The 132,022-nt window shown below is 45.1% G+C and overlaps 5 protein-coding genes, 1 long non-coding RNA gene and 1 other non-coding gene across 11 annotated transcripts; 3 read left to right on the forward strand and 4 right to left on the reverse strand.

The window, feature by feature from the left end:
* Positions 1-1,148: 1,148 nt before the first annotated feature.
* LOC102966682 (olfactory receptor 10V1-like) lies at positions 1,149-2,598 on the forward strand. Its single transcript, XM_007092037.3, has one exon. The coding sequence runs from the start codon at positions 1,378-1,380 to the stop codon at positions 2,314-2,316; it is 939 nt and encodes a 312-aa protein (XP_007092099.1). The 5' UTR covers positions 1,149-1,377; the 3' UTR covers positions 2,317-2,598.
* Positions 2,599-10,018: 7,420 nt separating this feature from the next.
* On the reverse strand, positions 10,019-10,129 carry LOC122231555. Its single transcript, XR_006208825.1, has one exon. It is a non-coding gene; the product is annotated as a U6 spliceosomal RNA (small nuclear RNA).
* A 1,851-nt stretch (positions 10,130-11,980) lies between these two features.
* Positions 11,981-51,991, forward strand: STX3 (syntaxin 3). Of its 5 annotated transcripts, none has more exons than XM_015542025.2 (11): positions 11,982-12,102; positions 27,802-27,885; positions 38,724-38,823; positions 40,561-40,635; positions 41,649-41,716; positions 43,694-43,802; positions 44,874-44,947; positions 45,101-45,235; positions 46,914-47,024; positions 48,502-48,615; positions 50,927-51,014. In XM_015542025.2, the coding sequence occupies exons 1-10, from the start codon at positions 12,073-12,075 to the stop codon at positions 48,583-48,585; spliced, it is 870 nt and encodes a 289-aa protein (XP_015397511.2). In that variant the 5' UTR covers positions 11,982-12,072; the 3' UTR covers positions 48,586-48,615; positions 50,927-51,014. The 5 variants fall into 5 exon arrangements, with proteins under 5 accessions (XP_042813332.1, XP_015397511.2, XP_015397510.2 ...); XM_015542024.2 differs by having other exon boundaries at positions 11,983-12,102; positions 50,848-50,936; XM_042957398.1 differs by lacking the exon at positions 48,502-48,615 and having other exon boundaries at positions 11,981-12,102; positions 50,848-51,991.
* A 4,153-nt stretch (positions 51,992-56,144) lies between these two features.
* On the reverse strand, positions 56,145-60,780 carry MRPL16 (mitochondrial ribosomal protein L16). Its single transcript, XM_042959258.1, has 4 exons — positions 60,630-60,780; positions 60,211-60,276; positions 57,890-58,038; positions 56,145-56,844 (listed from the first exon to the last, which is right to left on the reverse strand). Exons 1-4 carry the CDS (start codon positions 60,682-60,684, stop codon positions 56,359-56,361), a joined length of 756 nt encoding a protein of 251 aa, XP_042815192.1. The 5' UTR covers positions 60,685-60,780; the 3' UTR covers positions 56,145-56,358.
* Positions 60,781-60,855: 75 nt separating this feature from the next.
* On the forward strand, positions 60,856-61,853 carry LOC122231011. Its single transcript, XR_006208113.1, has 2 exons — positions 60,856-61,333; positions 61,509-61,853. It is a non-coding gene; the product is annotated as an uncharacterized LOC122231011 (long non-coding RNA).
* Positions 61,854-75,698: 13,845 nt separating this feature from the next.
* CBLIF (cobalamin binding intrinsic factor) lies at positions 75,699-90,291 on the reverse strand. The gene is made up of 9 exons (XM_007092036.2): positions 89,793-90,291; positions 88,706-88,882; positions 87,612-87,725; positions 87,049-87,189; positions 85,064-85,245; positions 81,386-81,563; positions 79,824-80,025; positions 76,921-77,039; positions 75,699-75,783 (listed from the first exon to the last, which is right to left on the reverse strand). Exons 1-9 carry the CDS (start codon positions 89,869-89,871, stop codon positions 75,722-75,724), a joined length of 1,254 nt encoding a protein of 417 aa, XP_007092098.1. The 5' UTR covers positions 89,872-90,291; the 3' UTR covers positions 75,699-75,721.
* Positions 90,292-95,646: 5,355 nt separating this feature from the next.
* Positions 95,647-107,010, reverse strand: TCN1 (transcobalamin 1). Its single transcript, XM_007092135.3, has 9 exons — positions 106,864-107,010; positions 104,716-104,895; positions 103,873-104,013; positions 102,826-102,981; positions 101,378-101,565; positions 98,850-99,039; positions 97,652-97,838; positions 96,029-96,147; positions 95,647-95,869 (listed from the first exon to the last, which is right to left on the reverse strand). Exons 1-9 carry the CDS (start codon positions 106,940-106,942, stop codon positions 95,808-95,810), a joined length of 1,302 nt encoding a protein of 433 aa, XP_007092197.1. The 5' UTR covers positions 106,943-107,010; the 3' UTR covers positions 95,647-95,807.
* Positions 107,011-132,022: the final 25,012 nt, after the last annotated feature.

Genomic DNA, 132,022 nt, shown 5'->3' on the forward strand with positions numbered 1-132,022 from the left:
GACCAGGGAAATTTGCACTAGTTTTGGAGGGGACCAGAAGTAGGAGCTCTTTAGAGGATGGGGGTCAGTACTGGGGTTGATAATGCCCCTTTGTTGTGGCCCCACTCAGCAGGATTTTGTAATCTTTAGTCGTGGTCAACCTGGAATAGGTATGTTGGATATTACAGAAGGTAACAACAGGGTTGGCAAAAGGTCAAGGAGCCATGGATGGGGATAATATTGGCAAAAACTAATGGAAGGTATGAACCATAGGTCTTGGTTGGGTGAGGAAGGGAGTAAAGCCCAAAGGAGGCTTATTTGGGGGAACTGGAGGCATCAAGGTGGTATTGAAGAGGGAGAAGAAGAGAAGTGTTCCTGATTATTGCTCACACTCATGGAGAGTTCACTAGGGGCCAGACACATTTACTTCTCACAACAATCCTAAGAGTTCTGTCCTATTGTCATCTTTATAGATATAGAAATTGAAGCAGAAAGTTTCATCAAGTTGCTCTAGGTCATACTCCTGGTCAATGGCAGATCAGGGATTAGAACCTAGATGGTCCAAACCCAGAGGCTGCACTGTTGATAACCAGGCAAGGGATGAGGGCACAGAGGAATTTGTGGTCTGAGTATGGTACTGTGTGATTTAAGATTTCAGTGCTGACTTGAACAGATACTTACACACCTATGTTTATGGCAGCATTGTTCACAATAGACAAAAGGTAGAAACAATCCAAGTGTCTGTGAACAGATGAATGGATGAGCAAAATGTGGTATTTACACACAATGGAATACTATTCAGCCGTAAAAAATAAAGGAAATTTGACATGTGCGACCACATGGCTGGACCTTGAAAGCATTATGCTGAGTGAAATAATCCAGACACAGAAGGACAAATACCATATGATTCCACTTGTATGAGGTTCCTAGAATGGACAAACTCACAGAGACAGAAATCAGGGTAGAAGTGACTGGAGTTTGGGAGGATGACATATGGGGAGTTATTGTTTAGTGGGTACAGAGTTTTTGTTGGGATGATTTAAAAAAGTTTGGTTATGGATAGAGGCAATGTTTACCCAACATGGTGGATGTATTTAATGCCCCTGAATCGTATACTTACACGAGGCGAAACTTAGAAATATTATGCATGTATATTTTACCACAATTAAAAAAAATATTTCTGTGGTGAACTACTTCTGGGTGATTACAACAAGAAGTCTGATTTAAAAGCAAGTTGATGAGTTTAGGCAGGAGGTGAAGACCGTTGGGGTTGAGGAGATCAAGGAAGGGAGAGGCCAAGGATTGAATGGGTCACCCCGCAGGAGCTCTGCGTCCTGCCTTCATTTTCTCCTCAGGGGGGCAGCACCGCGCCATCCGCAGGCCCAGCTTGTTGACTACATGGAGGGTACAAATCAGACTGGGATGATTCACTTCCACTTCCGCCCCTTCTCCAAACTCCCCGAGGTGCAGATGCTGATTTTCGTGGCCTTCCTCGTCATGTACCTGGTCAGCATCGGCGGCAACGGCTCCATTTCTCTCATCATCTGGAGCAACCATTCTTTGCACACCCCCATGTACTTCTTCCTGGCCAGCTTGGCAGCTCTGGAGATCTGCTACTCTTCCACCATTGCCCCTCTGACTCTGGCCAGCGTCCTGTCCGCAGAGAGAGCCCTCATCTCCCTGCCTGGCTGTGGTGCCCAGATGTTCTTCTTCATCTTCCTGGGCAGCGCCGACTGCATTCTACTAGCTGTCATGGCCTATGACAGGTTTGTGGCCATCTGCCACCCTTTGCGTTACACCCTCATGATGAGCTGGCGGTTGTGCGTCCAGCTGGCCCTGGGGTCTCTGGCGCTGGGGTTCATCTTGGCCACGCAGCTGACTGTGCTCATCTTCCGCCTCCCCTTCTGCCGCAGCCAAGAAATCAGCCTGTTCTACTGCGATGTCCTCCCTGTCATGAGACTGGCCTGTGCAGATACGTGGGTCCATGAGGCCACCCTGTTGGTGGTCAGCCTCACCGTCCTCACCATCCCCTTCCTGCTTATCGCCCTCTCCTACATTTTCATCATGGCCGCCATCCTGAAGATCCGCTCGGCAGAGGGGAGGCACAAGGCTTTCTCCACCTGCTCCTCCCACCTGACTGTGGTCCTGCTCCAGTACGGATGTGGAAGCCTCATCTACTTGTGCCCCAGCTCCAGGTACTCTCCAGAGAGAGGCCAGGTAGTGTCTGTGGTTTACACCTTCATCACCCCTGTGCTGAACCCCTTGATCTACAGCATGAGAAACAGAGAGCTTACGGATGCTTTGAAGAGAACAATGATGAGGTTCCTGTTGTCCTGAACACAGTGAATGCTCTGGATGTTCCTCTACAACGCTGCTGGGAAGACACAAATGAGTATGCCTTCTGAAAGACAAGGAGATGGGGGCCAAGAGGTCACCGGTTTTATGCTGTTCCTTCTTCCCGGTTATACTATTTTTGAAAAGTCATTTTTCTTTGATCGGCCTCAGATCCTTCATCTCTAAAATGGGGATTAAAATGTCCCACCCGACTTAAATTCTGGGGTGGTTTTGTATGTAATGAGATACATGACGTGAAACTACTTAGTGGCTTTTAAAGGGAGATACGGCAGGAATGTCGTTCTTACTTATCGTCACCATTACATGTAAAGTTGGTGTCCAGTTCTCGGGCTCTTTGCAGGCCCACAGGTTGCTCATGTGGGCGGGGTGGCGGGGTAGAGCCAAGAAAAGGATGCACATCCGCCTGGGAACATCGGAGCCACTTTCTCCTTATGCCAGCAGTGCAAATGCTCAGTTTGTGCCTTGTTGAATTCTCTTTCATCCTCAGTTCTCTTCCAGGGAAAGGTGACGGGGAAAGCGCTGGAGTTTAAAAGCTCTATTTTCTTACTTTTACACCCAGAGCGAATCTGTCTCCATCTCAGTCTCTGACTCTGTATTAGCTCTTAGTCTGCATCTAACTCACTCTCCCCATGCCCACGGGGGCTCCTCCCGCTGTGGGTTTCAGACAACACACATACACACACTCACACTCCCATATCGCACATTTCTATCTGTCCCTGGCTTCTATGGTCTGAATATTTGTGTTCCCTGCCCCCACACCCAGCCCCAACACCACCCACCTCATGAACAAGATTATACTTTTATAAAAGAAACCCCACAGAGCTCCCTGGCCTGTTCCACCATGTGAGGTTACAAGAAATCTGTGACCGGGAGGAGGTTCCTCACCCAACATTGACCTCAGGCTTCCAGCCTGCAGAACTCTGAGAAAGAAATTTCTGTTGTTTATAAAGCCACCCAGTCTGTGGTACTTCGTTAAGGATGGATGAAGGCAGTAAGTATACACAATATGCACGTGAGCAAGCGGGGGAGGGGCACAGAGAAAGACTCTTAAGCAGGTTTCATGCTCAGTGCAGAGCCCCGTTTGGGGCTCGATCCCATGACCCTGGGATCATGACCTGAGCCAAAATCAAGAGTTGGACCCTCACCTGACTGAGCCATCCCGGTGCCCCAGAAAGATTGCTTTTTTAATTGAGCCTCTCTGGGTAGCAGGGGGGTAATGGATTCAGGTAGAGCAAAGCTAGTTCTGTGAAGACAAACACTGGCGGGACACAATGAGGGGAAGGGCCCCTAAAGCGGCTGTGAACAGGAGGGTGATTGTTTCAGGACGATCCGCCTCAGGGTAATGGCGTCAGAACATAGATGGTTTACTGTCTTTTTATAGGGTGAGGGAAGCTCATTTATTCCTCTCCTTGTTGAATAGCGAGTGATTTATTGGGGTGCCTGGCTGGCTCAGTCGGTGGAGCGGTGCAACTCTTGATCTCTGGGTCATCAGTTCAAGCCCCCCGTTGGGTGTGGAGCCTGCCAAAAAAAAAAATAGTGAGTGATTTATTCATTCAACAACATTTAAGAAGGCAGTGAACAACTATTTATTGAACTCTACTGTGTACCTACCTGTGCAAAGTGGCTTTGAAGAGCACAAACCAGGGCCGCCTGGGTGGCTCAGTCAGTTAAGTCACCGACTCTTGGTTTCAGCTCAGGTCATGATCTCACGGTTTGTGGGACTGAACCCTGCATCGGACTCCAAGCTGACAGCATGGAGCCTGCTTGAGATTCTCTCACTGCCCTCCCACCCCGCCCTCAAAATAAATAAACTTAAGGAATCACCCCGCCCTCAAAATAAATAAACTTAAGGAAAAAAAAAAAAAAAGAACACAAACCATGATAGCCCAAGAGCAAGTGATACAATGCTATGAGCTTCCAGAGGAGGGACAGCGAAGGGAATCAAGACAAGTTTGACGAGGGAGGTGGCATTTGACCTGCACCATGCAGGTGTCCAGATCTGTGCAAAGAGGAGCAGGGAGGGCATTTCTGAAGGGGGGAATGGTAAGGACAGAAGAACAGAGAACGAACTCTTTGTGCCTCTGTTTCCTTATCTGGAAAGGCATAAACACTCTGCTACATTTTTTCTTTTTTTCCTGAAAATGTATCACAGGCTTAAAAGGCAGAAACCATGACCCCAAATTTATCTTACAAGGAACTGAAATGTTCCCGTCTTCCTTTGAAGACAAGAACCTGAAAGGACCTTGTTTGGTTCACTTACAGACACTCGCTGTCCCTCCTGCTGTGTTCTACCACAATATTCTACAAGGTCAGTGTTACTTGCAGGACACTAGTCTTGTTGAATCATAGGTGTTTGGGAGAAATAAACTTTATGTGGTCAAGGAAGCATGAAGACTACTGTACCAATCAAACCCCAACCCATTACTGCAGGTTCGCTCTGTGCCTATAATGTGCAAACGTGCCGCCATGATTCTAAGATGAGGATATGTTTCTCTATGTTTTCTGAGCTCTGTCACCACGAAAGTCTTCTGTTCCTTGGGGTATCTTATGAAACCTCTTATCCTGTTGAACCTACTTTGGAAGAAGCTGGCTTAGCTGTTGCTGACTCAGCACCAAGAGGGTTTTTTCACTAGCGACAGAAATACTCCAGGCACTTTTTTTTTTTTTTTTAACATTTATTTATTTTTGAGACAGAGAGAGACACAGCATGAACGGGGGAGGGGCAGAGAGAGAGGGAGACACAGAATCAGAAGCAGGCTCCAGGCTCCGAGCCATCAGCCCAGAGCCCGACGCGGGGCTCGAACTCGCGGACCGCGAGATCGTGACCTGAGCTGAAGTCGGACGCTTAACCGACTGAGCCACCCAGGCTCCCCGATCCAGGCACTTTTCAATTCCCCATGCTTCTTGAGGGAACAAGCGTAGTTGTCCTGGGTTAGTGGGCTTCTTTTCAAGTGATTGCAGAAGGGAATTAATGTTTACCATATATTAGCCCATATATCGTCACAAAACCCATGAGACTGGTGTTATTTTTATCTCTGCTTACAGATAAGGAAACTGACACATGGGGAATTTAAGTCACGTGTTCAAGGTCACACAGTCGGAACGGGCAGAATGTGGGATATGATGGGGATGGTGCTGCTATCTCAGCATGTTATCACTGTACTATGGGAGTTTGGGGGAGATCCCTTCATTTTTCTGTACTTAATTTCATAATAAACGAGGGGAATAATACCTACTCTACTACCCTGAATTATTGTGAGATCTTGGGGGTGGGGTGGAGAAAAACTCTAAAAGTACGATGAAAGATTCAGCATGGTTAGTCTAATATCCAAATGGAGGGGCACCTGGCTGGCTCAGTCGGTATAGCATGGAGCCTGCTTAAAAAAAAATAACATCCGAACGGAGAAACATGCTAGATGGCTTATTTATTTATTTTAGTTGTAAACATTTTACTTTATTATTTATTTATTTTAACGTTTATTTATTTTTGAGACAGAGAGAGAGAGAGAGAGAGACAGAGTGCGAGCAGGGGAGGGGCAGGGAGAAAGGGAGACACAGAATCCGAAGCGGGCTCCAGGCTCCAAGCCATCAGCACAGAGCCCAACATGGGGCTCAACGCGGGGCTCGAACTCACGAGCCGTGAGATCATGACCTGAGCCAGAGTCGGCTGCTTAACCGACTGAGCCACCCAGGGGCCCCCAAACGGGCCTTCTGCAGCTCAAAGTAACAGCAGTCCTCTGTGGAGGAGGCGTCTTTCACCAACCTCTTCTTAGTAGCACTTTGGGCTTTAGGGCTCCGGGGATTGAAGACTTCGTATAAACAGGAAAGCAAGTTTATAAGGTTCAGATAGTTTATATTGTCAAATTAGAGGCATAGGTGTATGGCACAGGGAGGTTGGTGCTAGGAAAACATCTGAACGATGTGCTAGACGACATCTTTGTGAAATAAAAAAACCATGTTATTTTAAACCCTCAATTCAGTGACACAGAACTCATTCTCCAGAACACATGGAATTGCGGTTGGACTTTTAAGAGGTAGGATTCAGGAAGCATCTTCCTTCTTCCTCAGAGAGAAGAGAGGGGGATCCCCAGGGAGCCTGTGTGTTAGTCGCCAACTATTCTTTGGTTTGTTCTCCAAATATTTGCATTCTACCTACTTCGTAGTAGCCCTGGGGGGTGAATAACATTGATTTGTTGCTCTTAAGCTCATGGGCTAGCCAGGGACACAGATGGATAAGCAGCTAGGTACAAGACAAGACAGGACGTGCTTTATTGCTTTATTTATTTAAGTTTATTTGAGAGAGAGTGTGCATGTGCGAGTGGGGGAAGGGCAGAGAGAGAGAGAGAGAGAGAGAGACGGGGGGGGGGGGGGGGGGGGGAGAATCACAAGCAGGCTCCAGACTGCCAGTGCAGAACCTGTTGTGGGGCTTGAACTCACAAACCACAAGATCATGACCTGAGCCGAAGTCGGACGCTTAACAACGGAGCCAGGGTGTGCTTTAAAAAGAGGTCTGAACAAGTTGTGCAGAGGCGGGCAGAGGGGCCAAGGGGCCACGTGAGGTTTGGGTTTTGAAGGAGGAGCACAGATCTGTTAGGCGTGAAAAGGATTAAGGGCCTATTAGGCAGAGGTAGGTGGGAAATCCTTGGTGCATCTGGCTCAGAGAGGAGGTGGGCATTGGGTGAGGCTAACGAGGGGCTGTGCGTGTCATGGAGGGCATGGGGCCCGGGGCCAGATTGGGCAAAGGCCTGAATACCATTCCAAGAAGAGTCTGTACTCCTTACTTGTTGTAATGAGAAGCTACTGATGAGTTTCCATCAGAAGAAAGACGTAATGGAGGCACATTATAAGAAGATTCGCTTACTAAATTTGGTAGACCTTAACCGAACGCCTGATACATTTGTGGCCCTGTGCCTGGGCCTGGGTCCACATCAGTGAAGACAAAAGACAAGGCTGCTGTCCTCAGAGCTTACAGAAGGCGTGCGAGGCAGACCAGTGGCCAGGTAATTCATAGCGTGGTAGGGGCTACGATAAAGCACAGGGCGTCACCAGAGGCATGTTTGAGGGACACCTAACTCCATCCTGGAGGGGGAAACTTTTACTCTGAGGCCTGGAGAATGTACCAGCGGTGTCCCGGACGAGCATGGGGGAGAAGAGAGCTCTGGAAAGTGACGCAGCCTAACTCTGGCATTGATTTGGGATTTGAACTATGTACTAGGCAGCCATTGAGAGGACTGCCAGTCTTCATTCTACCGTGTCATTCCCCTCACCGTGAGCGTGGGCTGCACCCAGTGAGTAACTTCCAATGAACAGATACAGCCTAAATGACGTCACAGCTGAGATTGGGTTCAAAAGTGCTTTGGCTTCCATCTCTCCCTCTGGCCTGCCTGTTCTGATGGAAACCAGCTGCCATGTCGTGAGCTGCCCTATGGAGAGGCGTCACCTGTCGTGCAGTGGGCTCTGGAGGTCCAGAAGGGGTAAGGCCCACTCCCTTCCTCCGATGGGAACGAAGTAGGCCCGGAGGGAGGAGAGAGAAGGAAGCGGAGTTGCCAAACGCCAGGAGCCTTTGGTTGGTCTGTAGAGGTGAAACTGAGTGTCGGCTGGTTTTACACATAGCCAAAATGCAAACACTTGAGTGGATTTGGGCTCTGTTTGTTTAACGGGGAAACAGCTACACCAAAACACAGCAGATGGGAAACGAAGTTCCACCGTGGGGCAGAAAAATAAAAATACATCAGTAGGGGCTCCGACTAAGCCTGAAACTTCAAGTCCCCGTCCACACCTACGTGGAGACCCTAGAGTCCACTTGGGCTCAACATCAAGAGTCTTTTTCACCAGCCCCTGGACTCCCCTTGCCCAGGTACCATATTCCAGTTACTTGACTTTTTCATTTCACTTTTTTAAAAAATTTTTTAACATTTATTGATTTTTGAGAGAGAGAGAGAGACAGAGCACAAGTTGGGGAAGGGAGAGAGAGAGGGAGACACAGAATCCGAAGCAGGCTCCGTGCTCTGAGCTGTCAGCACAGAGCCTGATGTGGGGCTCGAACTCACGGAGTGAGAGATCATGACCTGAGCCGAAGTCCAACAGTTAACAGACTGAGCCACCCAGGTGCCCCAACTTTTTCATTTCTTGTATACAACTAGCAGGTGGAATCCAAACTTCTGCCTGTCAGGGAAGAGCAAATATTAATATGCTACCAGAAAATAAACAAAATGGGGTTCATGCCTAACAAAAGTTTTAAAGAAAGCTTGATGCCTCTAAGTACCTTCCTGCAGTTGAGAGGGCTCTTTGCCCTATTTTCAATATTTTTAGAAAGTTTAAGGGAAATGATACAGTCATTTCTGTTATGGCTCCCTAGGCTAACCAAAAGGTTATTGTATTTTTTCTTGGAATCATCTCATAGGAAATCAAATTTCTTTTTGGTTTCCAAGTTTTATTGAGATATAACTAACACGTGACATGGTATTAGTTTAAGGTTACAGCATAATGACTTGAGATATATAGAGACAGCAAGAACGATCACCACAGTAAGTTTAGTTAACATCTATCACCTCACATAGTTACAATTTTTTTTTGTGATGAGAAGTTTTTTTTTTTTTTAATTTTTTTTTAACGTTTATTTATTTTTGAGAGAGAGAGAGAGCATGAACGGGGGAGGGTCAGAGAGGGGGAGACACAGAATCCAAAACAGGCTCCAGGCTCTGAGCTGTCAGCACAGAGCCCAACGCGGGGCTCAAACTCACGGACCGCGAGATCATGACCTGAGCCGAAGTCGGCCGCTTAACCGACTGAGCCACCCAGGCGCCCAGTGATGAGAAGTTTTAAGTCTATCATCTTAGTGACTTTCAAATGCACAGTACATTCTTGTTAACTCTAGTCACCATGTTCTACGTTACACCCCCAGGACTTATAACTGGAAGTGTGTATCTTTTGACCTCCTTCACCATGTTGCTCCCCACCCCCTACCCCCCCACCTCTGGCAACCACCATTCTGTTCTCTGTGTCTGAGTTTGAGGAATCCAAATTTCTGATTCCCCAGTAAATATATTTTGTGAAGGATATGAAATCTTTTAAAACAAGAGATCCATCAATGAAAACAAAGCCTATAGGATACTCTTGATCTTGGAAAGGTTGGGAACCACAAGTTTTGATCAACCTCCTTATTTCACAGATGAGAAAACAGGTTGTGTGATGTTAAGTGTTAAGTTTTGTGGCAGAAACTCTGGCTACAACTCAGGCCTCCCGGCTACATATATCAGCAATCATTCTCCAGCCCCACAGCAACTCTCCCTTCATGGAAAGCCCATCTTGTGAAGGACAGATTACACTTCTTAATGTTTGGGCAAAGGCAAGGAACAATAAACAGTGGTGGAAATTATAGGGAGGGAAATTTTTGTTTTGTAGAGAAAAAAAAAATTTTTTTTGAACAGTTGGAACTGTTCAATCGGGAAAGATGCTTTCTTGAGAGTGTCTGGAAAAATTGTGAAGCAGTTAAAATGGAAAAAAAAAGATTACTGGGTGTCAGATGGTATGGTAGGCCTTTTTGGATTATCTGCATTTATTTATGTATGTTTATTTATGTTAAGAGATAGAGCACAAGTGGGGGAAGGGCAGAGACAGAAGGGGAGAGGATCTGAAATGGGCTCTGTGCTGACAGCAGACAGCCCAATGCGGGGGGGGGGGGGGGGAATATGGAAGCTTCATGAATTTGTGTGTCATCCTTGTGCAGGGGCCATGCTAATCTTCTCTATATCGTATATCTATATTTTAGTATATGTGCTGCCCAAAGGAGCACTGGGTTATCTGTTTTTATTAATGGTCTGTGCCTCCTATGGTCCTGTAACTACAATTCTGTAGATGGTAGAAAACTGCTAGTAATGCAATTAGTTCTTTTCCACGGAGATGCAAACAAAATCTGATTGAGGTGCCATTGATCTCCTCCCACCCCCGGAAGTCGGTTTTGCATTTAACATATTCATTTCAGCATTCCTGATGGCCTGTGTGTCTGTTTTTTGGGTCCTTCTGTAAACAGGTTTTTCACACTTTACTCGTTCCCTCATTAATTAATGAGTCAAATAAAATCTTTGATGTGTGTTCACTTTATAGTTGTCTGAGAGTCATGATTTTTTCTTTTTGAAAACAATTCTCTTTAACCAGGAGGTCTTGGATGTTCCATCCCTGGATGTGTTCAGGCAGGTGGTGTGGCCATCCTTGATCCTTATACCAGACTCCTATGGCTCTTTCCAGACTTTAATGTAAAGAGTCGTTCACATCTCTGTTTCCCTCAGGAGACTCTCTTTTCCTGAGGAGGGGGACCCAGCTAATGTATGCGCACTAACAAAAATTTGTTAAGGGAAGGGGAGATACGGTGTGCGATTTACTCACCTTTTCCATTTAGGACCACCAGGGGGAGCAGAAGCCTTCCTTTACTAACTTCGGGAACCCACCTAGGGAGCGTCCGGGGTGGAAGGAAGTGTAGCCCAAAGGAGGATCAGGGACGAGAATGAGTTCATCCAGCCCGACCGCTTACGACCGTATCTTTATGGGAGGAGATGAAGTCAGCCTGGAGCACGCACTAAGATCGCAGAGGAGGGCAAAGTTCTGTTAGAATTACGAAAATATTTACAGCCTTTTAACCTGAATACACAGAGCACATTCTTGTCGTGACTTGAGAATTCAGTCTTCGGACTGCCACTCCCACTTACTGAGCGCCGCCCTCTGCTGGATAGGTCGGTGGTTCCCAAGGAGGAAGATGAACGGGGAAGAGGGAAGAAAGGGAGGGAAGGGGCGGCGCAAAGACCCCGCCCACCTTTTCGGTAGACCCATCCCACCTGGCAGTCCACACCTCGTAGGAACGAAGACGGCTTCAGCTTGACAAACAGTTCGTGACACTGACATCTCGATCTTACCACCCCGGTTCTGTGCGGTGCGAACCAGACCCCTCCGGAAACGGAGTCCCCTAGAGAAACCGCGACCCCCAAAGTTGTACAGATTATTAGCGGCAGGTGCTGCCTCCAACGTTGGACTGCTTCCATTTCTCGGAGGGGTCGCGATTGCGACCAGCGTCAAATCCAGAGTCTTCGCCGCCGCCCCGCCGCACCCCCGGTTATTTCCTCCAGGAAAGAACACGCGCCCCCAGCGGTATCCCGCAGTCCCCCGGACGGCCAGCTCCGTCCCTTGGGGCGCCCTTCCTCGGTTGCGGGGAGGGGGGGGGCGGGGAGGGACGCCTGGCTCTCCCTCCCACCTGCTAGGCGCACAGCGTTCTCGGTCCCCGGGACAGTGTGCGGCCGGGCCCGACACAGCCCGGTGCAGGCCGCGAGCGGCCGTCGGGGGAAAAGGAGGGGTTCTCCCTCGGGCCCGCCCTTTTCCCTGGACTCCCCCGCCCTCCCCCCCGCGCCGGAGCCGGAGCCGCCCGAGCGGAGGGCCCTTTAAGGAGGAGCGCGGGGCGCGGCGCAGGTGAGGGGCGGGCCCGCCGGGCGGATCTGCGCTGCGCGCCGGCGCCGGCCCGGGAGCCGGATTTGGAGAGCGCGGCGCCGGCGGGGCCGCAGGGGGCGGCGCGGCGGAGCCTCCCGTGGCCTCGGACGCTCCTCCTAGCCCGCGGCCGCCGCCCGCCTCCGCCTGCCCCTCCAGCTCCTTCGCCCCGACCCGGCCGGCCGGCCGCCCGCCACTTCCGGCCGCTCACCTGGGACGCGCTCACCTGGGACGCGCTCACCTGCCTCTGGGCGCCTGGGCAGCAGGATGAAGGACCGGCTGGAGCAGCTGAAAGCCGTGAGTCCCGCCGCACCCGGGAACTGTTGGGCCGGGGGCACAGCTGCGAGGGAGAGGGCCTTCCCTATGCTCCCCAAATCCGGGCTAGAGGGGGGTCCCCCCGCATCAGGCCTGCGCCCCCGGAGCTCCCGCCGCATCCGCGCCCCTTCCCCGCCCCTCCGCTTCGGGGTCATGTGCCAGTGATTCATCCCTAGGTTGTGATTTCCCTGGATGCCTCCCTCCTCTCCCCCAAGCTGGACAGTTTCAGTTCAGAGCTGGGGTCTGCGGGTGGGGGTTCTTTGAGTCCAGAGGAGTTCTCTGTGAGGTCACGGGTCACCTCTACCAACCTGCTACCTGGCAATATGCCCAGGATCAGCCTCCTCCTACCCTCCTTGTCTCCCTTGGGGGGCGGGGAGGGGGCGCCGAGTACGGCTGCCCCTCCCCCAGGACCTGCTCAGAGCCCCTGGGTGACCTCCTGAGCTGTGAGCTGGTCACGTGCCAGGATGGGCCCAGCACCTCGCCACCCTGAGGTCTATAATTATTAATTTCTCCCTCATCCTCCGGACAGCTGTGGTCAGGGCAAAGGATCTGAATGAAGGTAGACCGCCTCCAGTCCTACTGCACAAAAGCTGTAAAACCCCGAGCTACTTAGTCTTTTGAGCCTGTGTTTCCTTGTCTGTCAAACGGGGATGATCATCCCTTAGAGATTTGCTATGAGATCAAATGACATAATGGGACTTGATACAGAGGATGGTTAAAGCTTGGGTTTTTGAGTCATTGACTCACATAACAAATAATTACCAAGTACATTCTATGGGGCAGGCCTGGTGCTCAGCCCTGGGGATTGGGGGACACAGGCTCTGTCTATATGGAATTTTAAATGTAGCCTTTGATAGACACAAAGCAGTCCCTCTTCTTGGGAGCTTGTGAGAATTGCGAGGCTTCAGCCCCTGCCTGCACCCACAAAATCAGTCTGATTGCTCTCGAATCTCCCCAGGGGATGCAAGAACACATGAAAGTTTGGGAAGCTTGGGAATGGATAGAACTGGGGTTGCCTCCTGGCTACACCGATTACTGGCTGTCCCTCCACCTCTGAGCTTAAGTTTTCAGGTCTGTGAAGTGTGTGGTTGTAAGGACTAAAAGCAAGAGCACACAGAGCCCTTTGCATGATGCAGGGTACGTGTGGGATGAATAGGTGGTAAATATGCTGATAGCTGTAAAAGCTCCTCTGGCAAAAATACAGGCCTTGTTCAAGGCACTGCTGAGATGCTGTTACAGTCGCTTTTCTTTCTCTTCCCTTATCCTGGGTAAGACCTTTGCACTCCTTTCACCTGCTCTGGGTCATAATGCTGCAGAGGAGGTGAGGGTGATGGAGAAGTGAGAGAAGAAAAAGGGCAGCTACAGATGGGGGGGGGAGGGGGTTGGGGAAGGAGCCGGGGAGGGAGCCTCCCTGCCTCCTGCCCGCTCTTTGTCATTGAAGCTTCATAATATCGCCTTTACAGACAGGGCAGATTTTATTGCCGCTATTTTTTTTTTATTTTTTTTATTTATTTTATTATTTTTTTTATTTTTGGGACAGAGAGAGACAGAGCATGAACGGGGGAGGGGCAGAGAGAGAGGGAGACACAGAATCGGAAACAGGCTCCAGGCTCCGAGCCATCAGCCCAGAGCCCGACGCGGGGCTCGAACTCACGGACCGCGAGATCGTGACCTGGCTGAAGTCGGACGCTTAACCGACTGCGCCACCCAGGCGCCCCTGCCCCTATTTTTTATACAAGAGGCAAGTAGAGCTCAGCTTGGGTAGGAGGGGTGTCGCGGTTCCCAGGGCCGGTCAGGGCACAGCCCGGAGAGGAACCCAGGCTCCTGACGCTCTCCACCATACTCCTTCCCTGAGGCTCGCTGGAAAGGAAAGAGGAGTGTGGTTTTGAAGATCTTCCCTTATCAGCCACACACCCAGCAATCATAAAACAGTGCAGAACTGAACGGCAGGCCCAGGCGACTCCCTTCCTTGCGTTAGGAAACCCATTTCCAGAGGAAGATAGCCCACTGCCCCTTTCAAGCCCACGGTCAACAAATAGCAAAGAACTCTTGAGTTCTGAGCATCAATTCAGTTTGCCAGGAAAGCCAAGCAAGTCCCCTGGCTTCCCCAAGCCTCCGGGCGGGGCTTTACCTCTGGGGAAGGGAAAGGTCACACTGGAGACTGGGCACTTGTGGGGTGCTGTTCTGAAATAACAGGTTTTGGAGCAGGGGCATGGCTGGTGGTGCCCAGCAAAGAGGACCAGGCTGCAGGTTCAAAGGTTCTGATTGTTGCCTTGCCACTTAATAGCTGTGTTCCTTTGTACCCCTTCTGCTTCTCTGTTCCTCTTTTGTAAAACAAGAAGTTTGGTTCATCTCAGAACCCCCTCTTGGCAATACTGATGTTTTCCCCTGGATCATTGTTCACGTTTGTATGGGTTTTGGTTTCTAGTCCATCCCCCCCCCCCATCCCCCACCTCTGGGTGAGAGATGCCTTCACTGCAACAAGATAACCATCCCTCTGATTATTTTCATCAATAAAAAACATTGGTTACCCCGCATGAAACCAGTTTCACACTGAACAGCCTGTGTAATCTCCTCTGTGGCATCTTTCTAAACCTTTGGGGGAGGCGAGGTGATAACTGGGGGAGGGCGGTCATGTGCAGGAGATTAGCCTTCCTCTGTGTGGGTATCAGGAGTAGATGTGAAGTTGATGGGTCAAAATAAGGATTCTCTGTGTGAAAGCATTCTCAGTAGTCAGAGCTGCCCAGGGACGGACTGGGGTGGCCAGAGAGGTTGGGAACTCTTAAGCCTGGGGTGAGGCAGGAAGCTTGTGGGGAGTTTGAGCAGCTCTCTGAGGGTGGAGAGGCAAACCGATTTCAGGCCCTCATCCACCTTGCTGATACATGGTTCTCTAAAATGCTTTGTTGTGTGTGAACCTGTGTTAGGCACCATGAGGCTCTTGGGTTTCCAGGACCAAGGTCTCAGAGTTGCGCCTGTAAAGTGGGTCATCATACCTTCCCCATAGAGCCATTGTGGAGGTTGAATGAAATAATCCAAGATAATCACCCACCATTGTGCATGTGCGTTCCCCCAACTTGACCTGCCGGGAGCAGCATCCACACTGAAGGGGCACACCTTCCCGAGGCCATGGTCACAAGACCTGACTCATCTCTTGCATTGCTCCTCCTGGTAGGCCTCCTCAGCAGCCTGCTTCTTCAGGGAGTAGGACAGGCTTACCAGGAATGCACAGGGTCTACCCCCAGCCCGTCTCACAAGCTGATTTCTCACTAGCTGAACTTTGGATCTACTGAGTCCACACAATTCCCATCCAGGGACCTCTTGCCCGGCTCTCTTTTCATTCAGCAAACATTGACTGAGCACCTACTATGGCCCAAGCCCCGCCTTAGGTGCCGGGTTATAATGGTGATTACCACCTATTCCTGGACCTTAGAAGTTCACAGTCAGATAGGGAGACACACAAGAAACGGAAAATGATGATACCTTCCTTGTGTTAGAAGCTACTGTGGGAAGACCCTGTCGACTGGCCTCTGGGGACAAGACACTAGGGGGTGCAGGGTGTTTCCCAGAAGTGATGCTTGAGCTCAGGTCTCGTTAAGATCAAGTCCGATCTCTTCAAGGCACGTAGAGTCTCCTGAGAGGCAGGGATCCTGGATTTTCTCAGTCACTGTCTCATTGGCGAGTGCTCCACTATTTCACCACGATAAGTGCTTTGGGACTTTCCTGTGCTGGGTGTGCTGATCCTCCTTTCTGACCTCTTCCTGCTGGATAGCATGTTATGCAGAATTACTACACAAGGTTCTGGTCTTAAAGAGTAAATGGTCATGTATGAAACAACTCGCAAATTAAAGGTAGATAATGATAGCAGAGAAGCCAGTGATGTAGGGTAGGGAAAAGAGGGCAAGAACTTTGGACCCCCTGGAGTTGGTCTACGGAGGACTAGAAAGAACTTGGGGTACACCGGCCCCTCCAAGGCAAGTGCTAATAGGGATGCACGGATGAAATCAACCACCTGGGACTCTAAAAGACCGGAGTAACTTTTTATTCATTCTGTTCTGTCTTGTCTCTTGCTGCATCCTGAAGGGTTCCTTGGCCTCCTGCTGCTTTTGACAGTCTGGATCTCTGTGGGATCAGAGGTCCTGATGTTAAGGGTCAGAGTATAACCCCTCAGAATCATGGGGCTGTACTTCCCCTTAAAGCTCAATTCGTTTACTGCATAGATATTGGCCCCTGCTATGTGCCAGGTGCTTTGGATCCTAACCAAATCTTAACATCCTGACTTGAGAATCTCTTCACTGAGATTCAACTTAAGACCCTTTTCATTGAGATTCTGTACTTCAGTGATAAGATTTCTCACTGGTCTGTGATTTCTTCCTGGGAGGATTCACCCCCGGGAGAGCGATTTAGCTGGAGCAGACTGGGAGGCCAGGCCGAGATGAGTTAACAGGGGATTGAGCAGGGATTATGGACTCATCAGGCTGAGGCCAGAAGAGAAAACGCTTGGACGAGGGAAGGGGATTAGTTTTATTTTTGTTCCTGTGAGTGAGGGGGGAGACCAGGGCCTGGCAGAAGCCAGGGTGCTCTCTCTCCCTTCTCCTACTGTCAAAATTCCTAGCCATCTTCCAAAACGCATTCTTTCCACTTACCCTCCCTAACTGCAGCCTAGAGTATTCTCCCTCATTCCAGCTGCACATAAAGGGCTGTATATCGCTTTGCAGCAAATACCTTTCTGCTGTTAGGTTCATGGGGTTTTTGTCACCATGGAGTAGGCTTGAAACCACCTTCCTTTGTTTTTTCAAGAGTTGGACTCTTTGTCTCCTTAAGTACTATTGTAACTTGGGGGCACGTGGCTGGCTCTGTCTGTAGAGCTTGTGACTCTTTATCTTGGGGTTGTGAGTTCAAGCCTCACATTGGGTGTAGACATTACTTAAAAATAAAATCTTAAAAAAAAAAAGGAGTGATGGTTCTATTCCTTGTTGTCACTGTGTCATCAACTGCAGTAAAATTGATCATTTATTGAGCAGCTACATACTATTTGATGGGACCTGTGTTAGGTGCCTTGCATTCGTTGTCTCTAATCCCTTCAACCACGCAAGGCAAGGTGCTGTTTTACATTATTCCCATTTCACAGGTAAGGAAATCGAGGCTCAGATTTGATGGAGATCCCTAGCTGGGAAAAGTTGGGATCAAGATCGAACATGTCTGTCTTGCCTTTTTTTTTTTTTTTTTTAATCTCCCTGCACTTTATTTGATCATCTGCCCATCTACAATGCACACGGCCTGATGCAGTGGCAGAAAGGTATTCCTCTGGAGCCCCAGTGCCCCGAACTCTGCATGGTAGTTATCTAGTAAATGTTTATCCGACTGATTATTGACTAATCGACAGCTTGGCCCTCCCACATCCCTTGCCCATCGTTGGGACTTACTCTTCCCTCTCTATTCCCTGTGGGGTGGAGTTGAGCAGCATTTACTCCGAGAGCCTGTGAATTTGCTAATGATGCCAGAGGTCACTGGTTCCATCTTCAAGGACAAGGGTGGCTGAATTCCAAGGCTCCTAGCTATTCCTAAACCCTTAGCCCACTACATCATGGAGGATTGCCCCGTTCAGAAAGACGATGAAGGAGAAGATGTGGGTGCCATGGTGAAAATCTAGCCACCCCATTTTTCCTCTGGCAAAATCTAATAACATCTCTCTTTTTAAAAAAAATTTTTTAAAAGTTTGTTTATTTATGTATTTATTTTTGAGAGAAAGAAAGAGTGAGTGAGCAGGGGAGGGGCAGAGAGAGAGGGAGAGAGAGAATCCCAAGCAGGATCCATGCTGTCAGCACAGAGCCCGACACGGGGCTTGCACTCACAAACCATGAGATCATGACCTGAGCTGAGACCAAGAGCTGGACGCTTAACTGGGACACCCAGGTGCCCCAAATCTTAGGAGTCTCTCAACACTCAGTTCCAGTGTCACCACCACAGGGAAGCCCCCAGACCTTGAGCGGACAGCATTTACCACTCCACAAACTGTTTATCTTGGTTGATGTGTGACAGCAGCGGCCCAGGGTTTCAGAAGCCGCCTGCCCCGTCCTTGTCTGCTGTGTGAGGGAGCACAGATCACGCAGGCCTCGTTCCCCCTGCACTTCCACGGCCCGGCTCACGGTGGGGAAGGCTGCAAACCACACTGTCCAGTGAGCAAATGGGGACGTTCTGCAGATGAGCTTACTTGGAGATTCTGTAGTCCCTGAGGGACCTTATCTGCAGCTGCTTTAATACCCAGCCTCTTCAGCTCCCTGCCCTGACGGGTCTCCACGGTCAGGCCAGCCTGCTTTCTGGCATTGGGCCGTTTCCACGGCAACGTCCCCCTGCCGGACGGGAGGGCTGCTGTAAATGCAGTTCAACCTAAAGGAGATCAGTGGAACACATCCTTTTGATTTTGGACCAATTTTAGACTTACAGAAAAGCCACAAAGGCAGCACAGGGAGTTCCTGTCCACCCCCACCTGGTTTCCTCCCTTGTTGACACCTTCCATTTTGATGGTACGTTTGTCACAACCGAGGGATGCTTTAACGATCCTGATGTTGGCACGTTCCTATTCTCTGAACTCCAGACTTGATTTGGATTCCACTCATTTTCCCATGAACGGCCCTTTTCCTGATCTGGGGTCCCATCCAGGACACCACGTTGCAGTTAGGTGTCTTGCTTTCTTAGCCTGCCCTGGCCTGTGTCTGCTTCTCAGGTGTTCCTTGTTTCCGTGACCTTGTCCGTTTATTCAGCTCGTGTGTTTTCATGCTTTGGAAGTGTGTTTCCAGTGGCCGGTGCAGCTGCTGGCGTGCGGCTGCCGTTGGAGGCATCCCTCCGGGGTGGTAGACAGCAAGGGCTCAGCAGCCGGCTGCACGGGCTCTCCCAGCTCCAGCACGCACCGTCTGTCCCATCTTGAGCAGATTGCTTGACATCTTTATGCCTTAATTTTCTCAGCTGTAAGATGGGGAGGGTCCCCAGAAGATTGTAGAGATTAAATGGTACGTATAAAGTGCATGTCCCAGAAGAATCCTCAGCTCCTGTGGAGTGCTCAATAGATGTTACCTAATACATAGTGAAGTGTTTTCTAGAAGGATCATGATGGGAGGGGGCTTGGGCACAGGGGCTGAAAGGAAGTAGAGATGAGTAGAGAAGAAGAGGTTATTAGTCCCTCCATGCCTCGTCCCTGAGAACTGGAGGCTGTGGGGTATTGAGTGGTGGGGTTGAGACGGAGAGGAAGTCCGAAAAGAGCGCAGAAAGCTGGAGTAGGGGAGGAACAATGTTCCAGAAAGAAATCGTGGGCCAGTAAGAAGTCTTATCACTAAAGAACAGAAGCCCAATGAACTCTCCAGGAGGAAGCAGAAGATACTCTTCCAATGTCTTTGGCTCCTGGGATGAGAGAGAAAGCAGGAAAAAGGTGTGGTCTTCTTATTCCAGTGGCCTTCCTGGAGGTATCCTTTGGGTAAATTCACTCATCTTTCAAAATTTCCCCAAGGAGTCACCTTTGCACACATTATTGTATATGCTTCCATCCTCCCCAGGCTCTGCCTTGGATTCAGGGAGGTTGGGCACCTGGTCTTCTTGTCTTAAGTGCTGTCCTCACTCACCATGTGGGGTTGTAATGACCCGTGTGCCTCCCATCGGAGACAGTGAGGTCCTGGAGAGCAGGGGCTGCTGAGTTTGGTCTCTGCATCTCTAGTGGCAAATAAATGCTGGTTGTTCAGTAAATACTGTTGGGTGAATGAATGAGCGAATGGATTGGACCTTGTAGTGGGAAGGAGAATGTGTGGGTATGGCAGTTGGTTACGAGACCCCACCATGTCTCTAAGTGAATGCACTGCGAACTCGGTGGATTGGACCAGGTATGGTTCCATCCTGTCTTTGTTCCATATTAGCCATGTGATTCTGGGTGAGTTAATCTCCCTACCTCAGATTCCTCACCTGTGTAGACAACATCTACACAAAGGCTGTTTTTTTCCCTCCTGTTTTTCTTTTTTCTTTTTTTTTAAAGTTATTTATTTTGAGAGAGAAAGAGAGAGAGAGAGAGAGGGAAGGGGGAAGGAGATAGAGAGGGGGACAGAGAATCCCACAATCCTGGGGTCACGACCAGAGCTGAAATCAAAAGTCAGACACTTAACCGACTGAGCCACACAGGCACCCCTCCCTCCTCCTTTTCTTTAAGTAAACTTCCATCCCTTTTTGCTGTTCCTTATCAGACCTAGCTTAGGTCCTGAGAAGCAAAAACAGGTAGGAGTTAACATGGCACCTGGGGATGAAGTTTGATGATTTTTCTATGCAACGAACAGAATGCAAAGTGTCTTCAAACGCACGTGGAAGATTAAAAAATACTGACTGTGTATAATGATATGAAGAAGTGTCCAGTTGCACAGAATATTAAGTCCAGTAGGCTATGTTCCCTGACGATGGCATAATAAAATTAACAATACAGTAATAGCCCTCCTTACCTGCTTTGGAAATTGAAAATGCCTTTCTAACTAGCTCTTGAGTTAAAAAGAAGTCAGAATGGGGGCACCTGGGTGGCTCAGTCAGTTGAGTGTCCAACTCTGGATTTTGGCTCAGGTCATGATCCCAGACTCGTGAGAGATCAAGCTCTGTGCGGAGCATGGAGCCTGCTTGGGAAAAGGGAAGTGTCCCCTTGTTTCACAGGGAGAAAGGACAGTGTGGGAGGGAGACGGGGGTGGGGGGGTGGGGGGGGGGTCGGAGAAGGGTAGGCACACTCTTTAAGTGGGGAGCAGAGAACGCCGAGTACTTGTTGAGAGCTGCTTACTCAGAATCTGTGGCTCTTTTAATTGAAGAAGAGGGACTGGAAAAACCAGACGTTGGGCAGTGTGTCACGGGCCTGTGTGTGTGTGTGTGTGTGTGTGTGTGTGTGTGTGTGCGCGCGCGCTTGGAACCCTCGTAAGCCGTAGTGTTTGTTGTCCCTGGGAATCCGCAGACCCTCGCTGCAGAGGGAGGCAGGTGGGGGAGAGGGGAGCAGGAAGGAGGAAGTGCACACGGCGCTGTCTCTTTGAATTCATTGGGGGCAAGTCTGGGTTTATGAAGAGGCGCATGCGCCTCGAGCAGAGAGCTGTTCCCATGTGGAGGAGGGGCACAGACTCGTGCTCACCTGCTTGTGCCACGAGGGCGCCGCCTCCGCCAGCCACAATCCTTTAATACCCCCGCTGCCGGCCGTTAAGGACCAGATGTCCCTTCGCAGCCCAGACTGCTTGCTGGTGCCTTTCCCTCACCCCAGAACGTTCCCGAGAGATCCGGGGCCTTCCGTCTTGTCCCGGGACCCCCGAGGAGTAAATGGGCGTCATCGTCATCCGCGATGGCTCCCTTTTCCTTCCTTTGTCCCGTCCTTCTGTCTTGCTGCTCTGATTTGTAGGATCCTCGAGGAATTGCCGGTGATTTAAACTTAGACTGCAGCAGGTTGTTTGTCTTAAAATCTCTAACGGAAGTATAGTTGGCACACAATGTTAACACCAGTTTCAGGCGTAGGACACGGTGATTTGACAAGCCTGTGTTATGCAGCGCTCACCACGGTGTCACCACACGACGGAATTACTCTGGTGACTATATTCCCTATCATCTTCCCCTATCATCACCTTTCATACCCGTGACTAATTTTTATAAAATAAATAAAATGAAAATGAAAGTTTGTACCTGGAAAAGGAGCAGTGGGGTTTTTCTCTCTCTCTCTCTTTTTTTTAATGTTTGTTTGTTTTTGAGAGAGTGTAAGTGGGCGAGGCGCAGAGAGAGGGGGACAGAGGATCCAAAGCAGGTTCCCTGCTGACAGGCTGACAGCAGCGAGCCCGATGCGGGGCTCGAACTGACAACCGCGAGATCATGTCCTGAGCTGAAGTGGGACGCTCAACCGACTGAGCCCACCAGGCGCCCCCCTTCCCCTCTTCTTGAGAAGGCATCCATTTGTTTACAGCAGTGGTTTCTCGGTTAGCTAAGCTTGCTGGTTTGCTTGCTTGCTTGCTTACTTCCTTTTTTCTTCTTTTCTTTGCTCTGTTGACAACAGGACTTTCTTCAAATGAAGTGTTACATTCAGCCCCAGTGTATAAAGCAGACAGAAGGGAAGCTACACAGATTTAAGAGTGGGGAAGGGCCCACCTGCCTGCCTCCCCCCTCCCTGGCTTCCCTGGCCAGTTTCTGAGGCTCATCTGAAGTGTCCTGGGGTTCCACAAAGCTGCACTGGAAAGCTAAGCTCCTTACTTGGCGAGAAAGCCCAGGCTTAGTGCAGACAAGTGCCCAGCTTTCCGCAGGGCCGGGCTGCTGCTCTCCTTGGCTCCTGGTCACTCTCGGGATGGGCCGCTTTGGGAAGGTGCAGGGGGGTAACAAGGGCTTAGGACAGACAAGCGAAGTTCGAGCCCAGACTCTGCCAACCAGTGGCTGGGAGCCCTTGGATAACCTCTAGGGTGTTGTGGCCACCCAGCATCTGGTAAGGGCTCTATGGGTGGCAAATGCTTTTATTCAAGAAGCTAACGGAAGGGACCCACATCAGATAGATGGAGAATGATGGAGAAGGCAGTTGAGAGAAAGGCAGTGAATGCTGAGTAAGAGGAAGTACAGCAAAAGCCCCTTCATGCTGCGTGCCGGGCCCCTGAACCCTCCCCACTCTGCAGAGAGGAGGTCATGGTCCTGGCAGCCCTCACGGGACTGTGGGGCACATTTGAGAGGCAGGGATGGGTGCTAGATACACGGCTCTGTGTCAGTGCTGCCCTCTGGCCCATGTCCCATCTCCTGGTGGGAGAGGCATCATGGGGCTGGGGGTGGGGGAGAGGAAGTGAGCGGCTGAACTCGTGGTTCTCACTGTTCCTTCTGCGGCCGATGTAGCTACTGCAACGTTCCTATTACCACACGCCTTGATTCTCTGATAAAGATGCCCAAGTTCTTTTCTCAGCTGTGCTCAGTCATGTGGGCCCAAGATAAAGGACGCTGTGTGCTTTCCTTGGCCTTGGGACTCCTGAGGCCTCAGCCTGAGAGAGCCTGGCTGTGTCAGAAGGGACAGGGGGTTTCCCCGGGATCAGTTAGACCCCCTTTTGGAGAAGCTGGTTGGAAGTTCCAATGTCCCATGACTCCGGATCACCCATGATGGTGGCTTCTTCCTTGGACTCTCTCACTGGACTAAAGCTTGTGCTGTTGTAATTGATGTTGTGATGTTATATTTTTGGAAACAGCACAGCACAGTGGGAAAGACTCTGCATGGGAAGATGGGAATCAAGAAACCGGGGTTCTACTCCTGGCCAGCAGTAACTCATTGTTTGGCTGTGGGCCTTGATTTGCCCCTCTCTCAGTGACAAAATTTGATGGTAGAATCTGTAAGGTTGCATTTAACTCTAAAAGTCCTGTACCTTTTTTGTTTGTTTGTTTTTGTTTTTTTGTTTTTCTTCTTTTTTCCCCCCTTTCCTGTTTAAAGGTACTTATATCCAGGTTAAAGCTATAGAGAAGTCGGCTAGATCTTATGTACGGCCCCTTTTATTGAGTTGTAACTATGTGCTATTCATTGCATAAGGAACTTTAAAATATTCTGTCCTCACAAAAGCATTGGTAGACGCTATTCTGTCTATTTTGTGGATAGGGAAATTGAGGCTCAGAGATGTTAAACCAGTTGTGTAAGGCTTGGTGACCAGTATGTGATGGAGCAGTTTATGGAACCCAGATCATCGTCATGCTCTGTGGCTGACCTTACTGACGTAGCCTTTAGTGCGAGGACTTCCTCAGAAGAGAAGTCACTCTTTTAGCCGTCACGTCTTTACAGCAAGGTGATAGGGAGACTGACATTTGTGAGCCACTGGTATGTGCTCAGTATTGTGCTAGAAACCTTCCATATGTGATGTCTTCCAGTGCCCGTAAAAGTCGTAAGGTGACTGGTGTTATTACCATTCACAGATTAAAAAACTCAGAGCAATAAAAGACTTGATTGAGATTCTCACAGCCAGTAATTGGTAACCAAAGGTTTTAGACCGAGGTTGTGGGTTACCAGAGACTTCTCCTTTCCTAGTTCACACTTTTTCTCAACTGGAGGTGGATGAGGCTGCCCTGCCCAAAGCCAAAAGGTGATGTCTTGGATGTGGGGGATCCCTGTACAAATTCCGGGGGCCTCAGAAATTGACGTCATGACAGAGAGCTAGGTGCCTGCCTCCCAAGCTCCAGGACACAGTTGTTCCCAGCTTCCAGAAACTTCCCTCAGTCCATCCTAAGATGGCAGACTCATCCTACTTCCTTCCATCCCGTGTTGACACCCATGGGTGTGTACCCACACACACGTACCCACATGGTATCTCCCTTCAGTGTGGGTCTCTAGAAGACCTCTGGAGAGAGGAGTTGGGACAAATGCTTGTTAGCTCACCTTCCCAGAGGAGGGCTGGGTTCCTGTTTTCCGGTGAGGGTCACAGAGATCCTTGCTGGCAGATGGAGCTCTCTGGAGGCTACTAAGAGGCCCAAGTATTGACGATAGTGATAATAGGAGCATTTTATCTCAACTTTAGAAACTGCTGGCTGAATCCAGGCTGCAGTCCCTGTGGGGGCTGGGTTTTCATTCAGCTAAAATTGATTAAATTTCTCTTACATATCTAGCACATGGTGAGTGCTCAGTGTACATGTGGAATGCATGAATGAGTGAATGAATGAATGACACGTACAAGTAATTTTAAGTGCAAGTGAGAAAAGCCAATTCCAGTGAAACGAATTTTCTAAAAACATTAGAATAATACTGTTTGAGTTTGTTGGGAGAGTGCTGGGAACAGTTGTGGAACCTGTTGGGAAGGCTTAGGAAGAGTAGAAGTGAAGGTACTCTTTGAGAAACTGGCAGAGATCTCTGTTTGCTTTGCAATTCAAATTCCTCAGGGAGTTTGGCTCACGATTGACCCCCTTCACCTTCCCCACATGATTCTGGGAAGGTTATCTACACCAAGGAAGGCTTTCTGGGCAGGCACGTACGCTCAGAGTATCTGTTATAATAGATAAGGCAGCCCTGACCCTCCAGGGTTTATAGCCAGTAGGGAAAGACTGATAAATAAAGGGATAATTAACAGTAGGCTGTGTTGGATGCTATGGAAGGTCTGCACAAGATGCATCGGGAGCTTAGAAGTTTGGTTTTTTTTAAATTTTTTAAAGGTTTATTTTTGAGAGAGAGACAGAGCATGAGTGGGGGAGGGGCAGAAAGAGAGAGAGAGACAGAATCTGAAATAGGCTCCAGGCTCTGAGCTGTCAGCACAGAGCCCGACGTGGGGCTCAAACCCACCACCACAAGATCATGACCTGAGCCAAAGTGACGCCCAAACAACTGGGCAACCCAGGTGCCCTGCTTAGGAAGGTTTTAAATTTTACATGAGGAGTGTCAGGGAAGGCCGACAGAGAAGATGGTTTGAGATTGAATTTAATTATTTTTATTTTTATTTTTATTTTTTAGAGGTGGGAAGGGAGAGAGGGAGAGAGAGAGAGAAAGAGAGAAAGAGAGAATGAGATTCCTAGTGCAGAGCCCTACACGGAGCTTAATCCCACAACCCTGGGATCATGACCTGAGCCGAAATCAAGTCAGAGGCTCAACTGACTGAGCCACCCAGGCGCCCCCAAGATTGAATTTAAAGGCTAAGTAAAATTTTTCCGGCTGGGCAAATGCATTTCAGGAAGAAGTCCTTCATGAAAGATGGTCTGTCCAGGAAAAGTGGGGAGTTCCAAGTGCCTGGTCTAGAGAGTGTATCATGAGGAGAGGAACATGGGCAGGGCCAGACCTTAATGGTCCCTATGTGCTCTGTTGGGCATTGGGACTTTTAATCCCAGGAGAACAGAAGGAATGACTTTTTAGGAAGATGAGTTTGGGCACTGTGGCACTGCCATCAAGTTCAACTCCTTTGAAGGAGTTAAGCTCCTGACTGTTAAGCTTGGGTTGCCGAAGGTTCCAGACAAGCCAGAGAATGAGGTGATGGCGGAGCTAGTCAAAACAGACTCCGCAGATGTTTGGAGAGTCCCAGATTTCTTTTTCTTTCTTTCTTTCTTTCTTTCTTTCTTTCTTTCTTTCTTTCTTTCTTTCTTTCTTTCTTTCTTTTTATTTGTTTTTGAAAGAGAGAGACAGAGTGCAATCAGGAGAGGGGCAGAGAGAGAGGGAGACACAGAATCTGAAGCAGGCTTCAGGCTCTGAGCTGTCAGCACCCCTGACTCAGGGCTTGAACTCACGAGCCGTGAGATCATGACCTGAGCGTAAGTTGGACGCTTAACCGACGAGCCACCCTGGAGCGTCCCAGATTTCACTGGGAATTCCCAGTAATGCCATCATCTGTTGAAGGTTGGGGGGTTGGTAGCGGGTAAAGAGGAGAGGGCCCTGGTGGCTTTCATCGCCCGTGGGGTTATGAGTGTTTGAGAGGGCTGTTGTCTACCGCAGGTTGTGAAGAAGCAGGTGTAGCGGCTTTTCCCCTCCCCACCTCGACTGGCAAGAACCAGTTCTCCCTCTGAGCTTAGAAACGGTCAGCATGTGGCGCATTGATGGGGAGAGTGTAGACACAGCTCGGGCCCTGGATGCTGGGTGGGAATGGAAGCACTTCCTTTAGATAGCCGTTTTGTGATTCTGTAGAGGAAGTGGAATGAGATCAAGAAAGCTGGGGTCCCTAGGGGTTGCTGGGGGCCGAAGGGAGAGCTTCCTTTTCCTTATAAACATGAGCTCTGACAGGGGATGACACACAGTACTGTTTTTTTTTTTTTTTTTTTTTTTTGCAGTAGGTGGTTAATGAAAACAGGAAAACCTTTGTTCCTACCCTGAGGATGGGAAGGGAGTGCTTTGGCGGAATTGGGGCTAGAAACTGTTCTCTTTGTTTTGTTTTGTTTGAATGTTGATTTATTTTTGAGAGGGAGAGACAGAGTGCAAGTGGGGGAGGGGCAGAGAGAGAGGGAGACACAGAATCCGAAGCAGGCTCCAGGCTCTGAGCTGTCTGAGCACAGACCCTGGTGCGGGGCTTGAACCCACGAACCATGAGATCATGACCTGAGCCGAAGTCGGACGCTTGACAGACTGAGCCATCCAGGTGCCCCGAGGCTATAAACTATTCTGATAGAGATGTCTGGTAGGGTGGATCACACATTTGAACGTTGTGGAGAAGGGATTAGGAACATGGGGCCCAAATCCAAAAGAGGCTAGAATCTGCCTGTCTCTACATTTTTGCTGTGTGACTTTGGCCAAGTTGTTCAACCTCTCTGTTTTAGGTTCTCCAACAGGAATGAGTTATAATAATGTCACCAGTACCACTACGGACCCCCACCCCCACCTCTAGCAACAACAATAACAATAACACCTAGCATTTATTGAGTAATCGCAGTATGCCAGGCACCGTGCAAACGTGTTTTAACTTCCTCGTCTCATTTCTTTCACCACCCCCGAAGTACATAGTGCATGTCAGCATTTTACAGATAGAGAAACCTGGCACAGTGATGTTAGTAGCTTGCCCATCCCTCCCTCCCTTCCCCCACCCCCTGCTAGAAGTCAGTAAACGGTGCAGCTCGGGTTTAAATACAGTGTGATGGAGTCCGATATATTGCAGGGCTGTTCTGAGTTTTAAAGGAGATTATGTCTGTATAATGTTTAGTATAGATGTAGCTCCTGGTGAGCCTTCAAGTTCTGTTAGCTGTTTCTTGTGTTTTTAGCCTCACCCCGTTCCTTTTTGTCTCTCACAGAAGCAGCTGACACAGGATGATGATGCCGACGAGGTCGAGGTTGCCATTGACAACACGGCTTTCATGGATGAGTTCTTTTCTGAGGTAGGCGACCTTCCTGTGCTTTTTTCTGAATGTACATAAGGAAACACAGCTTCCTGTGTAAAGAATAAAACTCGGCTCTTTCAGGTGTAGCAGAGGAAAGTCGGTCTTTTCCTGGGGTGAGGCGGCCAGACCCAGAAGTTACTGGGAGATTTCTCTTCAATACGTAATTGGGAGGGTTTGGATTTTTAATCTTCTTGAGAAAGTCAGCAGAAGGTAAATGATATGTAATTAATGAGATGCTTTTAAAGCCTTATGCTGCATGACAGCATTTTAATGATCTTTCTTGCCTAAGTTACATAATTTCAATACTGAATCAACCATGGGGTCGCAGCCATGTGTGAAAAAAAAAATACATCTTTAAGCTTGTGATTCAGATTGATCAGATTTGTTGTTTCCCAAAATTCAGGCCCTTTGACTTAATTCTAGTGGAAACTGGGAAACTAAGAAACCACCAGTTTATTTTTTTCACGTTCAACAGGGACAAAGATGGGTTGCTCCTGTCTACAGATTCACATAATCTTTGATCTCGAAGGTCCTTCTTGGGAGAGACTATGGCAGATGGTGAGCGGTGGGATTCAAATCTCTGCTCTGCTTCTGACCAGCTGGTGATCTTGCCAATGTTCCTTCACATGCTTTGTTTCCTTATCTGCAAATTGGGAGTGATACTGTAATCCCTAGGGTTATTACGAGGATTAAATGGAATAATGTTTATAAAGCATTCAGTTATAGCATCTGACGTGTCTGTGCCTGGTGAGTGATTCTCCAGACCAGAACAAAAGCATGAAGAGTTCAGTCATGGAAGTTTCTGCCATCATACTGTGGTTTCTTTATTTAGGCTTTTTATTTTTTTTGGAAAGAAGACAAGAGGCACCATATTGTTTCTGCAGGAGGAATGGGGCACCTCCTGTCTCTAGATTGTGGATGTGGAAAGTCACACTCTAGCTTGCGGGGCCTGGCGGTTCATGGCAGCTCCTCTGGTGGAGTGGGTAGCCGGTGTAGGAGCGGACTGGCGTGTGGGCCTGATTGGGAATTTGGCTGTGAACACTCCACGGTTCCCCACGCTCTTCATGGGTGGATCCGTCCTTTTGGCCAAGAAGTCGTGGTGAGACCGAAGAGCGCGGGGTTTTGTGAGGCCAGAGCTTGTTCCAGGTGTGGATCATGGAAAGAGAATGTCTTCTCAGTGGTGGGGAGGACTTCAGGAGTTGTTGGATGCCACTGTCGCTTGCCCTCCGATCTTGCCTTGGATGACCAGATACGTTAAGGGACTTCTTCCCTAAGATAAGGCAGTTTCGCCAATTACGGTCTTCTGCCTCTTCTCCTAACCCAGCAGGAGGGTCTCTGAAGGGCAGTATCCCCTGCCAAGTGGGAAGGTGATGTGCCTCCAGGACATGCTCTCAATTCATCCTCATGCATTTAATAGCGGTTGACTTTGGTTAAGTCATTTACCCCACCTGGGCCTCTAATTCTTGCTCTGCAAACTGGGAATGTTAGTACTAACCTTTCAAGGTTGTTGTGAAGATAACACGAGGATCACACATCTGGAAAGCATTTTTTTTAAATTTATTTTGAGAGAGAGAGAGAGAGTGAGCGAGCATGAGTATGTGTGATGGGGAGGGTAGAGGGAGAGAGAATCCCAAGCAGGCTCTCTGCACCCATGCATGAGCTGTGAGATCATGACCTGAGCCAAAATCAAGAGTCGACACTTAACTGAGCCACCCAGGTGCCCCTGGAAAGCGTTTTTAAACAGAACAGTGCTGGCTGGATAGTTATTTTTGGAGCCTTAAGACCTCAAGGGCTATTTGTTTTTTTGTTTTTTGCTTTTCTTTGCTTCTTTGTCAGATGCTTTTCTGTCATTTAGGGGGAAAAAAATCCCAAACCCTATCATATTGGGGGTGGAGAAGAGGACTGCACGGTGGGGTGGAAAGAGCATCATCTTTGAAATGGAGCTCCTCGTCTGCCACTAGCTGTGATCTCGGGCACATTCCTTGACTCCCCTCGGTCTCCGTGAGCTTATTGTGATATGGGGAGTAGCATCTTCAGCTCACAGATGTGTTGGGGAGTAAAGGAGTCGACACTCAGAAAGTGCTCAGTGTCGGCTTAGGTAAATGTTACTGCCCTGCTTTCCATGTGACGGAGCCCCAGGAGGGTAATAATGTCTCAGAGAGGCAAGAGGCCGTGGACACAGAAAGAGGCCACCCAAGCTCTGGGCGCCCACGAGTTCTGGTCCTGATGTCAGGTCTGCCATTACCAGCAGTATAACTTTGGAAGAGCTGTTTCACTACTCTGAACCCCAGCTCCCTCTAAGACAGGAATAGCAGTGTTACCTGCTGGGTATTTATTATGAAGATAAATCGAGAAAGTACATGGATGTACCTGGCACAGTATGTCTCCAGTCAGTGTTAGCTGTCATCACTGTTCTGTTCCTGATGTGTTAGGGAATAGGGTCTGGAAATAGCCTTGAAAGTGGGATAGAGCACACGCCAGGGCCTGGGGGTTTGGGGAAGTGAGGGGGGCTCTCCCTTCATGCAGCTGGGGAACACACTGAGGGCATCCTGCAGAACACGACTAAATAGACTGCTTGGGAAGGCACTCTTGTGGCAAAACCTGCTGCTTGGCCTTGTTCCAGCAAGCAGGTCCCAGTGGCTGTTTGTTGAGGACTGATTGTGTGAATCACGAGCCGGTCAGAGAGGCGTGTGCAAGGGGCAGGTGAAGTCACGGGATCAGGATGATTTCAAAATGTGCACTGCGCTGTTTAAGACCCAGATGGCTTTTCCAGCTTCTCGGCTGTTATGGGAATGAATTGGCCCTTGGGTTTTCAGGCCTTGGAGGATTAAGCCAGGGGGTCTAGTAAATAATAAACCTCAGGTTATTGTCTAGTTTGTGGTCACCTGTATTTTCTTTGCGCTGTTTGGAAGAGAGGACAAATTTTCCGAGGCAGAAACATTAGGGGCTTATTGTTTATATTGATTCATGCATTCAGGAAAATACACAAGTGTTTACTGTCTTCCACACAGCATGTTCAGTGCTGGGACGAACAGCATTCTGTGGGGCGGAGTCCTTTGCCCTCTGGTGTCTCTTTATCTGGCGAGGATGACAGAAATGTGTAGAAAGTCATGATCATAGCAATGTCAATAAGGTCCTCTGGGAGCACAGAAGGGGAAGTGTTAAATTCTGCCTGGAGGAGCGGGGAGAGGTAAGGTGAGGGAAGGCCTCAGTGGCTCCTACCTAGACCTGCTTCTCAGAATCACCTGGGGAGCCTTTCACACGTCTGCATGCCCAGTGCAGAGGGCCTGCAGTGGCTTAGGCTTTGGATTTTGAGGAAGTCCGTTCAGATGATTCTTTTGCTTCTATGGTTATGAAATGCTGCTTATGAAATGCTGCAGGGTGATGGGGGGGGGGGTTTGAAGGTGCTAAGCAAGGAAATGCGGGGATCAGGGTGTATTGTAGGAAAATCATTCTGGTGGCAGTTCGTGGAGGGCAGGAAAGGCCAGAAATGGAAAGACGAGCCAGTTGGCTGGGGCTCTGGCAGCTGGCAGGGTGTATCATCCAGGGATGCTTTTGAGTGTCCGTGGCACAAGCGGTAAAGGTGTGTAATCATTTCACGTGTGAAGAAGTCGACAGCACAGAGTGGTGGGTCGGAGGTGGTGGGGCTCTAGGTCAGCAGCTCTGTGAGCCTCTTGGCTTTTCCCTTGGCATTGGGAGTGGAGTCTGTTCTGATGACCTACTGCTGTATGATGAATCACCCCAACCTTGAGGGCTGTAAGACCCCCATTGTGTAGTGAGGACAGATTCTGTGGGCTAGAAATTCAGGCACAGGGCACAGTGGAGGTGGGTGAGTTTTGCTCCGCAGTTTCTGGGGACTTAGCCGGGAAGACTTGAACAGCTGGATGCTGGAACCTTATAGAGAGTTCTTTATTGAAACGTCTGGTGACTCAGGGAAAAGCTCTGGAGAGACCCTCAGTTGGAGCGCCTATGTTGACTTGTTTCTGTGACTTGGGCGTCTTAGCATGGCCAGCCCAGGATCATCGGGGTGTCACGTGGAGGCACAAGGCCCCCACACGAGATTCCAGGTGTGGAAGGCATGTGGGACGTCACTTGTGTGCTCTGATGTCGAAACAGACACAAGCCTGCCAGGTTCAAGAGAGCGTTACATAGATACCCCCTCTCAGTGGGAGGGCCATTGAAGAATTTGTGCCAGGCTTTGAAAGGTCCAGAGCCACAGCCCCTGATGACACCACCATGTATGACACACGAAGTACGAAAGGGGGAAGCCAGAGACGTCCCCAAATCCTTTTATCAGGCAGAAAAACCACACAAATGCTCTAAGCTGACTTCCCCTTGTGGCCCATTGACCAACAACAGATCACATGGTCACGGCCACTCCTAGCTGGGAGGGACACCAGGAAAGTGAGCACTTAGCAAAGGACAGGGTTGCTAGGATTGGCGTAGAAGTGATCATGATTCATTGCCTGGGGCCGGCAACGTTGCTGCCCAAGCAAAATCAGAGTTCTGTTAACAAGAAAGGGTGGGGGCCGGGGCTGGCTATTAGGTGCATCAAAGCACTGTCCTCGATGGTATATGAGATGCCAGAAGGCTCCGGTGAGCAAATATAACTGAAAGATGCTTTATACTCTTTTCCACCCTTGGGGATTTAAAATGCACATTTACTTATTAAAGACTCTGAGAAGTCCTGCAATAAAGAAACTCGCTTACCTGGCTCTGCATTTATTTTTTCACAGAGCCCTTTCTGACTTGTAACTTCTATTAGCAAGGATGAATGGTTACATTTCAGAAAATGCTATTATAAAGTTTTTGAGGGTTTTTTTTTGGGTGGGGGGGAGGTGTTTAAAAAAACAAATCCGTGAGACTGGTTTGCCGTTGTAGATGAAGCATGCTTGTCTCCTGAAGTTACTTGTATTCATTTATTTACTCATTCAGCAACCTTGCAGTCAGTGGCGCCCCATGCGTGGCCAGGAAAGAGACGTGGTCCCAGCCCTCGAGGGCACTGAGTCAGGGCTGGGACAGGTGAGAGTGTGCACACAAGGTGTGGTGGTGCCTCGGGGGGCGGGGCAGTACCTGCTTAGATGAACTGGGAGGGGAGCAGCTGTGAAAGCAGAGACCCTTCTGCGTAGGCTTGATTTTTGTTAGAACAAAGACCCTGAAAGTGAACACCACATGGAAGGCGAGGCATCGAGTCAAATCTAACAGGTTAAGAACTCTCTCATTCCTTCTTCAGGTGGAGTCTTTGGTGGGTAGGTGGGCTGGTTGGTTCCGTGAGTCTGGGTTCCTTCCTTAGGCAGCACGAAGCTCTTGCCAGTCACGTGCTCCTCTGCTCTCAGGCCCGTCCCCCGCCCTTCCTGTGCTCTGCTCGGGACTGCAGGGAACTCATTCCTGATGTTCCCTTGCCAGCTGGCTTTGGTGTGTTTGATGTAGGGGACACGCTGGCGGAAGACTCTAGGAGGAGGGAGGAGGCCCTGGTTTTCCTCCCCAGACATGTCTTCTCTGTGGCCTCAACTTTTGCTGGGTAGACCCTGTCTCCATGAGGCCTGTTCTGCTGGGTAACTCCACTGTGGTCCGGCTCCGATCAGAGGGGCCCTGGCCTTGGGCCCTGGTGTCCCCACTCTTGGTCATTTCCAGAGTGCCTCACCATCCTCTGCTTGGCTTCCTGGCCCTCCTGTCCCCATGGAAAGAATTCCCTGTGTTCTCTTATTTTGGCTGACATAATGAGATGGATAGGTTGTTGTTTTCCTGACCAAGTTTTGAGTGATGCAAAGACCAAATGCACTTAATGCATTTGAGATTATTGTCTGAGAATACTGGTTTTCACTGGTCAGTATAACTCTGGGATTGTTCATTTCTTTTCATTTGTGAATGGGATGTTCCACTGCTTTGTCACTAGTCTCCGTAAAACCCCTGACGCACTTGACTTCTGTTGCTTGGACTGAGACATCTCTGCCCCTTCTTTCTTGCCGGAGTGTGTATTTATTTTCCAGAGCAAAGAAGCAAACAAATCAACAAGGACGTGGCTGAGAACTTGTAACACAGAGACTGTTCGGGATTCTATTAGTTTTAGGGAACAGTCAAGGTGTATGAATTGTGAAAAGGAGGAGTCATTTGACCCTTACAATCCCTTTACTTTGTCACCTTAACGGGGTGGCGCATAAATAAATATGCAGGAGTTAATTAATGCCTAACTAGAAGTACAAAGTATATGGGAGCTTAGGGGAGGCAGAGACTCATTCTTAAGTGGAATGGACAAAGCCTTCCCCCCTCCCCCTCGGTAATCTGCTACTTCTCTAAAGTAGGACTTTCTTTGCTTTCTGTGATCAAATTCGACTCTCCTGGGTACTTAGGTCCAGAAGGAAGAGGCCATTCATGCCTTGAAAATAACTCCCTCCTTTCAGTTAGACAGTGGTGAGTAGTATAATATAGTAATCATTGTTCGTTCCCCGAGGCAACACCCAAAAGAGTGGTTGACTGGCTGTCCTGCTTGATCTCCTTGGGTGGCTGCTGACAGCATCATGGGGCGTGTTGTTAACATTGGGGACTGCTGTGGGGCTTAAGTGAGACGTGCTTGTGAAGGCACAGCGGCACACCTGGCCCATAGTAAGCGGGCAGCATTTGCTGGCTTTCCCGGGATTCTCATTATCTGCGTACTTAGTGTGCACGTACTTTGTGTTAAGTGCTTGATGCGTATTATCTCATCTTATCCCCACAAAAATACTCTGTGCCTTTGTTTTTCTTTGGAAGCACTGGTCTTCCTCTAAGGTGACTTTCTGGGTGTTTCATGGTGGCAGCTACATGCAATTAGTTTTCTTTTGTGCATTTGCCAGATAACCAAAGAATCATGGGAGGAGGGGGAACTTAGTCTGAAATCTAGGTTTCTAACTCTAGGAAGTGGGACATACGATAATCCTCAGTTTCACAGATGCAAGAACCAGGGCTGGGGGCGTGTGGGGGGTGAGCGGATTGATTGTTCAAGGTCATAAAACTGCTGGGAGGTGGAGCTGAAACTTGACCCTGGCCTGTTTGATTCTAATATTTTCTTCCTTTGCTTTTTTCTTTTCTGTTCTCTTTCCTTTATTTTCTTTCTTTCTTTCTTTCTTTCTTTCTTTCTTTCTTTCTTTCTTCTTTTCTTTTCTTTTCTTTTCTCTTTCTTTCCTTCTTTCTTTTTCTTTTTCTTTCTTTCTTCCTTTATTTTCTGAGAGAGAGAGAGAGAGACAAGAGCATGAGGGGGGGGGCAGAGAGAGAGAGGGAGAGAGAATCCCAAGCAGACTCCACACTGTCAGCGCAGAGCCTGACGAGGGGCTCAATCCCATGAATGGAGAGATCATGACCTGAGCCGAAATCGAGAGTCAGACGATTAATTGACAGAGCCTCCCAGGCACCCTGATTATAACATTTTCTGAGCTATACTGCCTGGGTGGCCACATTACTGACAAATCATTGAAAAATACATTTTAAAATGTAACCTGCAATAAGTGGGCACTGACTGAGGAGGTAGTGGCCACAAATTGAGCATGGTGATTAAAAAACCACAACTTTCCGGTTGGTTCCCTCAGTCAGCAACGTTTCTTGGGTGCTCTTGGTGTATAACGCTCTCTTGTAGGGAGCCTTGGTTAGAGAACAAAGGAATACAGAATGTGATCCCAGGGAAAGGCAGTCTCACAAGACAGGGAGTGGACCGTGGGCATTAGCCCGACACAGGCTCAGCACGCAGGGACCGGGAGAGAAGATAGAGAGGAGCTTCCCATCGGTGGTCCTTGCGCCTTTATATCTGGTTCACGAGACAGGGTTTGGTGTCCAACAGATGCCTGGTTCTACCTCTTTATGAAGCACGTCCTTGAGGGAGTTCCTGTCCTATGAGCTGCGGTATTCTCAGGCACGAAAAGGAGCTAGTGGTTGGCAACCTCACAGAAGTGCTGTTGAAGGAACTTGTTTCTGACACGTGTATTTGTTAAATCAGTTCAGATCCTTGTGTAAGGCAATGTCAGGATATTTAAAACAACCCCAAAGAAACACGAACAGCCCTTGAGTTTTAGATTCATAAAAGATCTCATACTAGGTCCCTCCCTCCCCCCATGATTCTTCGGTTATCTGGCAAAGGCACTCGAGGAAATTAATTGCACGCAGCTGCCACCATGAAATACCCAGAAAGTCACCTTGGAGCAAGACCAGCGCTTCCAAGGAAAAACAAAGACCCGGAGTTCAGAAAAAGAAGAAAGCTTTGTGATTGGCCAGTTGCCCATCCTGGAGTCCTAGATGGGTGCTGTGATTATTTGGGGAATTGGCTAAGTTACTGGAGTACTAAATCAGAGTCCCTGAAATGCCTCCAGATGGTGGGGTTGGGGAGGATTGAGGAAGACGGCAGCCGGCTGCACTGGGTAGAGGAGGGAGGAGGTGGGAACAGGTGCCCGTGCTCCCGGGCTGGGAAGTCCCACAGGCAGGTTGGGGGTGGAGCAGCCAGGGCCTGGCTCTCTCATCCACAGGGTCGGATAGGCCACCTACCGCCCAGTCTTCAGACGTCTGGAGTGACTCTGAACTTGAGGCCTGGCAGCTGACAGCTTCCTATCTCGTCTTTCTATCATTGACCAGAATTCACGTCTGGATGCTCTTCCACTTTGTGAAATAATATTCCGGAATATATTTTCTAAGACAGCAAATTCAGTGAACATGCAAAATCCAAGGACTTACAGTCCGTTAAAATGTGTTAAACCCTTTTTATTTTATTTTTAAATGTTATTTATTTTTTCATTTTGAGAGACAGAGCACGAGTGGGGGAGCAGCAGAGACAGAGGGAGACATGATATCGGAAGCAGGCTCCAGGCTCCGAGCCGTCAGCACAGAGCCTGATGGGGGGCTCGAACCCACAAACCACGGATCATGACCTGCGCCACCCAGGCGCCCCTATTAAACCCTTTTTAAAGTGGTTTGTGCATTTTATCCTAGAGAGCCTTTTTTCTCATTCCTGTTTGATGTAGTGAAATTCCTTTGACAAGATAGTCACGAGATGGAAATAGGAATGTGGTTTGATGAACATGGTTTTGATGTGAGAGATGAAGGGAAGGGTAAGGTGGCAATTTCTGGGTTCACCCAAGGGCCTGATTCTGAGGTGGCTACACTTCTGGAGCCCGTCAGCATTCCCAAGTGGTAGCACGGGCCCCTTGTGGAGCTGGGTAGGTCTGGGATTCTGCTAGAAGTGGAACAGGACAGAAAGTCAAAAGATCAAGTCTTAGATGTAAAGCAGAGAGCATCCCAGTTGGAGTCTGGAGAGCTCCAGCATCCAAACATCTGTGTTTGAGCACCGACCCAACCATTACCTGTGACCTATGACCTCTTTAACCTTTACGTTCTTCGTGTGAATGATGGTCCCCGTGCACTACCATGGATGGTTTGCCAGCTGTTAAAGTGCTTCACAGAAGTGTGGGTAGCTACTTGGGTTTGGATTTATACCCTGATGATACAATTACATTGACATTTTATTCTACATCTTTTTTTTTTTTTTTTTTTTAATGTTTGTTTATTCTTGAGAGAGACAGAGTGTGAGCAGGGGTGGGGAAGAGAGAGAGAGGGAGACACAGAATCCGAAGCAGGCTCCAGGCTCCGAGCTGTGAGCACAGAGCCCGACGCGGGGCTCGAACCCACAAACAGCGAGATCATGACCTGAGCCGAAGTCGGACGCTTAACCGACTGAGCCACCCAGGCGCCCCTTAGTCTACATCTTTCAGCAAGTGATTCCACTCTCAAACTGCAGTTCATCAAGACCGGTGTATTTGTAGAGGGGCAGAGTCCACAGCTCTGTTGGCAAAAGCGCTGATTTGAGGGTTTGAGAAGTCCACTTTTGTTTTTCCCATTTTCTATTTAATCTGGAGATTAATGACCAGGATTTCAAAAACGAATGAATTATTTGCCGGAGGAAAAGCATACTGGACAGCACACGCCAAGTTGCATTTTATGGTATCGCTGATGTTAAGATCCTACCGGGTGGTATTTTACAAGGTTTCTTAACTGTCGTAGTGCCGACAGGCCCCACCCTTCTGGAAGCCTGGCGGCTAGACCTGGTGGGTGTGGACAGAGGAGGCCTCTCCGGTGCTCCCGCATCAGCAGGGGCCATGATGCCTTGCAGGAGCCGGGGTGGCACTTAGTGATGGGATCTTGTGAGCGTCTTGTGATCCTGCTCTCTCTGGGAATGAAGCGCCACAGGAAATATTTTGCGGTGCACCCCGTGCGTGATCGGGAACCTCAGCCGTGTGCAGAAATGGTCTGTGGCTGGTCACCTGAGGGAATCGGCTAGTAGGAGGCATTCCAGCAGAACACACACGCGGGGGGCTCCCGTGTCTCCCGAGGCGGCCGTGCTTAGTCTCTTTCTCCGTCTCCATCTCTTCTCCGCTCCACTCTCTACATCCGTTCTCTCCGTTCACTGCTTTTCTTTCCTTCTCCCCTTTCCCTCCCCCCCCATCCTCCCTCTCTGCTCTTCTGGTCCTGGGGGCGGCTGACGGGTCTGCCTGATGGGATGTGTGTTGGGCCTTGTCCTCCGGCTCATCGTCATGGGTTTTCCTGGCCCTTCTTGACTCCGGCCTGCAGCCTCCCATCCCAGGGGGGCCAGCGCGCTCCTCTCCGGGAGCAAGGCATGTGGGTCTTCAGTGACTGCTCTGGACGTTAGTTGATCTGGCCATGCCAGGGGCCCTCCCCGGGTGGCAGAAGACTTTCTAGTCCTCACATTGCCCCACGAGCCCCGAAGGTGGGTAGCTTTCCCCCGAGACCTCTGCTGAGCTTTCCTCTCAATCGTGGTTATGTTCTTCCTCTCCCAACAAAGGCTGTTGTCTTTTTGATTCCAGATCGAGGAGACTCGGCTCAACATAGACAAGATCTCAGAGCACGTGGAGGAGGCTAAGAAACTCTACAGTATCATCCTGTCCGCACCGATTCCTGAGCCAAGTGAGCGTTTACTCAGAGCTGAGTTGCCTGGCGATGGCCCTTGGCATTGGGGCTGAGCCAGCCCTGTTTTCCTCTCTCCTGGGAGGGGCGGGGAGTGTCTGGCCCACACTGCACACTGTGCGCACGTCGTGTCCTCTTTCCCTTCCCTCCCGGGAACTCTTCTCTTCGTGGCCGGGGCCACTGAATCCTTGTGGCCAAACGCTCCTCTCCCTCCCATCCAGTCCCTCTCGTGACCTGTGGTGAGGCTTCCTGCTTCTCGCGTTCCTCATCTCCGTCCCATGGCTGTGCCTTTGCGGGTACTGTTTCCCAGCCCCCTTCCATATCCTGCCAGTTCAAGGCCATCTTCTTTCCCTGAGCTGTTCCAGAATGGGTCAGGCTCGCTTCAGTCCCTCCCATCCCGAGAGTCCCGTCTGTTACCGCCAGCCCAGCAAACTTTTTCACGTTTTTCCAGTAGGGTTCCAGGCTGTATTTTAGGTTCCTTAAGGACAAGGAACGAGCCAGACGCTCTGTCATTTCACTTTGAACTGTTCAGTGACTCTCTGGTGCCTGAAGGTTAAAGCTGGAACGTTTCAGCAGAGCACATGGGACTTGTCTCGGTCATGGGCCTGCCCTTCTCTGCACCCTTTTCTCCCGCCACCCTCCCCCATGTCACCCACACTTTAGCCAGACTCAACTCCGGCTGTTCCCCACATGGTTCTTGTCTCTTCGCATCTTTTACATACGGTCCCTTCTCCCAGAGACTCCACTGTTCGTCTCCTTTTGTGCCTGTTTAACACTTCCTCCTTCGTCAAGACTCGGTCTTACTATCATCTGTCTTTAGAAACCTTTCCAGATCCCTCCAGACTGTGCTAGAGGCTCTTCACCAACACCCTGTGCACACCTTGGCCAGAACTCACACCTTACTCCAGACTGCACATTAGAATGGCTGATTTTATTTGTCCTTTGTCCCCCAGTAGACCCTGAACCTCTTGAAGGCAGAATCTATATCTTCTCTCTGATGTGTGGGTATCTAGCTCAGCTCTAAGCTTGTAGCAGGTGCCAAAGGATTTTTTTTTTTTCCAGTGTTTATTTTTGAGAGAGAAAGAGAAAGCAGAGAGCAGGGGAGGGACACAGAGACTCCCAAATAGGCTCCACACTGTCAGTGCAGAGCCCGACATGGGGCTCAGACTCACAAACCCTGAGATCATGACCTGAGCCAAAGTCGGATACTTAACTGACTGAGCCACCCAGGTGCCCCTAGGATGGTTCTTGAATGAGTAGTCATGGCTCATACTTACTTGGCTCCATTCATCCTAGAATAGCATCGTACACATAGTAGGTATGTCATCAATATGTGTCTGAACCTAAATCGATGAACCTTGGTTGAAATCCCTTTTCCTCAGAGGTCCCATGAAACCCTCTCCTACCTTTGAGCTGAAGCCATCATGATAAACCAGATGATTTCCTCAAAAAGGAAGCTCATAATTTTGTGTGCCAGAGAATTACTTGGGAAAGCCTGTGAAAAAGACAGATCGTAGGGCTCCAACCCTGGGTGTTTTTAGTCTATAGGTCCGGGACAGAGTGCCTGGCAAATGTCCCTTAAATAAGCCGTCTGTGACTCCAGTGACAGATGACTGGGGAACACCTCACAGTAAATAAAGCCTGCTCTGAGAAAGCTCCCACCTCCTCTGTTGCCTGGAATAGCCCACAAAGCCGGGAGTCTCGCTGACTGATTCTGTCGGTCTTTGTTTTACCCAGAAACCAAGGACGACCTAGAGCAGCTCACGACCGAGATCAAGAAAAGAGCCAACAACGTCCGGAACAAACTGAAGAGTAAGAAGGGAACAAGCCGGCCCCCGCTACTGCCCCCCGCTTGCCCGCGGGGCCTGGCTCTCCTGGACCGAAACGCGTCCTGATGATACACCCGTCCCCCCTCAGCCTGTGGCTTGGGCACTGCCCCAGAAATTCTGCCTGTCCCGGAACCAGGGCAGTAGGTGAAAGAGAGCAGCACCGGTGTATGCTTCCGGCGGCCGAGTCGCCGTGAGACTCCACGCTCCCACTTCGTCCCTTGACTTTACCGGTCCCGTTTCCCCAGCCCCTACGTACATGTGAACAGTAATGCCCGCGCTGTCTAGGTGCAGAACATCTTATTCTTCCAGCTACAGACATTTCTTGGAGGGCCAGGTGTATGGCCCTCCCACCCCCTCCCACCCCTTCAGTTTAGACCCTCATTCAGTGCGGCCGTCGTCATAGACGGAGTTCCCCTGGGGTCCCAAAGCATTTTCGCCCAGTTGGTTTGGGAATGCAGACTGTCGGTCAGACGGTGGAGGCAGCATTTATATTTCTTCCCCCCTAAACAAATCACACACCTGTCCTCGCGGGTGGAGGTGGGGGTCGCTAGGGGCGGCTTCCAGGAGTCGCCGGGGAGTGTGCGAAGCACGGTGCACGTTCTCGTTTGCTGCGCACGTGGGTGCCGTGAGGGAGGCACTGTCCTTGCTCCGTTCTACACACCAGGGAACAGGAACACTAAGAGAGGGGACGTGGCCTCCCCGGAGTCCCGCAGCTAGGGGGTGGCGGGGTGAGGATGTGAGCCCGAGTCTCCCGGTGACAGAGACTCTTGCTGAGAGGTGCTGTGCTGAGATACAGTCAGACGAGAGCCGGTACAGGCGAGGCCGTGGCCTGAAGGCCTGCGGCTCACACGTGAGCTGACGTCTCGAGATCACAGGTGTCTCTTGCACCCCTCGGTGCGCTGGGTGTGAGGGGGCACAGGGAGCCGGGCACCGAGCAGCGTGCTTCCTGGGGGCGAGGGCAACGTGCTGCTGGCATAGCCTTGCTCTGCCCTGCAGGTATGGAGAGACACATTGAGGAAGATGACGTGCGGTCGTCGGCAGACCTTCGGATTCGGAAATCCCAGGTAAGACTTTCCCTGGTCTGACGCTTGTCTTGTCCGGTCTTAATTTTTTTGTTCTTAGCTGTGGAGTCTTTTTTATTTTATTTTATTTTATTTTATTTTATTTTATTTTATTTTATTTTATTGTATTGTATTGTATTGTATTGTATTGTATTGTATTGTATTGTTTTGTTTCATTTTGTTTCGTTTTGTTTTGTTTTAGTTTTATTTTACTTTAGTTTGTTTCATTTTACTTTAGTTTGTTTTACTTTATTTTATTTTTTTAAATGTTTATTTTGAAGAGAGAGGGAGAGAGAGAGAATCCTAAGCAGGCTCTGAGCTGTCAGCACAGAGCCCGAGGCAGGGCTTGGACCCATGAACCGTGAGATCATGACCTGAGCTGAAGTCGGACACTTAACTGACTGAGCCACCCAGGTGCCCTAAAATACAATTCTTATTTGGACTCCTTTCGAAGAACTGGTGAAGGAGAGCTGACCGGGCTATAGTAGGGGAGGGGCCGGAGCCCCCCCCCCCCCCGACGTCTCTAAGGAGGCCCCCGAAGATCTTCCCAAGATCGCTCCCACAGGGCACAGCTTCAGATTTAGTGTACCTCCTGTTTTACAGGAGAGGAAACTGAGGTCTTCTCTATAATCTTTATTTTTGAGAGACAGAGACAGAGCACGAATGGGGGAAGGGCAGAGAAAGAGGGAGACACAGAACCCGAAGCAATCTCCAGGCTCTGAACTGTCAGCACAGAGCCCGACGCAGGGCTCGAACTCAAGAACCGCGAGATTGTGACCTGAGCCAAAGTCAGATGCTCAACCGACTGAGCCACCCAGGTGCCCCCTGAGGTCTTCTCTATAAAGATGGTCGGTCGTTAGTTGTCTAGTGTGGACTGAGGCTCTTTGGTGGTCATGAAGACACGATCCTTGTCCTTAAAGAACAGGCCTGATGTTCAGGTGGCCCAAGGAAGCTATCACCTAGGACCCAGCAGGAGGGCAGTGTGAGAACACAGTGAAATGGGTGGTGCCCTCAGCGTCCTCAGAGCTCGGGGAGAATTGGGGGCAGCCAGAGGAGCTGGGCCTCGGTTGGGCAAGAGTGGCGTGTGGACAGGCCCGGGGGGTGGGGGGAGTGAGGGGGTGTGTTAGTATCAGTAGGGGTGGTGACGGTGGTGGGGCGGGGAGGAGGGGCTGGCATGGAGAGAACAGCCCGTCTGGAGAGAAAAGCTGGTTGTGGGCGAGTGGCTGCGGGGTTTTGATAGAGGATGTGGCTCTGTGGTCCAGAGGCCTCTGAATACCTACCTGCCTAGGGAACCTGGATATGATCAGGTAGCCTGTGTGCATTTGCTTCAGCTTGCAGTCTCTTAGGAGATAGTCCGGGGACCTCCTGAAAGCTGGACCAGAGTGGGGATGGGGCGAGAGGCCGGTGGGTCTCTTGCTGGGCTTCTGCAGTGATTCTGGTCTGAATATGCGTGCCGGTAGTACGCATTTGCAAAGGGTACAAATACTGGTGACTTTGCACAGGAGAAGCCAGTAGGCCTTGATGTGGACAGTTGGGCAAGGAATAAAAGTAACGGTAAAGATTTGAACGCAGACACCCAGTGCTGTGGAGCGAATGCTTTGAGCAGGAAGTGGGAGACGTTAGGGAGGTCAGGTTGGGTAAGAACTCAAGGATTTGGGCAGGTGTTGGATGCAGGAAGGGAGTCTGGCAGCTTTAGGAAGCAAGCCCGGGTGGCGGCAAGTCGTGTGGATGCAGGGCTGTCCCGTGGCCCCACGATTACCATGCGAGGTCAGCAGGGCAGGTGAACTGGAAGGGTCGGCGGACCCTTCCGATGGTGTGAGTGAGGAAAGCGGAACGTTGAGCCTTATACCTGCCACTCTGATTCCAAGTCCGGTGCTGCCAAGACAGCCACACGGGGCTGGGCACGTGGGCTCTGCCGCCGTGGGGGCTCCCCGACCTTCAGCTCGTGGGGGCTTACCGCACTTGGCATGGTTCCCACAGCACTCCGTCCTGTCCCGGAAGTTTGTGGAGGTGATGACCAAATACAACGAGGCTCAGGTGGACTTCCGTGAACGCAGCAAAGGGCGAATCCAGCGGCAGCTCGAAATCAGTACGTGTTTGGTACATGTCCCTTCACCTTTCCCTGCCACCTGGCTGTCCATCCCAAGTCGGGAGACCCCAGGGAGCGAGCAGCAGCACCCCCGCCAGTGGCTGCCCCCCCCTCCCCCCGCCCCCGCCGCCCTGTATTTTGCACTCAAGCCCAGGAGAGGCGTTGGGGCACCGGCGTCCCTGGGGCAGCGTCGTGGGTGGCACGGTGCTTGTCAGGCTTGGTCCTCTGGCCCCTGTGGGCGCCAGCATTTATTTGTGGCGTCTCCTAGGGACTCATGGTATCTTTTTGTCGTCTCTGTCTCTCTTTCTTTTTTAATGTTTATTTTTGAGAGAGAGAGCATGCGAACACGAGTGGGGGAGGGGAAGGGAGAAAAGGAGAAAGAATCTGAAGCAGGCTCCATGCTGTCAGCGTAGAGCCTGATGTGGGGCTCGAACCCCCATACCGTTTGATCATGATCTGAGCCGAAATCAAGAGTCGGATGCTTAACGGACTGAGCCACCCAGGCGCCCCTCTTTTTGTCGTCTCTTTCACAGCAAAGAACATTTATGAGATCAGAGTGTGGTGCCGGGCCCTGCGAGGAATAGACTGATCCCGACAGCCGTGCCCGTTAAGGACTCAGGGCGTTGCAGGGTGCCACCGGCTCTAAGTGGAGGAAGGGTGTGGACCAGGAAGGGGTCCGAGAAAAGCACGTGTGTTTAGCGGGGTGGCAGGTTGTCCAGCCTGGGGAGAGGGAACCCTTGGGAGTAGCAGTGTGGGGTTAGGTGCAGGAGGGAGGGCTTGTGGCCAGGGACCGGCTCCTGGGCCTCTGAGGCACAGCGAACGGGCCGGTCAGCTTTCTGAGCTAGGAAGGGCTGTGGTCAGATACATGCTTTAGGAAGGTAACCGCCCATAATGCTAGCGCTGGACTGGATTAGGGGAGAAATCAGAAGCAAGACGATCAGGGGCTCCCGGGGGTGCGTTGTAAAGGCCACAGTCTTCAGAGTGAAGTCACCGCGTTCCTGGTTTTCAGGGAACTTTTGCAATGGTGTGCTTTGGTCTCACATTTGATGCTCTACCTCTTTTGTGCTAAAGCCGGCAAAAAGACCACAGATGAGGAGTTGGAGGAGATGTTGGAGAGTGGAAACCCCGCCATCTTCACTTCTGGGGTGAGCGTCCGGGAGCTGGGGTGCACGCCCCTCTCGAGGGAGGCTGCCGTGGGGCTCCGTGCGGTTGGCAAGGGCAGGGCTGCAGGTGCAGGGGGGCGGGGGCCTCTGGCCAGGGCGCGGGCTGACAGTCGGCCTTTGTGTGGCCCGTTGTAGATCATCGACTCTCAGATTTCGAAGCAAGCCCTCAGCGAGATCGAGGGGCGGCACAAGGACATCGTGAGGCTGGAGAGCAGCATCAAGGAGCTTCATGACATGTTCGTGGACATCGCCATGCTGGTGGAGAACCAGGTAACCGGGCAGCGGGCACCCCCGTGGGGTGAGGGAGGGAAGCTCAGGCACTCCTGAGAAGTGGGGAGACCAGAACACCGGCCGGGGTGCAGTGGGGGAGTCCTCGGGAATTCGCATGATGGAGGAACAGAATCCCAGCGTCCAGGCCAGGAACGCCCCCCCGAGTGCCCCGTCAGCCCCGTCACTCTTGCTGCTCCTTCGGCCTCACAGTCACTTAAACTTACTAGGGGCCTTGATGCGGTCCAGCCTGAGCACCCCCTGTTTTCTCTTCTAACTGGAGATGTGGGTTCTTGGTGAGGGTGCCTTAGAACAGCCTCCGGGTACAAACTGTTTCACTGGTGACACTGAAGACAGGGTCATTCTGCCACCTCACAGTGAAAAGTTAGCTTTGCCAGAGGGTTTAATTTTTGTCCATTTTTGTGTCTTCTTTTGTATGTCCCCCCCACCCCCCCATATTTTGGCACTTTTTGCAAGGAACAAGAGCAGATAAGGGAATGAACGAAGCAACAGGAGAATAATGTTCATAGGGAGACTTGGAACACTCATGGTCTGATGGCTTATTCTGTCCCTGGGTGTCTTTGCTCAGGCTGCCAGCCTGTGACACCTGCGTGTGGCTCTGGTTCCACGCATGGTCAGGTGCCTGCCGGTCCTGGCGACCACGGTGTCCAGATGCGCCGTGTTACCATGAACTTCAGCTGCCCTGCCACCTGGAAGGGATGGAGGCCCGCGTCCTTTGTGGGAGGGCTGCAAAACCTAACTGAAGCCCGGGCACTGCTTGGCCGGTTTTTGAAGGCCGGTCCCTGCTCGGGGCCCAGGTGCCTTTCTTTCCTCCGCCCGCTCTGGCCTTTGAGACCATTCCTTAAGTGCGTCGTCCATCCCCACTCTTCTTTTTTCTCCCCTCGCGGCCTTGCTGAGGAATTGGTTTGAGAGTCAAGTGATGGTGAGTGCCTTTCTGTGTTTACAGAGTGCCGTAAAGCAACGGGTTGGGTTGGGGAAGGTCTAGGTAGGTGAGGGGCGTTCCCATCCTAAGATGCCCAGAATTAATCCGAGTCACCGAACTTCCCTGTCGGGAAGTAACAGCTGAGAGATGGTTGGGAATCTCGCTCAGAGACCACTGTCCCTCCATAGCCACGTCGATGTAACATGTAACCAAATAGCTTAGGTAAACCCAATATCTGTCACTTAAGGGGCCCGGGAGTATCTCTTGGAGAAAGCAAACATTCCCACCTTGGATATTTACCGAGCAACTATTTTTGCCAGCACTGTTCTGCAGCAGTAGTCAGCAAACTTGCCTCAGGCCAAATGAACTTGGCTCAGGTCTACATGACCAGCAAGAGGCCAGCATCCCATTTATGCCCCAAAATACTCTCATTTTGGTTCCTCTCCTCACATGCTCAGTTAAAAACAAAATGGCGGGGGTGGGATCTGTGAGATCCATAGTTACCAGGCATCTAGATGGTGTACTACAGGTGTCCCGGGCAGCACCTGCTCCACAGGAGTCATTCAGAGTGTTGCTTGAATGAGTGACCACCACCAAGCACCGGAGACCCCTAGGTCTTCCCATGGGAAATGTGAATGTGTGCCCCACAGAAGGTTTCTGGATGCTTCCCTCCCCCACGTGAGCTAGGACTGTCCTGGGGTGGGTTTATGGGGCGTGACTCATGTCCATTCTTCTCAGGGAGAGATGCTAGATAACATAGAGCTGAATGTCATGCACACAGTGGACCATGTGGAGAAGGCACGGGAAGAAACTAAAAGAGCCGTGAAGTACCAGGGTCAGGCCCGGAAGGTGAGACTGTCCCACTGCCTTCAGAGAAGAAAGTCCATTCTGCTCGCGGTCTCTCGCTCTTTCTCTCTTCTCTGTCCCTGTCTCTGTTTCTGCTGCCACCACCTCTTGCATCCGGGGAAAGGGAGCCATGATTGACCGTATCGAGAACAACATGGACCAGTCTGTGGGCTTTGTGGAACGGGCCGTGGCAGACACCAAAAAGGCTGTCAAGTATCAGAGTGAAGCTCGGAGGGTGAGCGCCTCAGTCCCCACCGGTCTGGCTTGCTTCTCTTCTCTCTGGTCCTCCGCACCCGCACCCGTGTCCTTGAGCCTGTGCCTTCACTCCGTGTCCTGGCCTCCTCCCAACACCTACGTCAGCCTTTCCCTGAGAGTAGCTAGCTGCCCTTCTTCCCCCGGTGTTTCTTGCATGGATCTGGCTCACGTACTCTCTACCCAAGAACCCATACTTGGAGGCCGTTCTGTAGGGTGGACGCGTTGCCCCGGTGTGGCTGCTAGACTTCTCCTGTTCCTTTCAGATGTTACACTTGACTCCTCTGTTCTTCAGAAACCTGTTTGCCCTCTTCCACTCCATTAACCAAGCTCCACCCCCACCCCCTTCTCTCTGCCATGAACCCAGTGCTGTGCTGATCGCCATGTAACATTACCTCCTCTCTTACGGAGCACCTATTATTTCTACTTACACATGAAACAGCTGAGGGTCAGAGGTTAAATAGTTGGCTTCGGGCCACCTAGTAAGTACAGGAGTGGGATTCAAAGTCCGATTCCAGTCACGCTCTTCCCACCGTACCAGTGCATTTCTCCCTCTTCCAGTACCCCCGTTGCTTGAGGACTTCTCAGCTTCTCTGCCCGTTGTGGTAGCCATCTCTGGTGGCTTGTGCTTTGTAGGCTGTTCTTTTCTCTTTCTCCTGGGTTCTGACACTTTGGGTCTTCAGTTCTTTGATTTCCTTCCAACTTTACCTATTGCTTGTGCAAGGATTCAGGGAGCTGGGAAGTTATTTTATATGATGAATCCAGGCTGGCTCACAACAGGTCTGTAATCACGCTTTCTGATCCCCAGTCACTGGATCAGGTCTGATGGGCAGGCATGTGCTTTAGGGGAAAGACGGATGGAAGTTTGAAATTAGGTCTATTCAAAAACATACACTTCTTGAAAAGGAAAAACTGGTCACGTCATACCTTGGCCTATAGCTGCTTGGAGACAGTTGTTGTTGTCGTTTTTATCTGTGCACATGTCCAAGACTGCAGTGTGAGCTGAGAGCAGCTCCGTATTTCCATCTGCTGGCCTTGCCAACCAGGAAGTAATTTCAGAAATATAAAATATCCTAATAGAAGGTCTTTACGTAGAGATGTAGCCTTCTTATTTGGATTGATAAGATGCTTTCAACGGAGAGGTGAGATGGGTTGGGTTTTGGATGAATTACTGTTTTGGGTTGTTTGTAATAATGCTTTGTTTTGTTTCTCTTATCCTTCTCTCCAGAAATTGATAATTATCATTGTGCTAGTAGTTGTGTTGCTGGGCATTTTAGCGTTGATTATTGGACTTTCCGTTGGGCTGAAATAACGGTGGCCTGAGTGGCTGCTGCACTGAAATGTAAGTAAATGGAAGGTTCTTGGGGACTCTGGATTGGCTCCCTCTTGAGAAAGTAGCCTGGGATTTCACTTGGCACTGCTTGCCCCTTGTGACTGTCCTTGGACGCACTGAGCTCTCTCAAACTTCCGATTGCCTGTGCATTCTTTTGTCTCCTTAAAATTCTGTTCTGGTGTTCTGGTCCCTGGGAAAAGTTCTCTTCTGGGCTGGGCTCCTGTTGGTTTCCTCTCCTGCGGATTCTGTCCCAGCTCTTTGTCTTATCACCTGTCCTGGCACATTCGAGCACCACATTTTCGCTCCCTTCGCTCAGTAAGCATGCTCCTAATTGGGTGCCATCTGTGTCCTGGATCCAGGTTTTATCTTCTGAATTCTTGCTGACTCTCATGGATGTTGGGCTTTGCTCTCCATATGCTTTTCAGTGTAAACAGAGCCTTGGAATGGGGTTTGGGGCAGCGGGGTTTTGTCTGACTGACCAGTTGGATCTTGAATGATATAGCGGTTAACATTTCTGAGTGTTGAGTTGTGCCAGACCATGTATTGAACACCTTACACACACGTCCTTGAATCCACGTAACGTCCTCCTGACGTAGGTACTATCGTTACCCATATTTTACGGACGAAGACACTCAGACTTGAAGAGATATTAAGTGCCAGGGCCAGGTGTGAACACACAGCTGACGATGGGCCTGGGGGGAGGTTCTCTACGGCATCTTAGCTTCATTTGTAAAACCAGGTATCCATTCTTCGTCATCTTCAAAGTCCAGAGAGCCTTGGAGGATAGTGAATCTAAAGTCTAGGACATTAATTTCTTTAAAGTCTGGTAGAAAGAATAGAACTGACCACTGAATCAGGGCTTCATGTCCATAGTGGCGATATAACAACAATGATCTCGTTGTTGGGACTGTTAACACTTCTGTGACTTCTTAAATATTACTTTTCCGAATAAAATGTAGGATGTATTGTTAAAAACAAACAAACAAACCCTATAAAACAGAAAAGGTGAACAGAATGAACTTTTAGTGTTATTGCTCATAGCCTTCTGGCACGTCCACGTTCAGACGTGGTTTCACACGGCTTAGACCGTATTATCTCTGGTTTTAGATCCAGTTAAAAAATCGTATGTCTCATTCCGCATCACTGAGATCTCTCCGCAAATCTAATTTTCAACACAAGATTGTGAATACACTCTCAATTTGTTATTATTTTCCCAAAGTTGGAGATTTGTTATTACTATTTAGCGACAACTAACAGTATGACAAACCTCTATTTCTCTCATTTCTATTTTCTCTTTGATGAATTCAGAGAAGTTGGGTTGCTGAGGTACTAGATACCAATCTTTTAAATACCTGACACGTACCTCCATGTTGGCACCCAGAGCCGACCCTCTTCTTTATTTTGGCTTCAGTGGGTCTCAAAGGGTTCTCGAGACCCCTTGTGAGGTGTGACCACAGGATCTTGAAGAGAGATGGTTATAGCACTAAACATCAACTTCATCTTGAGAACGTAAATGAATCCTTTTTAAAGGGGGAGACTAGTTCGCGTATTGTGTTTAGTTGACTTATCTGCGTTGCTGAGCAGTGTCGGGTTGCTTATTGTAGTGTATTCCATAAAGTCAGGACTGGCTGCTTAGGTCTGGACACCCTCCCCCCATCCATGTGGCCTGAGGACAAGAGGTCTGAGGGCAGGAGGGAGGGAAGACAGCCTATGTTTATATTCCCCAACTGTGTGCCAGGTACTGTTCTAGGATAACAACATTATCCCCATTTTCAGATGGGAAACTCTGAAGCTCAGAGAAGTTAGGAAACTCACCCAAGCCTACCGAGCTCTTCAGATGGAACAGCCATGATGACCCCTGAATTTCTCTTTGTTCTTTTCACTGTGTAAGACAAGTGGGGAGTAGGGGAATAATGGAGAAGAAGATTCAAGTTCTGGAACTTGTATCTGAAAGGTGCTAATGAGGGCCCTGTAGATAGAACAGGTGTTTTCATGGAGTGACTTGGCCTCCCTCTGGCAAGTCCTTTGATGGGAATGTGACAGCCTGTGTGAAAGATTATAAAAGGCCCAGAGGTTTATTTTTCCCTTGCATAATACGGCTTTTTGATTCTTTTACAATAGGAGATTTAGTCCCAGGTCCCGTCTCAGGGGTTTGTCTACCGGATTTCTCAGGTTTCGCGTTGACTTCACCATTGCTCTCCTTTTTGCAGTTTTGTCTGATTTTTCGTCTCCACCTTCTAGGTTTGTGACCGAGTCTTAATGTTGCTCTCCACCATCATCCTGTGCACTGATCAGCTCCTCCTTCCCCTGCCTCTCTTAGAACCCGATTTCACTCCAGCCTGGTGTGGCCACCCTTGTCTTCAGACGGGAATGGAGTTTGAATGGCCTTCCTGAGAGAGTGGGACCTGTCCCCTTGTCTCCTTGTAACCGTCCTTGGACCTGACCCAGCAAACAGTTTAGCCCGGATGAAGCTAATCTACCTGATGCGACCCTGAGTTCTCCTCAAAACCTTCTCCTGCCCCAACTCTGAAGTGCCTTCTCTCCTGGACTGTGCAAACCACCCCAGCTTCTCTTTCTTTCCTCTGAATGTGTCAAATTATGCCTTGCACCTTGGAAAGCCTATTCAAAACCTTCTCAAGGTGCTGTATTTTCTACCTCATGGAGTATTCTCCCAGAAATTGCAGTGTATTTTTTTAGGGGGGCATCTTTAACAAAGCAAAGGGATTCTTCCAAGTGTGGCAACAATAAGACTTGACTTGAGCCTTTCACTTGGCAGGATCTCAGTCCTTACAATTTCTTGTCCCCACATCTTGAAAATATGAGGAACTGGCAGATGTCGTTTTGGTCTTAGAAGCTGACTTATTTGAAATTCAATCTTAAATTAAGCTCTTAGTATGTTCAGCTTGGTGACCAACTTCAATCTTTATGTCGTAATCTCTCATGTTTACTCTAGGGGGCACCATGATGATCCTAGATAATCCACGATGAGGTTACCATTTGTAAAGGTTAAGGGTATGGGATATTTGTTTCCCATATCGAACTCTTAGAAACTGGCTGTTCTCCATTGGAGTGATGCTTTGTGAAGCCATTGCCTTGAGGCCAGAAATAACCAGGCACTTAAAATTGGGCCAGGGACAGGTGCTTGAGTCTCAGGCTCTGGAAATGATCAAGACTGGTGCAAATATACAGTCACTCATTTCATGTATTCCAGATGTATTTTTATAACCATGTGTGTGAGATATATATATACATATATGCCCATGTCTCTCAGGAAGTAGGAAACTAGAAATGGAGGATATTATAACCTCAAAAAAAAAAAAAAAAAACCTTGAGCTAGGCTAAAAATTAGGTAAGAGACATTTGCTTATCTGCAAATGAATCAGAGTAGAAATATCTTCCCGTGTCATTTAGAAACCTTGTTTTATGGATGAGTACTGGGACGATCATGGATCTCTGGGGTAGGGACTAAGTTGACCCCGTTAAGTTATTCTGCTTAGCAGACAGAAGGTGTGACAAGTTTTGGTACCTCTTCCCACCAGTGCATTGATGAGGCTTGTCCTGAGAATATCCCATAGCAATCTGAGATCATTCATGTGGCCTTTGGATGATCCTGTTGTCAGGGCTGAGTCAGTTGGGGGAGATCAGGGACTACTGAGTAATTCGTCCACTACCAGTTTGACAAGCTTGACAGGTTCTTGGTCTCCCCCAGTTCTTGTCATGGAGGGAAGCAACAGCCAGGTAATTTTCTAGTGACGGTCCCCCTTAGATTCCCAGTCTCTGCCAGTCTCCCTGATTTATATTTCAGCCTTGACTTTCTAGGATAGGGAGAGCACCCTAATGCAGCCACAGCCCCTTGGCTTCCTCTGCAAAGGCTACTTACTCCGTCATTGCCCAGCACTCAGACAGAGCCAAGGGGATGATGCCCTCTTGCCCGTGGCTATGAAGTCGAACAGCAGACTGGCTCCAGCAAGGGCAGACAAGCTCTAATCACAGGCCTTTGTTGAGGCCTGGGGCTTAGTTTAATACAAGTGAAGGGGTTTTTTGTTGTTGTTGTATTTTTTTTTTAATGTAAAGTTGATTATTTTATTGATAATTTAAAAATAAATGACTTTATATTGATTGCAAAACAGTTCTGCCTCTCTTTCCCTGCAAAACAGTGGCCAGGTGCCACCACGTGGTGGTTTTTGTTTAGGTTTTGGAAAGGGGTTAAAATCTTTTTCAACCATGTGCTGGACCAGATGGACCAAAAGTTCCAGGTTTTGAAGATGGTCTACCTCTCAAAGAATGAAATGTAACTGTATTTGAGTTTCAGATTTAAGCTGCTCCCTGCCCGCCATAATTTGGTTCACTCGTCATGAGTATCTGGCTCCAGGAGACAGGAGAACTCTGGTGCGACGGGATGGGATCTAGAAGGCAGAGACATACCAAACATCCCTGGAGATTGCTGTTGATCTAATTTTGAATCTCTCCCCGAAAGCAATGCTTCTGTTAACACCCTGGGTTCTAGAAGCCAGATCCATCTTCCTTTCCCTTCTCATCCTCCACCGTGCCCGGATCCGCTTTTGTCTCCCTTCTTTGGTGGCTGTGTCTGCACGTGGATGCTGTTGCTCACATGCTTTTTCTTTCCTTGTGTGGACGAGCAGAAGAAGATCATGATCATGATCTGCTGTATCATCCTTGCGATCATCTTAGCTTCTACCATTGGGGGCATATTTGCCTGAACAAGGTGAGCCATCTGTGGGGAGGGTCAGACCTACTCTCACTTACTTGAAACTCTGGTGTCCTCGGGGTTTTGTCATTTGTCACCAGGTGCCCCAAATCTGGGTGGGATGAGGTGCTGAAGTAGATAAAGGCTGGAGAAAACTCAGAAAAGAAATGCTTTGTAAAGAGAAAAATGGGTGAATAATGGGTTGGCAGTAGATGGGGAGACAGAAGGTGGCAAGCTGTTCCAAACCGGGTCTGGTAGCAGAACGAACGCTCTGTTCAGGATGCTTCGTAGAAGGATGTTGCTTCCCTGCAGCGGTTTGGGCTGTGGTGTCTGGGAAAGGCTGGAGGAGAGTTAGTTCTTGCATTAAAAGCACCCCGAACTCTTTAGAAGAGAGCCAGCCAGTAAACCCCTAACTAACAAGTTAGTGCAGACTCGCTGAGGAAGGACTTGGTGATCCTGGCTTCTAGCATCCTGTTGTGTATAATCTGTGAATTTCTTCCCCCTCCGTTTCTGTTGTCTCCTTCAGTCCTCACCGATGGAGCCTCAGCTGGAGTTTCTAACCCTTCTTCCACCTCTGTGGTGCCATCACCTCTCCACTGCAGATTCCTCACAGCTACCCCTCTTTCCATGATGAGACCTATGACACAGGGCGTCATCCAACCACCCATTACACGTTAGCAAAGCTAGACTTCAGACAGTACGGAGCTGGGAGGGAGGGGCGGGCAGGGCTGGAGGAACAGGGAGCACAGTGGCGGACAGCTGGTTAGGCAAGGGCTGTGGGGCTGAGAACAGGTGCCTATTCGGGAAATAGAACAGCCAGTGCTGCACAGAGGCAGAAAATGGTGCACTCCCCGCTCATCAGGATCTCATTTTCTCTTTGCTCAACACCAGGCCCCTCAGGTTCTTCTAGGCCTCACCTTTGACCAACCTGCGTCTACTTCCTTCTTCAGGGTCTAATTGTCTAAAATGAAGGTTGTCTAACCATAGGCGCCATACAGGTCTTGCTCACGGCAGCGTCCCCAGTGCTTAGCACAGTGCCTGCCACTTACAGATGTTCAAGTATCAGTTGACTTAATTACCTGTAATTAAGCTCTGATTTCAGCTCATGGATGAGTCCTTGGGTCTTACTCTGAAACCTTTTAAGGCATCAGTGGTAAACGGGTTATGTATCAGATGCTGTGTGCACATGCCTGGAAATGGGCTGATCCACACTTCTGCACAACAGGCCTCCTATTTCGGTGACATATAAAGTCCTTTTATATGGGTGGTGATGGAGTTCCACGGACAGTCTCTTATTCTGGGAAGATCGGCTGGCCCCAGGATTGGGGTTCAGTAACTCAAGGTGGACCCCAAACAAAAAAAAGGTTTATACTATGAACTCCCGACAGTCAGCACCGTGTTCTGTGAATGGTAACAGAGATGACGTGTCAGGTCAGAAAGGTGACAGCAGCCTACCACTTGCATTATTTATGTGCTCTGTGTTGCTAGCTAAAACGGATTTAGTCGGCCAGCAATGTGTGTATAAAATTGTCCCAAACACCGGTCCCAGTTCAAGGTTTAGATGTGTTCTCTAATGCAGTTTCGTACCAGTAAAACCTTGGACTGCAAGAAACTTGTTCTGTGTTCCACAAGATGAGCAAACATTTCTAATAAATTTTAACTTGATAAACGAGCGACATCTTGTGATAGGAGTAGTACATGATGCCAAACATCACACGATCACAACTGAGCCAGTGGCTCTGGAAATTCGCTTTGATATAGCTTTGGCTTATAAGCATGTTTCTGGGATGAATTATGCTCGCAAACCAAGGTTTTACTGTAACTACAAGAGGGTCACTAAAAATACATTAAAAACCACAGTGTTCAACTCTTGAGAACCATGTAACTATTTAGATATATTTGTACCTTTGATAGTAAATTATTTTCTTTGCTGGAGATCTTAACGTTTTAAGAAGGTGGGATTAAAAACTGACAATTCAAGTCAGTGTGCTGTTTTCTACCCACTTTCCAAAGCACATGGTTTACCATTTATATCCATTTGTAGCTTTTAGTTTGAACAGGGGTTAGAAAACTGCTGGCTAGCTCTGAAAACTAGATGAATCTTGTTAAGGACAGACAGGGAGGTGGAAACATGGGGATGTAACACACGGGGCCCTTATTCATCCAGCATATTTGAGTGCTGTGTGGCACGTGCACTGTACTAGGACCTACAGGGACACAACACTGGCCCTCCTCAGAGAACTTCAGACCTAGAAAGGCCAACTTCAACTTCTATTAGTTCTTGTGTTAAAAGGCAAGGGTTACGTTCCTTATCTTCTTGTCCAACATCCCCCTTGGCCTTCCAGGATTGAGAGATGGGTAGCTGGGCATAAATAAATATCTGTTCAATCAAACAATGTGTGTCCCAGTTTCTTTCTTTGATTTTCCAAAAATGTTTCTAACTAGTAAATATCATAGCAACTTGCTCCTGAAGCGTGTACATGTAACAGGTAGTACAGAATTCCCCACTGTTTGAAAGTAGAGCGTTCCTAAACTGAAAAAATGTACAGCCAAGTAATTACCATTTTGTGAGAGTGGAAATCCTCTTTGGATTTCTTCCAGTTCGAGAAAAAAGTTACTAATGAAGGTCTTTGGTAAAAGTGAAGCGATATGAAGCAAACTTTCAGACGGCAGGGAAACCCATACAGATACTAAGTCCAACTTATACCGGAGGTGGGAGATGGAAGGATGTTTCAGCCCTGAAGACATTCATCTTACAGCTGGGGAGAACCAGACCCCCTAACAGGCCAGCCTCCTGACCATTTAAGGATTAGGAGTGACCAATGAGAAGTTATTTCCTGAGATGATCCTCAAACTTTATTTGGTGTAAATACAACGCACTTAAAAAAATCAGCAGATAGTGTACAATCTTTCAGAACTCATTTACTCATACACTGCTCCTCAGTTAGATATCAGAGCTACCCGAAGACTTGGAGGGTAGGCTGATGGGAATAAAAGTGTAGATTCTTTCAGCAGCCTTTGTACACTTAGTTCTCCCACTCTCACTACACACGTTCAGGCATATAGAACTTGCCCCAGTACCGTCCCTTCTGGGCCAAGTCATACGGGCTCAGGACTTTGCGTATCCCCAGCATGTTGGCAGTGGCTATGCGCTCAAAGGTCCAGGGGTTTTGGTTGTTCTGTTCTCTTTCCTCTTGATCTTTCCGCATCTTCTCTAGAGTCTCACGGCTCACGGCCTTTGCTGGGAACGGCAACTTGTGGGCCACCTGGTCGAGGAAACCTTGTACCTCTTTGAATTCACAACGCCCACCCATCTCTACTATGAGACGGCCAGCCTTCACGGGAGTCACGTAGTGATCAATGGCACCTTTGCCTCCCCCCATGCGCTGTCCCATACCCTTGCGGGTGATGGGCTTGAAAGGGGCTGGTACTCTCCATAAAGCAAACATGTTCTTGGGGTCCAGAGAGCGGTTGATTGTCAGGCGCATCATTTCAAAATGGCCCCAGTGGAGGTAACCACCACCCAGTGCCTAAAAGTAGATGAAACAATTAGAAACACGTGGGGACTTAGGTATCTTTTATGGGCTCTTTCATAATAACTGCGGCTTCAATGATATACATAAAGATAGAAATAGAAGTTCTAGTAAGAACCATGGAGGAAAAGCCTAGGGTACAGTAATAAATGAGAACAAGGGTGGACCCATTTCAGTGGATAACCAGGGAAGGCCTCTGAGGAGATGACACTTGAAGCTGAAGCCAGAATGGTAGGAAGTGGCCAAGGGAAAACAGACAATAGTTACAGGCAGAGGAATGGGGTATGTGAAGGGCCTGACACAGTAAGGGGCTTGGGGAGTTGGAGCAGAAGCCAGAGTGACTGGAACAGAGTAAGGGACAGGGCTTGGGCATGAGGTTCTGAGAGGTTGTGGGGCTGATCATGCAGGCTGTGGGAAGGACTGTAAAATACTGCTCTGGCTGCCTGATGGGAAATCAATCCTAGTTCACACCCATTTGTGCAGCTTCTGACATCAAGTCTTCATGGGAGCTACCTGAGTAAGGAAACAGTTGTCTCACATCCTAAGTCATGGGTAGTTTTATTTCTAGCAGAGGTCTGAGAAGATTTCACAGTATGATTATAGGGGCCAAATAGGTAGCCTCTTCCTTTTCCTGCTTTTACACTATCTGCACTCTACACGAAAAAAAAAAAAGAACTCAAATGTTTACTGGGTAGTGCACATCATTTTAAAGAGCAAATGGTGGGGGCGCCTGGGTGGCTCAGTCGGTTAAGCGTCCAACTTTGGCTTAGGTCATGATCTGATCTCGTGGTTTGTGAGTTCAAGCCCCGCGTTGGGCTCTGTACTGACAGAGCCTGGAGCCTGCTTCAGATTCTGTCTTTCTCTCTCTGCACCTCCCCCACTTGTGCTCTGTCTCTGTCTCTAAAATAAACATAAAATAAATAAAGAGCAAATGGTGGCAGTTCTAATAAAACCTGTGGAGGAAGACAACAACTCCAAGAGCATGAGATTCTGCTAATCCCTGACTTCCATCCTATAGGCACCTGACACTGAACTCACTTACCAAGATTGCGAAACTGCCTTCTGTGAACTCGGTGGCTTCGGTAGAAGGTCCCCGTATGTCACTCAAGTTCTTGGGTTCCCTTCTGACTTTTGGCACAAGTGGAACCCTCTCAACAAATCTAAGCTTGGGCTTTTCAGGAATGGAAACATCTAAAAAGAGCACAACCAAGAATAAATAAAACAACCCATTTCGAAGGATCCATTTTCTTCCTAGAAAGATTTATAACAATCAAGTGAAAGTCTTGAAGTTACCACTAAAAAGTAATTCCAGAAGTATACTGGGTTTTTCCTGCCAATGCTTTTTTTTCCAGTGTCAACTGGAATCTTTTGGTTATGACAAGAATTAACGGAGAGGCTTCTGAACCTTTGAAGACAGCGCAGTTTTAACCTTCAAACGAAATGCACTCTCTGCCCGAAACTAGAAGAGAGACCACTGGGAAGGTACAGAGATTAAGAATGTCACAGAGTTAAGACTGGCTAACTTTTTGTTTTTAATGTTTACAAGTGCTAGACACGGAGTAGAATGCTTTATGTGCACTATCTCATTTAATCTTTAAAGCGATTTTATAGCTTAGGAATTTCTTAGGGCTTCCCTTTTTAAAAATTTTGAACATTTTAAAGTCTAACACACATAATCAAAGGGCCAAATAAAAAGTGTACAGCTCAGTGAATTATCACAAAATGACTGCATAAACACACCCACATTAACACACCCAGATCACGGAACAGAACATTAGGCGGGTACTATTTTAAAGCTCCGTTTTACAAAAGGGGAATGTGAGGCCTAGAGACATTTTGTAATTTGTTCTAGGCCATCCAGTGAAAACAGCAAAGTCAGACCGTATGACTTTTTTTTTTTTTCTTCAAAATACTACATGGCCTCTCTGGATGTTAATAGGGGTAGTGGAAAGAATATTTACTACAATGATATGAAAATATCTACATTCTCCTGCTCTGCCACATTCTTTTTTTTTTTTTTTTGTAATTTTTTAAAAAGTTTATTTATTTTGAGAGAGACAGAGACAGTGTGAGCGGGGGAGGGGCAGAGAGAAGACTCCCAAGCAGGCTCCACGCTGTCAGCATAGAGCCCAATGTGCGGCTTGAACTCACGAAATCACGCTATCAAGACCTGAGCGGAAACCAAGAGTCGGACACTTAACCGACTAAGCCACCCAGGCGCCCCTCTGCCATGTTCTTGTTAAGAAACCTGCAACCCAGGAATCCTGTGATCTGTGCTCTCTTTCTACAGGGCTTTTCACGCTGACACCTGTATGCTGCGTACAATGGGCAACAGCTTGCGGCACTGAAGGCAGGTGGACTGAAATGCAGGCCAGACGTGCTGCGTCCTTCTTTCCTATCAAACGTGCTGACAAGTTGGGAGGAAAAAAATTAGAACTTTTAAGTCATTTAAAACAGGTCTATCGTAAAACAAGCATGGCTTTGCCATGGGGTCAAACACAAAACAGGGGCCTTCGAGGAAATACCAAATTATTAATGGGCTATTTAGGGTTACAGAAACTGCCCGTTCTCCTCCAGTTTCTACAAGCAGCTACAGAGGAATTTAGTGATGCTTTCTCTCACCTACAAGTCCATATGTACTTCTAGAGCACAGAGTCGTTTAACAATTACGTGCAGAAGCCAAAGCCCTCAGAGGTCAAGGATGCTTTTTTTTTTTTGAGATTTCCAATATATTAGCGATATGGTAAATTAGGGACACCTGGGTGGCTCAGTTGGTTAAGTATTGACTCGATTTCAGCTCAGGTCATGATCTCACTGTTTGTGAGTTCGAGCCTGCATCCGGCTCTGTGGTGACAGCGCGGAGCCTGCTTGGGATCCTCTCTCTGCCCCTCCCTGGTGCACGCTCTCTCTCAAAATACATAAATAAACTTTAAAAGAAAAATAAAAGATATGGTCAATTAGATTTACAATTGAGGTTTTTCTTAACGTTTGTATTTAAAAAACCAATGCTTTTCACGTATGTTGTTATATGACCACATATATGTAACATCCTTTAGAGAGAACACCAAGTTCAAATTCGATGCCAATCAGCCATGGCTGAGGGTGGACCATGCGCCCCAGTTGGTAGGCCATAGGGGACCCATCCCATTACACATCTGCTCCAGAAAAGCAGGGACCTTTGTGGGTCTCTCTCATTTTGTGATGTATCCCCAGTGTTCAGAACACTTGGCATACAGTAAGCCCTCGATACAAGTTTACTGCGCGAGTGAATGGAGACAGGAAGTACAAGAACCCTTCTACGTCTTCACCTACCCTCTTCTAGGGTCCATCAGAGAAAAACACAAAACTGACACAAGCTCTCACCCTCAAAAGCCGGCACCGGGAGCAGCGTCTTCAGGCCAGCACTGGCGGGCGGGGCGACCCAGGAATCTACAAAGACAAATCAAATTAAAAGATGAAAGCGACAAGAGCTGGGCCCGGCACAACCTGGACCGGTCACTCCTAACGGAGTGCCCTGATAGTGGGCCGCGGGTTCCACTACGTGGGCCCACAGGCTCAGGGCTCCCCAAAGAAGCCCGCTAGCAGGGGTCTCCGGGAGCCGACCCTCCCACCCCCGCCCCAGGTGGCCGCCGCTCTTCGCCACGAGTCCCCGCGGCGGGGGAGCGCGGCCCCTACCCAGCGCTTCGGTAACCGTCGGCAGAGCCTTCCCGGAGCTGGCGAGGTGCCGCACTGGCGCTGGGGAGGAAGGGGACGTCTTCTGAGTGACCGAGGGGCCTCCTGACCTGACAGCTGCGTTCGCAGGAGCGGCGTTCCCGCGCGAGCCAGCACCCGCCACATGGCCACACGCACCCGGCCGCGCCGGGCTCCCCGCGGCGATCTCGGCGACTCCCGGGACACGGCCGCCCCGGAAGTCGCCTTCGCATCTGTCCACTCTGCAGAGAGTCCCGGCGGAAGCGGAAGAAACCGGGCCGCGGGGTTTAGGTTCCGCGCGGGCGTCCGCTAGCCACGCCCCGAGCCCCCGGCGCCTTCTGGGAGTCTCCTTACAATCCGAGGTCTTTCGTGGGATGCGGGCGGCGGGGTCTGGCTTCCCGGGCCGAGTGTCGCGCTGAGAAAGCTTGGCTTCGCCCACCCGGTTGCGCCTCCCAGCTCACTGCATTAAGCCCCTTGTGTGTGTGTGTGTGTGTGTGGGGGGGGCGCTCAGAGGCATTAGGAAAACACCACTGATCATGCACCGTGGCCTGAGCTTTTAGTGGGCGCTTGCAGTGTGTCGCGTTCAGTACTTCATCACTGCGCGGAGTCCTCCCAACGAGTCCATGAGAGAAGGAAGGCGTGATACCCATTTGCAGATTCCATCCCGAGGGTCGTGGGGTTTAATTTGCCCCGGTCACACAGCAGGAAAACTACAATCAGAATTGGAGTCTGTGTGACTCCAGAGACCCCAGTGACGGGACAATATCAAAACTTGATTATCAAGTTAAAATAACGCGTAAGTATTCTGGGAGGATGTTGGGCAAAATCATTTTTATGGGTTTGAAGCTTTTTGATATTTAGAATGAGAAAGGATCTTTCCCCAAGCTTAGGGCACAAATAGGATTAGCAAATTGAGACTGATGTCTGTTGTATTTAAATCATGCTAAATCTGCGTATGGTCTTTCCCCAAGGATTATTTTCATAAATGGCAACAAAGAAAACCTGGAACGCTTCCACAGCTACTGGGAGAACTTTCTGTGTCCACCGTCTTAGGCACTTCTTGGTTATCTGCACACTGAAGCTGTCTCAAAAGAGTTAGTGGACTTTATTACAGCCAACCATTTCTGCTCCTTTAAGAGCAGCTCTAAAAGCTTTTTACTGACCCCCACTCCCAAGCCAGTATCAGATTCTAGGCATCTCTTGCCTGCTCCCCTCCACCAAAAGTGGGAGATCCGAATGTGCTCACGCGTTTAAAAATCTCAAGCTGGATCTTGTGTAATTTTGCTTTGGATGGAGAATAAAGTGTCAGTACAATCCCTCTTTGGTCTCGAAGTCTTTTGGTGGCCCCCCAACTTCCACCTCGTTACTGATTTTAAAAGAACTAAACAGTAGCCCCCGCCCCCGTGGCTCAGTTGGTTAAGCGTCCCACTTCCGCTCAGATCGTGGTCTCACGGTTTGTGGGTTCCAGCCCTGTGTTGGGCTCTGTGCTGACAGGTCAGAGCCTGGAGTCTGCTTCGGATTCTGTCTCCCTCTCTCTGCTCCTCCCCCACTCATGCTCTGTCTCTCTCTCAAAAATAAATAAACATTAAAAAAAATTAAAAAACTAAAAAGTAAGCTCAAAGTTTTACCTTTAAATAGTAACTATTATAAGTGATGTCTATTTTTCTCTGCAAGAGTTGTGCCAGGTACAATAGAGGATACAAAGAAAAACCAGTGATCCATTTCTTTAGGAATTTATATTTATGTAGGGACAATATGAGCATATAATAATGTTGAGGTATCACAAAAGAAGTATGAATAAAGCATTGTGGAAATGCGAGGAGGGATGTGAGGTCTTCTCTGGTCCCTAAAAAATTTTCTGTCCTGCCATTTCTCACAGCTCTTTATTTACACTGTTCTGATAATTCTATGGTATTTATTTGTAGGAAACTGATGTTCCAGGATGCAATGATTTGCCACACAGCTAGGATGACGCAAAGTAGTGGTAAAAACCTTGATGTTCTTTTACTGGAATGGGTTTGTTAAAATCTCCCCAAAGTTAGTCTTCAGACCAGCTGCATCAGATGTCCCTGAGACCTTTGTATAAATGTAAATATCTGGTCCCTACTTAACTAAGTTAGAAACTCTGAAGGTGGGGTTCAGGAATTCCTATTGTGAACTAAGTCCCCACGGGTGATTCTAATGCCTAAGCAAGTTGAGAATCGGTGCCCTGTGAGCACTTGGAAAATTTAAAAAGCAGAGTATAGCTACAAGCCACTGTTTTGGGATCATCCAGGTCTATATCCATTGGGATTTGTATTTTTTTCCATCTGTATGAAAATTACCTAGCATCTCAGTTTTTAATCTTTCTAACTTTTTTATTTATTTTACTTTTTTAAGATTCTATTTTTAAGTAATCTCTATACCCAACGTGGGGCTTGAATTTACAACCCCAAGATCAAGAGTCACATGCTCTACAGACTGAGCCAGCCAGGCTCCCCTAATCTTTATTTTAAAATCAAGAGATAACAGAAACCTGTAGCCTAGTCCCAGGTTTGGTTCTTTTTTTTTTCTTTTTCAATATATGAAATTTATTGTCAAATTGGTTTCCATACAACACCCAGTGCTCATCCCAAAAGGTGCCCTCCTCAATACCCATCACCCACCCTCCGCTCCCTCCCACCCCCCCATCAACCCTCAGTTTGTTCTCAGTTTTTAACAGTCTGTTATGCTTTGGCTCTCTCCCACTCTAACCTCTTTTTTTTTTTTTTCCTTCCCCTCCCCCATGGGTTTCTGTTAAGTTTCTCAGGATCCACATAAGAGTGAAACCATATGGTACCTGTCTTTCTCAGTATGGCTTATTTCACTTAGCATCACACTCTCCAGTCCCATCCACGTTGCTACAAAGGGCCAGATTTCATTCTTTCTCATTGCCACGTAGTACTCCATTGTGTATATAAACCACAATTTCTTTATCCATTCATCAGTTGATGGACATTTAGGCTCTTTCCATAATTTGGCTATTGTTGAGAGTGCTGCTATAAACATTGGGGTACAAGTGCCCCTATGCATCAGTGCTCCTGTATCCCTTGGGTAAATTCCTAGCAGTGCTACTGCTGGGTCATAGGGTAGGTATATTTTTAATTTTTTGAGGAACCTCCACACTGTTTTCCAGAGTGGCTGCACCAGTTTGCATTCCCACCAACAGTGCAAGAGGGTTCCCATTTTTCCACATCCTCTTCAGCATCTATAGTCTCCTGATTTGTTCGTTTTGGCCACTCTGGCTGGCGTGAGATGATATCTGAGTGTGGTTTTGATTTGTATTTCCCTGATGAGGAGCGATGTTGAGCATCTTTTCATGTGCCTGTTTGGCCATCCGGATGTCTTCTTTAGAGAAGTGTCTATTCATGTTTTCTGCCCATTTCTTCACTGGATTATGTTTTTCGGGTGTGGAGTTTGGTGAGCTCTTATAGATTTTGGATACTAGCCCTTTGTCCAATATGTCATTTGCAAATATCTTTTCCCATTCCGTTGGTTGCCTTTTAGTTTTGTTGATTGTTTCCTTTGCTGTGCAGAAGCTTTTTATCTTCATGAGGTCCCAGTAGTTCATTTTTGCTTTTAATTCCCTTGCCTTTGGGGATGTGTCGAGTAAGAGATTGCTACGGCTGAGGTCAGGTCTTTTCCTGCTTTCTCCTCTAGGGTTTTGATGGTTTCCTGTCTCACATTCAGGTCCTTTATCCATTTTGAGTTTATTTTTGTGAATGGTGTGAGAAAGTGGTCTAGTTTCAATCTTCTGCATGTTGCTGTCCAGTTCTCCCAGCACCATTTGTTAAAGAGACTGTCTTTTTTCCATTGGATGTTCTTTCCTGCTTTGTCAAAGATGAGTTGGCCATACGTTTGTGGGTCTAGTTGTGGGGTTTCTATTCTATTCCATTGGTCTATGTGTCTGTTTTTGTGCCAATACCATGCTGTCTTGATGATGACAGCTTTGTAGTAGAGGCTAAAGTCTGGGATTGTGATGCCTCCTGCTTTGGTCTTCTTCAAAATTACTTTGGCTATTCGGGGCCTTTTGTGGTTCCATATGAATTTTAGGATTGCTTGTTCTAGTTTCGAGAAGAATGCTGGTGCAATTTTGATTGGGATTGCATTGAATGTGTAGATAGCTTTGGGTAGTATTGACATTTTGACAATATTTATTCTTCCAATCCATGAGCAGGGAATGTCTTTCCATTTCTTTATATTTTCTTCAATTACCTTCATAAGCTTTCTATAGTTTTCAGCAAACAGATCTTTTACATCTTTGGTTAGATTTATCCCTAGGTATTTTATGCTTCTTGGTGCAATTGTGAATGCGATCAGTTTCTTTATTTGTCTTTCTGTTGCTTCATTACTAGTGTGTAAGAATGCAATGTAAGAATGATTTCTGTACATTGACTTTGTATCCTGCAACTTTGCTAAATTCATGTATCAGTTCTAGCAGACTTCTGGTGGAGTCTATTGGATTTTCCATGTATAATATCATGTCATCTGCAAAAAGTGAAAGCTTGACTTCATCTTTGCCAATTTTGATGCCTTTGATTTCCTTTTGTTTTCTGATTGCTGATGCTAGCACTTCCAACACTATGTTAAACAGCAGCGGGGAGAGTGGGCATCCCTGTCGTGTTCCTGATCTCAGGGAAAAAGCTCTCAGTTTTTCCCCATTGAGGATGATGTTAGCTGTGGGCTTTTCATAAATGGCTTTTATGATGTTTAAGTATGTTCCTTCTATCCCGACTTTCTCGAGGGTTTTTATTAAGAAAAGTTGCTGAATTTTGTCAAAGGCCTTTTCTGCATCGATTGACAGGTAAATATGGTTCTTATCTTTTCTTTTATTAATGTGATGTATCACGTTGATTGATTTGCGAATGTTGAACCAGCCCTGCATCCCAGGAATGAATCCCACTTGATCATGGTGAATAATTCTTTTTATATGCTGTTGAATTCGATTTGCTAGTGTCTTATTGAGAATTTTTGCATCCATATTCATCAGGGATATTGGCCTGTAGTTCTCTTTTTTTACTGGGTGTCTGGTTTAGGAATCAAAGTAATACTGGCTTCATAGAATGAGTCTGGAAGTTTTCCTTCCCTTTCTATTTTTTGGAATAGCTTGAGAAGGATAGGTATTATCTCTGCTTTAAACGTCTGGTAGAACTCCCCTGGGAAGCCATCTGGTCCTGGACTCTTATTTGTTGGGAGATTTTTGATAGCTGATTCAATTTCTTCGCTGGTTATGGGTCTGTTCAAGCTTTCTATTTCTTCCTGTTTGAGTTTTGGGGGTGTGTGGGTGTTTAGGAATTTGTCCATTTCTTCCAGGTTGTCCAGTTTGTTGGCATATAGTTTTTCATAGTATTCCCTGATAATTGCTTGTATGTCTGAGGGATTGGTTGTAATAATTCCATTCTCATTCATGATTGTATCTATTTGGGTCATCTCCCTTTTCTTTTTGAGAAGCCTGGCTAGAGGTTTATCAATTTTGTTTATTTTTCAAAAAACCAACTCTTGGTTTCATTGATCTGCTCTACAGTTTTTTTTAGATTCTATATTGTTTATTTCTGCTCTGATCTTTATTATTTCTCTTCTTCTGCTGGGCTTAGGCTGTCTTTGCTGTTCTGCTTCTATTTCCTTTAGGTGTGCTGTTAGATTTTGTATTTGGGATTTTTCTCGTTTCTTGAGATAGGCCTGGATTGCAACGTATTTTCCTCTTAGGACTGCCTTCGCTGCATCCCAAAGCGTTTGGATTGTTGCATTTTCATTTTCATTTGTTTCCATATATTTCTTAATTTCTCCTCTAATTGCCTGGTTGACCCATTCATTCTTTAGTAGGGTGTTCTTTAACCTCCATGCTTTTGGAGGTTTTCCAGACTTTTTCCTGTGGTTGATTTCAAGCTTCATTGCATTGTGGTCTGAAAGTATGCATGGTATGATCTCAATTCTTGTATACTTATGAAGGGCTGTTTTGTGACCCAGTATGTGATCTATCTTGGAGAATGTTCCATGTGTACTCAAGAAGAAACTACATTCTGTTGCTTTGGGATGCAGAGTTCTAAATATATCTGTCAAGTCCATCTGATCCAATGTATCATTCAGGGCCCTTGTTTCTTTATTGACCATGGGTCTAGATGATCTGTCCATTTCTGTAAGTGGAGTGTTAAAGTCCCCTGCAATTACCACATTCCTATCAATAATGTTGCTTATGTTTATGAGTATGAGTAATTGTTTTATATATTTGGGTGCTCCCATATTCAGCGCATAGACATTTATAATTGTTAGCTCTTCCTGATGGATAGACCCTGTAATGATTATATAATGCCCTTCTTCATCTCCCAGGTTTGGTTCTTGACGTAAATGGCACCCACATGCGTGTTGTCTGTATGTATGTGTACAGTACCTCATTTTAATAAAAGATTAGGTTTTTGCTTATCAGAGTGACTAATATCGTAATGTAATAAATCACCATGGAACATCCTCACCCCAGGAAGCCCACAGAACCTTCTCAAGGGGCTACTTAGTATTCACTTATTCATCAGTTTAGCTTCCATATGGTGTAGAGCATTTCTAAAAGAGCAATGGTACTGATGTGGTGTTTTGGGGTCTGGGAGCGAATGGTCAAGAAAGAATTCTTGAGACATTTTTGGTGCAAAAAAGTGGCTTTTATTAAAGCACAGGGACAGGACCTGTGGGCAGAAAGAACTGCACTGGGATTATGGAGTGATTGATTATATACTTTTAAGTTGGGAGGGAGTTAGGGGTAGTGTGAGTCTCTAAGGAATTTGGAAGTGAGGTTTTTAGGATCTTGAGGGGCTAGCTGCTGTTAAGAAAAAGTTATTTCCTACTATCCAGGAAAACATTAGTCATGAGACCCTTCAGATGTATATCAGTGGGCCATATATTTGGAGGATGATTGCCAACACGTATCTTGGGGAAGGGAGTAGAGAAAAAGGAAGTTTCCAAAGGGATTTTTATATGTTAAAGAAGACTTACAGGATCCTGGAGGTCAGGTCAATGTCAAGCTCAGGTTGCTTTTTGCTTCTAGCAAAGTAGTAACCTTGAGGCAGTTGATTTCTTGGAGAAAGGTCACCCTGCCTGTCTCAAGGACTTGTCAATGGGCTGTAGGTTGTAAGGAGATTTAAATTTTTTCTACATTTATTTTGCCTTTGTTCTCCCCATCAGTACCCTAGATTTTTCCACAACAAAAACCAATATATTCTAATACAATATTAATAATTAATATTATTATTATTTTTAACATTTATTCAATTTTGAAAGACAGAGAGAGACAGAGCATGGGCAGGGGAGGGGCAGAGAGAGAGGGAGACACAGAATCGGAAGCAGGCTCCAGGCTCTGAGCTGTCAGCACAGAGCCTGATGCGGGGCTCAAACCCGTAAACTACAAGATCATGACCTGAGCCAAAGTTGGCTGCTTAACCGACTGAGCCACCCAGGTGCCCCAGTAATTAATAATATTGACTTGCTGTTTACGAGAGGTTTTTATTGACACAAAGACTATCTTATTAGAATCCTGTTTCAAAGATGATATTGGTGGAAATGATGCACAGGAAAGCATTCATTCAACATGTCTCCATTGAGTGTCTACCTTACTGCCATGAGAAAAATGAGTATGTCTACACATATTCCAGGGCTTTAGAGCTAAATTAGATTGAATCCCAACTTGGCAAGCTACTGAAGTTTTACAGAAGAGCTATTTCCAGCATTTTTCATTGATTAAATCAACAGGCTCAAAGAAAGGACCCACTCCTCAATTGTTTGACCAAGAAGAGGGAACCATGGTAACTGTCTTGTTTTTGGTTTCACCTATGTCGTGAATGATTCCCTATTGTCGTTCAGTCGAGTTATTTACAAATCTTTTATTATAGGCCATGCTGCAATGAACTTTGTACACATCTTGTTGGTACTGTTTTGGTATTTCTTTCCGGCAAATTCCATAAACAGAAATGATGAGATCAAAGGGAATGTTCGTTTAAAATCGTTTTGCTCCATACAATTATGCAAAATTGACCTTCACCAACAATGTATCAAAGTGCCTGTTTATCCACACCCTTGCTGAGCTTTCTTGTACACCTTTCTTTTAGAGCTTTGCCAGTATGAAAGGTGAGAGATGATGTCTAATGGTTTATGTTTATGATAGGCTGTTAAAATGGGATTGTGTCTGACTCAGCTTTGCCTGAGGCCCCAGGCTGTGTGGTAATCCCCACATTCCCAAGTGAGGTGCTAGGCCTCTTGGGCAGGATTTACGAAGGACATGGTAGGATTTGGCTTCACTATTCTTAGCTCTCCACTTTCTTGCAGCCTGTTAAAAGCACTGAAAAAATCAAGAAAAGAAGTGTAGCCTGGAGATTACAGTAAAGATTTCTTTGGACAGTGTTGTTGGTATATTGTGAGTTCCACTCTCGCTCTCCCATGGCTAGGCATTGGGGTGCTCCATCAAGCTTAGTGAGAGACATTCCAAGACACTCAGCTTGATATGGCCCTCTGCTGTTTGAGGGGAAGTGGTGTTGGCCCCAGGTTTGAGAAAAGTCTATGTTTGGAGGTTTGATGCCAAGTAGAGGGCTGCGTTGGGAAGTAATTACATCTTCACTGGTGATGGGGCAAAGGCGTGCATATCTTGTTCGCCAGATGTGGACCCCAGTGCAGTGCGTCGGTTCAGGGTTTTCTTATATCCTGTCCAACAGGACCCCACTGAGGAGCAGAGAGAAAGAAGCTGGAAGAAGTGATGATGGATGTCCAGGGCCTGAGGGAAGCATCATATGCAACCGGCCAATCGTTCAGCAGAGATGACTTTGCATGCATCCGAATATCCTCAGCAGTTAGGGTAGGGTATTTGTGTGTGTGTGTTTCTCTGAAGAATCTGTAAAGCACCCCTGAGAGAAAGAGTATACTTTAAACTATACCTGGAGTGGAGTCAACCACTGTTGGGTGCTGGATGAGTTTGTTCGGCTGCTGTAACAAAGTACCCCAAACTGTGGGTCTTTAAACAACAGAAGTTTATTGCCTCCACAGCTCTGGAGGCCACAAGTCTGAAGTCCAGCTGTTAGCAGGGTCCGTTCCTTCTGAGCACTGTGAGGAAGGGTCTGTCCTGGGCCTGTGGATGGCCATCTTCTCTCTGTCTCTCTGCCCATCGTCTTCTCTTTCTGTGTGTCTTTGTGTCCAAATTTCCCCTTTTTATAAGACAATAGTTGTATTGGATTAGGGCCCACCTTATTGACCTCATTTTAACTTGATTATCTCTGTAAAGAAGGACACTTTCTCCTAATAAGGTCACATTCTGAGGTGGGGGATGGTGGTTGGGGCTCCAACACATCTTTTTGGTTGGGGAAGGGGAGGACGCCCTTCAACCCATAACAGGTGCTATGCCAGTCAACCATGTCAGAGGGGTCAGACACAAAGGTGAGAGACGAGGGGCAGAAAAGATCCTGCGTGATTGGTAAAAGTACAAAGTGAGGAAATTGAGAACCCCTTCCCCCGCCCCCCCCCCCCACCATGTTGTTTCTACTACAATCACTTGATCTGGAGCAGGACTGAACTAGGGGAGAGGAGCAGCTTTGCCTTTTGATGGAATTCAGGGTTGTGACTGATGAGGGAGCATAAGGCAAGCTGACACCCCACACCCCTCACCCCCCAGGTGGGACATGTGTGACATTCCTCAGGTACTCCTGGGTGCCCAAAAGGTGAGAAGGTTAACTGATACAGATCACAGCCATGCAGGACATGAGTCTCCATTAGTTTACAAATGTCTTAGTAAATTACAAGAAAAAGGCAATCTTATCAATAGCCTAATCTCCAGAAACCTATAGACTCAGTTTCCTGGAGCCCCAACATCGCCCTTCCCTCCATAGTGATGTGGGGGACAAAGGCAAGAAGGAAATGGCAGGTAAAATTAAATTTCTATAAGACCTGCAGCCCCTTGACAAATATTTGAGGCAAATACAAAGTATAACATTCTTCCAGGAACTCCCTCCTGTCTTTTTTCTTTTTTTAATTTTTTTTTTAACCTTTATTTATTTTTGAGACAGAGAGAGACAGAGCATGAACGGAGGAGGGTCAGAGAGAGGGAGACACAGAATCCGAAACAGGCTCCAGGCTCTGAGTTGTCAGCACAGAGCCCAACGCGGGGCTCGAACCCACAGACCGCCAGATCACGACCTGAGCTGAAGTCGGACAGAGCCACCCAGGAGCCCCAACTCCCTCCTGTCTTAATGTTAATGCCTTACTAAGGGAAAACAACCTTAGCTTGACAATAGCTAGGCCATTGGCGTCTTAAGAGTCCTCTTTAGCATATGAAAGCCCCTTTGGAGGCCTCCCTTTTGCCTTTACCTCTCCCATCTCCACAGTATATAATCGGTCTCTCTTCACAAGCCCAGTGCAGCTCTTTCTGCCCAGGGGTCCTGTCCCTGTGCTTTAATAAAATCACTCTTTTGCATCAAAGACACCTCAAGAATTCTTCTGGCTGTCAGCTCTGGACCCCCTACCACTCCAAAACCCCATCAGTGACTATTACACAGTATTGGACATTTTAGTTACTGAGATCAGAATGTTTTCTGTGACTAGAAGTGATAGTATGAGTTATTTTATTTTTATTCTTTTTTTTTTTTTTTTTTTAATCAGAGAGTAATATGAAAATTCAGAAAACCCCTAGCCTTACAGAGTTGGTTTGGAGTTTGGATAAGCAGGAGCAAGGTAAACTAAAGTTGACTTCTTTTTTTTTTTTTTTTTAAGTTTATTTATTTTCAGTAATCTTTCCACCCAGTGTGGGGCTCCAACTCATGACCCCCATGATCAAGAGACATAGGCTCTTCTGACTGAGCCAACCAGGCACCCCATCTGTTTTTTTTAAGACTTTATTATTATTTATTATTATTATTATTTTTATTTTAGAGAGAGAAGCTGGGAGATGGACAGAGAGAGAGAGAATCTTAAGCAGGTACTATGCTTATGGGCTGGATCGCACGACCCTGGGATCATGACCTGAGCCCAAATCAAGAGTCAGCCACTCAACCGACTGAGTCACCCAGTTGCCCCAAAGATTTTATTTTTAAGTAATCTCTACACCCAATGTGGGGCTTGAACTCATAACCCTGAGAGCAAGAGTCGCATGCTTCTGACTGAGCCAACCAAGCACTCCTAGGGTTGATTTCTGATCGCATTCTCTGAGTCCTACTTCATATAGCTTACACCTTGGTTATATACTAGTTTGCATTCTTTCAGTGACTAGTGATGTTGAACTTGTTCTCCTGTCTTTGGTCTTGTATATTTTTTGTCTACCGCTTTCCTGTACGTGTGATTTGCTTGCTTCTGTACTTTGTCTATATATCAATTATCAATTGTATTATTTATATTTTTTATCCATTCAAAAATTCTTACTATATATCAAGTATATTAACTCCTGTGTGTATATGATTCAATTTTTTAAAAATTTCAATATGTCCTTTAATTTTTTTTTTGAGGTAGGACCATTTATAATTTTTACACAGTAAAATCTGCCAGTTATTTTCTTAAGAGTTTTTGACTTTGATAATATGCTTATAAGGGCCAGAAATAGGGATATAATATAATTCTTTGGCCAAGTTGAAAATCATCATTTAATATGATGATTATATGATTTTATAATTCACTAAATTCCCACATAATTTTTTTAAACATTTTATCCCATTCCCATGTTCTCCCTGATCTGAAGCCAGAGCTACACTGTTTGAATTATTGTCCTTTTATTACATATTTTTATATGTTTGGTCAAATTCACTTTACTTTGCAAAAAAACATCATGGCTGTTTTGCATGTTTGGTGTCCAAGATAAAATTTGGAACCATTTTGTTCTATTCTGTCTCTGTTTCTATTTTTATTTTCTTGTCCACAGTTCTTTTTTCTTTCTCGCTGTTGTTGTTCTTCTTATAAATCTCAGAGCAGTTTGTACTTCCAACCAAGATTCTTTGTCATTTCAAAGTATTGTAGATCTGGGTAGGAAGGGGCTAGAGGATTTTCTATTTAGTTCCACGTCCTTATCAGAGTGTGGTCCTCAATCATGTACTTGCTATAGGTCATTCATACATCTAGTTAAAGGAAAATACAATTGCAATTGGAATTGCAACAAAAAGCAATCCTCCCTCCTCTCCCTAGCATCTTCACAAAAACCATCATGCTGAAAATTGACCACTTCCCTGAAGAAAGTTAGGCTTTACCAGCCACGGCCAGTAGAGGTCGCAAAAGCCGCTTGTTATAATCCCTGAAGCCATAACTGAACCCATGCTTGGGCACTACGCATTATGCAGTAATGACCCACAGACTACATTTTATTACAGCACTTCCTCAAAATGGAATTGCAGCTTGTCATAGGAGATCCACTGTCAACCTGCTCGCCTGTCCCCCACCCTTGCCAGTACAAATGAACGCACAGTTAATTGTAAAAGTTGGGGACAGTCCTCTCTCTCTCTCTCTCTCTCTCTCTCTCTCTCACACACACACACACACGCACACAACCCTTTCCCTTTGTTGCCCAATATATTGTTAAATAAAAACTCATCTTTGTTTAAAATAATTTTCCTCATCTTCCAGTTGCTTAATTATTATGTATTGAATGAAGAAAACGTAGACCACAGAGAAGCAAACCAACAAAATCAGTGACCATTAATTCTGTCACAGTTAATTACTATAATACTCTGGCATGGGTGGCATTATAATGCATTGTGAACGTCTCTCCATGTCTGCAAGTATTTATCTTCAATGTGAATTTTATGGACTTTTAAAAAAAATTAATTTTAAGGGACGCCTTGGTGGCTCAGTCGATTGACCATCCTACTTTGGCTCAGGTCATGATCTAGTGGTTCATGGGTTCAAGCCCTGCATCGGGCTCACTGTTGTCAGCGCAGAGCACACTTCGGATCCTCTGTCCCCCACCTTCTCTACCCCAACCCCCATTGTGCTGTCTCTCTGTCTCTGTCTCAAAAATAAAAATAAACATCAAAAAATTAATTTTAATAGTGCATCACATTTCTTTTTTAAAAAATTAATTCACTTTTGAAATTCAAGTATAATTAACATACAGTGTTATATTAGTGTCAGGTGTACAATATGGTGATTCAACATTTCCATACGATCCCCAGTGCTCATCATGACAAGTGCACTCCTTAATCCCCATCACCTATTTCACACATCCCCCCACCAGCCTCCCCTCTAGTAACCACCAGTTCTCTATAGTTAAGAGTCTCGGTTTTTTTGTTTGTTTCTTTTCTCTTTGTTCGTTTGTTTTGTTTCTTAAATTCCACAAATGAGCCAGTAATTCCACTACTGAGTATTTACCCAACAAAATGAAAACACTAATTCAAAACGATATATGCACCCCAATGTTTGTTGCAGCAATATTTACCATAGCCAAGATATGGAAGCAACTCATGTGTCCATCCACAGATGAACGGATAAAGAAGATATGGTCTCTATATATAATGGGATATTATTCGACCATTAAAAAAATAAGACCTTGCCATTTGCAATAACATGGATGATCTAGAGGCATAACGCTAAGTGAAACAAGTCAGTCAGAGAAAGATAGACACCGTATGACTTCATTCACATGTGGAACTTAAGAATCTCAGTGACTTTTAAGTATCCCATCATATGGCTCTACCAGGGTTTACCTGTCCATTGCTCTATTTTTGGACAGGTAGACTGTTGCCATGTTTTCCATATTATGAGTATCATGGCATGTTATGAGAGAGCACTTGTTCACACCCCCTGAGGGTGCCTTCCACCACGGTAACAGTCCTGGCTTTCTTCTGGAGTACAGTGACGTATGTAATAGGCATGTTTGGAATGAAGGCTTGGGCTGGTGGCTCACACCTTCTTCTCCCAGGAACCACTGTTACCAGAGGGCGGGCTCTTATTCTGAGACGCTGGGAGGGGAGACCTGTGACAGGGCAGGCGAGTCTGTCTGCCTCTGCCCGGGCTTCAGTATTAGGAAGTGTACTGAGGCTGCACATGTAAGTTTGCTGTCTAATTACCTCAGTGGATGTTTTGATTCTTGTATATGTGTGTCCTATTATGATTCTTTCCTTTGTATAATTTTCAGAATTGGGATTGGGGGGGTCAAACTTAAGAACATTTTAGGTCTTTTGATATGATTTTCTTTCTTCTTTTTTTAGAGAGGGAGTGAGAGCTCCAGAACACGAGTGGGGGCAGGGGTAGAGGGAGAGATAGATAGATAGGTAGATAGATAGATAGAATCTTAAGTAGCCTCTACGATCAGCTCAGAGCCCAAAGTGGGGTTTGATCTCACCCTGAGATAATGACCTGAGCCAAAATTGAGAGTTGAATGCTCAACTGGCTGAGTCACCCAGATGCCCCTTTTGATACAATTTTCATATCCTTCACTAGAAAGCTAGTCCCTGTGTTGACTCCTACCAGCAGAGATGAAAGTTATGATTGTCTTTGAAAGTTTACTTTTCCATTCAAATATGTATATAGGATGGGGTTATATGTCTATATGTCTATTTAATATGTAAAATATATAATATTTATGGGGTGGGATTTTAGATGTGTATTTATATTTAATATATAAAAGTTATGTTAAATTTTAATTACATACTAAATACAAATTATATTTATATATTAAATATGTATTTATATATATATTATATAAAAATATACATTTTAAACTTAATTTTGCCAAGAATCAGTATTAGAAATGGAAGGGGAGAAGTACAACATCATTTACCTAGTTGTATGGGAGTCTCATATGAAATAATTTTGGCCATTTCACTAAGTGATTTGAAAAGTAGTACTTGGTATAAGAAAAAAAAATAGGAGATTTAAAAAATATTTCATTTGTAGAAATAAAGGAATGTGTTGGTTAATTAATCAAGATCAGAATGAACTCTAAAAATATCAACTGGGCTCTCTCTTCTCCCCTTACCCTAGGTTTAAATTATGACTGGCAGTCAGTGCCTTGAGAAGCTGGACGTTTTTTCACGGGTCACAGATGTTGAGACTCTAGGGGGAAGTTTGAATCATTTATTCTACACAGTGTTTTCCATGTTTTTTTTACCAGGAATATGGGAGTAATGTAGATTTCCACTTTTTGGCGTAGATTTGAAATGAAATGAACAAAAATTCCATCATCCTTTGAAGGTGTTTGAGAGAACCTGAAGCCACTTCATCCTTAGTACCGTGTGAAATTGGCTGTGATGTGCTCATGGTTGAAGGGTATGTAGTCAGCAACGCCTAGAAACAATCAGAGAAGAACATGAGGTGACCGTGGGGCGTATAAACACACCCACCTCCCAGGGGATCAGCTCATTGTTGGAGGAGTAAAGTCATCACAGAGTGAAATGGGCAGCTCCGTTGGTATGGAAGAGTATGGAACTGAGGTTTAGGGAGTCCTTGTTTCCAGGCTCAGAGTTGCCATGTGGAGTATGTCTTCAGAGAAGCCCCTTAAATTGTGAGTCTCCTTTTCCTCTTGTATTAAATCGCATTCATAATATTTACCCTGAAGAAACATTTTCAGCACTAGGAATAATGACTGCCAGATGCCTAATACAGTACCTGACACGTAGTAAGTGTGCAGTAAATGGTGGTTACTATTAAACTTGCTTAGTTAAGCCAAATTTAGAGCATTCAAGGTAGAAAGATCTCATATTCATTTTTGAAGATTTTGCAGACAATAAGGAAGGGCAGTGTTTGAGAATTCTTGTGTTTCAGGGCAGGAAAGTTAGATGATGGCGGTATTGATGGCTTCCAAGTTGCCAGGCATTGGAAAGAATGACAATTCCAGGCCCAAATCTTTTTGGATCTCAGAGGCTTTCTGTTTATCATTCTTTCCTCAGAGAAGAAAAGCAATTGGCAGACATAAGAATAAGCCTGATTTAATTTTTTTGTTTATTTATTTTTGAGAGAGAGAGACAGAGAGACAGAGAGACAGAGAGAGACAGAGTGCAAGTGGGGGAGGGGCAGAGAGAGAGGGAGACACAGAATCCGAAGCAGGCTCTGGGCTCTGAGCTGTCAGCACAGAGCCTGATGTGGGGCTTGAACCCATGAACCGTGAGATCATGACCTAAGCCAAAGTCAGACGTCCAACCAACTGAGACACCCGAGTGCCCTAAAAAAGCTATTTTAGAAAGCCAGCCACCTGTTCTGTCATCTATCTATCCCATCATCTATCAATCATTCAATCAAATCACTATATATATATTCATAATATACGTGTATGAATATATATGCATAGTCACTGTATGTATGATTATCATATATATACATATGATCTCAATTATTTGCTGATTGAATGAATGAATTAAAGAAGAGAATGAAAGAAAGTAGCCTTCAGACTATGGAAGAGATTCCCAGATTCCTTTCCTTTCTCACCTTCATCCAAAGGTGTTTTGCCACTAAGGAATTGCCAGTAGGTCCTATGATGAACATTTTCAGCAATATTATTGATGGAGGAGACAACAAGGCCCCAAGATGTCATTGTGGTTTCAAATCTGTAAGAATAAAATCATGTATGTGATTAATATCTCATTTAGGAAAGGCAATAAGAGGTTAAGGTGAAGGGACAGAGACATTCTCTTTATTTTATTTTAGAGAGAGAGGGAGGGAGAGGGGAAGAGGGAATGAGAAACAGATAATCTTAAGCAGGCTTCATGCCCAGCATGGAGCCCAACACGGGGCTCGATCCCATGACACTGGGATTATGACCTGAGCCGAAATCAAGAGTTAGCCACTCAACAGACTGAGCTACCCAGGCACCCTGGGACAGAGACATTCTAAATGCTTTATACATCAGATAAAATCATGCTCAAAAGAGAAATTAAAAATGACTAATGAATATGAAATTACTTCACTTAAAATGAAATGAAATTAGCCTGAAGGGAGTTTTTTTTTTTAACCTGTCAATAAGCAAATTAAAGAAAATGTAAATGCCCAAATATGGGTGAATAATTACGTGAATCGTGGGATGAATATTCAAGACTGAATTTTTTTGCAGTTACAAAATTATATTTTTCAGTAATTTTAAGTGACATTACAAATGCTCCTCCAATAATGTTAAGTGAAAATGTGGGACATAAATTGTACACGAAATAGCTATCTCATCTATGTGATGGATCACAACTGTTTATAATATGCATGGGAAGAAACCACCTACAAAATGATAAAAACATGTCCACAGTGATTATGTTGTGCATGTAGTGTAGATGTTCTGTTTTCTTCTTTATGCATCACCCCCCACCTGTCTACTGTAAGTATTTATGACATTCACAGTCAGAAAAAGAAAAATCAGGCAAAATTAAAGCTAAGCTCAGAGAATTAGTAAGGTAGATTCAGAGGGTTGTTTGAAAGCTGAGTATTCTTGGAGTGCAACTTTGATCCCGACCTGGGTATAGAAGTCAGGGAAATTATGGAGCTGGGCCGTGGACAGCAGGCACGACTCCCCGAGCCCAATCCTGTGGGGTAGATTCCACATCCCACTCAGCTTCACTCCCTCAGACTTGGTCAGTCGTTCTCCTTGGCATGTCTCTGCAGGACTGGGGTCATGTCACCTTCCCTTTCAAAGACTCTCCTCTTTTCCTTTCCAGCACCTGGCATGTTCCCTCTGCTCCCTCTGCTATCTTAGTCTTCTCCATTTTTCTCTCCTGCTTCCTCTTTTTGCAAACTATAACCACCTCACAAGGCTTAATTTTCTCCTCTGGATTTATTTCTGTATTCTTCCCTTTATGACAGGGCAGTGGAAGAAATATGAGCTTCACGGTCAAGTCTAGGTTCCGATCTCAACTCTATTAGCTACATGTCATGTGATCTTAGGACTGTTACTTAGCCTCTTTGGGCTTAAGTGGTGCTATGCGTATAATGGGCATGTAGACCTGTCTCATGTTCTTTTTATTTAAAAAAAATTTTTTTAACGTTTATTTATTTTTGAGACAGAGAGAGACAGAGCATGAATGGGGGAGGGTCAGAGAGAGAGGGAGACCACAGAATCTGAAACAGGCTCCAGGCTGAACTGTCAGCACAGAGCCCGACTCAGGGCTCAAACTCACAGACCATGAGATCATGACCTGAGCCGAAGTCAGATGCTTAACCGACTGAACCACCCAGGCACCCCTTTTTATTTTTTTTAATAGGCTTTATGCCCAACATGGGGCTCCAACTCACGCCCCCAAGGAGCGTTGCATGCTTCTCCCTTCAAAAGCTCCCCAATGCTTCTGTTTTGAACACATACAATTAGACACGTCTAAAGGAATTAAGTCTTTTTCTCTGAAAGACATTCTTTCTTTCTGGTACTCCTATCAAAAGTTTGGAAGCTTCTCTCTCTCTTGCCCCTTGCATCCAGTTCTCACAGAGACCTGTGGAGTTCTCCTCGGTGTGAGTCTGTTTGTCCTACATGGAAACTTCATTACTTCATAGATTCATGACCATAGGCACACCCCAGATTTCCTCCTTGTCTCCCATTCTCAAACCAACTAACATTTTACAACATGACTTTTCTTACTTAAAAACTTGCAATGCTTCTCCATAATGTGGAGTCCAATCTCCTGAGCCTGGTTTTTCAGATTTTTTACATTACCCAGACTATCCTTCTGGATGTTACTTACTTAATTCAGTCCTGTATTCTCTTCTTTAGTCACGCTGGACTACTCGCTCCCGGAGTTCCTTGCTTCTTCCTGCCTCCGATGCTTCTTCTTCTTCTTTTTTATCTATCTATCTATCATCTATCTATCTATCTATCTATTTTGAGAGAGAAAGTGCAAGTGGGGAAAGAGCAGAGAGAGAGAGGTAGAGAGAGAGAATCCCAAGCAGGTTCTGCACACTCACCATGGAGGCGATGTGGGGCTCGAACCCACGAACTGTGGGTTCATGACCTGAGCCCAGGTTGGACGTTTAACTGAGGACATTTAGCCACCCAAACACCCCTTGAATGCTTCTTTCTAGCCATTCCCTCTTCCTAGAATACCATCTACCCATATCTGCCCTACAGTACTTATCCTTCGAATGTGGTCCAAAGCCCCAAGCCTTTCTGGACTATTCTAATCCACAACAGACTCTCCCCTTTGAATTCCTGTTTGTAAACCTCTATCATATGTTGACTTGGGTGATTTAATGTTTCCTGAGAGCCTTGCCTAGTTGGTAGTTTGCAGGCCTCTTGAGGGGTGATGGGATGAAGATCTGTTAAATTATCAGAAGGGAAAAAAGGTAAGAAAAGGCAGGAGAGAGAGAGAATGGGAATTCAGGCAAGGCCTGGGGGGAATGTGCGTGTCGCTTACAACACTCACTTGAACATGGAGCTTCTGCGCTGGGCTTCCTCTAGGACAACAAGTAGCACCGATCCAGCTTTCACACTGACATTGATGGTCTCATTGAAGTGCAGCTCCACCCCCCTCAGCTGGTTATTGATGGTGTATATGACGGTGATGTTGGATGCTGAGGTGGGAGCAGGGTTGGTTTGGTTGGGGAGGGTTGGTTGCCCTTCATGACCTGTGAAGAGCAAACAGGCCAAATTTGTTAAAGACTATGGGGTTTGTACTATTAGGTGCAAAATCTCTGTTGTTAGCGACTCATCCTAAAAGAAAAACAAACCAAAAAACAAACATTTCAAGGAATGGCAATAATATTGTGTCCTTGGTGGGTTGTTCTGAGGAACTGGTGTGGTCCATGGAGCTCTCATTTCCATTCTAGAGAGTTGTTTTTGGCTGAAGAGCTGACAGCTAGTTTTACAAGGAACATGAGTTTTGTTGAAGGAATTTCCACTGTGAATCTGGAGGCACTGGTAGTAAGTTTCAGGCCATTTAACAAAACACCTGGGCAACTGTAGTGTAGAATGGTAGGAAAGACTCCAAAGCCATCTTGTGAAGGTGGGGAGATCACTGGGAAGCAGTCTAAGGAGTTAGGTGAATGTGGCTGTGCTTGGGATCCGGCTGCTTGATCGCGGTCTCTATAGATTCTGTTCTGAGATAGACAAGGAGCTTAGTCATCTCTGCTTGTCTCGGGAAGTCCATGCAACATGAGATGAATAGTGCTTTATACTAGTGTTTGATAACAAAGAAGAGTTGGCAGTATGTCTACCAAGGACTAGTTACCTCTGGAGTGATAAAATTTTTATGCAGGACTCCCACTTTCCTTGTGTACATTTCTGCAGTGTTTGAATTTTAAGTATCCTTGTATTGTATTTTTAATTGTATAAAATAGAGATATTTCAAATCAGAGGGTAACATGCCAGGTTTCCACCCCCATTCCTTTGGTGTGCCAGGAGCACCAAGGCTTCGTATTTAGATCTCCATGTCTGGGCTGAAATGCCAACTCTGTTCTTCTCATAAGTCTCTCAGACCAGATCAGTGATTGGCCATACCTCCTTTGCTTTTGCACTGTATGTGGCTTCTATTTCTATTTAATGCTTATTTCATTCTTCCAAATGTTGTGGTTTTTGTCTATGTATCTATCTCATGACTTTGTAAAGAGGAGATATCTGAAGATACTGTGTAATGTTTGAGGCATTCATCCCATGAATGAGTGAAGTTATATATCATCTGATTGTTAAGACCATGGACCTTCCCCCTTCACCATCATTTCACTTCACTATCATCTTCAGCATCATCTTCACCACCTACTATAGTAGGTGCTCATTTAATGTGTACTGAGTGAAATGGACATGGGGGCTGAACTCTGAGGGCAGGCTGGCGCAGCTGTGTGTTAAGACATGACACTTGGGAATTGGAAATCGGATGTGTCTCTGCCTACATAACAAGCCTATATGCCACTTGAAATTGATCCACATATTATTATGGACATAAGTTTCCACTTTATACCACAAGGAAAGGCAGATGTTTAGAGTTCTTACCAGGGATACATGACACATGGGGCACATCTAGGTATGTCTTGCCTTTCAGGGAAGGGAGGATTTGGGCAATGGACATGGGATTGTGGAATTTCCCCAGCTCAATCTCCTTAAGTATTGTGTCCATGGTCTTCTTGCAGTTCCACTTCTTGGGAGGGTGCTTAGGTGTCACGGAGAGAGCCTGGGGCAGGAGAGAGAGGGAGAGAGAGAGAAGGAGAGGGAGAGATTGGTTGATTAGGCATAGCTGAGAGTTGGCCTTTATAAGCTTTATAAGGGAAACACTTGATCACTAATCTTGGGGATCATCCAGAGTCCAAAACTGAGCTGCCCAAGGTTCAGGACGATGTCTCTTTTGTTCACTCTGTGTCCCCACCTCTTAGCTCAGTGTCTATCACATAGCAGTCACACAACAAATATTTGTGCAACAAACAGATTTGGGGAACACTATTAGGGCTGCTGCATTTATAGTACGTTTTATATAAAATAGTTCTTAAACGTAGAACAAGGTGAGAGCCGGGCAAAGCAAGCTCCAGGGGCAGCTAGTCTGGAACAGCCTGGCCAGCGAAACATAGGAGAGCTCTTTTGTTTTGTGTTGTCCTGCACACCCTTTGGTGGACTCCTCCCACACTTTGTGTTCCCATCAGGACTGTCAGCCAGAGGCTCCACAACCCTGGCCACAGGGGTGGATTCATGGCCTGGGCTGGGCTTATCATAGCGTGCCATCCTTTTGGTGACAGTGATTGGTGGGCATACACACTAGACAGAGTCCTTCCCTGATATACAGACACTCAGAGAGAGAAGCATTTCTTTCTTTCCTGCTGGGGGTATTCAGCTGGGACCATGTAAGTAAGCAGTGGGCTGCTGGTGACCATCTTCCTCAGCCACTTTGAAGAAACCACGGAGTAGGAGACAATGAAGAAAACCAGGGCTGAGCGATGAAAAAAGAGTGGTCCCTGAAACCATGATTTGAGTCCTTTCTTCTGGCTGCTCCTGAAATTAATCCAGCTCTGGACCCTCTAGTCTATATGAAATAGGAAATGCCCATTTTTTTCTTAAGTTATTTGGGTTTCTGTTACTTACAAAAATGATTCTTGCTAAATACACCAAGCAGTTCATTCTACTTTGCTGCGTTTTAGATCTCATTGGGTCAAATAGAAATCATAATTTCTTCCTACCTTTGGAGGTTCATTTGAGGTTCAGATGCGATGATAAGCAAGAGCATTTTGTGATGTATGTTATATAAGCTGTCATTACCATCTCCCTCACTTTAGGGTTGTCTGACCATGACCATCAGAGTATGTCAATGGTCTGAGATTGCTGGTTGGCTGATTCACCTGAATCTTAAAATGGGAAATGAGCAAAGGGGGAGAAGAGTCAGAACTGGCTTTGTAAGCCAAAGGCAGTTGATGAACAACCAGACAGTTTGGATAGGCATGACTATCACTGTTAACTTTGGCAACCATGAGTTGTGGCTCTTGCAAGGGGCCACTTTACAGGGAAATTTGGTTTAAAGGGCATCAGGTAGGTAGGTACTCCTCAGCAGCCATATCTTGTTCACTTGCTGTATTCAATTCTCAAATCCCAAAAGTAAGATGTAGCTCTTTGGGATAAAACATTACCAATGCCAACACTCTAGAGAGAAAGGACACATTATGCTGTGAGAAGCCATTGATAACTTTGCATGAAGATGTTTATCAGGTCCCTTTCCAAGTTAAATCCCTATCAGAGGAATTTTGAAACCTTTGGAATAGTGATGGAAACAAGAGATGAAACTCTGGAAGAGAGGAAGTGCCACATGAATGCCTAGGGAAGCCGTGTGGGTGGCCCAGACCACTTGAAGGGCACTGGCGTCCTGGAAGGTGAAGAATGAAGGCTGAAAAGGGAGAGACCGTGAACAGTTATTGAGCACCGCCTTGTGCTTGTGATTTGTAAAAACTATGCTTGCATCCTTGTTCTGATTGGGAAAGTGAAATTCAGAGAAATTCAGTGTTTGCCCACAAGGGTGGCAGATCTGGGCTTCAAACTCAAGTTGTTACATGTCCAGAGCCCTCTGGTTTTTGACACCAGAACATTTTTAATTAGAAAAAAGTTACGCATTAGATATCTGGCGATTCTAGATTACAGGCTGCTTGAGTAAACTCTAGATGTGTGCCTTAACTCAAGTAGGGAGAGGATATGTCTCCTAACTGATTAGAAATCCATGTGGCCTGTGATATCTGGATAAGAATGAAGTTTTGTCTTTTCATAGGAAAAGCTTTAATTATCAGGCACAGCTTATATCAGAGTGTACCCTGCAGGTGATAAAAATCCCAAACACAATTCACAAGCCAAACTAACAAGAGCAAACCTTTCTCTAAGGTGAAGAAAGTTCATTTTAAGTGAGTCATAGATAAAACCCATCTTATATCCCTTCCAGACTGCCTGTGATACTCCACACAGCTTTCTAGACCTGAGCCCCAGAACTGGTCTCATATGATTCAGCCATGGTAACAAACAGTCTTTTGTTCCATGACAAAATTTCATTCACCATGACATGATATGGAAGCTGACTTTGTTCTCATCAATTGCTCCTAAACATGGCACATGGAGTGGGGACTTGGTGTTCACTCTTACGTTTAACATAAACTGATTTCTAGTCTGTTCATGCCCTTTGGTAATTTCTAATGTGTGGAATCAGGGCCAGTCTCCACTCCTCCCCATGTACGGATTTCTTCCTACCACTGTAGTGTATTAGGTTCAGGGCTGGCATTGTGATTCCGTGGTTCTCTGTTTCCTGGGCTTTCTGAATGGAGAAGGTCATGATGTTGTTTTCCAATTAATTACACTAGGCATTTTGAGACTTTGGAGCACAGACTTCTCAGTTGGGGCTAGAGGATTTGGCCACAGGTGACCCTTTAATTTATGATTCTAGTTGGTTATGTCTCCCCACTATCTTTAGTATGTCTTCCACAGGAGGACGATGCTCTGGTCAACCCTAATCAGTGGGAGGGGGTTGCATTTGGAGATGCATCAAGCAACGTCTCATAGAATCCAAGCCTGGGGATCTGGGTTCCCAGGGAAGCATAGGATTGGGTATGTACTTGGGTACCAGACACACTTGGCTCTGCCATTTAGAGCACTGTGTGAGGTTGAAATGAGATCGAGACTATAAAAGAGCTTGACAAAGATTAGACATCCAATCAGCTTTAGGTTATTTTCATTAGTCCCTTTGCATACAAGCCCACATTTTTTGGATCACGGTAAAGGGCTAAAAAAAAAAAAAAAGAACACTTGACTGGCAAGATGGAATCAGAAAATTCTATTTTTTTGCGGACTTGTTTTAATATCCTTATATTTTTTATACATCAAATTTTCATCAGTCTGTAAATATTATGAACAAACCGATCATTATCAGTAATAAACTGATATGTTTCTTGGATTGACTTGTATTTTTTTCCCCAAGAATGAGAAAAGAATTCACGTAGTTTTATTTTCACACTTTGCCCATGAAGTAGGGAAGAAATAAGACTCAACCTACATTTTACCAGTAGAGAGACTAAGACATAAGCACCACAAGGTATCTACCTCGGGTTAAACTAGCTGGTCTTTCCCAGAGATGTTAGAAGCCTGGTCTCTTGATCCTACAACCCAGCCTTACCGTATTGGCATGGACCCAACAGAGAGCATTGGTGATGTGTTTACCTGCATGGCAAGGCCAGTACTGTAGATGTCTCCAATGATGCCATTGTCTTTGATCCTCATGCTAATATTCTCCGCGACGTCCTCTAGTACCTGACCAAACAGACTTCTGTAACCTTCCTCTGAACCTACTGGGATCTTGTTGTACATACAAGTCAGAGCCAAGGTCACCATTGCTCCCGTGTCTGTGAATCACAGTGGGGATAAGGCAACCATCACCACAACAATATGAACAAGCAACATTTACTGTGTGCTTATTGTGTTCCAGCTACATGATCTCCTTTATTCTTCAGGACAACCTGTGAAGTAGGACCTATAATCGTCTCCATTTAAGGGATGAGGAAATGGAGGCTCAGAGAGGCCAAATAATGGCCCAAGGCCACACAGCTAGTAAGTAGCAGCGCCAGGATCTGAACCCAGATCTATGTGACTCCACAGCTCATGCTTTTAATTAATGTAGACTGGTGCTTGATTCAATCCCATTTCTCTTGTGCTAGTGTTTATCTTTAAAAATGTCACCAATGCTTGAAGGCTGAGCCATCGCCACCTCTCATTGAAGCCTTCCCTTGGGCAGCCCTATGCCACAGGTGCAGTCTCTTTCCTGACCTTTTTTATTTTTTAGCATGTGTTGTTTGGACCTGTTTTGCAATGTCAGCACTCGCTGCTCTGTTTTGTTGTTACCGTGCTCTGTGAGCTTCTGGGTGGCGGGAACTTTGCACCCCCCCATGGCACCCAGCACAGGGGCATTTCCATGATTTGCATGGGAAAATGTACATGGACTGAATGAGCAAGCGCTGGCAGGACAAGACCGGAACACATGCAAGACTTGCCAGATGACATCTTTTCTTTGACTGATCTTCCCCTCCCTACTGGGATCTCCACCTGAAATTTGCATAAACTCATTAAGAAAGACAGTGTTGTTGAAACCAGTGTTGGCAAAGAAGTCCAAATTTCCCAAACTGACAGAGACACCCCAGCAATGCATGAGGTCCCAGACGGAACACAGAGACCCGTCTGCTCTTGACCCCCAGGGACATACCAGAGCCTTTGTTTCTTGGTCTGAAAGCCTGAAATGAGAGCATTTGCTTGAGACAAGAGAAGTTGTTGAGGAAGCATGGGTAATGGGGTGTTAACCTGAGATACACTCTTGCTTGGAGAGTGGCAGAGGAGAAAATGTGACCATGAACGAGGGGCATACAGCAGTGTCCTCACAGACGGCATCATTCAGAGTCGGCACCATCATCTGCAGGAGGGGAGGGTGGACAGAGAAGGACCTGGTGCCATAGAGGGGAGAAGCTTCCATTCACAAGCAGCCATAAGGTTGCAGAAAGAAGGAATACGATGGTTCCAGTATATCCTTGAAGCGGAGGAGCATCAGTATCTGTTTATGTATTTTAAATGTTTTTTGTTTATTTATTTATTTTGAGAGAGACAGACAGACAGACAGAGAGGCAGAGAGAGATTGAACTCACACACTGTGAGATTGTGACCTGAGCTGAAAACAAGAGTTGGGTGCCTAACCGACTGAGCCACCCAGGTGCCCCCAGACAGCATCTGTTCAATAGAAAGAGAATATTTGAATGTTATAAGGAGAAACATTGAGAAGAACAGAGTGTGGAATCACCACTAAGAGAAGGTTCAGTGTACGGCTGAGTCTAGACATTGGTTTAATAATTCAAGAATTTGCCTGGAAATAACTCCTGACTTGGGTGAGTGACATGCTTATTGTTTCCAGTGAAGATTCTGTCATTGTCAAGACATTTCAAGTACCGTCCTGGTTTCTTTGTCTTACTATCTCCCTTTCATTTATTCCTTAATTCACATGTCCAACAAATATTTGTGAAGTACCTCCCATATGTAGACATTTTCATGATCCTGAGCTCTTCCTCCGTGGAGAACTCCCCCTCCCACTGTCCCCTCCGGCCTCCCATTCAGTGCCCGTGATGTTCCCTGCTCAGGGCAGTGCCTGGCAGTGGTGACCGACTCACCCATGTTGAAGGGGGAGGAATTGGCCAGCAGGATCTTGGCAAAGCGGACTGCTATGGGTAAGGTTGTCTCAGGGTTCTTCTGGCACAGTGCCAGGACTGCCAGACTGGGCCCGTAGAAGGTCGAAGACTGAGCATTGGGGCCTGGGAAGGGGACAGAGGGCCTCCATAAGATTAACATCCTCCAGAATGAGGACGTTCATGAAAAAGGGAAAAGCCAAACCTTTTAAATAGAAATGTTTAGAAAACCTGTCCAAAAAGAAAGGCTCCATATTAGCAAAAGGTAACTTCAACACTTCTCAGAATAAGAATGTCACCCGGCATGAGAAGAGAATAAAAGGGATGAGGCTGTCTTCAGGTGATGGCATAAGTCTGTGTCCCTGGGGACAGTGGTCTTCTCTAGTTCACTTGGAATCGAAGTGAATATCTCGCAGTGGGATGATCTCAGGGATCCTAAGCAAAGGCAGCTGTGTTTCTTCCCTCACTTTCCATTCCCCCATCTAGGCTTAAAATTCTCAGGAAAAATCATTTGCCTCACTCTCCCCTCCCTTCTGATGAGCTCTTACTTGAAGGAGCCCAGTTTTCCATTTGTCTGTGTAGAATCGAAACTTTATTCCCAGGGTCTCGGCAGGAGGAGGTGAGGGCCATGACAGTAAGGGCGAGCTGGCCAATGGTCAGGTCTGTGGAGGAGAGAACAAAAGGGTTACAAAGGTATTGTCAGGGAAGAGTGTGCCTGGCGCCAGGGCTGAACTCTCTGCCTTTTGTCCAGATCATTGAATTTTTAATAGTGTGATTAGATAGGGTTTTTTTTTTTTAAAGATTTTTTTATTTTTAAGTAATCTCTTTACCCAACATGGGTTACACACTCACAACCCTGAGATCTAAGAGTGCTTTTCTGACTGAGCCAGCCAGGCACCACCTAGATAATTTTTTGATCTCTCCTTTTTAAGGAAAGAAGTGTGGACAAATTCTCAAGGAATGTTTACTCTGGTGACCACTCCGTGACTTGACAACTTCATCGAGAATCTCTGGTGTCTGTTTAGAAAAGCAGCAAGAACACCCATACAAATTCATACCTGAAAATAACTTTAACTTTATTGTCTCACTTGATTGTCAGGGCTACTCCTGGGAGGTAGGCAGTACAGAGATCTGATTATTACTGTCATTCTTATTATGACTGTTAGTGTCCTTGTTATTAGAATCGTCTACATTTTGCAGATGCGTAAGTGAGGTTGGTCAGGATTCGTGACCTGTTCAAGGTCACTGAATTACTTTTATTTTTTAAAGTAGGCTCCATGCCCAGTGTGGAGCCTAAGGCAGGGTTGAACTCAGGACCCTGAGATCAAGACCCGAGATGAGATCAAGAGTTGGATGCCCAACTGACTGAGCCACCCAGGTGCCCCAAGGTCATGGAGTTAATACGTGGTATAGAGCCAAAACTGGAAGCCTGCTCTTTTTACATCTGATCTAGAGCTTTTTCATTGTTGCTGCCCTCTTCTGCGAATGCTCTGACTTCATATGCATTTCTTTCCAGGTTTGTAGGGAAAGGTATTTGGGTGATTCAGGTACAATCGCAGGTGGCACGGGAGTAAGGGGTGTGTGGAGTTAGGACCTGGGGCTGGAGAGTCAGGGAGAGTTCAGAGGGGCTCTGACTTCTCACCGGCTATGTCATTGGCCATGAGCTTGTAAGTCAGGAGCTTCTGGGCCTCCACATTGTAGGCTCCGGCTAGATTCATGGCGATCAGGATGCTGGGATTTGGGAAGGCTGAGCTGGTCACAGAGTTCTCCATGAGCACTTGTATGCCATTAACCAAGGGCTGCTGTGCTGGGGGGACAGCTGAAAAGAGAAGGGCATTAACTAACCCCCTACCCTCTCTCTCATCTCAGACACATGTTTCCTGTGAGTCAATCAGAAGACAGGATTAGCATTGGTACCTTCCAGGATGCCCCCATGTAGGGCTGATTATTAAAGAAAAAGGAGAAAACCTTGAGATTTTCCTCTGAGGCCAATTAAACCAAACATCTTCTCAACCCTTATCTTTAAGAAAGTGATTTCTCACTTAGTGACTTCAAGCAATATGATTCATGGGCAGTTCATATTATTTCCAGCACATCCCTCAAAATCATGTTTTCCTTGCATTTTTTTCCTCAGTCTGACATGAAAAATATGGAAGACTTGGGATATGACCAGTCCTCAGCGAGTACCCATATCCCCACTAGCAGTGGCACGAGGTCAGAACAGCTCTGAGCCTCTCTGTCTGTGCCACCAGCCATCATTCCTGCACCAGGATTTCAATCTCTCTTAATGTGAAATGCATAGCCTTCGGGGCACCTGGTTGGCTCAGTCGGTTAAGCATCTGATTCTTGATTTCAGCTCAGGTCATGATCTCACGGTTCATGAGATTGAGCCCCGAGACCTGCTCCATGCTGAGGGTGCAGCCAGCTGGGGATTCTCTCTCTCCTGCTCTTTCTGCCCCTTCCCCACTTGTTCTCTCTCTTTCTCTCTCTCTCAAAAATAAATAAATAAACTTAAAAAAAAATGCATAGACTTCCTTCTGGAAGAACTTACACTATGCAGCTAGGAAAGATGAACCAAGCACTCTCCCTGACTCACCACCCACTTGGAACTCCTACAGTGGTTGCTGTTTCCAATCACTTTCTCCTCAGCCGACCTCAGCGTGTGAGGTTTGCCCCTGTCCCTGGGGTCACGGCTTCCCTGACTTCTCTGGAGGAAACACTGTACTCACAACATGAGCCCTGGGTTTGGGTGCTGGTCCCAGCCACAGCCCAGAGAAGGTTCAGGAGGTAGAGGATGTACCAGGCCATCCCACTCTCTTCTTGTCCTGTCTATGGGTCCCGGGCCCAAATCCTAGTGTTTGAAAGTGGAGTGTTTCTCTCGTTTCTCTTATATATGCTTCTCTTTGTAAACCAGTCGGCCCTCCCCTCCCTCCCAGCCACTCCTAACCACTTTTGCTGACCTGTCTCTCCCTGAGGGAACTAATTTCCAAACGCTTATCTAACTAGTCTAGACCCTGCAAGGTGTGTGAAGGTGACTTCTAGCTGGCACCGCCAGTATGAGACGCTTGGGGCTGGGGGTGCAGTGAAGGCAGTGATGTCCAAGTGCCCTTTCCCACGATCCTGGGCCATTAGATCAGGAGCTTGGCTGGTGAGTGAGCGAGTATAAACGGGCCTTCCTCCTGGGACTTCAGACACCTGCTCAGACCACCTCCTGGCTGGCTTTTTTTTTTTTTTTTTAATGTTTATTTTAGAGAGAGAGAGAAAAAGAGCCAGCAGGGGAGGGGCAGAGGGAGAGGGGGACAGAGGATCTGATGCAGGCTCCACACCGACACAGCGAGTCCAATGCAGGGTTTGAACTCATGAACTATGAAATCATGACCTGAGCCGAAGTGGGCTCAACCCACTGAGCCACCCAGGCACCCCTGTGGCTGTTCATCAGCAACCACTTCCCCGAGGGCCAGGCAGTTCCTAAGGCACTGCCTTACTTATGGTTCAAGGGGCATGCTTTACAACATACCCTTTCATGCAGTCGGGGGAGGGTCTGCTAGGTGGAGGCGGGTTTTGTGCGGTTAATAAGTCACTGTGACCTGGGTCCCAGCCTTGGCTCTTGGAGGCTGTTTGACTTCAGGCAAGCAATGGACCTGAGTTTCCCAGAAATTGTTTTATTTGATTTCTTTTTCCTTATCTGGGGACAAAGCAGTTTCAAACACCCAAGGCTTTCAGGTATTATCTTTTAAAGTAAGAATTAGAAAGTTGGCGGGGTTGGGGGGGGGGGCGCCTGGGTGGCTTAGTCAGTTAAGCGTCTAACTTTTGATTTCAGCTCAGGTCATGATATCATGGTTCGTGAGTTCGAGCCCCACATCGGGCTCAGTGCTGACGTTGCGGGGCCTGCTTGGGATTGTCTCTCTCTCCCTCTCTCTCTGCTCCTCCCCCGCTCATGCTTGTGCTCTCTCTCTTTCAAAAATAAATAAATAAACTTAAAAAAATACTTAGACAATGTGGGATCAATGAGGTACAAATATGAATTATTAGTGTACTATAAGTATTAGTAATGCTATAAGTATTAGTATATATATATATTAGTATATATATAATTAGTATATATATTATTCTGATATATAAGTATCAGAAATACAGCTATATTAAAGCAATACCTCCCTATAACATACAACAGAAATAATATCTTGAGATTACAAAGGAGGGGGATAATTTTTTTTGTAACTACTAGATGTTAGGTGGCTTTTTTTTAGGGGGACGTTCCTCAGTGGCTCCCATCTTGGAATAAAATTCAAAATCCTCTTAAGGACCTACAAGGCCCTGTAAGATCTGGCTCCTGGTTGCCTGTTGGGCCTCACCTCCAACTGCTTTCTTCCCTTGCTCCCTCTGCTCCAGCCGCACTGAACCCCTTGTTCCCTGAATCCATCACCCACCTTGGCACTTGCTGTCTCCGTTGTCAAGGACGCTCCTCCTCCAAATATTCTCATGGTGGCTCCCACACGTCCTTCACGTCTTTGCTCAAAGGCCAGCTTTCACCCAGACCTTCTGTCTCATGTATGAGACAGCCTCACCCCCAAAGACACCCACTGTGCCCCTGACTCCTCACCCTCCGTCACACTATGCACGTGGTTCGTTTCCTGTCTCCTTTTCCACTAGATGTTTGCTCTCAGGCAAAAGGGTCTTTGTCTCCTTTTCACTGTTCTATCTCCAGCCCTTGGGTTCCTACCTGGTTCACAGTAGGAACAGAATAAAGACTTCCTGGATGAGCAAATTCATGAACAGATATAAGACCTGGGTTGCAAAGCATTGGTTTTCATTCTTGGCTAGTGTTGGTGGTTTTGTGATGAGAGCACAGGACACATATCGGGGTGCATTAGACAGCTTCTAACATGGTCCCATGTTCCCACCTCCTGGTTCACGCCCTTGTGATATCCCCTTCTCCAGAGTGTGGGCTGGCCTCACCTCAAATGAATATAATACAGCAAAAGTTATAAGATGAGGTGGCAAAGACTGTCTTCCCTCTTGCTTTTGCCGTCTCTCTCTGGCTCTTCTTGCTCCTTGCTCTGAGAAAACCGGCTGCCATGTTACGAGCTGTCTGATTGGGAAGCCCTTATGGCAAAGAACTGGGAGCAGCCTCCAGTCAACAGCCAGGGCGGGCAGAATCCTGTCAACAACCGTGTGAATAAACTTGAAAGCAGATCCTTCCCCAGTTGAGCTTGCAGACAATGCCTCAGCCAACATTTGGATTGTGGCCTTGTTGAGAGACCTTGACCTGTGGGAACCGTGAAAGAATAAATCTTGTTTTAAGCCATTAAGTTTTAGGGTGATTTGTATTATTAACTAATACATGGTGTGTGGTGGGAGATGAGGCCAGAAAGACAGTTTGAGTCTGCACAGTGGAAGCCTTTGCATGCCATGTGAAGGAATGGTAGGCACAATAATGCCCGCCACCCCCTAAGATGTCTGCATGCTAATCCCTGGGACCTTCAGTATGTTAGGTCACGTGGCAAGGGGGAGTTTAGGTTGCTCATGAGCTGACTTTAACATGGAAGATTATTTTGGATTACTGGGGGGCCCCCACTGTAATCAGAGGTCCTTACAAGTGGAAGAGGATGGCGGGAGGGGGTGAAAGTCAGAGAAGGGGATGTGGTGATGGAAACAGAGGTCAGAGTGATACAGTTGCTGGCTTTGAAGGTGGAGGAACGCTGCCTCCTCCAGAAGCTGGAAAAGGTGAGGAAATGGATTCTCCCCTAGAACCTCTAGAAGGAACTCAGCCCTTTCAACACCTTGATTTTATCCCAGTGAGATCCATTTCTGACTTCTGACCTCCAGGGCTATACGGTGATGTATTTGTTGTCAGCTAAATTAGTGGTTATTTGTTAACAACAGCAAGAAGAATCTAATACAGGATTAGAGACCCAGAATGGCACTGATCTTGGGTTCCAGAGGCTGCTCATGACCATCCTGAGATGAGCCACACCCTGTGGTATGCGTCTTTAAACATATACTTCCTTATAAATTGCCAACCATGGCTGCTGCAAGACTGATTATGATACAATTGTCTCACTTAGCAAATAACTTCCAGCACAGGAACCACACAGGCCATACATTTCTTAACTCATATATTTTGACAGTCCTTGGGTAACCATTGACTGAACTTCTTTATTCATTTATTTGCCTGTTTTATCCTGTGTCTGGTTTTCTGGTATCCAAGTACCCAGACTCTCTCTGGACATACGAAAGGTTTATTTGTATTGATTATTCTGTGGCAGCAGATGGAAGTCTTTACCCTCAGACTCAGTCTCAGTTCTGTCATAGTCCCAAGCCTTGGAAGCTTCTCATAAAGCATGTGTGGCCAGAGCTAGGATTCTCCGGGAAATGTCAGTAGAACGCCAAGGGAATATTACTCCATTAACTTCCATGTCTGTTCCTGAGACTAAAGGCATTCCTATCAGATAGCAATGTTACTGTATTCTGCTATGGGACCACTGAGTAGCAGAAACTCAGCTCTGTCTGTTAATAACGGAGGCCGCAGCACTACAGGGAAGTGTTAGAAACACAGTGACATAAAATGCAATTTCGTATTTGATCCAATGAGAGGAATGAACTGAGAATTGCAAAAGAAATGCCTTTTCGTGCTGTGATTGGATGTTATTTCATTTCATGTCAGCGTGCCTATTAGAATAGCCTTATTATCCATTTGGGTGAATGAGTCTAATACAAATTGTGTGCTTTACTGGTGTTGACTGGTTATTATTGAAAGTGAGCCATATTTCACATGGCTTGGAGAGTCTACAAACAGGTCTGACAGCTGCCTCCCTGTGCAAACAGCACCACGGAGGCCCTCTGTCTCTGACTTAGCTCCAGGATGAGATGCAGACCCAAGGGGGATAGAGTCCATTGCTGTCTAGTTATGAGGGCATCTGTCACATCCAGTTAATGAAGAACAGGGTGGCGTTGACCCTGAGGATCAAGGATCAGTACCAGAAAGCAATGGCCAAACCCTAACTATAAAGCAGGGTTGCTGGTGGAGAAGAGGAAGCTAAGGGTATCATGAAGAAAACATTCAATTCATCTGAGGGAGACATGGATAGAAATAACTTAACTAACTCTACCTGAAGGCATCTTCCTTTTGGGGGTTGCTTTCAATTTTTTTTTAAATTTTATATTTATTTATTTATTTAGAGAGAAAGAGAATGCAAGCAGGGGAGGGGCAGAGGGGGAGAGAGAGAGAGAGATTGAGAGAGAGAGAAAATGAATCCCAATCAGGCTCCATGACCAGCACAGAGCCTGACAGGGGGGCTCAGTCTAACAACCATGAGAACATGACCTGAGCCAAAATCAAGAGTCAGACGTTCAACCAACTGAGCCACCCAGGCACCCTTTGGGGTTGCTTTATTGTTGTTGTTGTTATTATTATTATTATTATTAAATTTTTTTATTTTTATTTAATTTATTTTTAAAATTTACATCCAAGTTAGTTAGCATATAGTGCAACAATGATTTCAGGAGTAGATTCCTTAATGCCCCTTACCCCTTTAGCCCATCCCCCCTCCCACAACCCCTCCAACAACCCTGTTTGTTTTCCATATTTAAGAGTCTCTTATGTTTTTGTCCCCCTCCCTGTTTTTATATTATTTTTACTTCCCTCCCTTATGTTCATCTGTTTTGTCTCTTAAAGTCCTCATATGAGTGAAGTCATAGGATATTTGTCTTTCTCTGCCTGACTGATTTCTCTTAGCGTAGTACCCTCTAGTTCCATCCACTAGTAGCAAATGGCAAGACTTCATTCTTTTTGATTGCTGAGTAATACTCCACTGTGTGTGTGTGTGTGTGTGTGTGTGTGTGTGTGTGTGTGTGTATATATATATATATATATATATATATGTATGTAAGTATATATATTGGGGTTGCTTTAAATGGGTTATTTTATGCTTTATCTGAAGAACTATTTGCCCTTTGGCATCTTAAAGGCTTGTCTTGCTCCTGACTGTATGTGCATGTAGCTCAAGCACTCAGTTATAAAGTACAACTCAGTTCATGCTTCTGAGATGTGATTTAATATATATTTTTCAAATGTGCATTCTGCTGAAATGGACACCAAAGGTGATTTTTTCTGCACATGTATTTTGATGATATGAATATCAGGATGCTTTTTATGGGGAAGTAAAAGATAAATAAATGTGGGAGAAGAACAAATGGGATCCAAGGGACACAGCTGGGTGAGGGGATGATATTATTCCTCGGGCTTTATGGACTGACGTTTTATCTCTAAGACTCACGTTTCTATTTTTCTCCAGAGCAATATTTTTCTCCCTACCCACTGCCTCTGTGAGGTCAATGTCCACTTGGTTCATCCCTTACTTCTGGGTCTACTTGATCTCATCTGCTGCTGCTTCAACATTGGATCTAGAACCTTATCTCCATTCCTACCTGTTGCCCAACGTCACCCACACAGTTAGCAGTAGAACCTTGAGTAGAGCTCAGCTTAGACACTGGTCTAGTCTCTTTTCCCTTCCTTCTTCTTGCAGTGGTCTTCCGTCCATCAATAATGCCCTTTTAAAATGAAATGGTTAGAGCATGCTCTTTTTGTGTAGCTGTTGACCTTTTATTGAACACGCAGAGAAGGGGGGGTTATTGGGTCTCCTACTGAAGTTGAGAGAAAGGAAAAGGAAGGTATGAAGCCACTTTCCACCTGCCATTCCATTGCAAAGGGATGAGATCCAGCTGAGGAAGGTTTGAATTTATTAATATGTGCTCCAACGAACCTCCAAATTATCTCCCTCATGCACAATGTAACTACCAACTCCTGAAAAGGAAGAATGAGAAGTGGGTTAAGTGATTTAACCACAAAATCACCAAATAATGGATCTCGCTTTCCCAGTGCCTCAGCACACTCACCACAAAAGGTTGCACCCTCACATCTGAATGCTTTGGGCATGGTCACTCACATCTGTCCCTCTCTTACCTTGATCCAGCGGTTGGCCGTTATTCAGGAGCTCCCAGAAGGTTCTGTTGTTATTGTTGGCTGTTAAGCCCTGAACAGAGGTGATGTAGGGGCCCCATGATCTCTCCTCCACTGTGAAACTGTGGGGACAGTAAATGGGTTATGGGAACTTAGAATTTTTGAAGGCAACCTTCCATGGGCATTTCTCAAACTTCAGTGTACCCAAGAATTACTTGAAGCTATTATCCAAAAAGGCAGATTTCCTGTCCCTGTCCTCAGATACTTTGATTCTGTAGGTCTGGGTGGGGACTAGAAATCTGCATGTTTCATAAACACTATAGATGATTCTGCTGCAGGGACTCCATAATCTATGCTAAATCATACAGGAATGATGCCCTGTTTCTGCCCCTGCATCATTTCATAGGAGACACTGCAGTCAACAACTACTAGTCTTCTGACCCAAGATAGTAACAGTTGAAGATACTAAAGTGCAGAAGAAAATGTTCACCTTATGTCCTAGAGGCACCATAAGCTAGTGGGCTTTCTTTTAGGGAAGAAGAACAGGAAAGAATAATTTAATATTTCATGTTGTATTTATTATAAAGTGACATGACCAGTGTCTGTTTCACATTCCCTGGTCACACTTCTCTGCCTTTCTGCGAGCCCTTGAAAGCAACCTTTATAGAATTTATTTACATTACATATTACATATATATGTGTATATATGTACACACATATGTGTACATGTGGTGTATATGTGTATATATATGTATACATATATGCATATATAATTTTCTCTTACATTTTGGCATCTTACATCTTGTTACTAGACCCAGTAAATACTTGTCAATTAGATTTAGGGAGTCAGAGGAACCATATCTTTCAGAGGCAAAATCAATATTGTAATTTTAATATTTGACCTCTGTGAGCCATAGAACCCTAATCTAGGGGTCCATGAATCTGAAAGTGGGGGAGCATGGAGAGGCTTCAGGGCATTTGTGAAACCTCTGATTTAAAGGACACGTTTTGTGTGTGTGTTCACGTGTCTGGTATGAGCATCCATTGCAATCATCTGCTTTTCTTTTGCTTTTTAAGCTTATTTATTTATTTTGAGAGAGAGAGAGAGAGAGAGAGAGAGAGAGAGAGAGCAAGCATGTGCACCTGCGTGGGGGAGGGGCAGAGAGAGAGGTTGAGAGAATCCCAAGAAGGCTCTGTGCTCTCAGTGCAGAGCCAGTTACAGGGCTCAACCTCCCGAACCATGAGCCAAAATCAAGAGTTGAACCCTTAACTGACTGAGCCACCCAGGTGCCCCTTATCTGATTTTCAAAGAGGTCAGTGATTCAAAAATAATGAACCATGTTCTAAAACAAAGTGACTAACAAAGTTCTACTTATTGAAAGAATTTTTCTGAAAGAAGAGAGATCCCTGGGACTTACCCATTAGGTGAACATTAATTTAATACCTACTGGGTGATAGAAGATGAAAAGTCTTACCTTTTTTAAATTCTTGCCATGAGATGTAGATGGACAGCAAAGTTACTGGTGAAGAAGAGTTTGAAACATACTTTGTATTCAGGTGCTTATATATTCTTACTGTGCCTTAAAATCACCAAATACCATCACCTTAGGTTACATACAGACATACCTAAATAGAGTTGCATTTTTTTCCTGAGCTGCTTCCATCACATCTAGGAAGACAGAGCCATTTGCTACAGAGACCGTGGTGGAATGTGTTTCCTTGATTATTACCACAGAATAATTCACTTGGATTTGTGAGGGTGACAGAGGAGGTGTCACTGTTATAGGCTCCACAGTGGAGATGTTGAAGTCACCTGGCAGAGACAGAAAAGCAGAGAAGAATTACTATTCAGAATAATAAAAATGATGTTAGCGTTCACATGCCCATCCGACCTGAGTCCCAGTCTCCTTCCTTTTATGCAGAGTAGGATTTGCTACAAGGAGCCAGAATCAGCAAAGGGCAGATCTCTCGGTGACTAAACAAGATAGTCACCAGCTTGTAAATACGTGTGTTCAGCTCCATTCCCGGCAATTTGAGCAATTCACTTGCTTCTGTTTCTCACAGAGGCTCCTGATTTTGTTTTTGCTTTGGTACAGAATACAATAATGCTTCCTTTTTGGGGGTGCCTTTTTATTTCTTAACATTTATTGAAAACCTATTAAGTGCCAGGCACTGTACTAACCATCATACATGGATTATCTCATTCAGTCCTTAGACAAAAACCCACATTAGATACTATTATCATTTGTATTTTTTTTATATTAGTACACTGAAGTTAGAGATTAAACATTTTGTCTGAGGTCCCTAAACCTATTAAGTGGCTGAACCAGGAATGAACAGAGATAAAAGAAAAGATACAGAGATAACAGAGACAAAAGCAAAGTCTTCTTTCATACCTTGTTGAAAAATCAGTCGTTTGAATAAATGACTGTAATTTCCTTATAAGATTGCCATCTTCCTCCCACAGAATGTAGGAGTTCCCTGAAGTATCACTCCTTGTACATAATGGAGAGTCAGACTCACCATAATTGGTTTAGAATGGGAATAACGCTCAGAACATCTCTCTATCCACCCATCAGAAAACATCCCTTTGGAGGCAGACATCACTTAACCAAGTCTGCCTTGTTTATCAATGTTTGAACCAAGAACAACACCTGGTACCGCATTAAGAACAAGTCCTCAGGTGGTTATAATCACTGGTGACATATAGAGGACTGAGTTCTATGTGGGAACTGTTAGGCTTTAAAGATTTATCTGGTCACACTTGGTCCCTAAGAACACCTTAGACTCACATCTTAGGGTATCATGCTCTTTAGTGCTCTACCTGGGCCATAGACACAAGGAGAGTCTTTGTTAACATTCAAGTAGGTCTTTCCCATCAGGGCGGGTAAGATTTGAGCTGCAGCAGTTGGCATACGGAACGCTCCTTTATGAATTTCCATGATCACTGTGTCCAGAGTTTGTTGGCAATCCCATTTACTTTCATTGTAATAGTCTGATGAGACAAAGAGAGCCTAATGCATGAGAGAAGATGAGGGGGAATAAGAATGAGTGAGAGAAACATCAAATAAGGGGAAAGCTTACATCTAACCAATGCGGTAAATATTTATTGGACATTGACCATATAGGAAGCACCTTGGATAACTAGGATACCTTTACTGCCACCAAAACATTTATTTATTTATTTTTTGAGAGAGAGAGAGAGAGAGAGAGAGAGAGAGAGAGAGAGAGAGATATGGGGGAAAATCTTAAGCAGGATCCATACACAGTGTGGACCCTGATGTGGGGCTCCATACTATGACCATGAGATCATGACCTGAGCCGAAATCAAGAGTTGGATGCTTAACTGTCTGAGCAACCTAGGTGCCCCATTCACCAAGAAGTTTATAAAGAGTTTGGGGGTGGGTGAGAGGTGGGGAATTGATTAATAATACAACTGGTAAGAGCATCCATGAGAACAGACTTTCTCTACCCTATTCACTCTTGTAGCCCCAGCACTGGAACAATACCAGCCACATAGGAGGCAATTGATAAACGTTGTTAACAGACAGATAATCATAAAGGAGCCCCTAAGATGAATGCCTTAGGAGAAGCATCCAACGCCATGGCCTTTCAGAAGAGGAAGAGCACATAAACATTTAGTGACACTTTGTAAAGGCTTGGTGCAGAAGGTGGTCCTTGAGGTAGGTCTTGACAGTATGACAACATTTCATTAGGTGCCGTAAACAGGGGAGCACTATTCCCAGAGGGTCAGCATTATCAAGGATGCTAAAGTAGGTGCAGCCAGCGTTTGGCCTGCCTGTGATGAGACTCTCTACATTTTGGCAAAATCCCCAGAGGATTCCTCTTGGCCTGGGAGGGCACTGGGGAGACTCAGGGTGATAGTGGAAGAACAGGCTGGAGAAGGAGGTTGGGCCATATTGGTAGACCCTTGAGTTTCTGGGTGAGGTGTCTGATATTCTTTGCTTGGCAGTGGGGAGTCTGATAGGTCCTTGAATAGAAACTATCCAAGTGGCAGATGTGAACTGGGTTGAGGGGACAGAATGATGGGGTAGGAAAAGTTAGGAGGGTATCCGAGGAGTAAGACAAGGGCTTACTTGGGCTGGACCTACAGATGTGGCTCTGTAGTTTCTCAGGGAAACTTTAACCAAGAAGTCAAGGAGCCTTTGTGGAATATTTTTAAAAAGGGATCATATTTCATTTCCTCTTAAAAACTTATAGGCAAGTAGCTCTCAATTCTGCTGTGAGTGAACATCACCTGGAGGGTTTGAAAACAAGACCAAGGCCCATGCTCCACCTCTAAGTTTCTATATTAACTGGCTGGTGTGGACCCTACACATTAATGTTTTCTCAAACCTCCTTCGGGTGATTCAAATTTGCAGCCAGGATGGGAAACCACTGTTTTATTAGGTCCAAACTCAGCAAGGCAAGCAACAGCATCAACAGCAACAATAGTCAAAACAACCTGTGTGATTGGATCCCTATTATGTCCCTAGCTTCATCTTGTAATTTTTCCTGAGGACCTTGCACTGGTCACGTTGAACACCTTGATCTTCCTCAAATATGTTATGTTCTTTCATGCCTGAGGTCTGTGCCCTTGCTGTCCTCTGTCCCTTGGAAAGCCTTCTCCTCCTGGAGTGGCCTGGAAGACTCCGATTCAGAGTAAAGACTTGGTGAATTTTTTTTCTGTAAATCTTTTTTTTCTCTCTTCTTGTATCTACCCCTTAGAGTTGAGGAAATCAGTAAGTGATGCAGGAATAAAGCCCCAGACTTCAAGGAACATATACGGGACAGTGTAGGTGCTGAGTGTGAATTTTGAAACCAACAGTTTCCATCCCCGTCTGAATCACTTTTTGGCTTTGTAATGTTAGGCAAGTTAGTGATACTCCATGACTCATGGTCATATTCTAGGAAATGGAGGTGATAATTCTTTCCTCCGTGGATTGTTGTGTTCATTAATGACTGTGTCAACAAATACTAGCTGCCATTACTACCACTGCCTTTTATTACTTGGAAAACAATGGTCTAATTTGGGAGGTAAGATGCAAATGCAAAACAATGGTTTATGGAAAAGTGTGAAATTACATTTGCCAGAACAACATGACAGGTTGTAGTAGACTCTAGAATTTCTTAAAAAAAATTGTTGTCAGGAAAAGCTTCATGGAAACATTGGAGTGTGAAAGGTAAGGATTGAAGGTGAGGAGAATACATTTCCATCAGGGGAGAGGAATCACTTAAAATCAGTTAGTATAGGAAAGAGAATGGGTAATATCTTAGGCTGATAAGAAAGTATACAGCTATTCTTTCTTTCATGACTCCCTTCTCTGTCTCCTGTTTTATCCTCTGACTTACCTGCATAGCTTCTCCTGTACTATATATGTTTCCAAGGAGACCATTTTCTTTTTTCTGAGAAAGAATCTTCTCTATCAGTGACTTTATATGATTATTGATATTATTTAAGTTCTCCATATCTGTTTTTTTCTTCCCATTTGTTATATTCTTCACACAGGTCAGAGCCAGGACGGCCATTGCACCAGTATCTGCCAGGAAACAACACATTGGTGATAGGGTGACCAACCATCCCAGTTTGCCTTGGACTGAGGGATCTCCTGATATGTAGGATTTTCATTGCTAAAAGAAGGACAGATCTGGGGAAACTGGGAAGATGGGTCACACTAGTTGATGATAGGAGAGAAGGATTTCGGGATATGGCAATCATCTCTCCAGTACTAACCACTCAAATATTTCAAGATCCCTTGTACCTTGTACTCAATAGCTCACCTGTTGGTCAGAGAAACACATATGGATTTGCAGATGCATCCACATGAACAGTCTTCCACTTCTACATCTTGGCTGTTCTCATTTTTTTCATCTCTCAGCCATATTGGCAAAGGAATAGAGAGAATTCAGGATGATACACCAAGTAAAATATATCTTTGCAATTTTCCAGTGTTTCCATTGGGTTGATTAAGAAATAGCACTTAAGAGAATTGTTTTCCAATAAACCTTCTTAACGGGGAGGATGAGACAAGAGATTGGAAGAAGGGAGGATAAGGTCTTTTTCTGTCTTATTACTTAGTTCTCCTTGCATTCTTTAGATGTGGTACCTTCTCTCTCCCATAGAAATGGTATGAGAAATCTCATATTCTCCTTATTATCCAAAGATACTGAGTTGTGATTTTCTTAGGGCCCATTGGAGAAAGATATATGTGTGTATCTGGATCCATAGGGGCTGGGCAACAATACTAGCTGTCTGTAGGGGGCTTTGTTTTGGATGTGTAAGCTGACCCAGGAGATTTCTGGTCCTTATCCTTTGGGGATACAGACTTTATTGATCAAAGTATTGGGCCTTGTCACTGGAGAGGTCGTGTTGTCCAAGTAAGCCCACACATCCAAATGGTCCCAATAAATTAGAGAAAGAGGCAAAGTTAAGATAACTGACTTCCACTGTTTCTTTTCTCTAACACTTATACTTCCTAAAATGTCTTATATGAGGATTCTTGCAATCTATCCTTATTATACAGATGGGAAAATTCAAGTCAAGAGTTAACATCCATTGGTCATATAACTCAAAGAAGAGGTAGGGTAAGAACCAGATCTTTCTACTGGATTGCTACACATCTAGAAAGATGCTTAAATGCTCCCCAATATCCATTCTTCTCAAAAAGAAAATTCTTTTCCCTGGACACTAGCATAAAGAGGATTTTTTTAAAAAGTCCAAGTACTTACTGGTACAAAAACTCAAAGGGAAAGACTTACTGGTGTCCGATATGCCAAAGGAATTGGGTTTAATGACTCACCTACTGAGAACTGTCCCTTAAAATAGAAATTTTTATTTTCAGGTTCGAAGATTTTAGCAACTTTCGTGATTGAAAATTTTCCCCTGAACAGACATAAGGCCAAAACATCCAGGCTGAGCTGATAGTAGTTAGTCAGTGGATTACCATTGTGTTTCCCTGTCAGAGAGGAAAGAAATACCTTACTCGTGGAAATAATACTGGAGTCATAAGTTTTACAGCCATTCCTACTTGCTTCATTAGAATTTCTTTACATTTAAGGAGAAGTGAGTAATAGAAGGGGGAAATCACTGGTAAAATCAACAAACCTGAGAAATGTAAAGCCTGCTAAGAGCTACCAAATTCAACTCAACTCTTTTCATTTCAAAACTGAGGAGACTCAGTGCTAACATGATAAAGGTACTATCCTGCCATTCAGGTGTTTACAGAGCTAGGACTGGAACACAAATTTCCCGCCACTAAGCCTCTTGCACTTTCAATGGTATGTGTTCAAACTACAAGAAGAAATAGAGACCATCTCAAAAGAAGATGGGATCAGAGAGGCCTAATGAAAAATAGGATAAATATTGGGTGGGTGTTGAAATAAAAACAACGCACCTCACTAACAGCTGTCATGGTCAGCCTACTTTTCCAGGTGATAAAGTGCTTGTGGCCATCCTTTAGCTCTTGTACTAGTATTGTATGCTTTGGTGCTTATGACAGTCATTAGTGTCTTGTGTTGCTCAGCTATTTCTGGTGTGTTTCATTATTTGTCTAAAGACAAGCTTCTCGAGAACAAGAGAACAGTGTCCTATAATTTGTGTGTGTGTTTGTGTAGGCGTGTGTTCATCATCATATGTAAGGTTGATGTAGAGTCAATGCTCAGTTGCATCTATTTGAAAAGAAAATTCAAGATGCCTGTTGGAAGAGAGAAGAAGGGAAAGTGATCTGCAAAGATATGTGGATGAATAGAATGAAGAGAAGGAAAGACTGAAGGGAAACTTCCTTCAGTTCTGAACCAGTAGAAGAGAAGACAAGGTTGTCCAGGGCCTCTGAACATTTGATTCTCACCCATATTTTTAATTTCTGCTTTGAATTTATTTCTAAGTTTTTTGACCAGTTTAGGATAACGTATAGATGTTTCATCAGGCATTTTGCATGCTCCCAAAGCCAGTATAGCCAAGGCAAGCTGTCCCGAGGTTAAAGTTGAATCTGAAAAGAGAAGTATTCAAGTTGAACAAGGTACATGCTTGTGATTTTTTCTGGCCTCCTGTCTTTCTTGTAATTTACATTGCCTGTCAGTTCTTTCATTTTCCCCACACTATACCAATATTTGACTGTTCTCTTCTTTATTCCCAAAGCAGAGCCTTTTCCAGCAGTGCTGTATAAATGCAAGCTAGATTCTCGTCTTTCCCATGAAATCATGGGAGGTTTTGGGAATCATACAATCCTTGTAAAATTTAAAAGAAAAAAATAGATAATGAAACCTTGGGGTTTACTCTCTTTGTGGGTGCCATCTTTCCAGGATAGTAATAATTGACTTGGATGTTCTGCTTCATAGAGTATGAAAATTCTCAGGCTTCTCGTAATTCTTATAATAATATTGTGAGGTGTGTAGGGGGAGATAGGAGTATATAATTTAACAGATAGGAGTATATAATTTCTTTTGCTTTTCCTTGTGGCCTTTTGAAAGAAAATATTTTTCAGGACCCAAAGAAGTAAGGTCTAGCTATAGAGAAAGTGGCAGAGGATTGATGTTTTGAGGTACTTTTATGTCCCCTCAAATTTTCTACAGCTGGAATATATGTAGCAAGTATACTTTGGACACACAATATTTTCCAGATATCTCTTGCTAGAGATAACCTTTATGGGTAAGTTAGTGTTCTAAATCTTCTGGAGACTATAGGCACTCACCTTTATAATACACAGTGAGTTTGACTTGTTGGATCAGCTGTTGTTCTTGGCATTGGTTCAGGATCCCACCAAGTCTGAGGGACAACAGGACATTGGCAGCTTGGATTCCTTTGGTATATTTTGAATTGATCATTGTGTTTATCAGAGGGTTTAGATCAGCATAGTTGTTTTTGCTTACCTCTGTGGCAGGGGAGGGAAGAAATAGGAAATACACATTAAGAAAACATTAAGGAACAAGAGCCCTAGGATCAGGGTTGGCATTAAAATATTTAGTAACAGATATGGCACAGAGGGAACTGTCCAGTGGTCACTAGCTATGTGACTGGGACAGGTACAAAGGTGAGTCTGGAGCCTCTGCTACATCAGGTTATACTCCTTTACCAACCATCATGGAAGTGTTTCAATGTTTTAACAACTGTTTCAGCCTTACTGTTGTGTGCTGGGAGAATATCAGTCCTTCCTGGGAGATCTAGTATCATTCCCTGATTTTGAAGATGAGGTCTAGCCAACGTGTCCTTAAAGAAACATTGGTAATTGAAGGCTTAATCGAGACTAGAATATGCATCTTCTGACTCCCAGTCTGTAGTCCTTTCTACTTGCTTGATTCAGTTCTTTCCCTTTTCCATCTTTCCAAGTGACTTATGTAACTTTCCTGACCTTCAGTTTCCTTGTTTTAAAATTGTGGATATTAACATCTGTTTTATAGATATTGGACAACAAATCATGTAAAAACTGCAAAATACCATACATACTATAACTTTTAGCTCAACTGGAGCTGCTATCATTATGTTTAGAGAATCAAGGAAACGTGAGTTCTCTATGCCTAACGTGAGGCTCAGAATCATGACCTGGAGATCAAGAGTCCCATGCTTTTCTGACTGAGCCAGCCAGGCACCCCTTCACCATTTTTCTCTTTAAAAGAGAGTTGTGGAGATCTGAATCACTGGTTACAGAAAGGTCATGGTTTGTTACAAGAACAATTGGACAATTGTTGAATCGTGTTTGAGATATTGTGGAAGCATCTAGGTCAGCAGATTTTCTGGCACTGAAATGGACTTTTCAGTTCCTGGTCAACAACTCATCAGTTTCCTTGACACTAAAGACAGAGTCAATCATTTTGTACAATGAATTGAACTTCAAAGCCTCCACAGAGACCCCCAATTCTTAGGATACAGCAGAGGAAATGACAGGCTAGGAAGAAAACTTAGAAGTGGCAGATTTTGTGCTTTAGCTTGTGTGAACACAAGGCTCTGCTGTGGTGATGTTCTCTTCTTGTAGGCTACAGAACACCGGGAAGATGTACCCACAGACAGCACCACCTACTCATCTTTGGACTAGGTTTAAGCTCCATTCCAGGGAAAAGACTTACAAAAAAGAAATCATGCCCCTGAGAGCTATACCAGACTTCGTGACATCACTTCCTGCAACACCTTCCCCCAGTTATCCTCAATTTATGGATAAAGCTAAAAAAAAATGTCAGAAACATTGGATCATTCAGCTAGTAAGTGGTCAGACTACACCTGACCAGTTTTTCTTTCTCTTACTTAGTATTTTTTAATAGGATCACACAATCTCCAGATCCTATACCCAGAGGAGAGATGATGGGCTTGTACTCATCTCCTGGGAGGAAGAGTTGGAGGGGAGAAGATGTGTAGCTTGGAAAATCTGAACTCAATAGTGACAAGAGGGAAGTCTTCATTATTTGAAAGGGATTATTAACATTATTTTTTTTTTCTGTGTAGTTGCAAAGGGTTAACCCTAAACCCATAAGTTGAACTTCCAAAAAAAATAAAAAAAGATTGTGCCTCAAATTCAAAAGATACTTTATATGATCTTGAAAAGTTTCTGGGATCGGGAATATTATATCATTGAAAATGAAGAAGAATACATAGTTACTTAGTAGGGTTGCTGTGGTGGAGAAAATCTGAATCTAGGAAGAATAGTTAGGCAAGTTAGCACTGAATCTACAACCTCTCTTAAAACAACATACATTGTGGAACTTTCCTCACCATGTCTTGCCACATTTTATATTACTCATAAAATCCAACCCCATATAGAACTGGAATAGGTCACTCTACACAAGTGCCCTGCCACTAGTCTTTAGAAGACTATCACACGAGGAGTAATTTTAGCTCAAAGCATACTCACCACAGATCTCACATAGTTGTCTTGGAATAAGAGAAAACAATAGGAGCCCCAGTAGGGGCAGCTGGTGGGATTGTCTCATCTCTCCAACAGTGTTCTGGAATGGCGAGGGCTTGTCTGACTATTTATTGGGTGATGGGCAGAGGGTAATCAGAGCTCCTCCTTTAGCTTGCCTCAGCCTCTTTCATTAAGCAAACATTGAGCAATGTTGAGCAATGTCAGGGGGTGTGGTCAAGTGTGTTTGTCCAAGAATTGTGATAAACCAGGAAGAAGTCTTGAAAGGTATGTTCAGGGAGGACGAGGAAATAATTTTCTTTGTATCCTATCCTAAACTTTGGGATTCACATTCCTTGCTTGTCTTCAGCCCAATGAAAATAAATTAAGTGAGGGGAACCTGGGTGGCTCAGTCAGTTAAGCATCTGACTTTGGATCAGGTCATGGTCTCATGGTTTGTGAGTTTGAGCCCCTCGTTGGACTCTGTGCTGACAGCTCAAAGCCTGGAGCCTGCTTTGGATTCTGTGTCTCCTTCTCTCTCTGCCCCCCTCTCTCTCATTCTCTCAAAAATAAATACACACACACACCACACACACACACACACACACACACAAAGAATAAATTAAGCGAGTATTTTCCTCTTTTCCATTCCAAGTTGGTGGTGTTTTGTTTATATCTCTTGAGACAGTAGATTTGATGGGGCAAGAGCTTGAAATGTGTAAAAATGAGAGAAGTTGTAACTCTGAAATTGGATCAGACAAGATGGTGGAGCCTTGTACCCGAGGATCTTTGGGATAGTAGTTTTTGATGTACAGTTTTCTTCTAAGTAGGTGCTCTGAGAGTTTCATAGCCCAGGAGGAAAACCACAGAGATATACATCAAATGTGGATTTTTGCTATGCCAGGAAAGATGCTACAAGTTACATGTAAGAAGTGTTGTCTATGAGTTCTTCCAAGAACTATCAGAGAATACAATCAGTTTGTCCTTAAAATGTTTGCTCTGGGTCAGCAAGATGGCAGAATAAGAGGCCCCCTACTCATATCCCCCCACAGCAGCAATTTTAATAGCCATCTGTGGACAAAAGTTTTTTTTATGTGGGAGCTTTGGGTTCCAAGCAAGAGGTTGTGAAACCTCAGTGGAGCCACTGAGGAGAGCTTATTGAAAAGGCACAACAAAGAAGAAAGACTGTATCCACACAAGCTAAAGCACAGACTTTGCCAACTCTCATTTTTCTTTCTGGCCTTTTTCCCTGTTGCACCCTGAGAAGCCATGCTCACTGTCCATGGTCCTGGATACGGGCCAGAAAACAGCCTTGTCCCCTTGCGGACTTGTCTACAGCCCTGTTTGGCATTGGTCCTGCAAATAGTACCATCAGCCAAGGGACCCAGGAGGAGTCATGCCCATCTGAGCCTTCGGTGATAGGCCTGCTGACTTTGTTTAGGGCTATGGACCCTGAAGTAGCTGTGACCTGGCTCCAACATCAGTTATGATCTGGGAGCAGTCTTGCCCACCCAGGGACCTAGCAGGAGACCCATCTATCAGTGCCTAGGAGATAGGCTGTCTGACTTTGATCCAACTATGGATCCTGAAGTGACCCTGTGACCTGGCTCCATCTACTCTCAGCTGTGGTTCAGAGACAGTCCTGCCTATGCAGGGACCTGTACTATGACCCAGCAGGAGCCAGGACCGTCATGCATCTGATAACAGGCTTGCTGTTTGCAGACCCAGCTGGGGACCCAGCAGCAGCCAGATGATCCAGTTCCAACCCTGCATGACTATGATCCCAGAGGTAATCCCATCAGTCCAGGCGGCTGACAGGAGAAGGTCTTTACCTGTCAAAAACAGTTTATAAAGATGGAGAGGTGTTTGCTCCTTCAAACACACAGACACAAACGTAAGGCCATACAGACCACAAGAAGCAGATAAACATGAAATCACTGAAGAAAACTAATAAATAGACCTAACAGACCTATGGAAGGAAAACTTAGCAAAGAAGCTCCTTGACATTGGTCTTGGCAAGGATTTTTTTGGATAGGACACCAAAAGCACAAACAACAAAATCAAAAATAAACAAGTGAGGCTACTTAAAACTGGAAAGCTTTTGCATAGCAAAGAAACAGTAAACTGAATGAAGAAGCAACCTATAAAATGGAAGAAAAATATTTATCAGATGCCACATATCAAACAAGGTATTCATATCTAAAATATATAAGGAAATCCTACAACTCAATAGCAAAAAACCCAAATAAGCCCATTGGAAAATAGGCAAAGGACGTGAATAGACGTTTTTCCGTGGAAGACACACCAATCACCAACAGGCCCATAGAAAGGTGGTTAGCACCACCAGGGAAATGCATATCAAAACCACAGTGAGATATCACCTCACACCTGTTAGAATGGTTGTTATGAAAAAGTGATAATGAGTGTTGGCACTGGTGTGGAGAAAAGGGAACCATTACACGATGTTGGTGGGAATGTAAATTGGTGCAGTCATTATGGAACACGGTATGGAAGTGCCTCAAAAATTAAAAATGGAACTACCATATGACCCAGTCATCCCACTCTTGGGTATCTATCCGAAGGAGTGAAATCAGTATCTCAGATAGCTACACTCTCATATTCTTTGCAACGTTATTCATGATAGCCAAGATATGGAATCAATCTAAGTGTTTTGTCAGCAGGTGAATGGGCGGAGAAAATGTGGTATGTATGTACAGTGCGAGATTGATAGTCTATCTAGCTAAATCTGACACATTTGCTGACCCATAGATTTGTGCGAAAATGTGTTAAGCTGCTAAGTTTTGTAGTGGTTCATTTTGCAGCAGTAGACAACATAAGTGATATTGAGAATTTTTTTCCAGTTACATATTATGAGCAATACTTTAGTAAGCTGGTCACCTATTTTGTGCCTAGGTACCTCATGATTCATTTAGCTGATGCCAGAGATCTCTGTGGGCTAAAATTATTCAGCCACGAGAAAGAAGGAAATCCTGTTATTTGCAACAACATGGATGGACCTTGAGGATTTTACGCTAAATGAAATAAATCAGAGACAGACAAATACCATATGATATCACCTATACGTGGCATCTTAAAAAAGTCAAACTCATAGATGCAGATGTTGGAATAGTGGTTGCCAGGGGCTACAGGCTGGAGAAGCTGGGGAAATGTTGGTCAAAGGGTACAAATTTTAGCTCTAAGATGAGTAAATTCTGGGGATCTAATGAACAGCATCATAGTTATGTTTTATTTATGTCTCCTGAGAGATTAGATTTGATGGGGCAAAGGCTTAAAACATAAAAATGGAAGTAGAAGTTGTAAGCCTGAAACTGAACCCCTCCACTAAAACTGATCTTATCAGGATCATTAGTCACTTGCACACTGCTGCTTTCAATGTTGCTTTAAAATTCTCATTTATCTTGCCTGACATTCACAACTCTTTTCTACTTACTTACTTACTTTACTTGGCTGGAACACCATCCTCCCATGAAAGTTTTTTTGTTATTTTTTATTTCTTTTTCCTTTTTTCTACTGTCCTACCGATCCTTTTCGGTGTTCTCTCTTGCTGGTTCCTCCTAATGCATCTAAGTTTTCTAAAAGTTGTAATATTTGAAGATTCAATCTCTAAAACTCTTCTTTCTCCTTTAGTAATCGCATTGTTTCAAGACTTAATTAAAAAAAATTTTTTTTAATGTTTATTTATTTTTGAGAGCCGAGAGAGAAAGAGAGAGACAGAGTGTGCATGGGGGAGGAGCAAAGAGAGGGAGACACAGAATCCAAAGCAGGCTCTAGGCTCTGAACTGTCAGCACAGAGCCCGATGCAGGGCTTGAACCCATGAGCCATGAGATCATGACCTGAGCCAAAGTCAGATGCTCAACTGACTGAGCCACCTAGGTGCCCCACATCTCAAGACTTTAAATGATACCTACATGCTAGTGTTTTTTTAAATTTATATCTCCATACAGGACATATCTTTAATTTTAGTCTGGAATTTGGCCTTGGTCATGTGATTTACTTGGGTCAATAGGAAGTTAGCAAATATGATGTAAGAGGAAGTTTGAAAATTGCTTTTGCATTGAATTCTGTGGTTTGAATCCTGAGACCCATCGCGTGTATGAACCTGAGCTAGCCTTCTGGAAATGCCACACAGAGAACACAAGCATTCTAGTTGTCATCCTGATGTTGTGTGAGGAGATTTTAGATCGTTTAGCATTGGTTGAACCCCAGGTGAATAAAATAATGTGAATGACCCTGGCCAAGATTGTTAGACTATCTAGTTAAATCTAGCCCAAATTGCCCACCCATAGATTTGTGAGAAAATGTGTTAAGCTGCTAGGTTTGGAGTGGTTAGTTTTGCAGCAGTAGATAACTGATATGTGATACTTAGAATTTTTTCCAGTTATATAGTATAAGCAATACTTTAGTAAGCTGATCACCTATTTCGTGCTTAGGTACCTCATGATTCATTTAGCTGATGTCAGAGACCTCTGTGGGCTAAAATATTCCTATTGTTATGCTGATTCTGTTGTCAATTACAGTCATTGCTCCAAGCTTGTCTTGGATGATTAAGTACTGTTATCTAATCTGGCTAATTTAGGGTGACATTTATACTGACTGAGATCATTGTAATGACCAAATCTCTATTATTCCCAACCATTTTCTCTCACTCATTGTTTTCCTAATTTCATCGTGGAGAAAGTATTCTCTGGACCTTCATGTAGGTCACTTTTGAGTCCAGGTTTCATATGATCAACCAAGAAAAATGTTGGAGCCACTTGCTGTTGTTCAAGTTAGCACATTTCATAGTCTCTGGTAACAGCATCTATATTGACAAGTTTGGCATCATCCAACATTATATTCTGTTTTCTTTGGTCTAATATACTAAGAATCCAATCCCACACATGTTTTTTTAAGTTTATGCAAATGTACATTAGGAAGGTCTTGTAATTATTTTTGTGTTTAAGCTATCCTCTGTTGGGTCTAACTTTGCCCTTGTCTTCTTGGGTCACACTGGGATCTGATAATAGTGATGGTTCTTGAGGCAATGAGTGATCACAGGCCCAGGCTTTAAAGAGAACAGGGATGTCCTTGCAAGAAAACTGCATCAAATTAGATTAATACAGGATCTTCAAGCAAAGGAAGATCAGTCAGGATAGGAAATGCTAATTCTACCAAAAAACAAAAACAAAAACAAAAACAAAAACAGCTTCAAAGTGATTGGTCCAAGATTCTCAGATTCTTTGAAGTATATTCAAAACGCTCATCTTGATTCTCAGAATCCCACTCCTTGCTAGTCAATGACCACATCTTTACAACAGGGATTTTGGTGGGTGATATGCTAAACTTTCATTGTGATTCTGCAAGCTGTACAATTACATTTTAGCTTTAGTTCTCCAATTCCCCTGGCCTGTGGGCATAAGGAATATTTACATCTAGTCAGGCTTGTATAGAAGCTGTCTGGTTTTCTGACCATTAGTTGAACAGAGAGGTGAAGATATTGGATTTATAATTTTATCCCTGTAAGCTGACCCATGATGATAGAAACAGCCATCTTAGCACATATTCCCTTTAATCATAATTACTGCAACCACAGCCAACTGCAGAAGCTGACTGATCTCCAGAAATCTTGCCTTCGATGGGCCCATCACCCTAAGAAACAATAGATGACAGGGAAACCAATGTAATGCCACCATATGCCACCGATTATTAATGTGTCATTTTCTACTAACGAGGCGGTACTGCAGTCCTACCAAAATAAATGAGCATTCAATTCCAAAATTCTAACTTAAGGCTTTATTTTGTAAGACCACTCCTGCTTTGAATTGTGTCAGTCAGGGTCCAGTTAGGAAAGCAGAAAACACACCAGGTAGTTCAATAGACTGATTTAATACGGGGAGTTAGTTTCTAAGGTTTATGGGAGCCGAAAGAGGAGATAGGAGAAGATGGGGCAAGTCAGAGTTTAGCAACTGCAGAGAGACACCATTCCAGCTGTGGAGGGGCCAATAGAGGCGATGGACCCATGGAAAGGAGGGCTGCCTGTCAGGAGGTAGACCCACTGGAGATATCTCAGGAGAAGAGATTCAGGGGGAGAAACACCCTACATCCTCCTCCTCTCCCAGCCTCCAGTCTCCTGTCAGTGCCTCAGCAATGTCTCCTCTGTTCTTCCAGCAACAGAGAGGTTGAATGTAAATTGACAATCAAACTCGTGAGGCACAACAGACTTCAACCAGGATCAAGTTTCCTTAGCCATAAGAAAGGATTCAGGGCGTGCACAGTATCAACACAGAGATGTTATGACTCCCAGGCACAGCTTCTGATGTTCCCATCATTCTGCACTTGAGAGTGCTGGGTCTCGTCACCTTTTACACCTACCTAGTTAGTTACACAGCCCCTCAGGTATATGTGAAAAGTCCTCCTCCTCTGGGACAGCAGCAACAAAACAGTGCCTAGTCTTTCTCTAGATTTTCATTTATTTTGCATCTGCTGTAGGTAAATTCATAACAATTCCGAGTTAATGTTAGAATTGACCGAGGGGTCAAATCCCCAGGCATCCCTGAAAGCTAGATTACAGACCATGGAACCAGCTGTAAATCCCCACCATCCAGCCTTATTTCCATTACTCTTCCATAGGAGCCAGTTAACAGAGGGGTCTGGGGACGAAGTTTACAGGGATCAGTCCTCTGAATCAGAGCGGAAGAGAGAAAGGGTGGGGAATAGCTCTTACACTAGTCAAATGGCTGGCAGACTTTTCTAAACTTCTGTAGTTGTCTTCTGCCTTCCACCGTTGTATCAAACTCCTCATGTGACATTGCCAACCAGCTGTTTCCAAATGTAATGGACAGCTCCTGGTTTTCACCTTCACTTTTGAAGAACCAGCTTTGGTGAGATATAATTCACATTCTATACGATTTAGCTGGATAACGTGGTTTCAGTGGGTTTTGGTTCAATGGATTTTTGTGTGTCCACAGATAAGAGCATTCACAGATACGTGCAACCATTGCTGCAATTAGTTAGGGCACATTTTCATCACTCCAAAAAGATCTTTTGCCCATCTTTAAATTGGGTCATTTCTCTTTTATTTCTCTTCTATTATTTATTATTTATTTCTCTTCTATTGCTGAGTTATAAGAGTTCTTTATATATTCTAGAGCCAAGTCTCTCATTGGATACGTGATTGGCAAATATCTTCTCCCACTCTGTGGGTTGTCTTTTCTAGCAGAACTCTGAAGAGCACTCAGTGTAGTTAATTCTCCAATTTGAGACACACTTTCCCCTTCTGTGACAGTATCAACAACCTTCACCCCGATAGTTTCCCCAGCTTTTTTGACTCCTCCTTTGTCCTCACTACCAATATACATATATTTTAACTTTAGATGTTGTATGTCTTCAGGACTTTGTATTAAACTATTATTGTTTCTCATGCTACACAGTCTAGGTGTTCTCCAATCCAGTTTGAAGCCTACAAATATACGAACATTTCCCACATTTTTACTACTAGCATAGATTTCCTTCTGAGTCCCAGTGTATAGCCAATGGCTTCCTCTATATTCCTACTTGGATGTCTCATAGGAATCTCAAAATTAGCATATGCCAAATTTAAAGCTCTTCCTTCCATTGCTAACTTGCTTCTTCATTGATGATTCTTTGCTATTTAATAGCTGTGTGACCTTAGGGAAGTCACTCCACCTGAGTCCCAGTTTATTAGTAAAATGTACATACAAATAATTCTTAACTCCTAAGTTTCTGTGAGAGTTTGATGAGTTACCACAAGATTGTTTAGAGTAGGAACTGGTCCATAATAGGCAGTTCATAATTTTTAACTTGTAGTATCTCACTAATAACCATCATTTCAGTTGTATCTACCTGAAGTCTGGTTGTCAGTCCTGATACCTCTGTCTCCCTCCATCACTGATCTAAGTAATCACCAGTGTCAAGCATTCTACCTTCTGGAACCAGTCTGCTTTTTTTTCTGCATTTACTGCTACTACTCTGGTCTACATTACCAGGAGTTCTGCACCCCCATCATAACTTCCAAGTCTTTGTCTTGGCCCCTTGGACCCCTTCCAAAGCATTCTCCATGCAACTCCTAGAGCAGCATTTCTCAAACTTGATTAATACATAGACCCTATTTAAAGAAAAGGAATTCTCAAGGAGCCGAGTTTGACATAGACTGCTCTAAGACTTCTAATCTCTAAAAATGTCAGTTTGCATTTTCCTTGCACAAGAGGTATTTCACTGTTGTAGTTGGTAGTGTTTTTAACGATTTATTGAAATCCTCATAGAATTGAAAATATGTCTGTGACTCTTGGGGCTCTGAGTATTCAGTTCTTCTCCTACAGTGATCTTCAAAACCATGCTTATGATTATTTGCTTCTTGGTCAAAACCTTGAAGGCTTCCATTGCACTTTGAAGAAGACTCCTTATTTATTTTATTTTATTTTATTTTATTTTATTTTATTTTATTTTTTCTTATTATTACTTATTTATTGTATTAATTTTTTTTTTTTTTTGAGAGAGAGAGAGTGAGCCAGGGAGGGGCAGAGAGTAAGGGGGGACAGAGGATTCAAACTGGCTCTGTGCTGACAGCAGAGAGCCCGATGTGGGGCTTGAACTCACAAACAGCGGGATCATGACCTGAACCAAAATTGGACATTCAACCTACTGAGCCACCCAGGCTCCCCAAGAAGACTCCATATTTTAAATGTGATTGCTCAGGACCTGTACCTTTTGATCCTTGCCTGTGTGTCCAGCGTTACCTCATTATCTTGTACGTTATGCTCCAGCCTCACTCATTCTTATTCTTCTTTTGTGCAAGTTTCTTTCCCCCCTCAAGGCTCATTGGCACATATGGTCTTCCTCTTGAAGTCTTGCTTTGGAGTGGTGCCATTTCACGTCCTCCGGGACGTTATATCTGCACCCCCCCAGACCAGGTCATTTTCCCCTTTTATCTACTTTCTTGACACCCTGTACTTTCCTTTGTAACACCTGTGAGAATTGCAATTCTCTACTTGCAGAATTATTTCTTAACTGTGTTTGTTTAGCATACTTGTCCCTGCCAGATTGTAAGTTCCTCAAAGGTAAGGATAAGTTTTTCTTGTCAGCTGTTGTATTTCCTGCCATATCATGAGGTCATCAAATATTTGCTGAAAGGAACCACCTCAGATCCTTAAGGCAAATGATAAATTGGTAACACATTTTGGTAGATAATCTCAGAATAAATATTAGAAGTTTAGACAGGAGAAAACCAGAAACTAAAAGTAAATAATTAGCATGACTTCCATTAGGATTGAGAGTGAATTCAAGATTTAAGCATCTGGGTTTGGAGTCAAGGTCGCCCAAGTACTAAGTATGCTAGAATCATCTATTTCTTTTTTTTTTTTTTTTAATTTTTTTTTTAATGTTTATTTATTTTTGAGACAGAGAGAGAAAGAGCATGAACGGGGGAGGGTCAGAGAGAGGGAGACACAGACTCTGAAACAGGCTCCAGGCTCTGAGCTGTCAGCACAGAGCCCGATGCGGGGCTCGAACTCACAGACTGCGAGATCATGACCTAAGCCGAAGTCGGATGCTCAACCGACTGAGCCACCCAGGTGCCCCGAATCATCTATTTCTTTATCTAATCAAGCAGATCCATTTTGAGATAATCTCTGTTTCTTTTGTTTCACCTCTTTCTGAGCCGATAAGCAAAAGTTATGTAATTCTGGTTATTTGCTGGATTTATTGAAGGTGAACATTGAGAAGTGAACCAAGAACCATGATGTCTAGTAAAGCCCAGTTCCTTCAAGGCTTATCAGCAGAACAAGACAAGGTTCTAAGAGCTTCCATGGAGAGCAGAAGATATCTAGCACAAGCCACTCTGAGCTGGGCACCAAGGGCTGCAGGTCTGTTTCTACCTACCATGTTTGGGGATGGGGGCAAGGGTACAAGGGGAGCATATCTACCATATCTATAAAAGTTATAAATCAACTGAAGAAACTTAATCAAGATAAGTTCTGCCCTCCTGTTTTGACAAGCCAGCTTTCATAATGAGATAGAACGATGTTTAATTTAGCATCCTTAGCCCTTGGAGTTCCATGCTGGACCACTGCAGTGTGGCACAAGATACCATCTCTCACCACTCTACTTCACTCCCCATGGCCCATGGCCTCATTTCTCCTCTCTTTCCAGCCCCACTTTAACCTGCATTGTAAGGAGCATCCAATTCATGGAGTACACGTGTGCGGATACTACAGATGACTTTTCTAAGCTCTGTCCATATTACCAGTAGACAACTGCCCCTTGGCCACCCTCTGGGCCTGGTTGTATATACACCTGGGAAGGTAGACTCTGGGAAGGGCTCACACAGATCTTGGATGTGACCTCAGGGCCATTTGGGCAGGTAATTCTGGAGGAGTGGGTTCTTTGGGGCCTGTCCCCTTGGTCTCACAATCTTTTGCTCCAGTCAAGAGGCACAGTGGAGAGGACCAGAATGAGGTTGTTCCCTGAGCAGAAATCCCTCCTGGCAGATCTTGGGGTGACACAAAATGCCATGTGGCAAACGAATTTATCCCATCTCTTTTCCCTTGTTATAATGTGATGTCTAGAAGGAGCTAAAGCTGAAAGGGAGGTGTGAGATCCTACACTGGGTGAAGGTTTCCCCCTCCTCTTTTGGAAAGGCTTTGTTCAGACTGCTGGTTCTAGAACTTGGCCCAATGCCATGCTTGTTGGACTTGGTTTCTCTGTTTTCCTTTAGGTCATTCCTGAGTCTCAAAAGACCTCAACCACCAGCACAAATAGCATCAATGTTTTACAATGTCTATATTATATAGTTGCTGGAAAGACCAGGAGAATATATGAAGAGAGGCAGGATTTGGATTCATTTTTGTATTCCTCATTGATTTGGCAAAGATGATGTTTATTGAGTAGTTCTTAGATACATCTGATTCCTTATTTATTTATTTTTAATGTTTGTTGATTTTTGAGAGAGAGAGAGGGAGAGAGAGACAGAGTGCAAGCAGGGGAGAGGCAGAGAGAGAGAGGGAGACACAGAATGGGAAGCCAGCTCTAGGCTCCACAATGTTAGCAGAGAGCCTGATGTGGGGCTCGAACTCATCAACCGTGAGATCCTGACCTGAGCCAAAGTTGGATGCTCAACCGCCTGAGTCACCCTGGTGCCCCAATTTCAGATGATTTTGATAAAGTTTGGGAGCCATTGAACAGAGTGCTCTCCAAAGTGACTGAGAGTCAGTGTTCTGAGTAACTGAGTAACTGAGTCAGCATTCCTCAAAGTGTAGTCCTGGGATCAGCTGAATCAGCAAGACCTGAGAACTTTCAGAAATGCAAGTTCTTGGGCCCCATAAGAATCTAAAGAAGAATCTCCTGGAGCACAAGCCCAGTAGTCTGTAGTTGTGCAAGCCCTGGGGGTGATTCTGATGCCACTCAAGTTTGCAAAACACCCTAAATGCCATTCCCCAACAATTCGGCAAGCACCCATCGACACTCCCTGAACATTTTGTTTTCCCAGGAACTTCAGAGGGCCAGGAGAAGTCATGGTTCTCAAAGAGACTTGCTGGGGGCACTTGATTTTCACCCCCGATGTCAGTACTGGAGTGATCAGGAGCATGTCAGGGTTCATGAGGCAGAATGAAGTTTTTCTTTGAATACAAAAATAGTGGTTTGTATAGAGGTTTTCTTTTGTTCTTTGTACTTTTTATATTTTTCTAAATATGAGGCAATTTGGATCAGCAATAACACAATACGTATATTCCTGAAAAGTAAAAGCAATCAGCAGAGCGATTTGTAAGTGCACCCTGTGGGTGCTGACAGTGGCTGTAAAATTACCTGCAACAGGTCAGGTGCTTCTGGGATCCCGTGTTCGGAGCTGACATCATGAAGGATTTTGTGGGGTCACAATCATTTTTAGTTTTGTGCATGATTTTCGCTTTTATTGAACAGGATACAGGTTCAAGAACAACCCTCATGCTTTGTCGTTTGGAGGTTAAAGGTGTAGTTTCTTATAGGTTGCTGGCCCTTTTCTTGTTTGCTATTTCGAGCAGAAGTGACTTGTCATTCTATTTTTCTGACTTCTGTGGTGATACTGCTGTCTCTCTTTTGCCCTCTCCTTCCCTCCAAAGCAAGTGATTTATCTAGTTTATCCTGATGCTTGGGAAAGAGCTGCTTTCTATTCTTTCTCCCAGATGTAGGTATTTCCCATTGTGTCCCTCCCCCTACCATCCCCACTCACCCTACCTGGGGGAGAAGATTTCCCTACTTACAGTTTCAGCTTGCTCATCCGTGTCCCACGCTGACCTACTGGTCTACTCCTAACCCAGCCATCTGCCTCTGGTCGTCTCCTGTGCCCTCCTGAAGTGACTGTGTCATTTTTTCTCTTCTCACTTATTTTCCTGGTCATAAAGCTAACTTTTAACACCTGTTGTTTTATTTGCCTTGCTCGTGTGTCCGTCTGTGGCTTGTTTTGCGGCAATCTTTTCTCACCGAAACTACATATATTTTTCCTTTTTAAAAAAGTCACCGGATACTATGTAGAAAGTAAACACTTTGTTACTTCTAGTATTTCCTTGTCATGAAAACCTAGTGATGGATAGCTTTATCTGCAGGACCTATCTTTGCATATCTATCAAAAACCTTCCTTGGGATCTAACCCTGGTAATCGCGTGAATGAGGCACCACAACTGTGGATAACAGACTCACGAGACATAAACAGGCTTTAATCTAAGATCTCTTCCTGTCACTGTCTAGGAGGACACGGGGCAGGGGACACAGTAGGTACAGATCTTTTTGCCATCGGCAGATCCAGAAGCTGCTCAAATATGTGGTTTCCTTTGTCCCTTCATCCACAAAAGGAGTGTCTGGCTGCTATGGGGGGATATGGGTTTAATCACCTTGTCACCGAGTGTGGGATTCAGAAAGAGGTAAGAGCTATGGACATTTCAAATCATAAACTAACCCTGGATCTTAACTTGCAGTGGCACAGTGCAGGGTAGGTGCAGTCATGGCTGAAGATGAAGCCATGAAGAACCTGTTCATTTTTATGACACTTGATTTTGGTGCTTTTAGGATAGAAAGACCAATGGGAGGGGCGCCTGGGTGGCTCAGTCGGTTGGGTGTCTGACTTCGGCTCAGGTCATGATCTCATGGTTCCTGGGTTTGAGCCCCATGTCAGGCTCTGAGCTGTCTGCACGGAGCCTGGAGCCTGCTTCAGATTCTGAGTCTCCCCTCTCTCTGCCCCTCCCATGCTCATGCTCATGCTCATGCTCATGCTCTGTCTCTCAATAATAAATAAACGTTAAAAAAAAGAAGAAAGAAAAGAAAGACCAATGGGACCCATAAATTGGATTTGGAGGAAGGGAGGATCTGAGAATGTATGATCCAGGTGGATTTTCCGGTACCTCATTTATGATTTTCACATCGATGTCTGTGAATGAGTTTGGTCTACAATTGCCCTTTCTAGTATACTCCTTGTCACGTGTCGGAGAAGTTTGGGAAAAATTGGAATTTTTCAATCCCTGAATGTTCAATAGAACTTAGTGGCAAAACCTCTTGTATCTTTCATTTTTCTTTGAAAATGTACCTAGAGTGAAGTCAAGGCCAGGGGACTTGTGTAGGGGAGCAGGAAATCCAGAGTACAAACCTGGGTTTTCTGACTATTCAACACTGACCTTTGGTGGAGGATGAGAAAGTGGACTCTGCATTTAACATGCAGTGGTTTTACAAAATGAACTCAAAAGAAGTAGAGGTGTAGGAAAGTTAAGCACGGAATAACTGGACTATCCATTCAGAGGTGTGTACGTGTTGTGTACAAATGTTTCTCATTTGCTTCCATATACTAGTTCACACCCACAAACCTTACTAATTCAACTATGGTATGGAGGCTTGCATATTTCTAATTTCTTTTGCCTTTCTATTCCTTTCCCATATTTCAAAGCATGACTTTATTACAGATACACGGGGGGAAATGACAAAGGCAAAAGGATTAAAAGGATTAATAGACTGTTACAAAGTTTATGCCACTACATAAGAGGTGCAGACAGATCAACCACAATGTTATGATAGGGACAATAAACTATAAAGTAAAACAACCAATCAGAGCTGTAGATTTCTTTTGACAGTATTTTCCCAGAGCATGAAGGCCAATTTTTATAGTTTTCGGAGCCTTACAACACCCCTTTGAAATTATACTTCCACAAGCACATGGGTATTTGTGGGACACCTTGGTTAACAAATAGAAAAGTCTCAAGTTTCCATAGTACACAGAAACCAGTGTTGATATTCTTAGGAGTGTTTTGGTATGATAGCTTATCAAATCACATTTTGGAATGAGTTTTATGATAAAAAAAGATCTCTCGCATTCTCTTGGTGGCTTCCTTTCTTTTCCAGATTTATTTTTATTTATTATAAAGATTATCCATTGCAAAAGAAGGACCTGTAATTTAATTAGTTAGCATTAAAAAACAAAAAAGCAGGCCTGTCACATTCACTTTAACTAGCAGTCATGGAATAGGGAAGAATACTTTATTTGATAGAATTTTAAGGTGCACCTGGGTGGTTCAGTTGGTTAAGCATCCTGACTCTTGATTTTGGCTCAGGTCATGATCTCGGGCTTCATGAGATGGAGCCCCACATTGTGCTCTGTGCTGATAGTGTGGAGCCTGCTTGGGATTCTCTCTCCCTCTCTGTTTGCCCCTCCCCTGCTCATACGTGCATGCTCTCTTTCTCTCTGTCTCTCTCTTAAATAAATAAACACTGAAAAAAATTTAAGTGTACAGTATAGTGGTTTAGTATTTTAAGACGTTGTGGGGTATCTGGCTGGCTCAGGTAGTAGAACATGTGGCTCTTGATCTCAGGGTCACAAGTTCAAGCCCCATGTTGAGGGTAGAATTTACTTTAGTGTATGTGCTGCTGAAGCAAGCACTAGAATTTACTTTTTTTTTTAACGTTTATTTTTGAAGGAGAGAGAGACACAGAGCGTGAGTGGGGGAGGGGCGGAGAGAGAGGGAGACACAGAATCCGAAGCAGGCTCCAGGCTCCGAGTCATCAGCACAGAGCCCGATGCGGGGCTCGAACCCACGAACCTTGAGATCATGACCTGGGCTGAAGTAAGATGCTCAACTGACTGAACCACCCAGGCGCCCCTAGAATTTACTTTTTAAAAAGTTGTGGAACCATCTAATTATGTGATTGTAGGACATTTTAGTCACCCCCAAAAGGCACCCCATACACATTAGCAGTCACTACCTAGTCTCCCTTTCCCCTCGCCAGTGGCATCCACTGATCTAATTTCTCTTTCTATAGATTTTCATATTCTGGACGTTTCATACAAATGGTATCAGGTAATACATGGCCTTTTGTTACTGGCTTCTTTCACTTAGCATGTTTTACAAGTTTATCCATGTTGTAGCTTGTATCAACACTTAATCCTTTTTACGGCTGACTGATGTTTTATTGTACGGGTATACCGCATTTGGGTTGTTTCCGCTTTATGACTATTATGAAGAGTGCTGCTCTGAACAACTGTGAGCAAGAGTCTAGGTTTCCAATTGTCTTGGGTAAATACATAGGGGTAAAAGTACAGACCCATACAGTAACTCTATATTTAAAGTTTTTGAGCAGCTGCCAGACTGTTTCCCAAAGTGACTGTCTCATTTTGCATGCAGTGTAGGAGGGTTCAATTTCTCCACAACCTTGACAATGCCTGTAATTTTCTTTCTCTTTTATGCTAGTAATCATGGTGGGTGTGGAATGGTATTTGATGGAGTTTCAATTTGCCTTTCCCTATTGACTATGGTATTGAGCATCTTTCCATGTACCTGCTGGCCATTTGTATATCTCTTTGGGAAAAGGCCGTTCAGATCTTTTACCTATTTTTTTTTTAATGTTTATTTATTTTTGAGAGAGAGAGAGACAGAGTGCAATTGGGGTAGGGGCAGAGAGAGAGACACAGAATCTGAAGCAGGCTCCTGGATCTGAGCTGTCAGCGCAGAGCCCAATGCGGGGCTTGCACTCACAAGCCGTGAGATCATGACCTGAGCCGAAGTCAGACGCTCAACCGACTGAGCCACCCAGGCGCCCCTCTTTTACCTATTTAATTGCGTTATTGGGTCTTTTTTTTATTGACCTGTAAGAGTTCTTCTTCTGTCTGGATACAAGTCCCTTTTCAGATAAATATTTTATACCATTATATGGGTTGTCTTTTCACTTTATTGACAGTGTTTTCAAAAGCACAGAACTTTAAAATTTTGAAATGCAATTCATCTTTTTTTTTTCTTTTCTTTTCTTCCTTTTTCGCTGTATCTGCTTTTGGTGTCCTGTCTAAGAAACAATCACTTAATCCAAGATAAGGAGATTTGTGACTTTCCTGTTTTCTTTTTTCTTTTTAATTTAATTTAATTTAATTTTTTTTGAGAGAGAGAGTGAGAGTGAGTGCACAAGCAGGGGAGAGGGGTAGAGGGAGATCTCCTTACCCTGAGATCATGACCCGAGCCAAAATCAAGAGTCATATACTCAACCAACTTAGCCACCCAGGCGCCCCATGACTATGCTAAGAGTTCTATGGTGTAGGTCTTTGCATTAGCAATTTGAGAAGTTTTTTTTTGTTACTTTCTTTATTGAGATATAATTGACATATAACATTCTATTACATTTAATCAAAAAAAAATCTAACAATTTCAAATTTGTCTCTGTTGCGAAATGCTCACCACAAGCCTAGTTAATATCCATCACCATATAAGGTTATAATGTGTTTTTTACTTGTGATTAAAACTTTTAAGATTTATGCTTAGCATCTTCCAAATATACAGTACATTATCATTAACTATAGTCACCATGCTGTGCATTACATCCCTATGGCCCATTTATTTTATAACTGGAATTTCGTAGCTTTTGACCACTTCTACCCATTTCACTCTCCTCACCCCTGCTTCTGGCAACCACCAATCTGTTCTCTGCATTTGAGTTCACTGTTGTTATTTTAGGTTCTATGCTCAAGTGAGATCATACAGGACTTGTCCTTTGTCTGACTTATCTCATATAGCGTTATACTAAGTGCTCAAAGTCCATCCATCTTGTGAATGGCAAGATTTCCTTCTTTTTTATGGCTGAATAATATTCCAGTGTGTGTGTGTGTGTGTGTGTGTGTGTGTGTGTGTGTGTGTGTGTGTTTATGCATATATCACATCTTCTCTGTCCATTCATCCCTTGATGGATACCTGGGTTGGTTCTAAATCTTGGCAATTGTAAATAATGCTGCAGTAAACATAAGTGCAGCTATCTCTTTAAGATATTGATTTCATTTCCTTCGGATAAGTACCCAGAAGTGGGATTGGGTCATATTGTAGTTGTATTTTTAATATTTTGAGGAATCTCCATACTGATTCCCATAGCAGGTGTACCAATTTGCATTCCTACCAAGAGGGCACAGGGTTCCCTTTCTTTTTACAAACGCTTGTTATCTTTTGTGGGTTTGTTTGTTTGTTTTTTTTTTTTTTTTGATAATGGCCATCCTAACAGGTGCTAGATGATATCTTATTGTGGTTTTGATATGCATTTCTCTGATGATTAGTGATGTTGAGCAACTTTTCATATGCCTGTTGGCCATCTGTATGTCTTCTGAGAAATGTCTTATCAGGTCCTCCACCCATTTTTAATCAGTTATTTGTTTTCTTGCTATTGAATTGAGTTCCTTACATAGTTGGATATTAACCTTAATCAGATACATGCTTTGCAAATATTTTCTCCCATTCTGTAGGTTTTCTCTGCACTCTATTGTTGATGGTTTCCTTTAATGTGCAGAAGCTTTTTAGTTCGATGTAGTTCCACTTACGTACTTTTACTTTTGTTGCTTTGTACTTCAGGGGTCCTATCCAAAAGATCATTGATCAGACCAATGTCAAGGAGTTTTTCCCTGTTTTCTTCTATGGTTTCATTGTTTCAGGTCTTACATTTAAGTCTTGATTCCTAATACATTTTGAGTTGACTTTTATAGATGGAGTGAAATAAGGGTCTAGCTTCATGTTTTATGTTGAAAACCAGTTTTCCCAACACTACTGGAGACTGTCCTTTCTCAAGTGTATGTTCTTGACAACTTCATGGAAAATCAACTGACTATAAGTGGGTGGATTTATTTCTGGGTTCTCTATTCTGTTCCTTTGGTCTATATGGGCCTGTTTTTATACTGGTACCATGCTGTTTTGATTAGTGTAGCTTTGTAGTATATTTTGAAATCAGATAGTTTGACTTCCAGCTTTGTTATCTCTGTTGCTTTGGCAACAAAGCAATATCATATGGTATTTTGTGATCCCATATGAATTTTTAGTTAGCTTTTTCTATTTTTGTGAGATACCATTGGAATTTTTATGGAGATTGCACGGATTCTGTAGATTGCTTTGGTTAGTATGGACACTTAAATAATATCAATTCTTCCAACCCATGAACATGAGATATGTTTCCATTTATTTATGTCATCTTTGATTTATCAATATTTTATAGATTTCAGTGTAAAGATCTTTCTGTCTTACTGATTAGATTTCTCTGAGTATTTTGAATCTGAAATACTGGAGTATTTTATTATTTTTTATATGTATATATTCAGACAGAGGATCTGAAGCAGGCTCTGTGCTGACAGCAGAGAGCCCAATGTGGGGCTCAAACTCATGAACCATGAGATCATGACCTGAGCTGAAGTCAGACACTTAACCAACTGAGCCACCTGGGGGCCCTGCGTATTTTATCAATTTTGATGCCATTATAAATGGAATTCTCTTTCCTTTTCTCTTCTTTTCTTTCTTTCAGAGAGAGAGAGAGAGAGAGAAAGAGAGCAGAGGAGAGGGACAGAGTGAGAATCCCAACAGGCTTCACACTCAGCACAGAGCCCACAACCCTGAGATCATGACCTGAGCCGAAATGAAAAGATGCTTAACTGACTGAGGCACTTAGGCACCCCGGAATTATCTTCTTAATTTCTCTTTCAGATAGTTTGTTGTTAGTGTATAGAAACACAATTGAATTTTGCATGTTGAATTTGTACTCTGCAACTTTACTGAATTTATTTATTCTAACAGTTTTTTGGTGGAGTCTTTAGGGTTTTCCATATAAAAAATCACGTCATGTGCAAACAGAGACAGTGTTACATCATCCTTTCTTCCTTCTATGTGCCTTTATTTCTATTCGTATGCTACTTCCTGCAGGGGTGAGCTTGAGCCTGAGTCTCAGGGGGTTGGTATGGAGACTGGGGTGGGCTGGGAGCCTGGGTCCTTGGGAGCCATCTTGGAGGCTGGGTCTTTGGGGGCTGTCCTGGTGGTGGTACGGACATGGTGCTGGGGTCCATGGTGAAGTCTGGTTCTCACTTCACTCTCTTTTCCCCAAAGGGAGGGTGCCTGTGTGCTGGCTGCATGGGCTTTATGGGGTGGGTAATGGGGTAATGTGATATTGTCTTATCTACTCTCTTAAATGCATCTTCTTATTTCTGTGTTGCACGCAGGTGCTGTACTCCCTATCTGGAATCTTTAGTTCTTGTGATAGCATTTTTGCTATTATACATGGAGCTGTTTTCTTACTTTCATTCCCAGATTGTTCAGTTACACAAAAATCAATTGCATTTCTATAAACTATCTTCTACCATGCAACATTTGTGAAGGTGTTTACTCGTTCTAATAGATTTTTTGGTACACATCTTACATTTTTTCATATACAAGATGTGCAAGGATTTTGCATTTACTAGGGCTAAAGGTGGTTATAGTTTGTATCTTCTCTCCCTCATATCTAGCATTTGAGATGAATCCATTGCCTTCATACAAAAAATATTTCTACTTACTATTTCCATCATTCTTTAAAAGTCCAAAGCCCACTACCTCCTGAATGGGAACCAGAGGCAGACAGTAGTGACCCTGAAATGAAAATGAAAAAAAAAAAAAGCTTTTCCGTGGATTTTTTTTTCCTCCCCAAATGGTCTGCTTTGTCAGGAAGTTGTCTAAATCTTATACATTTCCTTACATATTTTTTAGTTTTTGGAAGACAGTGTTATAAAAGAATACAACTTTGATAAATAAGTAGGGTCTAGGTAGGTAACATAAATCAGTAAGTAAGGAATGATGAAAATGGAGTCATCCTGGAGAGCCTAACGTAGTTTTTGAGGGTATATTCCATACTTGACCCAAACCCAAATGTTGTAGATCTTTTGGTTTTCAAGAGAATGCAAAAGTTTTCAAGTTCAACATGAAGTTTCCTGCTTTTTAATGTTGGCTACTAATTAATACATTAAAAAAAAGGAATAGTATCCAGATCAAACCAAGTTAATCTCAGTGGGTCACCAGCCTTTGATCTTTGATCTGCACTGCTTTCCCCCACACTCAGCTCCACTCTGGGAATGTTGGCTTCATTGGGCATCTTGAAGATTCCATTTCCCTAAGGAGCTCTAGGAGTCTATGACCTTTCTTAAAAGAACATGTAACACACAACATCACATCCCTTGCCAATCATTCACATTGTACCTTGCAATTTCTGATGCATAATTCTTTTAAGAGATTGGTCACGTATGGAGATGGAATTCGGTTTGCTTACTTTTCCTGACCTATTACCCCAAATATACATATAAGGAGCTCTACATACTCCAGATAGGGCTCACCTTTGGAATCTTCCAGGAGATTGGAAGCCCCCATGCCATTCTGGCTTGTAGCTTGCTCATAAAGGACATTGCATTACTTAGGGAAAAATGTAGTCAGGCATACTTCAGAAACATCTGATTTAGGTATCTAATCCCTCCAAACACTGGCTGACAGAGTTTAGTGACAGGAAGCCATCAGCTAATATTTGAGATAATGTCTCTCTTAAATTTAAAAAGATGGGACAAAATAATTTTTTTCTGGTGGTAGGCTTAATATCTGAACCCTTCAAAGGAATTGGCTTTGAATAAGTAAGAGAAATTTAAATTAAAAATAGTAAGAGAAATCAATAAGTTGTCCTATTAAAAGTAATAAAACTCACTAAAATTAATATATTTAACATATATCCGTATGGTCAGTCCAATCAGGCTGCCATAACAAAATGCCATAGAGTGGGTGGCTTATAAATAACAGAAATTGATTTCTTACAGTTCCAAGGCTGGCAAGACCAAGGTCAAGGTGCAGACAGAATTGGTCTTTGGTGACGGTCCAATTCCTGGTTCACAGATGACCCAAATGTGTTTTGACAGTGTCTTCACATGCGAAAGGGGGAAGGGAGTTCTCTGAATCTCTTCTATAAGGGCAGTAGCCCCATTTACGTGGGGTCCACCCTCATTTACCTAATCACCTCCCGAAGATCCCACCTCCAAATATTATATTGGGGATTAGGTTTCAACATATGACTTTTGGGGGAACACAAACATTTATTTATGATACATATTAGACAAAATACACAATATGCATGATATTTACTATATATAGTATGCCAATACACAAAATAATCATAGACATAATAAATACATATCCTGTTATCAGGAGTTACAAATAGCAGAAGTTCTTGTCACAATAGCAAACAAATAGTGGAAAATAAATATGCTGCACCTTTAATCAGGAAATCTTGAAAATCTGTAGAATATAACATAAGGCTTGACTAAAGAGAGAATGCATTGCTACTGGATAAGAAACTGTAAATATGCCAATTTTCCTTTAACAAATCTGAAAATTTTGTGCAATTCCAATCAAAATACTAATAGGATTTGGGGGGGGTGGTGGAATCTAATAACATGATTATAAAGTTGATCCAAAAAAAACAAACATGGTAGAAGTTCCAGGAAGCAGCCATTAAGGAAAGGAATGGGCATGCCTGTGTTTTGATAACATTTTACTTATGGGATATAGATTGCCAACCCCTGATGTCTTTTATTTTTTAATTTTTTTGACATTTATTTATTTTTGAGAGAGAGAGAGACAGACAGAACACGAGCGGGAGAGGGGCAGAGTGAGAGGGAGACACAGAATCCGAAGCAGGCTCCAGACCGTGAGCCATCGGCACAGAGCCCGACGTGGGGCTTGAACTCACAAACCGTGAGATCATGACCTGAGCCAAAGTTGGCCACCTAACTGACTGAGTCACCCAGGCGCCCCTGCCAACCCCTGATTTCTGTCTTTCCTTATTTCATGCATATTTCTGTTAAGGATGAAGCTTGGCATCACAAATTGAGAAATTAGGCCAGGAAAGAATGCTCTGAATTCAGAAGTCAAAGAAGTATTGGTTCCTGATGCTGATTATTTTTACTTAATGTTTAAATTGCAAAACATTAAAAAAATGTTTTAGAGAATTAAATTCTCAAGACACATTTTTAAAATAAAATCCAAGGATGAAAATTGGATGAGATTTTATTTTTGATTGGTGTGCTAATAGTTAAAACCTATTTTATCAAACCATGTCATGAATAATTCAAAATGTAGTCAACCCTTAGTCTGTCTTATAAAGTGTTTAACAATTGTCTCTTCTACTTTGCCAGAGATTGCTCAAATGCTTATTAATCTCGTTTGTTCTTGTTGGCCATACAAGAAAACCTTATTTTCCAGTTTTGGGATTACATGACAAATCTAGGTATGTGCTACGGGCTGAATTGAGCCATTTCCAAATTCATATATTCAAGGCCTAACCTCCAGTATCTCAGAATGTGGTTGTATTTGGAGATAGGGTCTTTAAAGAGGTAATTAATGGAAAATGAGGTCATGTGGATGGGCCCTAATCCAATATGACTGGCATCTGAAATGAAAAGGAGAATAGGACGCAAACATACACACACACACGCAGGGCCGTGTGTGAACACACAGAGAAGATTGCAAGCCAAGGACAGAGGCCTCCAAAAAAAAAAAAAAAAAAAAAAAACCCAATCCTGCTGACACTTTGTTGTCAGAATTCTGGGATTCATTTTTTTTTAATTAAAAAAATTTTTTTTAATGTTTATTTATTTTTGACAGAGAGAGAGAGACAGAGCACGAGCTGGGGAGAGGCAGAGAGAGGGGGAGACACAGAATCCGAAGCAGGCTCCAGGCTCCGAGCTGTCAGCACAGAGCCCAATGCGGGGCTCGAACTCACAGACCACGAGATCATGACATGAGCTGAAGTCGGACGCTCAACCGACTGAGCCACCCAGGCACCCCTGGGATTCATTAAAAAAAAATTTTTTTTAATGTTTATTTTTCAGAGAGAGAGAGAGAGAGAGAGAGAGCATGTGCAAGTGGGAGAGGGTCAGAGAGAGGGAGACAAGGGATCTGAAACAGGCTCTGCACCGATGGCAGTGAGCCCAATGTGGGGCTCGAACCCATGAACTGCGACATCATGAACCCGTGCCCCCCGAATTCTGGGATTCTACAGGATAGGCCAATAGAGCTGTCTGTGGTGAACATGTGTTATCCCTTCAAGAAAAGGGAAAAATGACCCTGAAGGTGGTTTGGAGTTTGGCAGGGCTGACACTGCCACCACAGGGCCCAGGGCCAATGAACCAGGGGTACTGTCCTGGTAGGCCCTGAGTACAGAGCATAGAGCCAAAGAGGATTACTCCTAGGCTTTAAAATCTAAAAGGATTTTTTTCCTGCTAGGTTTTGGACTTGCTTGGGACCTGTGATCCCTTTCTTCTTTTCAATTTCTCCTTTTTGGAATAAGAATGTAAATTAGGTACCTTGGGCCAATTCCTGTCTGTGTATAAGTGTGTGTATATAGGCTTCTCCATGCCAACAAGCAATTCTTGGACACCACCAGGATGTCCGAAAATTCAACGCAACTCTGACATTCTCTACTGGAGATAAAATCAGATTCCACGGGTAAAGAAAGGACTCAGTCCCACAGGCCTGTCCTCCATTTCAGGTACCAATTGCAAGCCCGGGGTACCAGTGTTTCTGACCAACTGGCTACAAATTGGAGGCTCTAACGACCCCTTCCTTGTGTTTGATTAATTTGCTGGAATGGCTTTCAAAACTCAGGGAACCTGTTTACTCACTAGGTTACTGATTTATTACAGAAATATTAAAGGATTCCAATCAGCAGCCAGATGGAGAGCTACACAGGGCTAAGTCCTGAACAAAGGACCTCTGTTGTTGTAGAGCCCGGCTCAGTGAGGTGGAACAGGGAAGCGTTTTAGTTCTTCAACCCAGTAGCTCTCTAAACCCTCTCCCTTTAGTTTTTTATGGACGCTTCATTACATAGGGATGATTGATTAACTCCCTGGCCATTGGTGATTGATTCAACCTCCAGACCCTCTCCCTTCCCCAGAATTCAGGAGGTTGGACTGCAAGTCCCAATCCTATAATCATGATTGTTTCCCCTGGCAACACGCCTACATTCCTAGGTGCTTTGCAAGTCACTTCTTTAACAGGAACCCAGGTATGGTGGTTAGGGTTTTTTTTTTATGAATAACAAGACACCTATGCCACCTTTCCTTCTCTGAAGGGATTTCAGAACCCAAGGACCAGAGACCAAATATTATAACAAAAGATGCTCCCATTGCCCTTATCGTCCAGGAAATTCCAAAGGTTTGGGGAGCCGTGAGTGGGTAACTGTGGATGAAGTTCAAATATATATGAGAAGTATATTTTGGTCATCTGAATGGCCAAATATATAATTCTTCTAATCACATTATTGCAGAAGGTCTATCCTATGCCTGCCCTACTATTGTGTTCTGGAAGCGGATAACTCTTCTGGTTTCACAGGTTTGAAGCTGGAGAGGAATTTTGCTTCAGGATCAATGTACCTCAAGTCTCACCCACACCAGATTTAGATGATGGTCAGATACAATTTTGTACTTAGAGTTGATGGTTGAATGGTTTAAGATTTGGGGGGGGCTGTTGGGCTGGGGTGAATGTATTTTGCATGTGAAAAGGACATATACTTTGGGGGTCAAATGGTGAAGTGTTACAGCCTGAACTGGTTCCCCCCAAATCATATATTTGACTGTATTTGGAGATAGAGTTTTAAAGAGGTGATTAAGGTTAAGTGAGGTTGTTAGGATGGCCCCAATGCTCTATGGCTGGTGTCCTCACAAGAGGAGGAGATTAGGACACACACACACACACACACACACACACACACACACGGGCATGTGTGAAGATAGCCATCTACAGGACAAGGAAAGGGGCCTCAGGAGAAACCAACCCCGCCCACACCTTGATCTCAGATATTTAGCCTCTAGAATTATGAGAACATAAACTTCTGTTGGTTAAG

Source organism: Panthera tigris, chromosome D1 (genome assembly GCF_018350195.1).
Source record: "Panthera tigris isolate Pti1 chromosome D1, P.tigris_Pti1_mat1.1, whole genome shotgun sequence".
NCBI lineage: Eukaryota > Metazoa > Chordata > Mammalia > Carnivora > Felidae > Panthera > Panthera tigris.

Bases quoted from the DNA above. Each gene is read 5' to 3' on its own strand.
- LOC102966682 (XM_007092037.3), top strand. From the start codon at position 1,378: ATGGAGGGTACAAATCAGACTGGGATGATTCACTTCCACTTCCGCCCC.
- STX3 (XM_042957398.1), top strand. From the start codon at position 12,073: ATGAAGGACCGGCTGGAGCAGCTGAAAGCC. The intron at 27,886-38,723 runs GTAGGCGACCTT...TTTTGATTCCAG, and splicing joins TGGATGAGTTCTTTTCTGAG to ATCGAGGAGACTCGGCTCAA. The intron at 40,636-41,648 runs GTAAGAAGGGAA...TCTGCCCTGCAG, and splicing joins CGTCCGGAACAAACTGAAGA to GTATGGAGAGACACATTGAG.
- MRPL16 (XM_042959258.1), bottom strand. From the start codon at position 60,684: ATGTGGCGGGTGCTGGCTCGCGCGGGAACGCCGCTCCTGCGAACGCAG. The intron at 60,277-60,629 runs GTCAGGAGGCCC...TTGTCTTTGTAG, and splicing joins CCTGCGAACGCAGCTGTCAG to ATTCCTGGGTCGCCCCGCCC. The intron at 56,845-57,889 runs GTAAGTGAGTTC...ATCTACTTTTAG, and splicing joins AAGGCAGTTTCGCAATCTTG to GCACTGGGTGGTGGTTACCT.
- CBLIF (XM_007092036.2), bottom strand. From the start codon at position 89,871: ATGGCCTGGTACATCCTCTACCTCCTGAACCTTCTCTGGGCTGTGGCT. The intron at 85,246-87,048 runs GTGAGTCGGTCA...TGTGATTCACAG, and splicing joins TTCCTCCCCCTTCAACATGG to ACACGGGAGCAATGGTGACC. The intron at 80,026-81,385 runs GTAAGAACTCTA...TGCTCTTCACAG, and splicing joins CCATGTGTCATGTATCCCTG to GTCATGAAGGGCAACCAACC.
- TCN1 (XM_007092135.3), bottom strand. From the start codon at position 106,942: ATGAGACAATCCCACCAGCTGCCCCTACTGGGGCTCCTATTGTTTTCT. The intron at 104,896-106,863 runs GTGAGTATGCTT...CCCCTGCCACAG, and splicing joins ACAACTATGTGAGATCTGTG to AGGTAAGCAAAAACAACTAT. The intron at 102,982-103,872 runs GTGAGAATCAAA...CCTCTCTGACAG, and splicing joins AGCAGAAATTAAAAATATGG to GGAAACACAATGGTAATCCA.